The sequence below is a fragment of the Sphaeramia orbicularis genome, chromosome 8, assembly GCF_902148855.1.
Source record: "Sphaeramia orbicularis chromosome 8, fSphaOr1.1, whole genome shotgun sequence".
Classification (NCBI taxonomy): domain Eukaryota; kingdom Metazoa; phylum Chordata; class Actinopteri; order Kurtiformes; family Apogonidae; genus Sphaeramia; species Sphaeramia orbicularis.
The window spans coordinates 13,537,824-13,646,247 of record NC_043964.1 but is presented as its reverse complement, the minus strand read 5'-3'; the positions used below and the strand labels follow the sequence as shown (position 1 = coordinate 13,646,247).

At 39.1% G+C, this 108,424-nt stretch overlaps 2 protein-coding genes across 5 annotated transcripts; one reads left to right on the top strand and one right to left on the bottom strand.

Annotated features, from left to right (window-relative positions):
- Positions 1 to 17,874: 17,874 nt before the first annotated feature.
- col5a3a (collagen, type V, alpha 3a) lies at positions 17,875 to 62,762 on the bottom strand. 4 transcript variants are annotated; one of them, XM_030142186.1, is made up of 67 exons: positions 62,513 to 62,762; positions 54,487 to 54,654; positions 53,978 to 54,191; positions 52,723 to 52,885; positions 48,248 to 48,370; positions 46,448 to 46,861; positions 45,511 to 45,630; positions 45,299 to 45,415; positions 45,137 to 45,190; positions 45,003 to 45,044; positions 44,802 to 44,864; positions 43,563 to 43,637; positions 43,326 to 43,409; positions 43,091 to 43,147; positions 42,823 to 42,876; positions 42,631 to 42,684; positions 42,455 to 42,508; positions 41,897 to 41,950; positions 41,592 to 41,645; positions 40,988 to 41,032; positions 39,900 to 39,953; positions 39,668 to 39,712; positions 39,445 to 39,498; positions 38,143 to 38,187; positions 37,719 to 37,772; positions 36,890 to 36,934; positions 36,486 to 36,539; positions 35,816 to 35,860; positions 35,605 to 35,658; positions 35,400 to 35,507; positions 34,949 to 35,002; positions 34,552 to 34,605; positions 34,402 to 34,446; positions 34,127 to 34,180; positions 33,751 to 33,795; positions 33,569 to 33,622; positions 33,376 to 33,429; positions 33,021 to 33,074; positions 32,798 to 32,905; positions 32,398 to 32,487; positions 32,145 to 32,198; positions 31,848 to 31,955; positions 31,401 to 31,508; positions 31,230 to 31,283; positions 30,985 to 31,038; positions 30,770 to 30,877; positions 30,612 to 30,665; positions 27,516 to 27,569; positions 25,033 to 25,086; positions 24,846 to 24,899; positions 24,635 to 24,742; positions 24,472 to 24,525; positions 24,330 to 24,383; positions 24,099 to 24,152; positions 23,933 to 23,986; positions 23,731 to 23,838; positions 23,480 to 23,533; positions 23,256 to 23,309; positions 23,064 to 23,171; positions 22,913 to 22,966; positions 22,375 to 22,410; positions 21,885 to 21,938; positions 21,491 to 21,791; positions 21,215 to 21,327; positions 21,027 to 21,095; positions 19,956 to 20,189; positions 17,875 to 19,852 (listed from the first exon to the last, which is right to left on the bottom strand). In XM_030142186.1, the coding sequence occupies exons 1-67, from the start codon at positions 62,595 to 62,597 to the stop codon at positions 19,706 to 19,708; spliced, it is 5,622 nt and encodes a 1,873-aa protein (XP_029998046.1). In that variant the 5' UTR covers positions 62,598 to 62,762; the 3' UTR covers positions 17,875 to 19,705. The 4 variants fall into 4 exon arrangements, with proteins under 4 accessions (XP_029998046.1, XP_029998047.1, XP_029998048.1 ...); XM_030142187.1 differs by having other exon boundaries at positions 46,490 to 46,861; XM_030142188.1 differs by lacking the exon at positions 46,448 to 46,861.
- A 9,424-nt stretch (positions 62,763 to 72,186) lies between these two features.
- rdh8a (retinol dehydrogenase 8a) lies at positions 72,187 to 79,378 on the top strand. The gene is made up of 6 exons (XM_030141774.1): positions 72,187 to 72,520; positions 74,811 to 74,972; positions 76,173 to 76,352; positions 77,030 to 77,123; positions 77,217 to 77,400; positions 78,402 to 79,378. The coding sequence occupies exons 1-6, from the start codon at positions 72,415 to 72,417 to the stop codon at positions 78,627 to 78,629; spliced, it is 954 nt and encodes a 317-aa protein (XP_029997634.1). The 5' UTR covers positions 72,187 to 72,414; the 3' UTR covers positions 78,630 to 79,378.
- Positions 79,379 to 108,424: the final 29,046 nt, after the last annotated feature.

Genomic DNA, 108,424 nt, shown 5'->3' with positions numbered 1-108,424 from the left:
CACAATAACTGCGGCTGAGCGAGGCGAAGAGCAGAGGAGAGTCGCAGAGGTTGGAAGGTGACTGCTGTGCTTGCAAGGTGCCGACGCTAGGAGCAGCACGTCTATGTAGTTGGAGCCCACAGAAAGTACCACTCTTTGATGCAGCCAAGCTTAGCCGTACTATGCGCGCGTGTGTATGAGAGAGAGAGAGAGAGAGAGAGAGAGAGAGAGAGAGAGAGAGAGAGAGAGAGAGAGAGAGAGAGAGAGAATATGATAGATAGATAGATAGATAGATAGATAGATAGATAGATAGATAGATAGATAGATAGATAGATAGATAGATAGATAGATAGATAGATAGATAGATAGATAGATAGAATGGTCTTGCAAATGTTTCTCTTACAATGGCAGAACTGACATTTAGCAATGATAATGTCTTACTGCTTATAAATCCGATTGTGGCTGATAACTCTGTATACTGTGAAAGATAGAGGATAATGGTTGTCAAATCGGTATTAATACCATCAATTCTGCGTGACGCATATCCAATTAGTAGATGCCAAATAGAGGGATTCTCTAGGGTTTAGGGAAAAGATAAAGATTGTCCTTTTCCCATCACAATGAAGATAATTAATGTTGTAGGCTTACAGAGATAATTAAATAATGGTTAGGCATTTTGAGTATTTTCCAGACCAGGTAAGACTGTGAATAGGTGTGCACACAATCTCTCTTTGGTAATGAAAGAATAGTGGCCAAGTGGTTTTCCTGCATTTTGACAGACTGTTTGTGGCCTCTGGAAATCCCATGAATAGCAAAACAACCTAACTTAGCTTGAAAGAAGAAAATGTGTTTCAAAGGCTAATACACATCATGTCACCTGTGGCAAAAACCTTCAATGACTGACCAGTGTCAAAATAGCCGAAACAACAAACACTTTGCATCATAATTCATTTGGACAAATTCATAGAGATAAAGCACTATACATGCAAAAGCTGAGCAGATGCCAAGTGTTTTATTGTAAGTGATAGTTGGATTGCAATGCAGTAATGTGAGTTCATGGTTTTTGATGTGCAAAGAAACAAATGTTCACTCTAGTTCCCCCCCACCCCCTGTATGTATGTATGTATGCTCAATATAAATGTTATTCCATGTTATTCCCTGAGGTTTAGTTTCCCATGACTTTTAATGCTTAGAAGAGTGGGATTAGTGCATAGTGCATTCAGAAAAAAATTACGATCAGGGAGTGATACCCTGGTTCTTTATGGTTCACATAGCTTTGACATTCTCCACCCCTGCTGCTGCCCTCAATAACACCATGCACAACCCTCTATTTTCCCAGTTGGAAAAAAACAGAAGAAGGCGAAATGAGTAACTGAAGAGAAGCAATGGAGGGGTGACAAGACAAAAAGGAGAAAACAAGATAACAGGGATTATTTGTGTTTCCTGTGCTATCATTTTCAACACAGCTTTTGTCTTTTACAATAGCACACCCAGTGTTTGGAGGTTAATATTTAAAACGTATTTCACTGCAGACTGCAAAATGAAACACAAATTGATTACTCAAAGTGTGTAATGTATGAATGAATGTAGAATTCCCACAATGCTGGTACCTAAAACAGAGTTACTCTGAATGTATATTAACACTGGCTGTAGGGATGCAGACAATGAAGGCTATATGTAAACACAACAGTAGTGGGATGTGTATGCCAAAGAATGAAAAACCAATTTTCTTAAACTTTTTATTTTCCTCATCATCAAGAGTGACTGAAAGCCAATAAACCAAGATGAAAATATTTTGTGGATTTATCTTTCCATATTAGAAAAGTTTGCTTTTACTTAGTTTCTTAAATAAATGTGTTGTTAAACTTAGCATGCAATCCTCAGAACTGTGTAAAATGTGAATAAAAATAGAATGTAATGATTGGTAAATCTCTAAGTCTCACACAATAGAAGATATAAAATACATGCAATGTTATTTTGAAAAATTGTACCATTTTAACAAAGATATAAGATAATTCTCAGTTTGGTGACAGCAACATGTCTATCAAAACTTGGAATGGCTTTTTTAAAAGGCTGGAAAAGAATCTGGCACTAAAATGGAGCAGCTGGAAGAAGATTTTGCAAGTAATTAGGTTAATTGTGAACAGGTCAGTAACATGATTGGACATAAAAAATGTATAATCTTAGAGAGGTAGAATCTGTCAGAAGTAAAGATGAGCAAAGGTTCACCAACGTGCGAAAAAAACTGTCTAAAATTGTGAACCAATTTCATCAGAATTATGTTCCTCAGCATAAAATTGTGAAGACTCAATATCTCTACATCTGAGTACATAATATAATCAAAAGAGCCCAAGAAATCTCTGTGCAATGGACAAGGCTGAAAATCAGTTTTTGAATGCCTGTGATCTTCTGGCCCTCAGATGGCTCAGCATTAAAACCAGGCATGATTCTTTAATGGAAATCATTGCATGGATTCAAGAACACTTCCACAAATCATAGTCTGTGAACAGAGTTTACAGTTTACCATGCCACAAATGCATGTTAAAGATGCAAGATGCCACATGTAGCCATGATCCAGAAAGGAAACAGCTTTCTCAGAACCAAATCTCATTTAAAAACTAGAAGCACTCGGAGAGCGCAGACCTCCGCCAAGGCTGATCAGTGGCCCCACCCCGTGGGCCCCCCCACGCCAAGGAGGTTATGTTTTTGCCAGGGTTTGTTTGTTTGTTTGTCTGTCTGTCTGTTTGTCTGTCCGTTAGTGTGCAACATAACTCAAAAAGTTATGGACAGATTTTGATGAAATTTTCAGGTTTTTGTTGGAAATGGGCCCCCCCCGTGGGCCCCCCCACCCCCGATCACCACCAAAATGTAATCATTTCTTCCTTATCCCATTTCCAACAAACCCTGAAAATTTCATCAAAATCTGTCCATAACTTTTTGAGTTATGTTGCACACTAACGGACAGACAAACAGACAGACAAACAAACAAACAAACAAACCCTGGCAAAAACATAACCTCCTTGGCGGAGGTAAAAAAAAAAAAAAAAAGGACCCAAGAGGTACAGGACCATCCAGCTTATTGCCGGCACTCAGTTCAAAAACCTGGTGGTATGGGGGTGCACTAGTGCCCATGGGCAGCTTGCACATCTGGAAAGGCACTATAAATGCTGAGAAGGAAAAGCCTTGCATACTTCAGCAAAGCAATGTTAAACCACATACTGCATCTATTACAATAGTGTGGTTTCACTGGAGAAGAGTCCAAGGGCTGAACTGGCCTATCTGTGGTCCAGACCTTTCACCAACTGAAAACATTTGCAGTACCATTTAGTGTTTTTTCTTAGTTCCCAGACATTTATGGGCTGTTGTTAAAAGAAGATGGGATGCTACGCATATTTCGGGAGAAACTGTTTCTCAGTTTAAACATTTGATGTGTTTTCAGTGTTCTATTGTAAATAAAATGTGGGTTTAGGATATTTGGAAATCATTGCAAACATTCCAGCACTTCAAAGAACTGGAGGTACCCCACCTGCCTTTGACAGGGAGACTTCAGCCCCCACAACACTCTAGAGGATTAATTGGATACATGGATGAATGAATAGATGTGTTATATTTTACACTCATCAAAGAAATAAATGTATCAGGACTTGATTTTAGGAATTCTAAATTATTTTTGCAGCTAAATATAATAATTTGTGTTCTAAATACAGTCGATAAATACATATAACCTTGTACTCTGTTACCTCCTAATAATGACCATATCTTACACTATACCTGTGCTCACATAAACACAAGAGTATGAGTATGAGCCTGAGACTAAAATGAATGACACAGCTGCCAGGATGAATAAAAATGATGCTGAATCATTACAGGAGGTCAGAATGAGTGTGTGTTTAACAGCCATACTGAGAAAATATACTGTACTAATAGATCTGTCCCTTTTCCTGGGCCTCTCGCCCCTCCTCTCTTTCAAAGCCTTGGTACAGTTTAGATACCCAGGGCATTGAGGGAACCAGGGAAATGTATTTTCAAATGTGTCCAAGAAGGTCAGTGTGGAGAAAAAATAAAGTTTTAGGGCTACAGTGTGTCTAATCAGGCAGACAGGCAAATTTGGTCTTTTTCTTCCTGTCACCTTACATGTGATCTTACTTTGTTAGATAGATGTGAGGTTAAAATTATTATTTGTCCTGTGTTTTTGTCTAGTTTCTTTCTGCCTCTGTGAAATCATCTTCACCTCAACTTCTCATTGTTGGCCTCAGTTTATGTATATATTCTAGACCTATGGTTGCTTGATCCTTTTTTTCTATTTATGTCAGTTTTGTGTAATATATGTTACCTGAGGCAACATAACATGTCCACTTGTGCTTGTGTGTGTATGTGAGAGTGGAATCTAAGACACTGTGAGACTGAACTATTGTAGTGCAAGGCAAAACAGAGAGGAGATCAGTGTTTGTTCATGGTTAAAGTGGACATTAGATGAGCAGATGGGTTCAGTGACTGACTGATTGTACATCATCACACAGATATGCACTGACTAACTGGGTTTCAGGAACCTGAAGTACATGGAGAAGCTCCATTCATCTAGCAAACATCGCAGTCTGTCCCATAACCGAGCTTTGCATAGTTATTGATCTTCGTAATGTCACTGTTACTGCTGGTGCTGGTGAGTTATTATGCAATAGGAATGAAAGACCATATGCTTCCTGAAATGTATGGAAAATATTGAATTTCGAAGGCATGCAGGATAATGTTAAGCTGATAGATTTCTTAGTCTTTGGCTTAAACACACACAAGCTAATTTATAACACACAAAAACACTTCACTACAACATGTCAATAGATGTACAGACAGAAAATTGTTAATCCTGACCACTCCTGCAAACATAACAGATATACAGCCAGATATTTAAGCCATCTTAAAAGCCTTATGCAAACATTACAACACCATGCATCTCAAATTTGACAGTGATGCTTCCTAATGAATATCTAATCAACTTCTGCCTGTGTAAACAGCATGATGCTCCTCATTCCGCATTCCCAAGACAATGTCTTACAGAGCTGAATGGACTGCCACAGCTCACACTCACTTGCACACTGACATTGTCTTTCCTACCTCACTAATGAAAAATCACTGGAAATCTACATATTAGGTTTTAAATTCTACAGTCTTTTGAAGTGTTTACTATTCAGGGCAGGATTTATCAAAAGTATATCACTGTTACAATTACAATGTCCACTTTCAAAGGTTTGTAATATGTCAAATCAATCAAAGACAGATCCTTAAAACTTACCTCTAGTCTAAAACAAAGTAATGTCTTTATTTATTTTATTCTGGAAGAGCAAGTTTGTTGTGCTGAAGTCCCAATCAGCCACAGGGTCAGAAGGTTAAGAGTGCTCAGTTACCATAGCAATGTTCACCCAAGTGGCCACAGGGAAAGGTGTGAAACCCTCCATGTCTGCCTGAAAACGGAATTAAACATGGCTTTTCTCACTCTCTCTTGGGCAGTCTCACTTTACTACCTGCACGTAACCAAGGCAACAAGGGCAAGGACAACTCAGGTTCAGTTGGGGTTTCTTTGAAGAGGTCCCGCCATGCTTCATGTCTTTGCCTCACCATAATTCCACAAACATCATCAATCATTATCTAGATGAACTGTGTGGCAGTTTGCCTTCTGCTGAATAAAGACAAAACCACAGTGAAGCACTGCCCTCCAAAGACTCATAGAAACATGAAGAAACGAGGGGAGACACAGGCTGGCAGAAACTCAGAGACTGTCTGCCAAGAGGTTCGTCTTTTAAGTGAAGCCACCTGAAACACAAACACACACACACACACCTTGGATATTTTTTAGTATCCCTTTTTTTCTTTACTTCTTCCTCAAGTCACACTTCTTTTGTTTCTCTCTTCTTTCTGTTTCTTCATGAATGCACAGGACTAAGATGCTCCCTGAGTTATACGCTGTTGCCCATATTTGTGTTTAATTGGATGAAAAGATGATGCATAATGCGGGAGGAAAGAAACATGAGGGAACTGAAGTCCATGTCGCCTGCGGCAATAGAAACCAGCAGCTATTTGTTGTTGACATTTTTCTCTACTGTTTTTCCTGCTCCATTGAAATGGCGGCAGATTCATGTTTTTTTTTTTTTTTCCAGACATTTATGGCTTTTCCCCCCACTGCAGCCTTTCAGTGGTGTAAAGTTCCTGAGCATCACAAGATTTCACTCTCTGTTACCACACTCTCAAGAGTGAGTGTGTATGTGAGCAACTACATGTGTTTGTGTGAGAATCAGTGTGTAGTAGTGTGGTGATCTGTGAAGTACTGTAAGAGGAAAGCTTTGATGTAGGTCTATCAGAAAATAGTACAGCCAGGTTGTCTCCATTAAGGGAAAGGTGTTTACTTCCATTGCAAATAACCTGCAGCACATATCTATACTTCCGCTGCCGTGGAGCAGGACCACTAGTGATAATAATAGTCCTATTGTAATCCAGAATATGTGCAAAATCAAAATGTCTTCTAAAATTCTTCAGTTTGAGCTTTAGTGTCCTCCTGACCAGTATTAAAGAATGCACAGAGAAAAATAATAAAACACTCCTCAGTGGTGACAGTGTTGTGCTTATCCTGAAAGTAGCTACAGCTAATGCAACTCTTCTCTTACACAGTGCCCTTTGTTAATGCACAGTTCTCGCTGTACTTTATCTACCAGCAGCCATTTGGACTGACAATTCCCAGTATAGCTGTCTCAGGTTGATATCTCCTTGCACATGTGCTCATTCTTAGTGCTTTGCTGTGCTTTTATGGTTCCAGTTGTATTCAGAAGATGAGGCCATGACAGAGAGAGAGAGAGAGAGAGAGGGAGAAAGAGATAAAGAGAAACACTAGTAGGATAAAAGAATGGTTTTACATAATTAAACAGATAGAAGTGATTACAGCAGCTTATCCACAGAGCACGAACTGTGCACATTCAGCCTCATTATGAAGTTAAAGACTCCAAACTGTCGCTGATGGCTTAATTACAGTTCCACAGTGGAACAAATGCTTTAGAGCCATTACAGCAATTCACAAACCTTTTTCTGTACACACAAGCAGAGAAGGTGCTTACTTTTACTTTATTACAGATAGAAGAAGAAAAGACTCATTAACAACAGAAACCTCGCCCTCCAAATCCTCCCAGCCTCTTCCAGTTCTCTGAAATTTTAGTTAATGTAGTGACTGGAGGCTGAAGTTCTCCCTCTGGCTTCGGCATCCCCCTGCCGAGCTCCACAGAGGCAAGCCTGCAGGAAGGAGAGTGTGGACTCAGCACTTCTCAGGAGTTAGTGTCTGAGGCCAGGCACTGGGGCTTTTATTCTCCAGTCTGCTTTTGCATTATTGAATCATAGAGCTGCCTTAAAAACCCAGAACTGGACATAGCCTGGAGGCAACATGCAGATTTGATGAATCAATATATTGCAATGGGACAGTATGGAAGGAATATGAGCAGCAAAGGGACACTAGCATTGGATTGGATGTGATACAGACAGAGCCAGTGATATCTTCTTCATGCCTCAACCACTTATCTTTTCATAGCACACTTATGTATGTTGACATGAACATACTGAAGTCCTGAGACACATATATTACATATCACACCTATTTTCAAATACACACATAAAACACACATACAGATACAAAACACACACTCGTGCTCTCTCCCCTGAAGGCCTTCATTAGATAAAAGGAAAACAGCTCTTTCCAGAGCTGCAGTGCAATTATTCAGTGTAGTCAAGCATGTCTCTGTGTGACAAAGCAAATTGCTTTTTCGGTTTGCTGTTCCTGATACAGATAGGGCTTTCAAAATCTGAGGGGAAGCCTCGCGCCACTGCTCCCGACGCTGCAAGAGATACCGGCAGTTATTTACCCCACTATGTGTGCTCGTGTTTACAGATGACTTTACTCATGCCTGTGTTGTGTATTTTGTGTGCAGATAGTAGCATTTTGCTGCACATAGCTGTGTGTGAAAATCAATCAGTATCGTGCTTTATTGCATTTCAGTGAAATCTGGTCTGATTGATAGTGGCCAAGTGTGATGTGGTGTGTTATGGTCTGCAGTAGAAGAGCTTAATGCTCCATGCACTACTTAGATAATCATCCAATCCAGAATAAAAAAAAAAAACACTGTTACCTGCTTAAATGATGCTGATTTCCACTACAGTGTTGAAGAGGCACTCACCACCAGGCTTCTGTACCTGTTAGGTCTGTTAGGTTTACAGTTGTGCCATAAACTGAAAGATCTTCACTGAAAATGAACATGTTTTGAACAATATTGTGAAAATTTCTATGAATTCAGCAGTTTTAGAGGAATAGGTTGGTCAAACTTGGATTTTTTGTGTCGAGGAGTAATAGATGAGACTATTTGTATGAAAGTGGCTTGAAAAATATGTGTCCACTTTCTCAGGACTGGCAGATGATTATCCTTCCTGTCATGTTAAGGTGAGTGAGAGAGCAGTTCATGGCCACTGACTCTTTATTTATCTTATCCATGCTCCCTCCAGTAGGGTCCCAATCAATATCCAGAGACTTGGAGCAAGAGAGGGAGACAGAAAACAAGTGATCTGGAGAGATTCAGAAGTAGAGAGAGCACAAGGACAGAGCAGAGCGTGGAGATTTATTTGTGCTGCCTGTCGGTCCGTGGCCACACACAGGAGACAAATGTTTATGGGAAGCTTCAGAATCTCCTCCGTGATTATCAAACATGTCAACTGATTTTATAATGATTTTTTATTTCTGCACCATATTGACTAGCTGTATATTAATCAGGGGTCATCTTACTTTATGATGACACTTATAGCTGATTGGAATAGGAAAACAGAGCAATGAAAGGTTGACAGTTATTGGGAAGCTTTATTTCTTATTTTGTTTACAAAACTTGGTGTGATGTTAAATGGGAAGTAATAGATCTGTGTGATGCTGTATCTTCTGTAACAAGTAGACAAAGTGCTAATAGTGGATGGTGTTGGTGACAGAGTGAGGAGCAGACCTTCGTGCTCAGAAATTATTGATTGTTATTTACTGTCCCACCACCAAGAGACCCAGAGAAAGCTTAAGCAACATTACATGTCTAAATGCCCAGAAATCTTGCTGCCGGCTAGTCTGTTGCCATAGAGATATGTTGTTGTCATGCCGACAAGCTAGCCAGCAAGGAACGTGAGGGGAAAAAATACAGGGCACTAAATGAGAGCACCAGACAAACAGAGATGCCCACACCTTTGCATTGGACTGGTGGGTCAGTGGTTACTTTGAAAATCAGCCACCTCTCAGGCTGTGGGTGCTCAGATAGAGAGAACTTGGACAGTGTATTAGTATTAACACATATAGAGTTGGCTCATGATAAAAGGAACAGAGAGGAAAGAGTGGATAGAAACACATTTAAAGGTAAGGCTGATGCTGTGTAAAGAATAGTAAGAGAAAGAGACTTTGCATGAATCGGAGAAAGGAGAGAGGGATTTCATGGACTGGTTCCACAGAGCTTTTCTTGCTCACCACAAGCAGTCTGAAGAACCCTGCATGGACACTTCAAAATACTCATGATTTATGCTCGTCAGAGCTATCTATATGTGCCTGGAATATCTGATCAACTCCACTGATGTAGCACTGCATCTGCTATGGGAGTGATAGAGGGATGGAGGGAGGCAGGGAAGAAATGAATGAGAGCGGGGGATTGAAAAAGGCATAGTGAGTACAAAGAGAAAATCAGTGGATGGGATGAAAGAAAGAAAAGAGAGAGGGAAGGGACAGATGGGTTTTTGACCATGGGCTGACAATTGACAGAGATATGCTAACAAATGGAGAGAGAGAGAGCATGAATGAAGGACAGATAAAGAAAGAGTGAGGGCGAACAGTGTTGGGGCCTTGTGGAAGCCACTGACCACTCTAATTATCCTCTATTTTCTTCAAACATGCCTGAGGCATTGTAAGTCAGTCCCTTGGGACATAACCCGCTCCTCATTTTCTCTGAGATTCAATTCCACTCCATCCTCCTCTGTCTTTTACATATAAAACACTTTCTTCAATTATTCCTCCAACGTTCATATCTGTATTATTTGACGCCTTTGCCTATTCAGAGTGACTGCTCATTTCGTCCCACTCTAGTGTGACTAGAATCAATCCCAGGCTCATTCCAAGATAGGCAAAGAGAGTGAATGTGTGTGTGTGTTTGTGTGTGTATACCCTGTGTGTAGAGTTGTTTGCTGAGTATGATTGAAGACAAGACACAGGGAGAGATTGGAGAAAAAGACAGACCAGCCGAGGGAGGGCAATACAATTTAAAATGAGTGTGCAAATGAGAGTGTTTGTACGCAGGCATGAGGCCAAGGAAGTAAGCCTGCTAGAGTGTGTGTTCGATGTAATGAAGGTGTTTCCAGCTTATCCTTGCCTTGCTCTCTCCCTTGTGTAGGACAGCATGGTTTATTTGAGATCAAATGAGGCTACAATTACACGGTGGATGCCTTTCTTTCTCGATCGATTACAAACAAAAGGAGCATTCCATCAGAGGCTTTTAACTGGGGGTACAGCTCCATGCAATGCCATCTATAGCTGAACTGGCTGATTGTTCCTTTGCTTTGTGTATCGCATGAAATGGGAGATGGTTTTATGAAAAGTGAGAGTGATTTTCAAATGGATGCTCTCAAACTAAATAGATGATTTTCACTAAAGCAAAATTAGAGTGAGCAGTCTTTTTTGAACCATTTTAGGGGTACAGCTACTTTAAAATAAATCCTCAGATGATGCCATATGCTAATTTTCTTATGAATATTTTAGTTACATCCCTGCTGTTAGAGGTGGAGATGGGCCTGGTGTGTATAATAAGAGTAACTTGGTAAGTTAATGCTATTTGTTAAGTTTTGATCTTTGTAATTTATGTTTACAGGTCACATCATCTGGGTGAAAACTTTGGAAATGCCTTTTTACGTTGAATTAATTTGATGGAGTTTTGATTTCCACCAAGATGTTTGAATTTGTTTCCAGACTAATATCTGTTTTCTGTCATGTCCATTACCTGATGACTACCTTTGATTTCCAGCACTCCTCCTCTGCCTTTTTTACTTCATTTTTTTTTTTTTCAATTCCTTGTCTGTTAAGTCAGTGATGCATGGACAATCAAATGAAAAGCAGCATTCCACTGAAGTTCACTTCCTTACTACCCTCGAGATATAATACCTGTAATAACTGCCTTCTGAGTCCTGAATAATACAAATGCCTCTTTCTTTTGCTGACTTCATTCATTTATAACACATTTAAAAGTGGGTTAGGAAATCCTGGAAAAATGGTTCGAGCAAGCGACATTTTGAAAATGCACAATTCAAAAGTCCAAACCCCTTTCTTCAGACTTCCCCCCCAAAATCATGCCTCCAGAGCACTTGATTGTTATCACAAAGGAGGGATGGGGGAGGGACAGATGTCAGTTGAGTTTGATAGACATATCACCATTCAATCATTTTGATGGGCCGGTTAAAATGATTGGATGGTGTTTTTTCAGTCCTGTCCATTCCACAGGTGACTAAGATTTTTTATTTTTGTGTTAGAGCATTTAATTAATTGGTTGCAATCAAGGTGTGAAGGGAGTTTTAAGCAATATAGTAAAAAAAAAAAATGCTCCAGGAAAACATCTCCAACCCCACCTTTAACAATTTCAGACCTGACACGTAACATACTACAAATAATACTGATATCATCTGCTGTCGGTTATATTCATTAAATGCACATACTTCCCACTGATACTAAGCAGATACATAAAAAAAAGACGTCTATTCTCCTGCTTTGCTTTACTGGGTTTCCACTATGTCTGTAAATGAAATATATTCAAAATAAAACTAGCACACAGAAATCACAACACATTTCACAGTTTTGTATTTTCATGCATCAAAAATCAAAACACATATCCCGTGACAGAAAAAAAAATATTATTCCTAAATTAGAGCAAGAGAAAAAAGACAGAGAGGTTTTTCAAGACTTTTTCCCCATGTGTTTTCTTCTTATGTGTGGAGTAAAGTGGTAATTATGAAATTTAATTCTAAAGAAAGAAAGAAATATCGTCATCCCCAATCAAGGTCATTGTTACTGCTTATTCACTTGAGTAAACCTCCAGTCCTGTCCGTTATGCAGCCAAACTAATCCTAGTTACAGGATAGCTCATTTTGTTTAAGGAAAAACACTTTCATAATGTCTATATTTAAAAAGACCACCAGCTTACAGAACACCTTCTACATGCAATTTCAAAAAGATTTACTTCTCGTGCCAAAAAAATCAAAAATAATGAAGCACACACAGGTATGTACGTGCACAATATCTGGGTCACCTTGTGATAGAATTTTAAGTTCCTTTCAAGGTTGTCCAAATTAAAGCAAGGCAGATAAAAGTGATAGAAATTTCTCAAACACAAAAGCTAAAGAAGCTTTTAAAAGAGACTATAACTTCTGTTCGCAATGTGTTGGCTGGAATTTTTTTTATATCTTTCTCAGGTATTTCCATTTTCAGTGAGGCCTTGCCCCTGCGGGAAGGTGTGAACACATGAGTAATAGGCACCCTGAGCTCAGACTGTCACACTGTCATGGGGGAAGGCAGAATTGGCTTCGGCTCTACAGTCGGCGCAGGGGAACTAGATGAAGGGGATATAAACTCTATGTGCACGTGTATGTTTGTGTGCATTGATGTGGTCTTGCACACATCTGCATTTGACTGTGGATATGCATATGTATTTTCATGGTTGTGTGTTTATGTGCAAGTGTGTGTACACATAAGGGAAGGACTGCTGTTCCAGTCTGCTGGCTGACAGACAGTCTCTTGGTTAATGAGCAGCTGTCGGCCATCACTATTCATGAGCCCTGTCACTCACCTCCTCTCTCAAAGCCCCACCACCTGAAACCCTAAAACCTCCAGTCTCTCATTAGTGCTTCAGCAGCACAGGTACATCAACACAGTCTATCTAACATAAGCATACAGTCATTCTACAACATGGCTGTTACTCTTGAACCCATGTGGAGAGATGTAAAACACACACTGTGCACATATCCTCAGTTGAGGCAAAATCTTCAATCGTGTGATGACTTAAACAAAGTAGGCTCTGGTTTATTCAGACAGCAAAGCATTCAACCAGCACATTGCTGCACTTTTTATTTGATGCTGAAACAGTCGTGCTTATGGGATTTCACTAGAAGTGGTTGTTTGATGTATCCTAGAGGAAATACTGTAGACTGAGAAGTAGAGTTTAACTAAAGACCTCTGTGTGTGCTACACAGAATGTTGGGATAAAAATGAAACACCTGCATGACAGCCTCTGTTAATGATAGTAGCTTTGTGCTAATGTTAGCCTGTTTTCCATACTCATATACATTTCTGCTGTTTATCAGAGAAGCAGGTCACAGGTCCAAAACCTCGTGTACACACAGTACAAATTTACAGAAGGCCAGCCAATTTTTTTGTTGTTGGCTGAATAATTCTAATCCTAGAGAACATTTGTCCTGGTGAGAAAGATATTATTTGTGTCAGTTTTGCAAGTACAGTACTGAAGATTGATATGAGGTTTCTAACTATTCCTTATTACTTCTGGGCTAGAAATTTCTCCATGTGCTATGCATAAGTTACCAAAAGAGCTTTTAATGACCACACTGTGAGAGGGTACTAAATGTGGGCAGGGTTATTTTAAGCCTCAGTGTTTCATCACATACAGAATTAGAACAAGAAACTAGGAAAGGTGGTCTCAAAGAACAAGTCAAAGTTAGACAGAAAGACAGACACAGAAAACCAGTGACAGCAGAAATAATTCCCGATTGCAGATTCAGAATATTGCTTCATGTCTCAGGTTGGTTCTGAATTATTAAAGAGCAGCAGAGTCAGGCTCAGTTGTACTCATTACTGTGAAACATATGAAAGCATAATTCAAACGTTGCTAGTTGTACCAACAAGTGGAGAGAAAGTGATGTACTTTTTCCTTTCAATAACTATTGATTACTTATCTCTTTTGCTCATATAATTACAGAGGCTACACCACACTGGCAGTTTCATGCCAGTAGTTCACATTTGCCTTACAATATTTATGAAAATTGTCCAGATTTCTGTCAAAATCTGCATGTTGGATTCTTTGAGTTACTATAAAAACCATGTCGGTACCACTGTTGGATGCGTTGATCATTCAGAGCAAAGATGAGAAGCAAAGAAAGGAACACTTAGGAAAGGGTGGAGTGACTGAGCCAGAGGTGGAGAGAAGATGGTGATTTCTTTGCATTCAGTACCACAGACAAGAGTAGGTAGACTCATGAAGGTGAATGGAAATGATTAGTTTCCCTGGCTTTTCAACTGAGGGGTGAGCCAGTGTACTTCCACAGCTGAATCACTCAGTCTCTGTCTCTCTTAAGCTTTTTCCTCACTGCTGTGTCTGATTTATGGGAAAAAGTCATCTTTATTGAGCGATGGGGGTCATGCAGCTACCACTTTCTCTCAGTCTCTCTCACTCTGACTTTCGCTAACAAGTCAGACACATACACACATAAGCACACATAGATATCCACAAATCCAGAAACATATCCCCTGTGACTATTCCTCATGTTTTCATGATTGGGGCTAAGTTTGTTCATTAACACTGTCTGTTACAGATTTATGAACAGCTGTGAATGTTTAAATTGGTCTGAGTGATTCATACAATGCAAGCTTATTTGGTTCATGAGTATGTCTCTCTTTTTCTCTCTGCTTGCTCTTATTCTCCCTCTGATTTGCTCCTTGTCCTTCTCCCACTCTCGTAAATATGACACCACTGATTACTTTGGTCATTTCAGGGAGCTTGCAGACAGCTCTGCCCTGCTTTTATTGAGGGCTGTGTTAAATAATAATGGCATGGAAGTGGTAGTGGTTATTGCGTGGGACACGCACATGCAGACATGCAGCAGGCGGCAAATTAGGAGCTGGATGTGTGTGTATGTTGAAGGTGGCAGGGGTGTTCTCAAGCTGTGTGTTTGAATCTGGGCTCTCTGTCTGCAGATAATCATCTAACATTCGCTCAAACACACAGGGCCTTGGGCTCCCCAGCCATCACCAAGCTTTTTGTCCATCCGCCCAGGGATTTCTATTGCCCTCCCTCATCTTAGAGTCATTTTTTCAAACTGCTTTACTAATGTTAGCTTTGTCGATAAGGGCTTTTGATGGAAAAGGCATCTGCAGAAATGATTCCCCCCACCCTTCCCAAGATAAAGGAGCAGTGGATAGGACCTGGCAGGAGAGGCACTTGCATGCACACTAATAAGAGAACCCTTGTTCAGCAGCAAATGATTTTACATACACACATATAGGCCTGGGTATCAAAGAGCACCCTCAGCATACTAGAGATGATCCAAGTTATTCCAAGTTCATATTCCTATTTGGCACATACACAACTATATGCATACATTTTTAAATGTCACTCAAACACATAGTCATACAGCGCATGAACTTTGAGCAAACTGAGAGAAAATATGTATACTTGTAATCATATCAGTGGTCCGGAAAATAATGTCTGCTCTTATCTACTGTGCACAACATCCGGATTTGGGTGGGACTGTTAAAACCAAGAGAATGTCCCTGTTCATACTAAACTGTAGATATTCCCACTGACTCTCCCTCATTAATCCGAACGTCTGTTTAATTTGTTAATTTCTCACTGTGACTTTGTGACACGTTCAGCTTAGTTAGAATCAATGTCACAGGGGAGAGCTGAGGGCAGCAAAAACAAGGGAGAATGGAAAGGCAATGGCCTAGACAGTCCAACAAACACCAAAGAAATATCTCTAACATTTTCAACCCAGTAATAATGAGAAAAAAGTTTAAGTAGAGAAAAAGAGCAGGAACGCTAGAGTGAACATAAAAGACAAGAAAGAGAATTGTTATAGAATAAGAGAGAGACAGTGTTGTTTCCGTTTACTTCCTGTATATGGAACATGTACATGTGAGTCGCACTAATGCAGTCCTGGGTCTACAAGTATCTCATAAATGCCAACTACAAACCAATAGCTTGGTTCAAATCTTTAACAGAATCACAATACAGTCTGCCAAATATAGATCTCAAGACCACAAATAATTTTCTGATCTGTGTAGTATTGTAGCTTGCAGGGTAAATATTCTGTTGCCTATCTGTAACACACTCTGAAGATCAGAGTGTGTAAGATATAGTTACCTTCTAGATACAGCAGAGGAGATACTACAAAGATATCCCACCAGTCCTGTCCAGATTAAAAAGTGGATCGCTACAGCAATTGCGTCTGTTGGAAAATATGAATCAGTGTATGTATTTTTTGTATATTTTCTTTATGCTATACAAGTACTGCTCTCCAACTAAACAATGACACTGTGTTACATACCACTATTTACTGTAGTGTGTCAAAGTGCTGCGGTTTAAAGACAATTTATCTAATCAAAAGATCAGCTTTCTCAGGTAAAAGACATTTATCTACACTAAAAAACGTTTCGTGAAAAAAATGAAATCCTTGAAGCAAGGATGTCTCCTGTTTTCTACCGCTTTTTCTACAGTTCAGAGGGTTGATTTATTTTGGGTTTTGTAGTATGGGAAGCTTAGTAAGGTATTATGTGCTTCTCTTCAGAATCACAAAGATTTGATAGGAACTAGAAACTCTTATACTTTCTTTCATACACATTTTTCAACACTTCAGGATTGTTGTATGTATACTGGTTGTATTTGTGAACATAAAATGCTAATTTTCTCAAGTGGGTGAGCATTTCCATGGGATTTGAACAGGCTCTACCAAAGCTGAGCTCCTGGATCAGCTGGATGAAGAGCTCTTCTGATGGCTTTGCTGAAATTGGTTTATGTGCAGTACAAACACTGTGGATCTGTGTTTTTTTTAATAATTGCCATGTCTGACAACTCAATTCAAGGGGTTTCTTCTTTTACATATACAATTGTCGGTTCTCACATATAGTAGTTGCATGGAGCTACATCAATGCTATCTGGCAATGGTTCACTTTTTTGCAGAAGAAGTATGTGTTGGAAACATAATGCTCTATAAGTTGGCATTAGGGGGTAGAATTTAAACAAAGGAAAGGGCATTATACTGTGAAATACAGTATTGACAGCTGCACTGCTCTTCTGGTTAATCATTATTCTCAGGCAGTGGCAACAGATGACCTTTCCTTGTCAAGAACTTAGTGTGGTTAAATTTCAGCTAAGTAGACGAGAGCAGAAGGGAGAAAAAAATAACATGGTAACCTTTATTCTGCCATTGACACTAACCTTGAACAATGGGCCCCAAAGGGGATGAGTGCCTTGTACTTCAATGTGTGTAAGAGAATGGGGTTTAGTGTGTGTATTTGTGTTGTGTGTACCCATGAGTTTGCACAAAGACAGCAAAAAGCAATTATTGCCAATGTGGACATGGTAGCAAGAGAGATAATTAGGCTGAGAGCAGATGAGAAAGTATGATGATGAAATAGTTTTCAGCAAAAAGTCAAAGTGTATTTAATAATAAACTAGTCATTGGTTTCTTTTTCGTTTAATCTGATTTTGTCTAAAGTCATAAGCACATCTCTTGATGTCCCCACCAAACAGACCACTGTGCAGCTATTTTGTTACTGACCTATTCTCTTAGTTTCTCCATTCATTATGTTCGTGTCTTGCTTTCGTCTCCTCCACATCCTCTCCAGGGCATTAAAATAGGGCTAATTGAATAAGTTAACTGGGGAGTGAATTTAGAGCTTATTACACTGATTGCCTGGGGATGTTGGTTATAAGCAAGTAATATAAGTAAATGTTGCAGAACTAGTTAGTAACAAAGACTCCTGTTTGCCTGTTACAATGACTGGACATTGCAGGAAATCATACGTTCTAACAGATTTAGTTCTAACCCACAAGGATCTGTAAAGGGAAGAAAAAAGAAACAGAATCATTCCTTGTTTTTAATTCACATCAACTTTTTGACAAATACATTTGTTTTTCATTCAGGCAACAGGTTATTTCTCACAAAGAACCTCAGAATATCTGTACAGTATATAAAATTAGTACAACAAACACTATACACAGGAGGTGCGATGCAGGATGGAACTAGAAGAGAGTTAATTACTGGAATGTTTAAATGCTGCGAAACAAATAAAACAGCAGGGGTGAATTTTCTAATTATGCATGCCGTATAAACAGTCTACTGTTTGAGCAGGAAGAGTTAGGCAGAGCATTTAGAATTTCATTTTGCAAAGGAAAAATCAGCTTTAAAATATAATTCACACACATTTATAATTTCTATAATGTGTCACAGACCAATTTGTTAACATGAATCTTAACTATGTTCAAGGAGAGTTGTCTGTTGTCTGATCATGTCTCTAGATTTAATGTCCAAAACCACTGAACAGTACAATGTAAATTCATTTTAAAAGTCGATTTTCCCTTTAAAGCAATCATGCACATTACTCTGGAGTATTCCTAACGTCTTTCACCAGCCCTTTGAAATTAGTCCAATCAATCAGACGATATACAAATAACACGATAAGTGGACTGTTCTCCAGCATCTTGGAGTGTTTTGTGCTGCTGAAAGGGCAACAACCCCCTCCTCTCTAGCCATAGAGACATCACAGTGACACAAAAATAACAATTTTTTAGCACCACTGAAAAACAGATCATGTCAACTGAATGGCAACATTTTCTGTTTGACTTTTAACATATCAACAAAACAGAGGAACAAAAAACTCTGAGTAGCACAGAAACCTGAAAACATGTTACTGTATATTAACAATTTCAAAACTTGCTTTTAAGAGATGCATAGAAAATATCTCTTAGTATGAAGGACTGCAGAATTTTCATGCTCTTAATTGAAATATCCCCAGTCAAACTGCTGTGGTATATCATAGCAAGTTTATATAACAGTAGGGGGGATGTTGATTTGCCATATGCAGCACTATTGGCTATGGTAACATAGAGCACTCTAAAACTGTATTATTAAACCCATGAAGGAAAGCAGTCTAATGATGGAAACATCCTTATTCATTCAAGTAAGTGTTGGGTTCAATAACTACCTATGCTTACTGAATACTAAACAAGGTAATTCACTGAGCAAACTGCAGTTGAAGGGTAAAAAGGACAATTTATCACTCCTGAACACAGGAAATTAATTGTGCTGCTTGTGTGAAATTAATATGCTAGGCTAGTTCACAACTGCTATGCAATTGTCTGCATAATGAAATTTGGGCAAGCAAGAGTATGACACCTTCTCTGGTTTATTCAGTCGCGGTCTTTTATAACACATTAGGTAGTAACTATTTTCTATCCAAGGCCTAGAATATCCCACTTAATTGACCTTTACCACAGAATGACAGACTGTTCTTTTCCTCCTCAAACAGATCTGTCTTTTTTTTTTTTTTATTATTTATAAGTGGTCATAAGCGGTGCATTCCTCATAAGTCTTGAGGATATATTACAGCACACTCAAACAGTGTGAGAAAAATAAAACAAAAATACTTAAAATTAAATATATCTAACTGGAGTATTTCCCTTTGGTAAATGTGCTTTGTTCCCAATGTTGTGTACGTTCTTTTTCTTGGCGTTCTTCTTATTGTAAAGCCACAAAACCTATTTCATTGGCTGCTGAAGAATCTTAAATAATATACCACAAACCCACCATATACAGGAACATAAGGAAATAAATATTTCTTGGGGTAGTGGTAATAGTCTTGTTTCATTCACCAAAACTTTGTGCAGGACTTCCTCTGTGCTTTATTGGCAAGATGTTAACCATTGAAGCATACTCGTCCAACTTGGAATCCAAACTTTTGGTTGTTGTTGCCAAAGTCTGTTGGAGCCACATCTACAATAGGGAGCAACTCCACAGAAGGGGAATCAATCTCTAGGATAGTCCTTTCCTGACCTTTGCGGTACTGAAACAGAAAAATTAAAGCTATTATTAGAATTGTCACAGTTTTATGTTAAATTCCTATTTGTCCAGCTTGCACCTTTCCCTGATGCGCTACCTGCACTGACCTGGCATCCATCATGCACAGCATGTATAAATGGGCTCTTGGCTTGTGTCAGCTCCTCATCATTGCTCCCCCGGAAGCGGAGGGCATGTTTGTAGGACTGAGAGGTGCTGTCAAACCACCCTGCTGAGTTCTGACAGGTGTAGGTGAAGCTCTGCTTGGCTGTGGCGCTTAGTAGTTTCAGGAAGGTCAGCTGAACCACATGTACTAGGGTCCCATCCCTGTCAATGTAGGCAAACTGGAGGACACCAATAGAGACAAATATAGGTAGAGAAATATTGTCAACTACATGTTGTACATACATGAAATAGTAAATAAAAAATGTCACAATCTCTAATGTATACAAAATCTAATGCCATTTATATGCAGGTTTTATCCCCAGGGAGAAAAACAAGCTGTAAACTATTGTATTGTCTGTGTTCAAAGAATGTATTTTTTATTCTGTTTCTTTCACCTTGAAAATGACAAATCAACCCCACTTGAATTCTCTTTAACAAGGGTGAAAAAGTTGCAATAACTTTAGAACAGTCTCGGGAAGAAAGGTGAATAAGAAAATGAAGAAAAGAAAAAGTACCCAAGCAACCCTAAGTACTCCCACTGAGAGAGTCAGTGAATTACAATTGAGCTGGCAGCACAATGATTATCTGAGAGGGTTATGAGACCTCTGACCAGGTGCACATGAAAGGCCAGAGCTCTGAGTGTGCTGCCCGGAATCCTAGTCGATGAGACAGAACTGCCAGTGGCATTGTGTAAGTTATCTAACTGCTGAAAGCAACTTCTGGCGATATCCAGTCAGCTCTCTCACTGCACATGTTTTAAGAGGTTAACGTCAAATTATAGGTACATTTACAAATAAACACCATCACCCACATACTGGTGCACATACAGACATGCTTGCAGATTCAAATAAGCTCACTTGTGGATCAATCATTTGCATAAATATCATTCAAATGCCCTCAATTAGGATGTGTAATTTAGCTGAAAAACACTGACTGGTATTTGGAACCAGGCAAAGACTGATGGTAGATAGGGTAGTGATAGATGTCTTTTTTTTCTCCCTTTTTTTTTTAAATACCTGCTTGCCTTTCCTGTATTGGCTGTACCAGCTTCCTGGCTTCTCTTTATTCCAAGCTGCTAATTTCACCTAAACACACACACACACACACAGAGCGGGAACATGTTGAGTAAAATTGTAGGCTAAAGAAATATACAGTGATATGTGTCCTGATGTAATATGACATTGTTGGCTTTGTAAAGGCTTACCATCTCAATCCTCTTGTCAGGGTAGAGACAGGTCTCTCCATCAGCTGTGAAGTTACAGTAGACCTTGATAGAGTCTCTGTGGCAACCTTGGTTAGGATCTATCCAGTAGTCTCCTACAAAGCATACATTTATCAATTATGTACCTGATATTTATATAACACACCTATGATAGAAAGATTATGTATGCGATTGGCATACATTTCAGCATATTGACTTGCTAATGTGAAGGTTGAATAATATGTACAAATGTAAAAACTAGCTTTAAGCTGCCTTTACCATCTTTGTAATCAGGTTGGACCATCATGAGCTCTTTGCAAGTGCGGGCAGGGCTTTCAAAGGTCCCCAGTGGCCTTCTCATAAGCTCCACTTCAGTTTTCATGGAAGCAAGTGTGGCAAAGACTTCCTCCATTCCCTCTGCATCTTCAAGAGGCTGATCTCCTTGAAGGAACTCCTCTTTATACAAATCTCCATCTTCTTCTCTGGATGGGGTTGATGCTCCTGCCCGATCTGAATGCCTTCTTCTCTTTCGCTTGCCCTCCCTGATAGGTAAGGGCTGAACTATTGTGGCAGGGGGTCCCTGTGGGGGGCATATACAAGTGAGCAAGAGAAAGAAATATAAGGGCATAAAACTGGTATAAAGACAATGATATTGAGCAATGAACGAACGTACTGGGGGTCCTGGTAAGCCAGCAGGGCCTGGATCTCCTCTGGGACCGATGACACCCTAAAAATAGAAGGGTGTCTTGTGTCAGTCATCTCTCACCTGGAGCCCTCTCACACCACTTGGCTAAATCCCAGCTTTATCCAAAAAGATATGGCTGTTGCTTTATAGGATTATCCAGCTGTGTGCATCAGCACTCTATGGTCAAAGCCTTGGCTCTGAAGACACACTATAGTGGTTTTCATAATATCACACACCAGAACCAAATCCTATTAAAAGGGCCCAGTGGAAAAATCATAGGCAAGGCAAGCATGGTTATACAGCAAGCTTTTAGTTCCAAAGACATGCAGTAAACACAGTACAGCATTATGATTATGAAGCATGGTAGATTTCAGCCAACAAACACGTTTTCTCTCTCTTCAATAGCATATGTTCCCAGCATCTGCTAACAAAGCTGAGGTGTGAGTATGGAGTAAGTAAGATGGATTACTGGACTCACCGTGTCTCCCTTCGATCCTTTCTCACCAGCTGCACCCTGATTGTGAAGAAGAAGGGTAAGTAAGAATTAACATTAAAGTATTAATGATATTAAAACTTAAAAACTAAATATAATCACAAATAAATAAATAAATCACTGATTTGATAAGTGATTTGGTCAAGTATTTTTGAGTCAGTTTCCAGGCAGGGCTTGACTTGTCTGACACTTTTGTTTTGAAAAGTATGAAAAAAAATCTATAAGCCTTTCTTGTGTGTAACTCTTCATCTATGATATACATTGTTCTGCTTTGCAACTGAACCCAAACATGCATGAATTAACAATCATGAATAATTTCATGAAATTAAAATTAATCTGTACTTTATATGAACCAGTAATGTGCTGCTTCTGAGTAGAATCCTTTCCTAACATATATTACAAGACAAGGCTTTGCAAGGACTAACAGTACTCTAAAAGCTGAGCTGAGTTTGTTGTTATTCAGACCAATACTGCAGTTTAAGTCTTTACATGTTGGTGACTGCAAACTGTTACTGTTACTTACTGACAATCCAGGTGATCCCGGTGGGCCAGTGGGACCAGGCGGGCCAGCAACACCCTAAATACACAACAAAAAGATCTTGATGTTGAACCAAATTTCCTTTATGCAGACAAAATATATGAGATGCGTCATGTTGCAGTCATATGTACTATACCTCATCTCCTTTAGGCCCTTGTGTACCCTGGTTCCCTGGTAAACCTCTGTCTCCCTTTTCACCAGGTTCCCCTGGGGGACCAATTAGACCAATTAACCCACCATGCCCCTGCAAACAGAGACATGTTTCAGCATCACAGTTTTGCAGAAATTTCACACACCATGGTCTTTCAAACAAGGACTAAACATTCACTTTATCTCCTTTTGTTCCAGGGTCTCCTTTCAGTCCTGGAAGTCCTGGTGGGCCCTATGAAGAACAGCAGATTACACTGGTTGGTCATGTTATTGCTTAAGATTCTGTATGTTATATGGCTGCATAATGTTGGATTTAAATCCTGGTTAATTTTTCAAACATGTCTAAAATCTCTTGTACTGTGGGCTGTGTGTGTACTGTGGGCTTCACTATCAACATCTTACTATTGGTCCTGGTGGTCCAGTCTGTCCTGGTGGCCCATTCAACCCTTGCTCACCCTGGAAAAAAAAACACAACCAATTATTAATCAGCTCATGGTATGTTGAAGTACTGTCTAAATGTTAACAGCAACCTAATAATGACCATGCTCCATTGGAGGTGCATGCTTTAAAAACAGTAAAGACAATAATACATATTTGGGAAAATGCACTTAGATTTTGAATACATCTAGAACTTTATAACATTATCTACTGACTGCAGGGCCTGGGATGCCTCGCAGTCCTTCTGGGCCAGATCTCCCTGGATGTCCTTGTGGTCCCACAGGACCTGTCTTTCCAACTGGACCCTGGGTTCCTGTTGTCCCCTAAAGAGCAGAGAAAATAAAAATAGCAAGGCGCTGGCATCAATATAGATCAGAAAGGCTTACTTATAAGCTCTGTAAAAGATTTCATCCTTACCTTTGCTCCCTTCATCCCCTGCTTCCCTTCCTTTCCTGTAGCACCTATGTGACCCTGGGATAAATAAACACAGTGATGCCAAGAAGGTAACTTAAGCTACATACTACAAACAAGCATATACAAAAATACTGTGCATACACCACACACAAAACAGCACAAAACCCACCCTCCGTCCAGGAGGTCCTGATGGGCCTGGTTCACCAGACGCTCCTGGGGGTCCCTGCATAGAATGGAGACAGGATTGAAGTTAAGACTTTGCCACTACAAAGGCATAACATCACAAAGACAATGAGAAGGAAGCCAAACATTAATTATGAATGTCACAGAGAACAGATACTGGGACATACCGTTAGACAGTAAAAGAAGAAGAAAGTGAAAGAAGAAAAACAGTGCTTACTGCTTTGCCTGCTTCTCCACTGTCTCCCTTAGGCCCTGATCCACCATCTACTCCCTAGTTGAAAATATGTCATGTAGAATAAATAAGAAAATATAAATTATGAATAAATCAGTGAAAAAATAAATGAAGCACAAATACTCACATTGACACCAGGCTCTCCAGGGGGCCCTGAATCCCCAGGAAATCCAATAGGGCCCTATAGGTAAAAACAGTGAATTGAAAACCACAATATACTATGCAACAATGTGACTGACCTCACAACTAGAATGAGGAAAAATCACTGATCTCAGCTTAAGAGGACTCACAATGTTGCCTTTGGGCCCGTCCTCCCCTGGTGTTCCTCTGGGTCCTGGAGGCCCAGCTGCACCGGGCGGACCAGTGTCACCCTTCTCCCCAACTTCGCCTTTACCACCCTGGAGCACCAGCAAATGGAATGAAAATAATTAAAATGGCAAAGAAATCAAAAAGACAAAGCTAACAAAGTCAGGACAGACAGCAGGATGGAATATCACTTACAGCGCCACCAGGTTCACCAACAGAACCAGGGTCCCCTGCCTCTCCATCCTCACCCTAGGAGAAAAAGAATATTTTAAAAGAACAGACTTCACATGGATTAGTACACATGCAAATATATACACACCACTACCATTCTATTGTAACTGTACCAGCACATGCTGTTTTGTTGCTAATGGGCAATGCTGACCTTCTCTCCGACAAGTCCGGGCTGACCAACTCCACCAGGCAATCCAGATGCACCCTGAGGTAAGAGGAAGAGGAAACAGCTTGAACTAAAATATTAGAAAACAAGGACAAGTGTGAAATATTTATTTGACTTTTGAAAATAATGTTCTGGGTGCAATTTTTTTTGTTTGTCAGCAGTTCTGCTCACAGAATGCTGAAATGGGAACTGAATTATCACAACACAAGGAAAAATATTGAGTGTCAGGTTTGCTACGTGGATAGTCTCTGACGCACAGTAGGATGGATGCTGTTTCCCCCTCTCTCAATCAGTGTGTGTGTGTATTTGTGTATATGTGAATATGTGAGTGCATGCATGTATGTCATGAGTAGTGTGCTTCGTGTTTTGAGACAAACCCAGTAAAAGGTTGTCTTCGGTAGAGTGCACAAACATGAGGGCTCAGTACAGCCACACACTAACTCCTGCTGTCAACTGCTTTCCTCACATGCCCTCCCACCTGATTCTGCTTTTTCCCCACTATTCCTGTATCAGTCCATTTATGGATCCCACCATCTCAGCACCAATGTATTTCCATGCTGCTAGTGATGGAGCACTAGCAGGGCTCACACAGGGTTCCACAGCTCTCTGCTGAATAATTGACCAATGTGAGATGCTGTAGAGAGACGGCCATTACTAGAGGTAAATATAACTGCCTCTCAGGGATGATAGTCTAATACTACTTAATGATTCATAGAGCAGTAAATATAACTCTCTCCTAGGGATTATATACTTTTCAATAATTCAAGTTTCAAAAGCAATGGAGGGTCTGGGGCAGGAAGAAGCTTTATATATTAAGGGGCTGCAAAATATAAAAAGGATAAACTACTGTTAAATGTAAGTTTTGTTTATACCGTAACTTCAACTGTGCATTGAATGAATGCAACCTTAAATGTGTTTTTTTTTTTTTGTTTTTTACTGGCATAAGGTGCATTTCAAAGAACCATACATCACCCTGTCTCTTTCTCTCCCTCTACCTTTCTCTCCACTAGTGCTATCAAATAAAGCTGAAATTCCAAAAAAACAATACTGAGAAAATGAGAATGAACAACCTCCATAAGTTTGCACAAGTTTTCATGTGTGTTTTTTACTTTCTTCAAAAAGGAGATAGAGCTGCAGGAGCCAAAATGAGGGAAAAAAGACTTTGAATCTGAAAATACATGCCTTTATTCTATAGCTCTCTCCTCTCTGTCCAAATCAAAAGACTATATATAAATACAGATGAAGTTTATAGCACTGTTTCACACGACTGAGGAAAATAGATGACATTTTTCATATCTTCTGTGTCAAGCCATGGAATACAACAGCAGTTGTCTGACTGAATCTGCATAGCAATCACTAATAACAGCTGTCAGTTATGCAATAAGCACCTTTACCTGCCTGAAAATTCCTGTGATTAGTCAAAGTCTGCATCATGCATAGAAATTGTAAACCACAGAAGTAGAATTCTTATTTCCTCTCAAACTGCTGAAAGGTAATCACTAAAGTTTTGCCCAATGGAAACACTCTTCTGATAAATCACAACATAAGGAACTTTTAACTGACTGATTCATCTTCATGAATTTGTAACACTAGGACTGTTGTTGTATAGTGATATTGCACCACAGAGAGCTTTGAGAGAGCATTGCTGTGAACCAATTAGATGCATGTATGTAAGGCAACAAGTGCAATGTTTATTTAGTAAAAATAGATCAGCTAAAGCAATGTTATCATCAGTAACAGAACGGTCTTCTTTTTTTAAAACCTATTTATTATAGTCATGCATAATGCTCCAATCCCGATTAATGAGACACACATAATTTACTTTTTCTTTTTTGCAAATACTCAAAAGGTTGATTTAAATTTGTTTTGCTCACAGAAACATGGCTATTGGTATTTAGTTACAATCACTTCAAACTCCACTTTATATCAAAATGTTCTAAATTGCATTCATTTGTAAGAGGAGGTAACCTCTCCTTTGGAAAATAGTCATAATTTAATGAAAATTGTTATTCAGCCTCAATGCCAAAAGAATGCAAAATAAAACCTTAGTTAATTAAGTTTGAAAAATTCAAGGAGAGCAGGCTAAAATCTAGCTGACTGACTGAAATTATGAAAAGGTATTTATATTTATTCAAGGAGCAAAACAATTACAACATTTGGTAATCATGGTTAATGCTAATTAACATTACCAAATGGAATGGACCATGCTGATGCATTTTTTGTTTTGATTATTTTTGCATGAACCTCTGCTAACTGTGCTGAAATACAAGAGCTTTGCTCTGAATATTCAATTCTCATTCTACTTTTACATCTTGCTGTACTGGATATGTACTTTGTTTTAAGCACCCAAATCAACATGTGTTCATGTAAGACATTACAAAATAGGACTTGTTGCTAGATGTTATATAAACCATTGTGTCATTTCCAATATGTATTTAAAATTAAGCATGATGTTTGTTGTACTTTACCTCTCCACCAATGGGCCCTTGTGGCCCTCTTGGGCCATGCTGTCCTGGTGGGCCCTGTGTAGATACAATAATTAAAAGCTTTCATTAGGATCTCAGTGCTGTAAATAGGAATGTACATCAGTACCACACCCAAAGACACACAGCGTGAACAAAGGTTGCCTGATGTCTTCTAAATTAAAAGAAAGTTGGAAGTCACCTCATGCTGGATTGCTTATGCAATGGCCCCAGTATCTACGATCATTACAGTAGTGACATGATGAAGATGTCCAGACAGGTCATTACCCTCAATATGACACAAGCTCTGAATCTTCCTCATTTTCCCCACCACTTTCTCTCTTGTTCTCTCTTATTAATAAGAAACATCTAGTCTGTGATGTGCAAGCCCATATTCTCTCAGCCACAGTGGTGACATGTGATTTGACTCTTCTGTGCAGCTCTCGGGAGCACCAAGCAATTAATCCTAACTGTGCTCGGCTTCAGTTTCAGTTGAGTAGATGTTGAGCTGTGCTCTGAATCACTCTGAAGTCTTGGAGCGAGCCTTGTGTTGTAAAGACACTGAGACAGAAAGACAGACAATCTGCCCAGAGAGACTGTGTGGGACTAGAGGAAACATATCCTTCTGGCGAAGAGATACTTGAGCATTAGAGGGGAGAATTCTGTGATCCGCAACACTCACACATGAATGAAACTTCCCCACTGAGTCCTTAGTATCTCTCTCGCTGTCTCTCTCTGTCTCTCGCTCTTTCCCTCTCTCTCTTGTTTTGGTTCCATTTTGATGCATTCCCTCCCTAATCTGGCTGTGGAGACGACGGGCTATAGAGAATCTTGTTGAGCGTGTGTTCATGGTTGACAGCGTTGTGAGATGACTGTCACAAAGGAGGATGCTCATTAGACAGCCAAGGCTGAAGCTAATCTGATTAGCAGCTGTCACACCGTCTTCCAGCTCACAATCAGCATACCGCCTCTTCCTTCCACTCCATTGCTCCACAGCTTCCTCTACGTCACTCTCTCTTTTTCTTTTATCTTTTTCTTTCTCTTAAACACAGGACCACCTCTTCATTCATTGGGTTCATCCTTGTTGTGCATAAAGTTATGGGCTACTTTGCCATTCCCACTCAGACTTGAAGATTTGCGACTGTTATAGGTCAAAAGATTCAAAAGATTTAAAAAGCCAACATTTTATCATCATTGAGAATATCACTTCACAAAACATTTCAAAGAAAATACTATCACATTATGTGAAATGGTTGATTTTTATATAATTATTCTAAATGCTAATACCTTGTTTTTACTGCCACCAAATGTTTGTTTGCTTTGCTTTGTATCACTTCACAAAACATTTCAAAGAAATTACTAGCACATTATGTTAAATGGCTGATATTTATATAATTATTCTAAATGCTAATACCTTGTTTTTACTGCCACCAAATGTTTATTTGTTTGCTTTGAAAAATGTGTATTTTCAAAAACCACAAATTATGAATATAGTAAAAATAAGTCCCATTTAAGACCATGTCCTAATGATTATCTGTTGAGTAAAAGGTTGGTTCAGAAGTTTGAGAGCAGCAGAATCAGCACAGCTGGCACTAACAAACTAAATAGTTGCGACTAATTAAAGCCTAATGAGCTGCAGTGGGGTGCCTGTGTGCAGGCAATAGTTCATAGCCTGCTGATACCTTGAATATTCACAGTATTGTACATATATTAATCGGAGAGACACCAGATTATATAGAATTGGCTCGTCTCACAGGGTTTCTAAACTAAGCTTTTCTAAAAATTGCACTTTGCATAAAATTCCTTCAGTACTCTCATGTGAAGGCTGTATCAGATGCATCCCACTACATTCTTCTACAACTCTAGAAAAAATTATGAAACGACTCAAAATGTCAAGACTTAAACTCTGGACCCTGCTTGTATTTTTGTTCTGGGAATAGCCTTAAACACCAAATAGCGATGTGAAATATTGGCAAAACGATGTGACCTCTCGAAAGTACAGGCTGGCGGGACTAGGACCCACTAGATGTCACTGTGGAACACACAATGTCGCCAAAGCACACCAATGGCCATTATGTATAAAATGCGCTGTATAAATAAACTGGCCTTACCTTGCTTTAAACTTTGCGGCAAATGCAATTTTGCTCTGCAGGGCTGTGATGAATCGTCAACTTCACAGAACCCTGGCATTTTCAAGAGCATTTTTGAAACGATGCGTGAAGGTGATTAAAGAATCAGATGTCATTATGATTCACAGCTCAACTTTAAAGGCACCTCAGGTACTATTCAAAATCAACTTTTAGAATGCATGTTCAGTGTGCATCAGGAGGAGGCAGCCTGGCAGATGTCAGAGACTCCTTTGCTGTTCAAACAGATGAGACAGATGTGTCCTGCAAAATTAGATGTAATTGTACTATGCTAAATGACTTGAGTAGCAGTGAAAGAGAGGTTTTCGAGATTCAGTGAGGTTAAGGACAAAACAGCTTCTGGTTTTGCCAGCATTATAAAAGATGCCCTGGAGCAACTAATCACAAAAACCTAGTATGTTACAGTAGTTATGAATGGGCACATTAGTGGGGTTCAGACACTAATAAAGGAGGGTCAACCCAATACAGCACATTGTTATATGTCCCACTTATGTTCAACAAGAATATCTCATTTGAACCTATATTATGTGCTATATAGATATGACAAAAATGTTAGCTACTGTGTTAAGTGTTAACCTTAGCTTCAGTTTATTTTCTTTGTCATAATGAGCATTGGTCTTTTAGCGTTACCATTTAGTTAAGTACTGGAAGAGCCACTATCAAGGGTTTAAATTCTTTCATTTGCTCCCAATTAATGCCTTCTACAAACATTTGATATTTAAAAACTGCTGTTGCTTTCTAAAGTGAAATAGAGTTGAGATACAATAAGTTTTTAGTTTTTAAAAGTTGAGGTAAAATCCAATATCAGACAGTACCAAGACATTTCAAAGTTATGTTAATTATGAAGTCAAGTGCAAGTCAGAAAAGTGGAGTTGAGAACCGACTTGAGGTTGATATCATAGCACTGGACTTCAGATGAGTGTTGTATGTGCTGAGATTGCTAAACCTTACTTACAATTGAACCAACATGTCCGCTCTCTCCTTTTTCCCCTGGTGGTCCTGGCATTCCCTACAAATGCAGATGTGGTGAGCACAGAGAACAGATATAAATATTTGAAAAAAGGAAATTTAGTTGGGTAAAACAGTAGAGTGTAGTCTTAGTACAATTCTTACCTGTAGTCCAGATGGACCTGTGGCCCCTTTAAATCCCCTCAGTCCTTCATCTCCTTTGGCTCCATTCATACCCTGCTGTCCCCGAGGACCTGGCTCACCATCTGCACCCTAAAACATCCACAACTACGTCAGCAAAATAAACACTACACAAACTAGTGTCATGTATCACAACATTATTAAATTAACATAACACATTATTAGTTTTTGGAACATACTGTAAGTCCAGGTTGGCCTACAGGTCCTTGACTTCCAATAGGTCCAGGGGGGCCCTGGAAAAAAAGGAGAGGTTTAATACATTGTTACTGGTTTAAACCATCTGTTCATTACATCAGAGATACACTGTCCAAATTATTACAACAAATTGCACCAAACAAATAATAAATCAATTTCTCTTTTACCTCCATGTTGATGCAAGGTAATACAGTGTTGTTAAGACTATTTGTGTAAAACCCATACTCACAGCTTCTCCTTTGTCTCCTTTACTACCCTTCTGGCCTGGTCCTCCTGTCTCTCCCTACAAAAAAAAAATATACACACTTGTGTTGTGTATAATCAAGACCACTTAATTTGACCTAACTAATTCCAAAGATCAGCAAACACTTCACACTGAGCAAACTGTCCAGTGAGATACCTTGTCTCCATCCTCTCCTGGAGGTCCAGGAGGTCCAGCAGGCCCTGGCAGTCCTACAGGTCCTGGTTCTCCATCATGCCCTGCTGGCCCAATAGGCCCCTTCTCTCCCTGGGGAACAGATGGGAAAACAGTAAACAGTTAGCAAATGCCACAGTGCTTATTTTCCTCATACAGCAGCATGACACATTGATTAATGTATCATAACAACAAGAAAATTCACACAAGCTAGATTACATGATACATTCTCTGTCTTACTTTCTTTTTTTTATCTTAGAGTCTATTTTGTCACCTCTTTCTCCACCTCTCTTTTGCTCTATTGTTCATAATGATACATACCAAAGGTTGATCACATGTTTCTTGTTACATGACGGTGGGAGGTGATGGTACCATATGTGATAAAGAAAATCGTTGCCTAAGACACATTATTAGTAAGGTTCCAAATCTTACTGGATCGCCTTTCTCTCCCATCGGCCCAGCAGGTCCCACACCACCAGGTCGACCCGGCTGGCCAATAGCACCCGCCGACCCAGCAGGACCCCTCTCTCCTGTGGCACCCTGGAAATAAAAGCAGATAGAGAGGTGAGATGAGCGTATCACATGATTCACTTCCTGATTTAGTGCACTGGTCATGATCACTGATCACCATGGAAACAGACTCCAGCTCCGTAAGTCTTAGGTTTCTATATAACATAGCAGCCAAATGAAGACCAAGGGACAGTAAAAGATGCAATAAAGCTTACTTACAATGGCTCCAGCAACACCAGGTAGACCCTCTCCCCCCTTCAGTCCTGCAGGACCCTAAAAAAGACATAATGGGCAGTTAAAATAAAAATTTACTTTAGAAGATTTTCACTTAAGGAATGACAGATCATAATTGCTTTGGCTCTATTTTCACATAAAACGAATTGTATTCATCACAATTTGCACATTTCTATCATCTGTGATGTTGACACAAAGTGAAACTGAAGATGTAGGTATATATAGAATTTTGTATTACCATTGCACCAGGTGTCCCTCTGCTCCCTCTGAAGCCTTGGAGCCCAGCAGGACCACTCTTCCCTGGAGCTCCTTGTGGTCCTGGATCTCCCTAGAAACCACACACATGTGTGATTAGATACAAGGCAAGGAGCCAGGAGACAGCAGGTTCTCCTTATGTAGTCATAAATTACATCAACCAACAAGTTACACCTAGAACGAACATTTATCTTTTATGAGCCATAATACACTCAATGCAGCATGGTTTCTACTGTTATTTATGAGCAAATTTGAGGACAGGGTAAGGATGGATATAAGATATTCTAGCAGGGATCAGAGTCATAGGGCTTTATTTATTATAATATATAAGGTGATGCTAGTAAGTAATTATAAATCCTGATATAATGATAAAAAACCATTACCTTGGTACCCTCCTTTCCTGCAATTCCTGGTAAACCATGCTCTCCAGGGGGTCCTGGTGAACCTGGATGGCCTCTATCTCCAGTTGGCCCTGTCTCACCAGATTTACCCTGAAAACAAGTTAAATATTTAAATATTTCCTGTTATATTTATACATCATATTAGAAAATGCTAAATAAGCAACTGTTTGCACAAGAATCACTGAATACATCACTGACGGATTACCTGTGGTCCCACAACACCTGGGGGTCCAGGAGGTCCATTTTTCCCTTGGAAACCCTAAAACATGAGATATGTTAGTCTAATGATAAGTCAAGGTCTTAAACAGAAGACGTGAGGTGCATTGGTCCTGTTATCTGGGAATTGTAGAAAGGACAGTGTGCTTTAAAAATGTATGATATAGGCTATTCAACCTGCACTCTTAGTGGCAATTCAGGGTATACGCCTTTATATGGCTTTATACCAACAATGTTTATTTCAACAATGCATATAACAAAGTGACTTTGACGTAACATTTCGTACACTTAGTCAAATATATCTAATACATCAGTACTATGTTTTTGCAGGGAACATAACTCACTGGTTCCCCTCTCTGGCCTGGATGACCTGGTAATCCATCTTTTCCTGGTGGACCCTGTAAAGAAGGAATTTTGTCACTGTTTTTCTTTGTAATTAAATCCTATATCAATGCTGAACATAAAATGTGTTAAGACATACAAATGCATCATTAAATCAAAAAGCAAACAATATGTAATTCATCTTTGCTCTCTCACATTAGGTCCTCTTGGTCCAGGTTCACCGTGTCTTCCCTGTGGTCCTTGGGGACCCTAGAATAAAACTCTGTCTCAGATCATACATTCTTGTGCTTATCATTAATGTATTCAGATGCATTCATAATTTCCTAACCATTTTTCAGGTTATCACACTTGTGTTATCAAAAACTTTAAAGGAATACCTGTTCTCCAGGGGATCCTGGAGGACCATCTTGTCCTGCAGAGCCCTTCCAGGTGGACAAGGAAGAAAACGAATAAAAAACCAAGCTACAGTACAAAAACAATGCACTTTGAGGTTTCTTGCCACCAACAAATTTTTAGCTTTCCCAAGATGGTCTTTGAGTGTGAGAGTGTAAACTGAAGCATCCCCTGCCAGACAGTATCTTCACACTGCACCAGATGGCCTGTCATCTAGAAGTGAACAGCAACAACCAGTTCCAACTCTGCGCATTCATCCATACTTTATGAGACAGCCAGGTGTGTGTTTTTGTGTGAGAAACTGCATGTGCATATGTCTTTGTTTGTGTCAGGGTGTATGCTTGCTTATGTGTATGTCACCTTTTCTCCAGGCTTTCCAGTAGGCCCCCTTGCTCCTCTTCCCCCACGGACTCCCTATTAGAAAATAAACAAGTGTCTGATTAGCACATGCATAACTCATCTGGAAGTGAAAGATAAATGACTGATGAAGTGAAAATACTGCAGTGATGCAACACTGTGCCTAACTCCCACACATTGTGGTAAACTGATGGTATCTAATTAGTGGTGGTGTATGAAAATAGCTTCATAATTTAAAACAAAAAAAAAAAAAAAAAGCCAACAACAGCTCTACTCACATTTGGACCTCTCTGGCCCCCAGACCCTGGCTGACCAGCTGGACCCTGAATTATAAGGATTTACAGTAAAATTGGTAAATTTAAATATATTTGCATCCACTGAAGAAGGTAGGATTTAGTGTAAATCAAAATATAAATTTAAGTCCTTACCCGTCGTCCTTTTTCTCCTAGGACCCCAGCCAAACCAGGGAAACCAAGTGATCCCTGAAGACACAAGTAGAGGTTAATCAGCTTGAGCCTTCTATCCATCACACATCACCCCAATGACTTATTAACGTATAATTAACTACTGTATCAAATTAAAGCAAATCTAATCCATGAGCCCAACACAGCCTTAAATACACCATTCATCAACATGTAATGAATTGATGTCACTAATGAACTATTAATAAAATAGCCTTTTTTAATAAGTCATTTATCATACTTTATTTTTAATCAGACAGGAAACAGTCCAGCCAAAGACACACGTATCTCGCTGCTTATAGCACTGATAGAGGAACCAGGGGACACATTAACTGATCACAATAACTCATCAATGCTCAATCACCTTAGATCCTTGTCGTCCTGGGTATCCTGGCAATCCAGGCACACCAAGTTTACCCTAGAGAGAGACCGACGGAATAAGAAGGTAAACCAGAGAAATATTAAAAGTGGGTATGAAACCACTTACTGAACACTGTCATGACATACTGCTGACTATGCATGTACCAATATAGCAGACTATGTCTAAATTATGACACATAGTGATGACAGAAAGATTAAATGTTTAAATATACACACTGGTTCAGCAGCAATTTTACTTAGGAGCTGGATTTAACAGGATGTAATATGTAGATGTGTGGGAATTAAAGTCCATATGTTAAGAACTGTAATATTTTTCAGACCATTTGTACCATATAACATGTTTCTTAAAAAATTTGGCAGTATATTTAGCCATCCATCTGTCTTCCTCTTTTATTTTCTAACCTTGTGTTGTAATGTTTTATTCATTAATGTACCTTCTCGCCAGCTATCCCAAGAGGTCCTGGATCTCCAATGGGTCCTGATTGGCCCTTTGGCCCTTCTGGTCCATCTTCTCCACGAGGACCTGGAGCGCCGCTATCACCCTGAAGTGAAGAATGGAAGTACAGTGAGTGTGAAAATTACATCCACACACCAAGAGAGAATAAATGACAAAAAATGATTTACAGGTTGCATTCTTACCCTGTCTCCCTTGATACCCATGTCACCTTTGAATCCAGGGAAACCATCTTCTCCCTGTGATGTATTGAAGATAGGTGATTTGTACTGATGGGTCTTTAATGATAAATGGCATCATTAAATTGTAATTCATCAAGTGTCCCCCTGCTTAAGTTACAATACACAAAGCACTCTATTTTCTACACATAATGAAAATCTCTTTTTTTTCTCTCACCTTCTCTCCTTTGCTCCCCTTTAGACCCCTAACTCCATCTGCTCCCTGTAGAAAAGAGCAAAAACTTTTAATTTAAGAACTATGTAACATCTCTGACAAGAACTGTTCAAAAAAAGAGGCTCTTCTAAATGGAAAAACACTGGTTGTCTCCACTTCCACGAAAAAACCTCTACAAACATTGAAGTGATTTATAAGTATCTATTGATTTTCTCTTGACCCAACATTGCTCTGTTATCGAGCAGTTATTGACCTTACATTCATTTCATACTGATGATTGCCAACAATGTCAGGCTTTCCTGAAAAGGATGCTGAGCCAAACTACCAGATGAAATACCAAAATATCACATGTATGAGTATGACAAAACATACATCAAGCAATGTCATTCAATGACAGCTTTGCTTTTGTTTCTCAATTTTAAGTCTAAATGGGCTTTTTAACACCTACCCACTCTGCCCTATCTGACGTTTCTCCTATTTGTCAAGTGTTACTCTGTTCTGTTGTTTGTAGTCCCCTTGAGAACTGAGGTGCTTTACCACCACCTGTCACCTGTCAGTCATAGCCTTGAACAGCTTGTCCATCACAGGTAGCAATACATCAGAATTAAGTGTTTGAGAGAAGAGATATTTCAGTGAACATTACACCTGAGATTGTGATGAATACAAGTCTCACCTTGACTCCTCGGGTTCCTGGGTATCCAACAGGCCCCTGAGCACCTGGCAAACCCTACATGACAAAATACAATATTCTTCAGTCATAGCAAATCCACTATTTCCAACAACATATGAATGGGCATCTCACTCAGTCACTGTTCTTTATCTTTTATTGTCAATTAGGATGCTCATACATAAAAAGCAGTTGATGCTGATGAGCACATGCCTCTGATTAATGATCTCGTATAATAAAGACAACAGCAACACAATGATGTCAACAATTATAATGATGAGAGTGTGTATTATTGCAGCCTACTACGAGTGACTGCACAGTAACAATAGATGGCAGGAGGCTTGATATTCTACTTTTAATGTCTTGATATAACACTATGGTACACAAGTCTGAGATTAGCAGTTACCCACTTGGATGCCTTTCTCTCCTGCGGGACCCTCTCTTCCTGGGTGACCCTGAACCAGAAAAAGAGGAATCAGATTTACATAGCACAACTGCAAATCATCATTACTGTATCATTGTATTCAACATAATATCCCCCCTCACGCTTCACACACCCACCCTCATGAACACTGGACTGTTCTAATGTGCAGTATAACTGTGTAATATTTCCATAGTTTTTATACTCACACATAGTTCTTTTTTATATGCATATTTATTCTATTTTCTATATTCTGTAGTTTTTATAAGCATATTTATTCTATCTTGTATATAGTATCCTGTATATAGAGAGCCTGTTTGTTTTATTGCTGCTGCCAGCTGAGCCAACTACATCGAAATTGAATTTTTGATGTAAAATCTGAAATGACAAATAAAGACTGTCTAAGTCTACATTAAGTACAACTCATCGAAATGTGTCTGACTGCAATTTAAAATGAATTTGTGTACACAACTAAAGCCCTACTGTATGGAAATGTTTTGCTGCTCTTATAGCAATTTATAGAATTTACTTTTAATAATATTATACTGCTTTAAAAAAAAAAAAATCATTGCAAATATTACTGAAACCTACAGTATAATGCTCATCTGAAGCTATGAATTCATGAAAATGTCATTTTTGTTGTGTGCATTATAGACTTTTGTATATATTCTGTGAGTTTTTACCTAGTCTATACATTAACTGTATTTTCCAGTTGGTAGCCTTGTCACTTGAGCAGGTACTTAAGTGATAAAACAACTCTACAGCAATGTGTAAAAATAGTAGTAGGTGTGTATATGTGTGTGCGTGTGTTTACTTACAGCAGGACCATCAATGCCTGGTAGTCCCTGCATGCCTTGTTTTCCCTGCGGACCCTGAATGAGACAGATAAAGCTATGAATACTGAATATAGGCTGTGTGTAGCATAACATCTTATCTCATCTTTAAGATGAGACATTTCCAACTTTTACTGTTACTGTATTCCACATATTCTATATACAACTTTTTATTTATTTTATTATACTAGCCACATGATATGCAGGAGCCAAGGCCTTCTCTAGTCTGTCATGACTGTGTGTGTTTCCTAGGTATTGATTTCCTGTCTAGCTGTGTCTTGTCTGAATGCGAGTCAGAAGTGGTGGGATTGCACTGTTGTGCTCGGCTAGCCTCCCTTGGGTATGTGATGACAGGGGTCACAAGGTCACAGCTTTAATTCTAAAATTAAGTGAGAGACATGCTACCTACCTTCTCTCCTGGCAATCCAATGGGACCCTGAGAACCGGGCAAGCCCTGAACCAGAACAAAGCATCAATCAGGTTAAGTGTCACAAGACCCAGCAGAAGACTGAGAGTTGTGGTTTTACATGAGTGTGTGTGTATATGGTATATTTCTATGTATGGAAGACCTGGTAGCACTTTACATCACAACTTGGTAAGAGCATGCTCATAATGTGGCAATAGCTACTAATACAAAGGTAATAAGGAAATAAAATTCTTGAAAGTAAAAAAACACTAATTACCATATTATGATGCTGAAATTAATGTTAAAAACACTCCTTTTTGTTTTACGGTAATACTGTAAAAATGACTTGTCTTGTTACCTGGAAGCAGTTGTGATAGATTTTTATGTAATTACTAAATCACATCTGTAAGATGCAAAGCTATCTATTTCTATTAAATTTCATTGTGATGTTTGATTAAACCAAATACCAAGAGGCAAGAGCTAATCAGTACTTATAATGCGCATGCTAAGATCACACTTTGTTTTTTAATACATGCATCCATCTAATGTGTGAGCCAATCTGCACTGTCCAACCCACAGCTGCTTTATGTTATTGCAATGCATGCTGAGACCCACAGCCTCAAAAAGACCAACAATCCTGCAGTGGGCATATATGCATGTTTAAAATAGAGAGTGCCAGAGAGAGGGGAAGAAAAGATGGACTTGTAATCACAGCCTAACCTACAGCATACAGTCTTTCTGGAAGTAATTTATTTATTACTAAGTTATAATGCTGCTTTGTCACTTTTTGACCTGACCTAATTGAACCCATAATATTTTCCAGCTTGCCCTAAATCATCTGACCTGCATGTCAGCTTGTTGGACTTGCAGGTTATAGGTCGACCTGCTCATCACTAATGACCCATGTATTTGGATGTCCTTGAGTGGAACTTACTAATTACTGACCAGGTGAAAACTAAATGATGAACTTTATATGACTATCTCAGATTTTATTTTAAAGCCACATTTTGCTGAATTAAACTGAAATTATCTCTCCACAAAATATAATTTCATTAGCCAATAAGAACACTCCTGTATTTTAACTACAATTTTATAACTGGACTTTTTCTATAAAAAAAAAAAAAAAAAAAAGAACAAATGTGGCTTCAGTTTAAATTTAAACTGCTTCAGCAGAAAAAATATTTTTTATCTTAGGAAAATGTAAGAAATGAGAGTGTAGGTATATCACATAGTGTATATTAAGTAACATGGCAAAAAAAATGTTTTTTTTTTTTTTATTTATTTATTTTGGTATTGGTATGATACCTGTGCTCCTGGATTTCCCTGTTGACCCGGGGGCCCTATGTCTCCGGGAGGACCCTAAAACGGAAAACAATGGTGGTCAAAGCGGTTTAACTGTTGCTTACATCCATATGTATAGACATAAGTATGTGTCTGTATCTTTTTATTTAACATTAATACCACTGTCTTTAATAGTATTTGATGATTATTATGGGACAGAGAAAATAATGAGGGTTGCAGGACTGACCAAGTTACCCTTTAACCCTTGTACTCCATCAGCTCCACGAATACCCTTGAAAAAAACACATACTAGAAGTCAGAAAATCATAAATGAAATGTACATGTTTGATGTGAAAAACAATTACAGCGCAGTGGCTTTTTTGTTTGTTGTATTGATGATTTCATGAACTAGAAAATCGTTTATAGAGTAGAGGACCACAAACAGCTCTGATCCTGTAATCAAGGGAATGTTGATTTACCGCTTGGCCAGGTGGACCAGGTGGACCCCTTGGCCCAACAAGACCCCGTGGACCCTGGAGACAAAACAGAGCAAACAGTCAGCTGCTAACCTGCATTCATGATAGGATGGAGTGGGTGTGGAATACTAAATCATAAATTAGAACTAAGGAGAGAGACAGAATCGGTAAGAAAGATAATGTATTTTTAGTGTGTGCATACGCATCTGGTTTTCTATTTGAAAGCCACGAAAACCACGGTAGCCGGTATTTTTGCAAGTGTGTTTGTGTGTTCTGTTTTTGTCAGTCTCTCTCTTTGTAGGCTGGCCAAGCCACCTGTTCCAAAGCCACATCTGTGATCTCCTGGGAAGTGATTGATATGGAAATATAATCATTCATGCCAGGATTTTTATCTCTTCTCTCTCCGACTCTCTGTCTTTCCTCTCACCATCGCTCTTATCTCGTTCACAACCAACCAAATTTCTGTCTGTTTATTGCTGTCTCACTTCTCCCATCACTTCTGCTCTCTCATCACAACAGCCAGCTCCTCTTCATTCTTATGTTTTTGTGGTTTAACACAGTTTTCCTGACATATTTTATGGTGCTCTATTTCTTGCTGCAGTCAGTGATCCATTTGGAGGGACACAACCCTGCTGAGCCTCGACCTTACCTACTGTGAGAAAGATAGGATGTGAGTCATAACCAATAAACCAGTCTTTACAGTGGACATGCTAAGGAAAAAAAACAGCTTCCTTTAATGGTGCTCTTAACATCTATGTGGTTTCTTAATAACTAGAGTCGCTGGGACATGTGTGTGTGTGCGTGCGTGTATTTCTAGCAATATTTCATTAATGACTTGATTTTCCATGTATAGTGTGAGCTGTAGATTTTGGATTTGTGTATCTTCTTCTGTAGGATTATACCTGAAACTTCTGATAAAACTTAAAACTCAGTGATTCCTTACAGTCCCCTGAGGTCTGTTGTGAAGATCACATTTCTATGGTTTCTCCCTAACATTGTATTTTTCAAGTCTGCACTGAAAACCCATAGCACTGACTTAAAAAAAAGTAGCAATATTAAATATCTTGAAATGTTTATATTTGGTAACTCACAGGTTCACCTGGTTGTCCTCTTGGGCCCACAGGTCCATCAGATCCCTAAAATAATAAAGAAGAAAACAGATTCAACTCATAATTCTTATGCACCACTCTAAATCAACCTCAGGCATGGACACATTTATATCCACATAGACATAATCTGGGAAAATAGCTCATTAAAGAAATTCACTGCCTGACAGATAAGGCTCAACTATCTCAGAGCAAAGACTAATAGACTTTTCTCTCCAAATTCACCTACCAGCTTGTATGAATTGATTCAATCTTGACAGAGCTTCTATATTTCATATTTTCCATTCTATGTCAGTGGTGCATTGCACAGCTTTCATGTCTTTTGCAAACCTTGATACTGTATGAGCTCAGGCCAGCAGAGTGGAATTAAAAATTCAGGAGTTTATGACTTCATTTCAGTAAAAACCTGCTTTGATCTGTGGTGCTTTTCTCACTACTAAATGGTTTGTAGAATTGATCCATTGATCTAAAAAGGATCTCTTATTCAATTTTGTATGATGGGAAAATGAGCTACAGCAAAACATTGCTGCATTTTTTTTTTTTTTTAAGGTTTGTTGCAAATACATTTTGGAAAGTATTGTGCACTCACCTTTTCTCCTGGCTCTCCAACAGGCCCATGAGGACCAGGCTTTCCTCTGTCCCCCTACAAGATAAAAGCATTAGCTACAAGCCTCAAGATATTTAAGACTATTCTGTTTATAGCTTAGCAGAAACAAGCAGATGCTTTTTAGTGTACCCTGTCATTAGAGAAATCGCAACAATCATCATAATCATAATATGCAAATAAACATCTGCCATATGATGTGTAAGGTATTCATGCATAATGTGTTAGAGTGTAGTGTGAATGACTTAATAAAAACAGTGACATGATGTCGAGTTGCTAAATCAACTCACTCTGTGTCCCTTGTTTCCCGGGAGACCTGGCAGGCCATCAAAGCCCCTGTCACCCTAAGAAGTAATAGAGAAGCAAGTGCATTAAACCCTGAAACTCACACACATACGGTAATGTGTAAACATTAGCAGAATTGTACTAAAAGTCTCCCCTGGCAGAGCCTCCCATCTGCTCCAAGTGTGTAGCAAGGAGAGGGAGCTTTCAGATTAGCTGTAGGTCTGCTAAAATGCTGCTTTGACTGATAAAGACTCTGCTGTTCTGTCAGGCCCAGCATCAGGGGAGCCTTATTTATTTACTAAGCTCTTCCTGCAGCTGTTAAGTATTGAGTTGTCTCTTTGTCAATACATATAATAAGCTGTGGGCTGCTGGATACCTAAAGGCTGACAATTGCAAGTGGTGGAAGGCCTTGGTTCCCTAAACATGTGGTATTGTAGTGTTCATCAAAACAGGAATGTGATGTTCTAACAAATGGTTTACAAATAATGCTGGAATAAAACTTTTGTGGGTTCACAGTGAAGCCTGTTATGACGAAATCATCACTACTGCAATGCAGTGCTTACCTTGGAACCTGTTTCACCTGGAGCCCCACGACCTCCATCTACTCCTGCACGCCCCTAAAAGATACACAGTCCAGTTTAAAGAAATATTCTCTTTAATAGTACATCATGTACAGTATGCTTTTAACACAAGGTGCAAATATCCAGTGTGGAAATCAGTTCTACTCAAGATAACTCACCCTCTTTCCTACTTTTCCATTAAGACCTGGAGGGCCTGGCAATCCACGCAGCCCCTATATACAAAAGGAAGAATGGAAGACAAATGGGAGAAAGGTGTAAAAAGGATGGCAAGAGGACACACAGAAATCAATAGTGCAACAAGGAAAATAATGGTATGTTAGATGCTAGTAAAAAATAATCTCTGGTCCTACAGCAGGGCCACTTTCTCCCCTGTCTCCTTTAATCCCAGCATTGCCTGGAACACCCTGCAAAATAAGAGAAAGGTTTATGTTATATGTGAGAGCAGATTTCACAAGCACCTGCACAAAATTGTACACACACTGAACATGCATAATGATGAGATTAGATGGGATAGAGAGAGGAGCGTTTCCATCAGACAGAAAGTAAAATGGGGGTTAAAGGTTGGAAGAGCCCTTGAGGTATGATGCTAATTTGGTCAAGGTCACAGGAGTATCTTACCGGTGGGCCTGGGCGGCCTGTGAGGCCCAAAGGTCCTGGTGGTCCCCTCAGTGACAGCTAGAAGAAAAATACTGATGGTTTATGTATACCACACACTGCATTACTGATTATCAATATGAGATTAAACACTTGTCATAAAAAAATATAAAATGAAAATATAATGTACAAGAGTCATTGCTGTTATACTATGACATGTTGATGACAAATTGTTCCAAAAAGTTACTGCGTAGTATACCTTGGACTGTTGCAGGATAGCTTGGGCTTGTGCTTCCTGTGGAGACACCACTGGCCCCTTCTGGGAATCACCTCCATACTGGAACTGGAGGCAATGGAAGGGGGAGGTCAGTTCTCCAAATGTAAATAAAGTTAAGGCACACAGCTCCCCCTTGTGGTCATGCCACTTCACTGCACTGAAAAGCAGTACGTGGGTATGACTTTTGAGTGTGAGTGAGTGGGGGGTTTAAGCTCTTACTGGTAGCATTAGCAAGGTTCCTGGAGGACCTGGAATCCCATCAACCCCAGGAAGACCAGGGCGTCCTGGGGGACCCTTAAGAGAAATCACAAGAAAAATTATGTGTGTTTATGGAAATGAGAGGGGGGTGGGAGGGTGGGGGCTTGCATATTAACCAGCTGTTTAATAACAATTCAAATAATATTAAATAATAATACATGAATACATTTTAATGGATCATTGGATAAGCTTGGGGGATTTAATGAGAGAGAGCATTCAAAATTAAGCTTTCTTTATGTATAGTCACTTGTAACTAATTTAGCCAAAGATGAGCCCTTTATATCTACAAGAGTGGATCCTTACACAGTTGTTTACACGTGTGTATACAGAAGCCCAGAACAAACAACCCAATTGCTTGCTCAAACTGGGACATAGTACCACCATAATTTTTTACATGCTTGGAAAAGAGGGAGTGAAGGAGCAGTATTCAGTCAGCTGCAATATGTAGCCTTACTGTTATATGCCACTAAATCCTACAGATCACTACTTTAAAACATTTTTTTTTTAAGTTAGTAGTTACAAAAAATTCAAATTAATTTCTGAAACAAGTGAAAAACAGCTCTGGAGATATGTGTTTTGTGTAGCTGTACCAATGTATATTTGATTTACACAAAAACCTACAAAATAAAAATGATTCACGGACAGTATAGGTCAGTTATTGACTCTTTCAAGTGCTTTTATTGTAAGTGCTTTAAGTGTCCATGCAGTGGGCTGAGCAACAGCATTGCTCATCCTCTACAAAAGAAGTCTTTGACCTTACCAAAATAGTATTGTCAATGCTAATATATCAGGACCCAAATTATACTGTGTTATACCATTCCTCACATTGTTGATCATACAACTTTATTTTTATGTTTTCAAGCCATAGTGGTCTGTGTGAGCTGCAATCAACATTCTTTAAAACATGGTAAAAAATGGTTCACATAATCAAATCTGAGAGAAAAGCATCTCACTGTTGCAATGAATCATCTAAATATCTCATATTACCCCACCCCAAGACACACAGTATATAAAAACAGGTCATGTGTGAGTCAACATCCATCCAGCAGGTTTCAGTTCATTGAACCAGGTCATTGTGATCCCCTGTATGTGTGTTAATCTGAGGTCACAGGTGATCCTGCAGCATTGTCCCTCAAGTGAAGGGATTAAACTGAGGTTTGCACAATACACCGGACATTCAGTGAATGAGCCCAAACTCACCAGTTCACCAGGATCACCTCTTGGTCCTGGAGGGCCTGTGGGTCCAGCTGGGCCAGGAAGCCCCTGTGACAAAAACAATAACAGCTCCCAAATTACCATGATATCATTCCTGTTGTGTTATATTATATTACTTCTGCTTATGAGATAACAATTAAGAAGACACAATATTTCTTTTTTTCTGTCAGATACTAGCAGGCTTACCTCTGGTCCTGGTGGACCTGGGGATCCTTCAACCAATGTACCCTAGAAGTAAGCACAGATATAAGTGTAGCTATATTTGGAGAATTCCAATGTTCATAGACCATTTATTACTGCAAATGCCTCTAGGACCCCACCGGTTCAATAATGGCTGGCTCTCCCTTCTGGCCTTTTTCTGCTCTGAGGCTTGCCTGTGGAGGAGAAACACATAAAGTAAAGTGGATTGTTAGAAATCACTTGACACAGGCGATTGAAGACATAACCATGCACTTGATGTATGAATTCACTTTGAGAATTACCTCTATGTTCCATGTCTGTTCTCTTTCTCGCTCTGCAAAGTCATAGCCATCCCCATATGTCTCATACTCTTCATACTCTGACTCTGTGTCATTTGTATAATCTTCATATTCAAGAATCTGTTAAGCAATAAAAATCCTTCATTGTGTAGTGAATTACTAAAGTAACCTCAGTGTAAAGGGGAAGACATTTGTTGTATTTGCATTTAACCTACCTCATAGTCAGTAACATTTGGGCCCACTGTTACCGTGGAAACTGAGAGATCATCATAAAGGTCTCTGTAAATGTCATCCTCGTGCTCTTCTAGCACTGGCTTCTTCACTGGCTTGTCCTTCTGCAGGTCAACACATGAACGTCAATGAGTCACAGCAAAAATATAAAAGTGGCATTGAGCAGTTCTCATTGAGTCAGTTTATATATAAATGTTAGCAAAACAGTTAAATTTTGTGGACATGTGTTGGTTATGTAGGATACAGACTGACAGGTATGCAGTTAATGAGAACGCTGGAGTGTAATTAGCTGATGGACTACATCAGATTCATGTGACAGCGGGGCAGCAACTGAAACAGCTACAGAAACAGCGTGAGCATGAAAATTAGTTTACTAAGCAAATTAGCTTAAACAAACATGAAGAAGACATACAGAGTACTATGTATTGGAGGTTAGAAGAGGTTCAATTTTAAATATGATGAAGAGATATTGTGGTATATTTTGTATGCAAGATTTGAAATGAATTATTAGAGTATCAAAAAACATTATCCATTTAGAATGAATTGTAAATCCAGTATTCATTCTGTACATCCTAACACGTATGTAAACTGTATGTAAGAAATATAACCTAATGTCCACATTTACAGTGCAGTATGCATGTAGAGTACTACAGCAGAACAAACCAACATTGCAACATTCAAAGAACAACTGTAGCATTTATGATTTTTCATATAAAGTGTGTGTTCCATGTTTTCTGGTAGGGGTGTAGAAGAGGCAATGATTAGGTTGGTGCTTGTTAGTGGTGGTGGTGATGGTAAGCGGTTGGATAGGGTGGTAAGAGGCACTCTCTATTGTTAGGAGGTATTAGGGGAGTGACTGGTTAGAACTGCAAATGGCAGAAAGGATTAGGGTGAGGGGTATCTACAGGTAAACTTGTCTACCTCCTCAGTAACCTCTGATTCAGGCAATGCACTAGGTCTCACAGTGGGGGCCGCAGTTACAGAGTCAGGTTCATGTGTGGGCATCTCCATGAGGGTCTTGGCAAACACTTCAGAGGGAAAGTCACTTTCTAGGGTGCTCTTAATTTCTGGCAACTCTGTAGGATGAAAGGGTTCTTGGGATAGATACTCAGGCAGTGTTGTGGACACTCTGAGGAAGCCATCCTCAAGACCCTCCTCTTCATGTTTTTTCTTCCTGGATTCCTTCTTTCCCTTGCCTTTGCGTTTTCCTTTGCCTTTTGAGCCCTTGTCCCTCTTCTTTTTGTTCTTTTTGCCTTTCCTGTCCTTTTTAGAGTGCTTCTTTGGTTCATCTGGATGGTCCCTTTGCATCAAGGCATCAGACCCAAGTTGGATGTTCTTTTATTAAAAGGGGGAATGTAAGATGAGAAAAAAGGTGGAGGACGGAGAAAAAAAGAAAATCACTGTTGAGTATAAAGATACAACACAGGAAATAGCTAGGAACAGTAAAGTAGAGCAATGCATAAAATCCCATGATAGAGTCCCACTGAGATTGTATAAACATAAAACAAACTGAGAAAATGAAGAAAGGACTGTATGTAGTTCCTCTTACTTTCTGTAACTGAAAGCAGATGACACAATGTTTAGTGAGGTCACCTTGTCTGTGCTTCTTCAGAGTTACTAATTTTTATGATGCTTTGGTAAGTGAGCAAATATGCTTTGTCTTATTCTCAGTGTGAGATTCATTGCATGTCAATGATATGACTAGCCAGTGCCGAAAATGACGCCAAAGCCCCAGTCTGTGTAAATCTTGAGTGATTTGGTTTAGATCCTCTTGTAAACAAGGTCAGCATACAAGGAAAAATGATGGGAAGTAGGTCAGTGGGGTGACAGATGTTGACATGTTCTGGCTTCGGAGCACATTGCTCAGCTGTTGTTCAATACAGCCTAACTAGATCAGAATGGCTTCACACTGCCATTAATGAACCATCCCAGGAGCATTACCATTGACTAGGCCCACACAGCTGCATGCAGACATGCTATAATTCTCTGGTGTCTCCCTTTTCCTTATCTTTGTCATGCACACAACACCAAAGAAAAATATACAGTAATTTATGCCCCTGATTGAGTCCATTTTTTATGTATGCCTGGAGGAAGGGAAGATGTATTATGTCAGGTTGCAGCAATGCTAAAGGCTTGTGACTATGTGTGCATACGCATTTGTGTGTGTGCATGGGTGTATGTGTATGTAAGCCTCATGCCAAAGGAATATCAGCCTTAAGAATGCTCCCCTGTTAACTGCATTTGAAAGAAGATGTACATATTACTCATTGACTGATGGCTTGTTCAGTCATTATTTATCAAGTGTCATTTTAATATTCAGTATGCTTGCACTGTAGTTAGATTATTTAATTACATACTTAATCTAGAGTTTGGAGGATGGTCTAGACAACATAGCAGTTTTGATAATCCTGCTTTTTCCCGTCACTGGATGACACCTGCAAGCCCATTTAAACCCATTTCAGCCCATTTTCAGATGGTACTGATATTGATTCAGTACAAGTGGTAGAAGTAGTTGGTCATCATATTTCTTACCTTGTCATAGGTCTCTACAAAGGAAACATGACAAACACAATTCAACAAAAGAAAGTAAAATAACAAATAACAGTTTGTACATTATTGTAGCAAACTAAGGTTTTGCTCCATGTTATCACAGTCAGATAATCATCTAAAGTTGCTGAGTGTCGATGGGAGACATTGTCTCGTGTTGCTGTCATTACTAACCTCCTGCAGATCCAGGGCTTGGATATTGTAGAGCAAAGGAGAGTCACAGTCTGGTATGTATTTTGCACAGTAGTTGGCAGCAGCATGGGGGTCTTCGAGAATCAGCAGCTGCTGAATATCTCCCTGTAACAAAGCAAGAAACAGACAGAAAGATAGAAAATTTATAAAGGCATACAGAAGAAACAGCATATTCTTACAGCATCACTGACAGTGACAAGCAGTTGCGACTGCAGGACAATAAAAAATGACTGCATGGAATGGAAGATTGAACTTGCAACACAACAAAACACCAGACGAGAAAAACAAAACTGGCTGCATACCTACATGCAAGGCAGTAACAGTAAGAGTAGTACATGAACTGCTACTTATGGTTTTCCTGACTATTGCTACTGACTTCCCATCACTCAGAGAGCCCTGATTGTATGCACAAAACAGTCAAGCAGTTCTTTCTCACCCCCATGTCAGGACCATTCACTTCCCATCCCACCATGAAAGCATATAGTCACTGTATAAAAACACATACAGTTCTGCTAGACCCTGCAGCAATGAGCCCAGAGTCTGTGTTGGCTTTAGTGACCCGACATTTGGCACCAAACTTCTCTTTGCATAAGCATCACATTTTTACATAGACGGCATATGAACAGTAGCATTTAGATATTTGTCTAATGTATGTCTTCAAAAACTAGTCAAAAAAAATTGTAATTTAGACATTTATTAAGAAATAATACATTTAAAATTTATTTTCAACATATTTCTAAATTGCAGGCAAAAATGTCAAATACTGTATATATATGAAAATTCATTTCTTATGTTGTCTGTATACATTTTAATGGTATTGCACTATGTATTTAATTTTGTAACTTTATGTATATTTATGTTCTTTATTTTTATTTATTTATACATTTACTTTCTCCTCTCTGTAAACCTTGACAGATGAGATGTGGGGCTGGGGGGTTGGGACTGGGGTTACTATAGTTCATATTGTATCTCTATGTTCACTTTGTATCTATGCACTGTGATTCTAGCTTTCAAAATTCAAATAAATACATGTAAAGAAAAAAATAAGACTGCAATATTAACGAATCAATTCTGGCACAAACCAGACTGATGGGCTTTTGTCATTTTTTTACACTTCTAGGTCTGATGATTAAAATGGAAGTATATCTACAATATGAAGTGATAGTGTAAATAACTGTGAGCTGCAGCTTTAATTCTTTCTGAGTCACAAGTCAGAAAGTAATTTAATATAAACAACATGCAGGCAGCCCCATGGCGCAGTGTTTGACAAGGTTCAGATTACACTTGTGATATGAATCTAAGTAACTGACAGTCTGTTGCAAACATATTGCTGGGTGAAATGTTATCCAGGGACAGCTGGGCAGCCATTTGTGATAAATTAAGTCAGATTAACTGCTTGATGTTGTGGTAATTACAGTCCCATTGTAATCTTTTTAATTATGCTTTAGTGGCCAGAGGTGAAATAAATCAAAACATATCACTTCCCCTTTATCCACCATGAGCTCTTCTAATACCAAAATCAAACACTATTTGCAATGCATGTCCACACAATCCTTGAGTCTGAATCGCTACACGTAAAAATTTCGATCACATTTTCTTTAATACGACACACATGCACAGTTAACCATTTATCCCTTTTTTGTCCCATTTGGCCAACAGCCAGTGTCAGGCAAAGGAAATTATTGCACTCTAAGGTGAGTGAAAGAGAAAGAATGAAAAAAGAGAGAGAGAAAGAGAGGTGACAGGCAGGTAATCCAATCTAATCCCATCTCAATGTAATGATCAAAGGCAACACTTTCACTCAGAAGTTTTCCTGTTTTCTTGCCCAGCAGGGACTGTCTTTTCTAAAAACACACAGCAAGAAGCGTATCACCAAAAAACATGTGTGCTGCCATTTTTTATTAGTGCCAGAGAGGGACATGTGAGAGTGTGGGACACATCTCAAATGAGTCCACAAAATTTCTGAAGCTTGATAAAAATCCATCAAAAGTTCATACATGACAGTGTTTTCATCTATTATTCTTTCAAGATTACCTCGGTGCTTTACCCTAATGTCTCCAATAAGCTTTAAGATGTCAGCTTGCCAACAGTCAGACTGCTTTACCAAATCAAAGGAAACTGGATTTTGTTACAGGCTCTGTCCACCTATTTGAAGTGCCTTTATCAGATCTTACATTCTCACATTATTCTTTTGTTCAACCTTGTGTGGGTGAAAGAGCAACCACAAGTAATAACTAAATAAGTATAAAGCAAAGATACTTGCCTTATTGAAATAGTATTCTGATGATTCTCATTACATTCACTGACTAACACAAAACATCTGACCTCAATCAGACGAAATCATTACTGGGGCAAAATATGACCTCAACAGATCTTGACCGATTTAACGTTGCTCTTCGATATGTGTGGTACATTGGTGGCGTTGCCAACCATACACTTGAAAGACATGCTTGACAAGTAATGGTTTCAACATCCCTTTAACAATAAGCAGAGAGACAGAGACACAGAATCTGACAAATAACAAATAAACTTTGGGCTGGATTTTATCTACGCAGTGAGCATGGTGGGGACACATACAAGGAACACACAGCGGCCAAGAAGGAGCACAACCGCATTTGTGGACAGTCTGAAGTTTGTTTAACTGCATATGTATGCACAATGTTGAGTTTGAAAACTAAACTTCCAAAGTCATTTGTAGGCAATCTGGAAGCAATAGAGACATTAGTGGCTGACCACGGTCCCATTGCTCCCACGCTGTGCTCCCACGCTGGGAGAACTGGGCCAAAACTCTGGCCTCCTCTCTCAAAACCAGGGCCTGGGAACAGAGGCCCAGAGGTCAGCCTGCTTAATCTCTCCTCCCCTGGTACCAGTCTCACTTGAGGTACAGAATACATGACTAACTCTTAAATATGCATAGCATATCTAAATTATGTCTCTTAAATAAATGCTAGATTTAATGACTGTGATCACAACAACACTAGAGGCTAACAGAATGGACTAAAAGATAACGCTGATCAACAAATACTCTCAGTGCCATTAATTATCACCATTAATACTCTATCATCATACAAAATTTTCACACTGAATGATAAATAAATCAATGGGAATATTTGGAGAGTAAGGCCAAAGATTAAATTCTTGTAGTTACTTCTATAAAATTTATACAACATCAAGGAGACACATTTCTTAACCAAAGAGGGATATAAAGTAATTTAAAAACTGAAATGACTCAACACTGAAGAGGACGGGAAGAGGAGTATAGAAAAACTGGGAGGGGCAGCTGTGATTATCCAAGTACATATGGAAGTGAATGTGTGGACAAAGTTAAGTATGTAGTTATGACCACAGAAAGTCCACAAAAACAAGTCAGTAGGTTTTACTTGTCAGGGTTGATACTGACATCTAGTTTTTTTTTCTGGTGAAAGTAAATAGGGTTGTGGTTTCTGTATATTAGGCCAAAAGGGAGCAATAACAACCCTTCCCCAGTACTTTCCTGAAGTATTACTGTGTTCCATTTGAGGACTATGGGGTGCTCTTGGGACACCAAAAGACAGAGGGTTAGAAAGACGGCAATTTCTCTGAGCTTGACTGTATCGTGTAACTCTGTAACTTCCTTGCTTTCATGCTCCATTGCTGCACAAGAACAGAGCCCTGAGGATATGGCAGGGGAAGGGGCTTGAGCTGATCTCTATTAGATGCTGTGGGCAACAGATTTAAAGTGGAGACTTATTGGGAATAACAATGGAGCAGCCACCACATATTATCATAGAAGGCAGAGGACTTACAGCAATAAAGGTTAGTGCAAAAGAAAGGTAATACTGTCTGAGAGAAGTTTAATATGCTCTGCAAGCACAGGACTTTACCAAACTATATCGAGCAGGTTTGTTGATTTCCAGATATGGTTATCATATATACAGCTAACAGATCTATACTGACAAATCCAAAAATAAAATATGGTATATCTTGGCCTTGCGAAATCATGAAGCTGGGCATGTCTGAACAACATGTTCCTTCCGCCCCATTCCCTCTCGCTTATTTTCCTCTGCACTGCTTTGTTCCTGCAGCACTTGATTGACAGAAGACCCCTATCACCCCATAGCCTTTTGAACCATGATTTTTCTTTAAATCTTTTTGCTAAGGAGCTTTAAAAGTAAGGGGAAAATTCCTCTGCATCAAAAACAGTTTATATTCTGCTAATCCCACCACTTCACCTACACTGTATACTGTAGAATTCAGCTGTACAGATGCAGATATAGTGTGTATAAATTATATCTTTCAAAAATCATTCCTTTTCCAAAATAATTGTGTGATAAAGGTTAACAAATTAAGCCTAAAGGAAATGCAAACACTAACTGATCAGCATATCTCCCAACATTAATATGAATGGCTATCATCATCATGTTGCGTCTCCCATTGTGTTGGAGATAAACATGTCATAAACATATAGATGTTCATACTTCAAACACATCTTCATCCAGCAGTCGCGTCCCAAACACAGTGACACCCTCTGTGCTGACTATTGCATTGTCCCCTCGTAGCAGATCCAGGGTTTCTATCTTTTGACAGTCCAAGTATAGGGTCACAGACTTGTCCTGCACACTATAGGCTATCCTGTGCCATCTGAAAGAAAAGAAAAAGATACATAGTCTGTTAGGGATGGGGTTTTTTTTGTCAATTAACACATATAAACTGAACATCAAAAGAAACTTATCACATATTCTATGTGATGCCATTTCACACCATTTTATTAAATATGAAAACAAATTCTTTCTTGTTCTTAAAAAACATTTTAATTAACAAACAAAATACAACAAACAGCAAAACAGTGAATGAGTATCCAGAGGATAATGTAAAATATGACAAAGGGTACTTCAACAAAGTTCACATTTAGCAACAAGCAACATTATTAATCCACAGCAAGTCAAAGATTGACCAAATGGTCAAAAGGTGCACAACCTGTGTTAGGGCTCAGGGAGGACATACCCAGTACTGAGGACATTGATCTGGACCATTTGGTCAATCTTTGACTTGCTGTGGATTAATAATGTTGCTTGTTGCTAAATGTGAACTTTGTTGAACTACCCTTTGTCATATTTTATATTATCCTCTGGATACTCATCCACTGTTTTGTTGTTTGTTGTATTTTGTTTGTTAAGTAAATGTTTTTTATGAACAAGAAAGAATTTGTTCTCATATTTAATAAAATGGTGTGAAATGGCATCACATAGAATATGTGATAAGTTTCTTTTGATGTTCAGTTTAGCTTAGAGAGAAGTAATTTGAAAATGTAAAACTGTAACACAAAGTCATAGTATGCTTAAAGATAAGCTTTAGTTCAAAAATCTGCACTCTAGAGAGCTGTTTCACACCTCCACTAAGTCAAGCAAATAAGAAGTGCACTCAGTTTTAGATCATGAAGAATTTTGTTTCTTTTATCAGGTTAAATCATCGTAGCAAGTATCCCACAAGTGTCTTACTTATTTTAAGGTAACTCAAGGCCAAGCACAAAGGGAGCTATATGAATCACACTGTAGAAATGTGAAACTTGGATTAGAATTCCAGGGTTGGGAAAGTATTACTACATGCACTGAAAGTACTGTAAATGATACAGCGCTGGTTAATGTGATTTAGTAAACATCATTTAGAGTGTGAGATCAGATATTTATTAAAATGCTGTCTGCTACAGAGGTTGTAGCCCACTGAACTACCCACTTTCCATCAGCAGTGTTGATCTCCTTAAAGGTGGGATACAATTCTGGCATGGGCTGTCCATGCTGGTCCTCATACAGGAAGACAGGCGAACGGCCTACTTCAATCCCCAGCTGCTGCACTCCTTGGTCATCATACACTGAAAGCAGGAAAAACTGCGAGCCCTTTTTAGCTCGCACTGCAGCCATTAGGGAGAAATTCTCAGGAAATTGTGAATCTAGAAGAGGAGAGACGAGATACTACTGAGTCATACACAAAGGAACACAGCAGGGTGTAGGCATTTTTATAGCCTGATGGCATCACACAGAGCCAGTGAGACTCAGTAAAGATGATAATGATGAAAAATATTGCCTGAAGTAAGTGCACATGAGAATGTGTGAAGAGCTTGCAAACACAGATACCTTCCATTTTACAGTGATTTAACTTTTTTTCTCATTTTTTGGAAATCTTGAAGTATTATGATAACCTATGCTGCACATCTAGCCCAGTGGGAAAAATAGTGAGCCTACTACCAGGGAAGAGCTGCTTGGTGGGGGCACTAAGTTGGATTTTTTTGTCTATCTTGTAGGCCAGGTCTGTCTCCTCCATGCCCTTCCTGTTAGTGCAAAAACCCGCCTCCAGGGACACTCCCTCCATGTTGTCTGACAGGTCCAGCACTCGAAGGACATCGATGGGATCAGCTGAGAATGACAAGACAGAAAAATATTGTCAACTGTATCTTATTCTGTCTTTTTAGGAGATTGCTGTTATACCTTAAAAATAAGTGTGGCATTGCAAGCTTTACAAGGAAAACTATATAATGCTAGGGTGGAGTCATGGTAGAAGGCAGATGCATGCTTTTATTCATGTCATATTCATGTCTCACAGTTAATTTCTGCCAGTGACAGCACTTTGTTGTCTGGCTCAGTTAAGTGTTAGTTGTTACTGCATTGAAGAGACGGGTTTAGTGGAACTGGAAGCTGGTTTTAAAGTGTGGAGGCTTCCTGCTTCCAGGGAGTCGGAAGAGATGAGCTTCTCTGAGATGTGGCGGCAGGTGGCCAGGCTTCTGTGGGTGTTATTATAGAATAGGGGAGGTACTCAGCCTAACCCATAATCCTGCTGCAGCACACCTGACAGCTGACACCTGCACACTGCTCACTGTGCTCCAGCAGCAACAATGAGTCTACATCACATTTATCACCACTGGAGCACTGGCATAAATAAGAACATCACTGATTCATATATCTTCACTACTGAAACATCTGCCCTAACAAGTACATTTTAAAGATTCAAAGCTTCTTCTCCTGAAAATGCAAATGGGGTGAAATTATGTAAAAAAAAAAAAAAATTGCGCATGCAATATTCTTTGTTCCAGGAGATTGCCAGAGCTTGTAAATATGAGTACAGCTGATCTCATCACTTGTTAAAATTAATTTTTGTAGTGCAAATATATACTGTATCACATTATGCCAGTTAGCAATGAGCCTAGCAACTGTTACCCCCCAGATATGAGGTTTCTCCCAGTGGTGGTCCTTTCTCATTACAAAGAACTTGTGCTTTATTTGCAGTCTGCTGGTCATATTATTAGATGTTCTGCTGATAAAGTGCTGCCGTGAGCATTAGCTAGGGTCTGGGCTGTGCATACAACCAGTCTCTCACCAGCTGCTAGAGAGAGCCCTATCAGGGCAACTCAGCACTTAGCATTCCAGGCATCTGAAATGAGGATCCTAAACCCAAATTACCTCCTGTAACACTCCCTATACCAAGCTTGCCTTTTATTCTCCTTGTTAATTAAACGTGTAGAAAGAGTTTACTGTTGCCCAGACATTACTTGCAGAAAAATACCATGTTACATTTTATAGTAATATTTATTTGCATAGCAGGGACCATTTATTCCAAGCAGCTTTGAGAGCTCACCCTCCCAGTCCCCTTGCATGGCAACAAGGCTGTAAATAGGTTAAGCTGTGTATTACAGCCAGGCATCAACAATGGAAAACATTAGGTGCAGATCTAAAGGCATTTAATGCCTTAGGACTTAAATTTGAATTCATACAAACTCATAAACTGGTAGCGTCAATAAAATAATTACAGTATTTGCTGTATTGTAACAGCAGAAGCCTCAAACTGTTACATGTAAAAGTGGTATTAATAAATGTTCACCCACACACAGTCATTTTGGATTAGTTTCAAATGTATTCTAGTCATCATAACAGTGAACCGAGAACTAAATGTCAAGGAATAAGTCTACTGAGTTTAAAAGGTCACAGTCCAGTCATCTACACTTGGATCAAGAATAAAAAAATACTGACACTGCTTTTGACTGAGAACATATTTTTAGAAACAGCATACATATCAAACAGACCTTATCTTATTGACTGAATAGACATCTTGTCCTTGTGACATGACACAATAACCTAACACACAGGGTCAGATAATATGGCTGCTAGTCATTGGGGTACAACAAGTGTACTATTTACTTGAAGTAAATCATCAAAATGTTTAGCTGGGCTATTGAAGTTATTGAAGCTAGTTTATGCTGTGGTAAAGCTGGTGTTTTAGAAATAAAACAGAGTGATGTGCCAGACTGGTTCATCATAGCAGCTAAATCTTCAATTAAATTTTGTATTTCTCAAAAAGCACTTTACCTCACACTTTACATCATGTCTGGATCCTAATCCTTAATTTTTGTGTTTAATTGGACTGCTAGAACCCTCTATGGCTGTCTGATCCTTAGTGAGCCTCTTTTGGCCCTGTTTTGGCTTTGTTTGATTCATGACTGCAAATCAATTTCCTTTGCGGTAACAAAGTTGAAAGTTTGTGTTTTAGTTAAAGGTCAAAATTCAGTTAACTCTATTTTCCCTCTTTCTCTCTCTTTCTCTCTCCCTCCCATACACATATTCATGCACAGGTCATAAGGAAGTCATGTTTGGAACAGTCTGAATAATGTTCTAAATTGAAGCAACATGTGTCTAATTAGAATGGATTCTTGGGTTTCTGTCAACCCATCCGGAACAAGCACCTGACAAAATGTACTCAAAATGAACATACAAGAAGCATTTACAGCACAAATGTTTAGTGAGTGAAAGATTCCTACCTTTGCCACTTTGAGAGTTAAACGTACTGTAAGACTCTTTGCCAGTTCTAAACATGTTCCAGCTATGAGCTGACCGGAGTTGACCTCTGGTACTCAGTGGTGAACAGTCACAATGTGCAACAATGCCACAGGGAGAAGTTTGACTCAACTAGCAGAAATTCCTCCAAGAAAAGAAAATGCTTTCACAATGTCTGTCAGTTAAACAAGCACGGGATAACAGGCATCCCACACCCAAGTGTGCAAAATAAACTGTTGAGGGATCATTTTGGCAAGAACCTATAGAGGACATGGGAACAGACCTGCATTGGACTTAAGTTGATACAACCCTCTGACAGCTTTTACAAAAATAGAAACTAACCAATGACAAGAATTACCCAAAAACATTTTAGCAAGATTCAAGGAAACAGCCTATATTTCAACACTTTATTACTACTATGACTGACTTTGGCATCAAGGAGAAACCCCAGGCTAGTGGCAGACAGCCACATAAAGTTTGGATCCATGCAGCAATCAATAAAAAGGACGTTATTTATACAAGACTCTGGATCCATTTATGTCACTTTGAGTTGTGCCAATTCTTAGCTTTACCTTGCAGCTTTACCTGTCCTGTTGCTCTTATTGTCTGAGCAGGTTTTGCTTGCATCTCATTAGGCTTTGTAATAATCATGTGTCCTTACCTTACCGGCAAAATTAGAATAAATGCTACATAGAATGGGCAAGAACAGAGGTGATCAAAAGAGATCTCCATGAATATTTTGATGAAGCAACAGACTGGCATTACTTGCTAACTACTGGTTATTTTGTTTTCCTAAACATGAGCCTGAATGTGTTTGAAATAGCAACATATAATCTCTAAGGACAGCTTACTCAGATAGCCAAATAGCATCATCTTCAATAACAAAAAATGCCAGAATGCATTGGAAGCAACTGTAGCATCCAGTAAGCACAAACATGTGTCAATTGTGGGAGAATATCAGCTTACATATACTGCAAGTACAAATTAATAATCATTAATGATCATTAGACAGAAAAATGCACATACAGGCACACAGATTCTCTGTATAACACAGTTTGTTGCTTTGTCCTTTCCTAGTAGTGACCACAGTTTTCCTGACAGAAAAAGTTGACTGACAATTTTTCCACCTCAAAGATGATGTCTTATCCCCTAGAAATGTCACCAAACAGTCTACATCTGTGCATCTTTTCTGGTTGTGTGACACTTGACACAATCCCTCCATGCCCTGCAGTCAAACTCAGTATCACTTCAGTCATACATGGACATAATGTGTTCTCTGTGTTTCTAGAGCAAATGCCTCTAAAGACATTCTTTATGACTCACACCACCTACACTCCCAGTCCAGCCTGAAAATACCACTCACACACACAATACTACACTGTCAAAAACTATTACACATGGGAGCTTGGGAATTTTAACAAGAAATGAAGCCAAAATTAATCTGGGCTATGAGAATTTCCCATAGTATATTGGACCACACCCCGAGATTACAAGAGAAAAAAGTCTGACATTTGAATGTTGAAATACTGTATGGAGGTGTGCCTGCATCTTATAATGAATAACATGACAATGAATGAACATCGTCTTTACATGCATCAGCCAGAAGTTTCCTCTACAAAAAGTATAATCATCCATTTATCTCCAGTGAAACTACTGTTGAGAAAGCATTTCTTCAGATAACCTTTTGATTATAACTCGCCATATGGTGGTTACTAATGTAAAAAACTGGTAACAGATTGTGGTTGCGTCAATCCAAACAGTTTCTTCCAGGCGTCATGACAAATACTCCAAATCCAATTAGCTGTGGGTGTGACCCTTTGTCTGGGTCACTGTCATGTGTGAACAAAAGCAGGGTAGGAGATGCTATGAACTGATGAAAATGCAAACTCAAACAGACAAATAAGATTTATACATCGGCAATACACCATTACAATACTTTGACCAAGCAACAGGCACACACACTGTTCACATCAAACTAGATAACAACACCCACAGAGAAAAAAGTCGACAGCATTTTCAACCTCTGCCCTTGGACAAAATTTCCCTCCAAATTACCCTGAATTCATTTGTCAACATGACACTGCCTAATCATGTTCACTGTGGTCAATGTAATTTATAATTTTGAAATTAAAGCTGCCAGATTCTGGTGGAATCTAGTTACACACTTCCTTCCAATTTACATCAGCTACAAATTCTTCAGTCTCCACAGTTTGTTCTGCTCATGTTTGTTCACAGTATGATGGGCCGACAGGCCAAAAGCTGCTTGGCCCATTGAGAAAACACCTGCCCTCAAGGCCCCTAACTGGGCAAGCACTGCACACAGACACACACAGTAACCCACATTTATCCCTCTATACTTGTGAGAACATTTTTTTTGCTTCAAATCAATCCTCTAACCTTGCAGTTGTATACCTAACATTGGTTTTTAACCCTGACAACACAATGTATAATAACTACAGCTAAAGTCAGTTAAAGAACTGAGCCAGTAGAAAGTTCAGAATTCTGAGAGATTATCTCTTTATCCTTGTGAGGCTTATATTGTTGTTGTGAATACTGAAAGAAAATAAGACACCACAAGCATTTAAACACAGGAGTACAGATACAATATTTATGGATGGCAGACACGCCTCAGGCATAGATTACATACAAACATGCATAGTTACACATAACCCAGCCAACTTTGCTTGAAACCTCAAGCTATCACTTAGTCTCTCAAACATAACATACATACTATACAAAAAATATAACACTGAAGCTTCTATTAAGGAGTGTTATAATTGGGTTCAAACTATATATAAGCAGAGCTACACACACCAAGTGTAGTGCATACATTAGTCATAGTTATTTGTTCATTGGTGTGTTATGTGTCTCTTTGGGGCTTTGAGAAAAAAGAAACATTTTGCACTTAAAATGCTAAGATTTGGATGTCTACAGATGGCTTTGGAGGCAAAACATACTACTGTGATCTCTAATGAGATATGCACGTGCCTGTGTTATGTGACTACGGTGAAACTATTTGGAACCTCATATACTGTGATAGAGACTGATGACAAGTAAAGGGACACTCTAAAGAAGACATCCCCTCTTGATGTCTGCTCATTGCAATTCTACAGGAAGCATCTCCAACTAGTCCCATAGAAATCTACTTAAAACCGCCTGTGATCAGAAACCCTAAAGGGGAGAGTGTAACTGAGTTTCTGGAAGCCAGATGTGTGTTGCATACTATAGAGCGCAGCCTGGCGCCATGATGTGTTTCGGCATCATTTTTACATATTAAAGACTTGGGTAGGTTTCAAACTGTTTTCCTCATCAAAAGTGGTTCAAGTTGATTCACATGCATGATCAGCAGCTAGACATCATCACTAAGACAGTTCTGGTGTTTAATGGTTCTATTAGAGAAATGCAAACTCATAAGACAACAAAGAAGACACTAGGGCTATAAAAGGCAAAATCCTCTATTCCTATTCTCTATCCTGCTAAATTCAGCTGCCTTTTTCATTTGTTTTCATTTGCTACTAATTTGTTCCTGAATCAAAGGGGAACAAGGCTTGCCATCCTCCTTTGGGAGTCTAGTGCAGGGTTGGCAAAGAGGCTGGATCAAACGGCAAGCAGTGAGGGGGTTGTATGCACGATTTCCCCTCTGTCACTGAACCAGCTAGGGATAAGGTAGGGCACAAGAGGAGGGAGATGATGTAAATGAAGTGATAAGGCATATAAAATAAAAACAAACACTTCCTATTCCCAGGACTTTGAATGGAACAAAAAAATGAGAGGAGGGAAAGAAAACTTAACAAAAATGTGTCGAGGCAAAAGAACAGAGGATTCTAACTGAAATGAACTGTGGACGTGTGCAAGAATGTCTCACTTCCTGTCAGCAAACATGACTACAAAGTACTCTCTCATCTCTCTCAAACACACACACAGAAAGCATATGGGAAAACATTCTTGCACTGTAAAACACACATACACACTTGCACATTAACATTCACAGACTAAGACACAAAACACATTATCACCCATATGCACATATCTGAGGCTGCCATATCAGCACCAACATATGTCCCATGCACTTTTAAATCAACTCAGTACTTCACAAGCCCTCATTAGAGAGCAGTGTCCACCAAAGCCACTGTGTCACTTGAAAGTGATTATGCCAGTTGGCTCAGTTCCTACCGCCATCACTTCATTTCAGCCAACGAATTCCAACAAATCCTGCCAGCCGTAAAGTGGGTGCATGTGGAAAGTCATTACTGAAGATGTGACATCTTTAAGCTCTTGTGGTGCCCACAGGGTTAACTCCTGTTGTTGAGACATGTCAATCCATCAGGGAGTCTCTAAACCACAGCACCTGCAAGGAAATAGTCTGCTACCAGTAAAAGATACTTAGGACATGGCCACAGGGCATACAGGCCTGTCTAGGTGACAGATAGTAATGGTCAAAACCATGCACACAGTGAGTAAGCACTTGCAAAACAATACAGCGACAGGCAAAGAAGAAGGTGTTTATATTTAATAGAGACATGGTCCTCTGGTCAGTTGAGAAATGAGACAAACTGTTATTAAAAGAGGAAAGTTTCAGCTGTCTAAAACATGACCTAAAATAGCTGCCTTCATTAAAATGCGTAAAATAGTTGAGTGTGCCAAAATAATTATACCTAAAGCAGTAAGAGTGTTAGTGCTAAGCGCCTTCACTCCAGACCTATGTGTGCAGAGGGCACGCTGAACAGATCCATGACAGGAATTTTAATCTACTCAGTTCGGTCAGTGTTCAGCCATTCACCTCTTTCTCAAACCAACGTTAAACCTTTTCACAGTAAACCGACGCTGGTCACAAGCAAACTCTAACATGACATCATGCATCTCCTGAGGTCGTCTCAAAACGTTCAGCACACCTGGCGCATGGATCCATTCACAAGCAAACCTTGCAAATATTTTTAATTAAAATGCATGCTGGAGTCATAAAATCAGCATCAATCAAAATATGCTCTTTGTGCAGTGACGCGGATAATTAATATGCATGAATATACACAGAAACAGCTCCATAATTTCACATCATCTGCAGAGCTCTGAAACTTTCTGAAAACTTCTGAAAGTCTTTTGAGTCTGCATACAATTGCGATCCCCGCCTTAATAGATTCTATGGGGCAAGTAGCAGCAGCATCCAGGTTCAAAGCAAAGATAACAGACTTGAAAGCCAGAATGCAAAATAAACCATAAAAAAACTAGAGCTCAGCTGATATTGTTTTGAGCTAATAACCTCGTGTTTGCTGAAGGCCAAGTGATGAATGAAGGTGTCTGGACAAGTAATGAAAACTGGGTGGAAGTGACATTTGCAAAGCACCCCTGGCTGGCTGGCTTCTTATATAATGTTTTATTTACTTCTTGTTTCCTCCATAGCCCATGGAAACCATCATTATTTTGACTGTAAGTGCTCTACTAGATACTTTACCAGCTTTTGTCGTCGTTACATGGAGCAGGATGTAGAATAACAGCGGTATTCTCCTGCGCATTCTCGTCCTTATTAAATTGTCCATCTTTAGAAGCGCAGACTCCCCTCTGCCTCCGCCGCCCGAACTTTATTCTACACAAGTTGTATTTGCAGGAGCTAAGCAGCCATGCGTGGAGAAAAGGAGAGAAGCCAGTCTGTACTTCCACTTGCTTGATTGTTGAAGAACTTTTGTTGTAGAGTATCCTCTCAGTTTCGCTCTGTCCTTCTCATTCAATTTCTCCCTCTCAGCATCACTCCCTCCCTCTGTTCTCCACCTCCTCCGCTTCTTCCCTCCCATAAGACGGTGTCCCGGGATGCATGGAACAGCGGTGCGTCTTCACAAAACCAGATCAGAGGTTTTTTTCTACTTCTGATAGTTAGTTTAGACTCACAGATGGGATCATTAACCTACAAGTGTCACGACGTACGGCAGGTGAGCTGTGAAATTTAACAATCTTAGAATCAGCGAATTTTATGAGGTTCTGATAGACACAAATAAAGGACATTAAAAACTTCATGCATGTTACGTGGAACTATTTTTAAGAGAGTGTCAGTCATACACCATTTAACCTTTTATGTGGTACTCAGAAATACAATGATATTCAACATTTCAACCGATGTGTTATTGGAAGACATAACAAGACAATTACTTTTGTGAAAATTTTCAACATTTTTTATTGTTATGTAGGAAATCAAGGTCATTGAAGTTACCATATTTGGTTCCTTACCCGTAACTGGCAATAAAATAAAATAAAATAAAAAATACAAGTGGTAAATATTAAAAAAAAATACAAGAAAAACACATGTAAGGTGAAAGAAACATGTATTTTAGAACATTAGAACAACAGCGATGGCCAAAAACTAAACCTCCTATCTGCAAATTTTTAGATTTTGAGTTTTCACATTAAATGGTGAGAACATGGATGACTCCACATTTTCAGTCTATCTGCAAGATAATCCCACCCTTTCTTATGACATGAAGGTCACCTGACAACAACAACGAAGACCATACTATAATAAAACTAAACCATCAAATTTTATTTATATAGCGCCAAATCATAACAAAAGTTATCTCATGACACTTTACATATAGAGTTGGTCAAAACCAGACTCTAAGCCAATTTACAGAAACCCAACAGAATCCTCCATGATCCACTTTTTTTTTTTTTTTGTTTCCTGATAAAAGTGATTTTTTCAGATAGGAGGTTTTGTATTTTGGCCATCGATAAGTACTGATACACACACCTGTCAACATACACATTATCCCTTTGAACATCATTACCTACATTAGTACCATTACTTCATGGTACCAAAGTTTACTTTTGTGAAAACTTTCACTATTTTTTTATTTTCATGTAGAAAATCAAGGTGAATGAAGTTACCATATTTGGTTCCTTACCTGTAAGTGGCAAAAAAAAAATTAAAAAATCCATGAAAAAAATAAAATAAAATTAATAAATCCATGACGAAACACATGTAAGGTGAAAGGAACATGTATTTTAGAAAATTAGAACATCACTTTTAGGACATCACAGCAACATAAGTGCTGATCCAGACACCTGTCCACATCCACATTATCCCTTTGAACATCATTCCTTACATTAGTACCATTACTTCATGGTACCTAACAAAGCAGGTACACTCACTGTTCATGCAGAGGTGGACCTTACAGATCCTGCAGACCACATTGGATGAGATTGTTGACTCACTGTCCTCACTGGAACTGTTGATGTCACCGTATTGTAATGTATGTGGAAATTATCAAAAATAGTCACTTGCCCAATAAAGGGTTAATATTCAACACGATTACAAAATGAACAATGTGATTAACGCAATACAGATCTCAATCCAAATCTACACAAAGATAATATCAATGTTGTAAACTATGATATACTAGGACCACTAATTAAACTATAGTATTATACTGCAATGCAAACATGTCACGTGAGTCAAACCAGATCTAATCTACACAGAAGCACATAACCAGAGGGTGTGGTTTAGGTAATTACAATGATCATGCAAAATATACTGCATTTAATTCTCGGTATTTTGCTTCACAGTGAACATCACAGGATTTTGTTAAATAATCTATTGCTGGAGGATGTACTCAAGTTTGAACACATCAACAGGTAGCTACATCTCATCCGTATAAGATGATTGGCAAGTGTACAAGGTCTTTATTTCACCATCAATCTGCTCTCAGCCTAACCCTACTGCCACAGTGTGTCTCTAATGCTTACCCAAGCAAAAGCTCGACCATTAAGACTGAATCCCCTCAGGCTGAAGGTCACCGAGCGCTGTCCAAATGTGCAAAACTGGCCAGGTTCAGCATAGTTCAGGACATACACACCCTTCCTCATAAAAACTTTGATTTATAGTCCAGACTTGTAAAACAAAAACATGCATGTTGGAGTGTCCGTCCATGTTGTTATAAACCTAAACAGAAAAAATAATATACAATGCCGTTAGGCACGAAGTTGGTAATCTTTTATATGTCAAATGTGCTGAAAGAGTTAGGCACAAATAAATGCTGGTATCACACCATAGATTCCAATACTGAAGAGGACATCTGTCCCATAGTCATCTGCCAAAAATTAAACACACATACATTACCATTTCTGCTCACCTGAGAAAGCTGACAAAATATGCTCTTGTCAGAAGCCAATTAATTCAGGAAGCCTGTGGTATTCAGTTGAGACATGCTCTAAGATAAGAGTTGTGAAGAGCTTGTCTAATTGGAAAATTACCAAAGATAACATTTCCAGAGTCCAAGCTACAACAGGCCTTTGTAAAGAGCCTGAGTACTAGTGTGCAGAATACATCCAGAGAATTGAGCCAAACCTTAATTTCCCAAGGGAGAAGATTCTTAAACCACTGAAAGATGGAGAAACACACCCATTTAAAAGCCTTTTTTTATTTAAAGATGCTTCTCCATTTTAATGGTAACCACAATCCAAGTCTGATCCAGAAACAATTTAACATCAAAAATCATTGACCAACCAAGTTATTAAAGCTGTGAAGCTGATTTGTGGTAAACATATAAAGTAAAGATATTTATTCAAAACATAAAAAACAAAACATTCTGGATTGTAACTAATAAAAGACACAGTGTATATCAAATGTCAGCATCATTAAATGTTAGGATAAGATATCAGAAAAACATTAAAAAGTAATTAGAAATAACAAAAAAAGCCGAAGGGAAGAGTGATAGGAGATTTAAGAGAAACAATGAGATAAGTGGACAGATTTAGGTTGATCTGGTTGGTAAACAAAAGACCCCCCTGACCTCCCATCGTTTCCCTTCTCAGTACCAGCTTATCCAGCCTGAGTCAGGACCACATTCCTTGCAGCTTTTAGCAGATAGTTACTAAGAGTCCAATGGGTAGTCTGAGCTCCAGGTGAGAAATATTTCTAGAGCATGTGCTACGTGCTTTTGTCCAATTACTGAATCTGTACAAATGAGAGCTAATTCATTGTTTAAATCTACAGCATACAACAAAAGACAGTAAAATACAGGTTTCTTCTGAACAATGTCATTTTATTGAGAGTTAAATCTGATGTAAACCCAGAAACTTTAGTTTTCTACATGACTGATACTGTGCATGCATCAATCAAGCCTGAGACCAAATGGATATATTAAAATTATTACACATGACATAACTTTAACTTGCAGGAAAATTCTAATTAAAATCAAAATTGATCTATTTGTCTCAAGCCAGTAGTTTATCAGCTTTCATTAACAGGTTTGACTGTTAATGATTAATGTGAGGTAAACAGATGCATTTTTCAAGTTGATGTGGAAACACAAACACTCCTTAGAGGTGTTTAAAATGGAGAAAAGACAAGTTAATTAATACTGACAACTTTTTAGCTACATTCCAATTATCCAAATGTATGCTATGTATGCTGTACGTGTATGGAATAGGGTTTAAAATTTATTAATAAGGTTTAGCAAATTCAACCATTAAAAAATCTGTCATAGATTTGGGGAAAAAAATGATTTGAAATTTTCTACCCTCCCCCTATCACATCTTTATTTATTTATTTATTTATTTATTATGAATAAAATCAATCTTGCTTATAGCATTTAAGTTTCACAGCATCTAGTATGGTGTTGCTAAGATTTTCTCTCTGCTTGGTGATAACATTCTGAACATTTCTTATTATTTATCATAAAAGGTGGGAAGGTCAAACATAGGAGTCTGTCATCTCCTTATTTTAAAGCCTGTAAGATGTAGTGAAACTTTAATAATCCCTATAAGAGCTGATGACTGATTGAGATTAGAGATCTTTTAATGGACTTCCAATTTAGTTTGTCTCCGGTCTGCCCTATGTGTTGAAGAACATGCTAGAACAGGACAACAGCCCAACAGGCAGGGAAAGTATGCATGTGAAATTTTGAGAGGAAGAGACAACCAACCCTTTCAGCTTGCAAAAATTTAATTTATACATGTTTAGGGGAAACATTAATGTTGAAATGCAAAAGCCAGGATTTAATTCATGATATAACCATACAACCATAATTTTCTAGAGGACTTGCAATGTAATTTTGTCATCCATTATGTCATAGATATTGTTATAACTTTGGACTTTAAGATGAATTTGAATGATTAAAGTAATTTGATGGTTTGTGTGCATGTGGTAAACCCAAAAACTTATCAAGGATCACTTCAATCTTCTATTTCTGGGAGAATTATTAACCCTTTATAGGGCACTCATAGAAATACTCTGATATTCAAAATTTCAACCAGTATGTTGTTGGAGGACCTAGAAAACTGTATAACTTTTGTGAAAACTTTCACAATTTTTTAATGTCATGTAGAAAATCAAGGTCAATGAAGTTACCATACTTGGTTCCTTACCCATAACTCTCTGAAAAATATTAATAAATACAAGATGAAACACATGTAAGGTGAATGGAACATGAATTTTAGAATATTAGAACATTACTTTTAGGACATTACAACAACATAAGTGTTGATCCAGACACCTGTCAACATCCATATTATCCCTTTGAACATCAGTACTTACATTAGTACCATTACTTCATGGTACCGGAGCAGTTACACTCACTGTTCATGCAGAGCTGGACCTTGCAAACCCTGTAGACCACTTTTGACCTGAGATTGTTGACTCACTGTCCTCACTGGAACTGTTGATGTCACTGTCTTGTAATGTATGTGGAAATTACCAAAAAATAGTCATTTGCCCAATAAAGTGTTAAAGGATTTTATAACATTTTTCTGCATATGGAAATTAAGTGAATATCCTACATTTGTCCACAATCCAAGTCACATGCAAAAAAAAAAAAAAAAAAAAAAATTGTCAAAATCTTTTATTTGTGCAGTATGGTGTAATAGGTGTTTGTCAGTTATTTTAACACATTAACCAATGTAAACCCTTCACTGATGTAGACTACAAGGAGAAAATAAAGAAGAAAAAACACCCAAAAAAAATGTAAATTTTGCTTAAGGGGTAGAATGTGGGTAAATCTGTCAGAAGCAGCTAAAACTCCTGATCTGTAAAAGTGCCTCCAGAAAAACATGAGTGTGCCACCCACTGACTGGTGGTGATAGTATCTTCATATATCAGAGAGCATGTGTTCTTACATAAGAGCTTTCACCAAAAACACCCTCTTAGAGTTAAACAGGTATTCTGAGTACCTGGCTACATTACAAAGGGGCAGAGTAAGCACCTCACACAAAGCTGCCTAGTATTTAATCATCATTCCACTGTTTCCTTTTGCACTGGGCCAGTAAGATGAACTGCCAGTCTGGTGATAATTATAATCATTAGAGATGAAGGTAGACCAGGCTAATTAACATCTAAGGACCATGTGTGTTAAATGACCCACTCAAACAAATAGATTGAATAAACTCAATGAACAACCCCATTCTGTACCCTCCTCTTCACTCTTAGCATACAAAACACGTATACCATGATTGTGTTTTAATCTCAAAATAACAAGGCAATAAAAAACGGTATTTGCAAGGGTATTTATTCTCATGTATTTCCATTAGGAATTCATACTTTGTTTGCTTTGGATCAGTTGTATTATTCTGCTTTTCTTTGCTATTTTTATATTATGATGTCAAAAAATGGCAATTGTTATGTTTCAGTTTGTGCTTTCGTTGTCTCTATGTTTTATTCTACACCAACCTCATTGCCTTTATATTTAAATTATCCTCATAAGTACTTTTTCTGCTTGAGTAATGCTCCTTCACTGGTTTTCCAAAATGGTATATTATGGTGTCACTGTTCTAAAAGCGGTCTCTAGAGTGCTCATTGTGTGTGGTCTGCAGCTGCAGAGTTTTAACTCTACACTTTTCATGCTGCTTATGGCCCACTCTTTTAATGCTAACTCTGAATTAACAGTGTTTTCTCACTGCATCAAAACCCCTAAAGCACTTTTGTATTTCACTCCTTTTCAAGTCTTTTTACTTTGAATTTTTCTCAGATTGAAGACTACCACCAGGCCACCAACCCCCAGCTTGTCCTTTCCTTCATTTCTTTCTACACTTCTATTCTCATGAAGTTTGCATTCCACACCTCTCTGCAGACTGCACACAAAAGAGGAGAAAGTGCTGTTCCTGACCTGTAGCAAACATTCCAGTCCTTCAGTCTCTTTCGCCCAGCCAAAGCCCCTCAATCTTAAACTCTGTCCCATTCTACTACATGGAAATGCCACCAAAGGAATAGCCTGTAGACAGAATATTGTGTCTGATATATCTGTGCTGTGGAATATTGTATGACTGTATTATATTATTGGTTAACTAGCTAAATTTACAAAATCCTTGTATTTGAAAATAACTCAGTTTTAGGTAAAATAATTGGAACCCAACAACTATCTTCTTTCATTTGTTATAGCATGAATTTTGATGTATTTCTTACATTTCAAATAGCATATATGTGATCACATTATTAGTTTAAATTATAATGAGTGAAAACAGACAATTACTTGACAAAATCAGCTGGAATACCAGTGAAAGTTCCAAGAGTATCTGCTCCTGTATCCTTAAAGCACACAGGAAATTGACTATTAAGCTATAAAAAAAAAAAAAGTGGGTTATCTGGAGATCGGATGTCAGTTGCTGGTGAGCAGCATTTTCTGTGATTTGGACTTTGACATAGAAGTTACAGATGACTTGTGCCCAGGGCACAGCTGGAATACAGTATATGCTGCAGAATCTCAGAGACGGGTGAGAGTCTTGGGGAAGAGTATAAAAAAAATACTGAACTGCTATGAGGACACTTATGCTGTAAATGGCATTTGGGCACAGTGTAAAAAATGGGGAGGAGAAAGGTTAATGTTTAAAGGGGAGGAGGGTTTACAACAAGACTTAGGGAGTAGAGAAAGCACGTGCCATGCAAAAGCATGTATGGGCTTGTATTAACCCCTCCTGTCTCTTTCCTCACTCCTGTGATGCTGAGCCTAAGTCTTCTGAAATTCCACAGAAATAGCTTGAAGGCTGAGAAATAACTGACTGCCCAGCACCCTCCTCATCTCAATCCACACCTGTCCACTTTCTCTGGAGGAGTAAGAGAAAGCATGCCAGACACTCCCCTGACTTAAATTGGCAGCTCAACGCAGTGTGGTTGTATGGTTGGAAGACCATTCGAAGTGACAGAAGTTGTCATTTTAGATTCAAAAATACATTGCAATGCATTGGAATGCAGTAAAATTTAAAAACAAAATGAAGCAATAGCTAAATTCAGTTAAAAACAGAGGACCATTGAGAATTGTCAAGAAAAAAATTCATAGTGCAAGTGATATCCCATTTGAACTATTTTTTCTCAGAAGAAAGTAAACTTTTATGGTGACTAATAGCTCTTACTTTACTGTCTGTAAATATGGACTTTCCTGAGTTAACAGGTGTCAGTATGATATATACACTGTAATAGCAATATAGTAATACAGTCCCCAGATGATAGATTCTCAGTCTTCCAAATTGTAACAGTAATTTTTTTTTTTTTAACCCAGTTTAAGTCAGATGCAAGTGGACTTCAACAGATGTGGGAAGTTTTTGCAGTCATACTGAGCCTGTTTAGCTGTGTCCTTATGATTTTTCACCCAATGGTAATTATTCTAATATTTGTTATCTAAATTCTGTAAATCAGAACTACAGCCAAACATAAATATATAAACTAAAATACCCCTACAATATATGCTTTCACCCCATCAGACTGGATTTAAAGCTGTTTTATCAGGCTATGCAAATTATGATTCTAATATCTCTTTGTAAAGTTCTCTCTTTCTGGTGAGAGAAATGGGTCATGGCTCAGGGATGTTCTAAATATGCAGACATCAGCCGTGTAAGACAACAAGAGGAAATTGCGCCTGAACTTGTTGTCAGCATAACAGACAGTGAAGGCTGAAAGATATTTTCAGAATGAGTTATATATGCATCTCATGTTTGACTTTTCACAACAAGGCTAAACATGTAGACTATTCATATTGCTTGCAGATTTCTGTCTGTCCCTTGGAAAGATTGAACCAGGATTCAACTCATCATAGGAACATGCATTCCCTGTGGCAGAGGCCCTCTTTTCAAGGGTTATAGTGAAATGAATAGTAGCTCTTAATGCAGATTTGTCCATAGGATTTTCCTTAAAGGAATCTTGGGGTGTGTCCAAAGGTTTCAACAACTCTGAAGTTGGAAGTAAAAAGGGTAACAAAACATGGGGTCCTTTATGATATATTCTGTGAATGCAGGTGGCATAAATGATTAGATTTAGAAGTAATCACTGTATTCACTGTTTGCTGTCATGTTGAAGAAAAGTAGTGCAAAAGATAGGCATATGTTATCAAATCATCCCTTCGTAGACAGCATTACATCACATTTACCAACAAGCTAAAACACAGCAGACTCTAACCCTTCACTCTGACCCTTCATTAAATAAAAAGAAACAAGCCTGCTCTGAGATCTTATCAGTGGCACTTTGAACTGTTACAACACTTGTCAAGAGCATGACCCACAAGTCATGTCACACCCCTGAGCATGAATCACCAGTACACCAAACTATTATATATCTTATATCCAAACACAGGCTACTGTTATTTACACTTTCAAAACTAATTTAATACAATACTGTCATGGAATTCAAATTATAATACCCATCAATTAGACACTATGGTGTTTTTTTAGTGCGACGTGCTTTTCTTGGGCACCAGATGGCAGTACAATGCAGCGCATACAGTTATTATAACTTACACACTACCTCACAAAATCAATTGTTCAGATTTTGGATTACTCCTTTAGTAAATTAACCATAATATATGTGATCTATTGAACTTAGCCACGCGTGCGAATCAAATATTGAAAAGCGGATTTTAGTTCATTTTTATATTATGTTTAGTTAGCCTATACAAATGAAATAATAATATATGAAGTTGGATAGGTCATATAACCTACATAATATGTCATGGAAAAAACAATGTAAATATAACAATTTTGGTGTAGAGCAGGAATAAACCGGAATAAGAGAAATAAATACTTAGTGAACATTTCACTGATAGCCTATGTAGTTGGGGTCACCAGCTTTGAAATAAAATAAGCACTGCCCCCTTTATAACACGCACGTACGCGCATGCAAGGCCATACGGATTTTAAAAAACTTTCTTCATTTTCTAAGAAGGACGCAACTACCAAGTGTAAGATCTCGTCTTGGAGGGGTGTTTGCGATGCCACGTCTTTTTTGGTTGCTGATTTTATTGAACATGTGACTGAATTAGGCGCTCACATGGCTGCAGTGGCTGCATGATCCGCTTTAGTTTTTTAAAGTCCGGTGATCGGTAGCTCCCTCGGCAGCGACCATCCGGTGCAGAGGGCCGCTGAAAAACACAGCGCCTATCCGGATAAATCATGGCGAACAGCGGGCAGAAAGTTGTGCTGATCACCGGCTGCTCCTCCGGCATCGGGTTACGAATCGCCGTCACGCTGGCCAAAGATGAAAAGAAGCGTTACCATGGTAAATGCGCTTTCTTCTACATTGTTTCTTTAATCGGACCTGTTAGTAGCAAGCATAGAATAGTGTAGTCCTGTTGGAAACGTTTTCCGTGTTTACTTCTCCATGCAGAGCTGCTATTTCACCGTGCCTCCTTTTACGCACAAAGTTCGGTTGCGTTTCATGCGCAATGCTCCGTCTTAACGCAAATAAGTGTAGTGTAGTGTAGTGTAGTGTCCTGGTCATTGAAACAGCTAACCCTAGTGTTATTGGATTCATATCCTTTTGTGAAGACTAGGATTCAGTCGCCCCTTTGCTTCAACTATTATCATTTGAAAGCACAGTTTCCAGGGTATTGCTCCGCAAGGATGCCGCTTGCCAGGCGGAATCATAAAAGGAGGCTTGTCAGTTCTCTTTCAAGTGACTTCTCCAGCACAAAGCCCCCTTTTATCGCACTGAATTGTAGACCGCCTGCTCCGGTTTAGTGCCGTGTCTAATGTGGCTATAGTCTCCTCAGTGGAGCGAGTGTTGAAAGGGGGACAAAGTTTGAGACCTGTACAAGCGAGGGTTCACTCTAAAGCAAGGGCCTTGTTTGAAGTCTTCATTGGTGCTCAGTTGAGTTGGGGTGTCCCACTCTGACATTGTTGATCTGTGCGTCTCCTCTACTGCTTCTCAGACATCATTAATGTCACTTTAGGATTTGAGGAACTAAAACCTTTCCATGTCACGAAGCTTTAGATTGAATTGCATTAGAACACCCTTCCCACCCCCACCTCACCTCAAGACCCATGGTGACAAGATTGTGTTGTTAGATTTCCCTTCATCCAACAGCATTACCTACTTGAGAAATTAGCCAACTAAAAAGGGAAACTCAGTTATAGTAGATGTCTTTGAAAATTCTCATGTTATAGTCATATTTGCCAGGTTTAGTCAATATTCTCATTATTATTACCAAATTTATGTGGTATCTTTTCTTAATTCCCTTCCCTTTTCATCTCCTTTTGGCTGGATTGCAGTCTAATAGTATTTATTTTTGTAAATTGATGCGCACAACGCAAGTGGTTGATTAGTTCCTTAACTCTTGTTTGGGCACTTTTTGAAGAGTGTAACCTGCTTTGAGTGAGCCTTGTCTTAGCACCGTGTTCCTTTATTCCCAGAATGTGAAGGAAATCTAACAGAGATTAAATAGAGGATTGCGCAAAATTATGTAATTAGTTGCAGTAACATGTACCAAACTCTGAAACCCCAAAAATACTGTGAATGCAAGGCAATGTGGTTCATTCAAGAATGTTTAAAGCTGCCCAAGAGTAATTCCTGGAGGAGCCAGAGGAACAATGGATCTCTTGTTCACTTCTCTACCAATACGTAAATCTCTTTGTTGCTTCATCAACACACAGTTCTAAAATCTTAAGATTACACTTAATTGGATTTATGGGGCACCATTAATATACAGTGTGTATTTGACTGCTTGTTCATGCAAGATTCGTCACACTTTATAAAAAAAAAAACATCTTACCTTGCTATTTGACATTATACAGTGTTATATCAGTAACATTACATAGCAGTTTCAACAGCGTAGAAACCCTTCTTAACTCTCTGTCTGTTGACACAAGAACCAGTTGATCAGTTGAGGTTTTGTATTTATTTGTCAAGAACATAGGTGGTTTTAGGTGATTGTCTGAGCAAGGGGTTGTTTACTCCAGCCAATTACCATTGTGCAATAGCACTGTCTATTTTCTGTGCTAGATAAGGTCAGTCAGCAAAAACACAGAACACACAATGTGGAGGAAAGGCTGAAGGCTACGTTGACACTTTGTTTAAAGGCACTGTATCTTGTTATGATAGATTACTTTGCTGTATGTAGGTTACTGTTGCTCAGTGTGTTAAGTTTAGAGGAGGTCATATGTGTGTTCTCTAAACTAACAGGTATGGTCATGTCGTGGTACTCTGACCTACAAGTAATTGTGAGCTCCAGCATGTTCGTGAGTTATATAGAAACCATGTAGTTGCAATTTCATAGAGCACATTTTCCTTTGCCCCATACATCACTTTAACAGTTTGACCATGTCAAGGCCTTTTCAGCTACAAAGATGAGTGTTTATTTGTATTTTCCTTAGTAGTTCTGTATGAAATCAAGTAGGAAAACACATAAAACATATTTATTTGCTAATTGCTACTCGCCTTTTTTCACAATTATGTACATTTTCTTGTTTATGCTCTAAAGTACAGTTTTAGTCCTAAGTGGCATTTAATTGCTACTGTGTAATGCATCATAAAATAATGTTTTCCTACTTTCTTATTTTTTTCTTGTCAGTCATTGCCACCATGCGGGACCTGAAGAAGAAGGACAAGCTAGTAGAGGCAGCGGGTGATGCATATGGGAAGACCTTGATGTTGCTTCCATTAGATGTTTGCAGTGATGAGTCAGTCAAGCAGTGCATCAACAATGTTAAGGACCGCCATATTGACATTTTGAGTGAGTGAGACACACTTCAAATTAAGCCTGAATCTCCCATTTTTCCCAGATTTTAACTACATGATTTACTCCCTGTATGAACGTTCTTAATGAGAGAGACAAAATATCTCCAACATTACCATTCATACAGGTATTATCTATTAGAGCCCTTTTTGTATTTCTTATTTTATACATACAAAAGTGTAAAAAAAAAACAAAAAAAAAAACTAACATATAAACTGAGTGCTTACAGTTTCAGTATTTCTTAATTAAAAACAATCATAGCGTTACAATACCTCTGGGTTCTTTAACATTACACATGTTTATGCAGACAAACATACAACGAAGCATAAATATAGGGAGATGATAAAAAAAGAGGTCATTTTTAGAGGAGTGATACAAATTCTGGGTGGCTAGAGGATACAAACTTGATCCATTTGTCCCAAATATGATAAAATTTATCCCTCTGGGTTCTGATAGAGTAAGTCAGTTTTTCCATTTTGAACATTTGCAAGATGATCTCGTACCAATCATCTATTGTTGGTGGCATTAATATTTCTCATTATGAATTTATTATGAATGAACAAATTACTAATAGTCGAATGCATTGAAATGGAAGTCTTGAAATGATTTGCTGCTACAATTGCTGTTCCTGAAATAGGGTCCTTATAGGTAAACAAAGCAGAGTAATAAAAATATTTTGACACCTATAAATCACAAGCAACCAAATAGTTCACTGGTCCTTAATATTTGTTAGTCGCCCAGTAAATAGCACAAGTAATCTTATGGTCATATTGTGCAAGATTTAATCATTGTTCCAATGTACTAAGAGTTTAAGAAGTCTTTTAAATAACAATGGGATTCTTTCACATAAATCTGCTTGGAAGCTCTATTTATAAATCTGCCTCCATTTTATTTTAAATCCAACATTACATCCCCCTTCACCTAATTACTCAAGACTCAGAAGCCCTTTGCAGTAAATTATTGGTTACATCACGTCTCTGTTGTTGTTGTTGTTGTCACACAGTGACACCTTGTGGCAACATCAAGTAACACCCTCTGTAATATTAAATACCAATGAGGTGTCTATCACCGTAAAGCCATATTAATCACAACAAATAATACAGTTTTTATTTGATATTAAGTCAATACATTTTAATTGTTTTGTGTTTTTAATGTCTGCAATCAATGCAATATGCTATGTCTTTGTGTTTTTGTCAGTCAACAATGCAGGTGTAGGTTTGCTTGGACCTGTAGAAAGCATTAGCATTGAAGAGATGAAGAGAGTATTTGAGACCAACTTTTTTGGTGTGGTTCGTATGATCAAAGAAGTGATGCCAGACATGAAGAAGAGGCGTTCAGGACACATTGTGGTCATGAGCAGTGTCATGGGTCTTCAAGGTAACATATTTTTTGTTCTTTTTTTTAAATGAGAAGAAACTTCAGTCCTGTAAAAAAAAAAAAAAAAAAAATACCAGAAATAGGCTTTAAGATACAGTCCACAGCAATTTACAGTTTTAAGGGTAAATCTGACATTGCTATTGTATACTTGCATTCAGACCTCAAACAAGTCTAAACTAAAGCATCAGACCTGGCTGCCAACAAGTACAGCTTAGACAGATTTAAAATGCCTGTTATCCCCTAGTTGCCCTGTATGAAACAAATTAATTCAGGAGTCATCCATGATACCATACAAAAATTTCATTTGACAAACCTCAAACAATGTAATTACATTTAATTTTTCAAGGTATGCAATCTGAAAAATGCTCTAACATTAAAATACCTACCTTTATTTTTATTGACTAGCTTTCAATTTACAGCATGTCTGAAATTTTCTCCAATAAAGGTCTATTGGCCTAACATAACTTAAATAACAAGCACTTCCAAAGAACATCTATTGTTTGTTATAATTAGTTTGAAATGAAGTTTTAAAGAGTGCGTGATAAGCTGATTAAATTGCCCCATCCCTGTATGCTGAGACTTTGTATGTTAATATTGTTTGCACAGACCTGCTGCTTATTAAACACCGTGAAATGCAGTGACATCATCCTGTATCTCCCTTTTTTGTTCTTTTCTAGGAGTGGTATTCAATGATGTTTATACTGCATCTAAGTTTGCCATGGAAGGCTTTTGTGAGAGCATGGCTGTACAGCTGATGAAGTTTAATATCCGGTACTTTCTTCCCTTTATTCTTTTTTGACATTTAACTGTACTTTTCACTGTACATGCTCACTCATAGGCTTTTCTGCTTCTGACTCTCCTCAGGTTGTCTATGATTGAGCCTGGTCCAGTGCACACTGAGTTTGAGACAAAGATGATGGAGGATGTGGCTAAGATGGAATATCCAGGAGCAGATGCCGACACAGTTCGCTATTTTAAAGATGTGTACCTACCATCGTCCATAGATATATTTGAAGCCATGGGTCAGACACCAGAAGACATAGCCAAGGTGAGGGAACATTTTGTAATGCAAATTGTACTTTTGGGTCCGATCAAACGAAAGTGAACATCAGCATGAAAACATAAATTTACAGACATCATTTATCAAGTGGGCTAATTTTTTTACCTAAAGATCTCTATTTTATGGAACTGTTATCCTTTTTAAAATACCTCGTAGAAAAAAAGTTACAACCCATTTTATCGATTGTACTTTTTACACCATAGCCATGCCTCAGATGTAAAATGTAGCTCGAATTTGATGCAAAAAATTATATCCAAAAATGTGAAAATTTATTCAATTTGTTGATTATATAGATGATTGTTAAGTTTCAAGTGTTAGATTTTCATTATTTTGTGAATATTAGTGATATTTATGAGTTTGAACATTTGTGAGTTGCTTAAAAGGCCCTGTCCACGTGTTACCACAAAAATACCAATATTTAATTTTCAAGTTACTTATAATTCACATATTTGAGTGAAACTTTCAGAAATTAATGATCTATTGGTTCATTTTGGTTGATGCATGCAATGATAAAGAGTCGTCCACGTGTTACTATGGCAGCCTGTCCACGTGTTACCACATTCTCATGTCACTATTAAATATTTTACTCCAAAACTTATTTTCAGTATAGTTGAACATAATATCTAAAATGTTTTGTCCTACTTGATATCAGTTTCTGTCAAGAACTGCATGTTTTGAATGTTTGCGTAAAGCTTAAAAAATTGATGTCCATTTCAAGTCTGCATGTTACCGAGCAGTAATTTTACCAAAAAATTTTAACTCCCCAAATTTTGTTCTACATAATGTTAAAGTGCTTATAAATACCCACTCAAATATGTATAAAACATGCATATAAGTTACTCTGCTTACACGAACACGAAATAATGTGTCCACATATTACCGCTTGATCGGACCCTTTACCAACATTGTATCCCTCTGATAAACTGCTTAAACATTTATTTGGCAAATACCTAAAAAAAACAGTAAAAACTTTCTTTTCAACTCCACAGTGCACTAAAAAGGTAATTGAGTCGAACAGCCCTCGCTTTAGGAATCTGACCAATAGCCTCTACACACCAATCGTGGCCTTGAAGTATGCAGATGAGACGGGTGGCCTGTCTGTCAACACATTCTACAACCTCCTCTTCAATTTTGGGCCTCTCATGCACATCACCATGAACATCCTCAAGTGCCTGACTTGCAGCTGCCTGCGTAGACGTACCATCTCACCTAACTAAAGATGGTTCCCTGTCTTGCTCCATAGCCATTGTTGTATGAATGGCTACCAAGCAAGACATAGAACCTCACCCAGTTCTTACAGCCTTTTACTAAAGTTTTGGGCTAAGCAGATAGACTTAAACCAGTGCCCCTGGAGAGAAAAGGTGCCTTTTAGTTAAAGACATTACCATGATAAGCTTTGCAGAAAACATGCAAAATTGCACAGATTTGTCATAGAGATGTTGTATACAGGATGACCTCATGTACTTACACACACAAAAACACACAATGCACACAACACAATAATTCAAAAAACCATTGTCTTTATTGGATCAGTGCACATACATAAAGAGAAGGCCATGCCTAAGTTGCCATGTGAACTGTAACAGTGAAAGGGTAAGTGGATAGATTTCATCTTAAAGAGAGCAAAAAGGTAGGACATCAGATATTAGTCCTATGGACAGACAAAAATAGACTCAGTTACAGAGAGACGCAATAACATTTCGGATAAATGATAATGCTAAAACTTGTAGTTTAGAAAATATGCACTCAGGCTCACTAGAGTTATAACATGTGTAATGGAGGCCGAAAGAATATATATCTGCTTTATTGTGTTGTGCCCAATATGTTGTTTGCCTTAATAGTGTTCTCATTGTCATAACTGCTGTTGAATCATGTTTTTAATCTTTGGATAAAATGAATGTTCTTTGTTTTTAAAAGTTTTGCAGAGGGGCAGGTCAGACATTTTAATTTAGTTACTTGATTTGAATAAAATAAAGAGAATTCTGATTTACCCTCAAAGGTATTCTCTTGTTTCTTCAGTCCATTCATGATTCATACTGCAAGCAACGGAAAGATTTTCTGTCTTTGCAAGATACCTTGAGTACCAAGAGGGGGCAGTATTTTACTATTTCTTTTCTTTGAGAACCAACCTGTGGACTTCAGGAATTATTAGCAAGCAGCTGCAGTGTAAGGGAATGTGTCCTCAGTGGCGATAGTGTGACAGGAGTAAACTTAAAATATTTAAACTGTTAATGAGGATGATGAATAGAAATTTGAGCAGTCGCTGGCTATCAGACCTGTTTTATTCCACTGGGTTTGTAATAGCATATAACAGGTATATGCATTTATTTTAATAACACAGTTGCAAACATTATTTCATGCTGATAACTTTGAAGGTTGTTTTGGAACAAAGTAATTCTTGTTCGAAATGACCTTTTATGTATTTGTTGTCACATATGTATGTTTCTCAGTGTGCGTTTCTGTGACATATATACATTGGACTATGTTTGCGAGTATTTTTGTGTATCTGTTTGTGCATCGGTATGAGCCAAGTTAGTGATCTGTTGATGGATATAAAGAGGTCATGGCCTGTTCCCCATCAAAACCCCTCCCTTGAACCCCCACCCTTCTCTCTCTCTCACACACACACACACACACACACACACCCTGCTTTGTAGCGTGTGAGAGAATGTGACCTGGTTCCCATCCCTGAGGAGGGGTGAACTCTAATGACGGCCTCCTCAGACATATAACGCAGTATTGAGACTCCCTCCCCAGCTGGCCCCCTTAGACCATTGCCCAGACCACCTGGTCTACATAGGAAGACAGGCCTGATTTAGGCTTTCCAGTACACACCTTGTTCCATCCTTCCTTATCCCTCTGTCCTGCCACACCCAATGTTGCTACACTGCTTCTGACAGACTGATGCTCACCATCAGAGGACAGTGCAACTGGTTGCAGACATCCAATTTCTGTGCATTGTATAATGTGCCTCAGCTCTGTGTATGTGTCTTCATCAGAGGCGACAGCTCAGCACAATGGAACAAAGACACTGTCAATCACAATCAAATGGGTGTGTGTGCGGGGGGTGGAGAGGAAAGGGGCAGGGGATGCGAGGAGGTTGGGGGAGGAGTCTGCGTCCTGAATGTTCTGGGGGATACCAGCACTCGATGTGGGACGCTTAGGTCTAAGGGCAGGAGGTGGGGGTGTGTCTGATTTGGGAAAATGAGAATTAGGCTGCCTACATCTGAATGGAAGACCTGTTTACTAATTAAATGAACATAGGAGTTACAGCAAAGTCTCATTCAACAAGAGGTCTTATCAAACCATTGTTATGTACCTTTGTTTCACAATCGAGAATGTAATTGTAGTATAATGAGGGCAGCATGACATGGCGAGGCCTTCTCTTAATTGTAACCCTGCCACAATTACTGAACCACTGCACATAAACAGTCTCTGTCATGTCTAACCTTGCTCCGTTCACTAAAAAGCCACTCATAAGTAGTGAATATGTTAGTGGAGAGAAAGAGAAATATGTATCCTCAGTGGTTTTCTTTGGGGATACAGGATACATTCCTTGCTAGCTGTCCTCTTTTGTTTTGGGGTCAATGCTGGTTCAGCCATTTTACCACATCCTCCTTTCACTGTCATCACCACTGAAGAACCACACCTCATCTTGACTCATCTCTCATGATGAGACAGACTGGGGAGTCAAAAAACAAAAACATGAGAGAGCTACAGAGGTCAGCAAATTGTGAGAACCAAGCAGTGAAAATGACAGATAGATGTGGAAAAAGGGCTGGTGTGGAACAAGCAAAATGGAGACAGAGCGAGGTATAAGTGCCAAGGGATGACAACATTAATTGGAACTGATGTCTAGACACGGTACTTCAGCCTGATCCCAGGTCAGGATGGACTAACACCAGACTGCATGATTAGTTTTATTATTACATCACTTGCTATGAAGGATCCATTGCATATAATTCCAGATAATGTTAAGAAGAGGTAAATAAAGCGTAGACCAGAAATATATTTCAATGATAACAAGGAAGTAGAAAGCTGAGCAAAGGTGGAGGTCAGACACCATTTTACACTGATGCATCTGACTATAGTAGTAGCCACATGGGACATATCCAAAGACCTGATCTGAGGTCTGTGGGGAGCCATCAATCTTTATTTATTGAAAACAGTAGAAACCTAAGATGCCCTGTGACTGGCCTGTGGCGGCAGGGTCCATCAGGGCAGCAGAGGCCACAGGGAGAAACAAACATACACCGTCGATCTCTATATCTCCCTCCCTCCGTCTCTGTTGCTGTCCTCCTCACTCATTCTCTGTCTCACTGTGATACACTGTCTGCCTGCCCTCTCCTCTGTCCATCTCCATAACTCCACTGTGCAGTGACCTCTCACAGACCCAACGTGGGTCACTTGTTTATTCACACATGGAGAGGGGGGTTATCATCTCCCGTTCTGAGTAGCACTGCTTGTTTGCAAAGCCATTCAGGATCATTTTGAGGTTGGAACATAAATCAAAAGAATCTTGGCTTTCGCTGGCCAGTCATACATTGCTTTACACACACAGAACCACTATTGTCACTATCATTACAACATTACCAAGCAGTGTCCGTTTTCCCTGCTGCCTCTCTTTAACAAAAACAACCCAGCAGGAATTTCCAGATTGCAACTCAGCTTCCCCACTAGCATATTGTTTTGTTCCACTTTGTACACTTAAAACTACCAGTTCCAATGACAGTGAAACTCTGTGATTAGGGAGATCAGCCTGTGTACAAGCATTATAATTGTTAAACAAGGGGATGATGGGTTTATAGGCGATGTAATTTGATATGGGGTAATATTATCCTCCTGTTTTTGTTGTGGTTAGTGAGGTAAGATTGGTGTAATATTCCACAAGAAGAGTTTGACAGCAAAGCTTCACATGTCATTCCACGTTTGTACAAAGCCAGAAAACTCATGTTTCTCGGAGAAGTAAGCAAAGCTGCATAGTCCAAAATACATCAAATCTACATTAGTAAACACAATTTGTGTACTAGTCATACACACAAACAAACATATACTTTTCTCACCATTCTGTGAACTCATATTTCTTCTACTAACATATCATCTTTCCCTGGGATCCTAACCTCTTTGACCATGGATCAGTTGTTATTCTGTTTCAAAGTTGTAATTAGAAGTCTGGGAATCTAGTGTGAAAAAACATTTATATTTTTAATTTATAGAAAAATAACAACATGCTTGGCTTTGCTTTCTGGTTTGAGTAACACCAAGGAGGAAATATTTTCAGCCAAGGGATGATTATGCTTTTAATTTGCTTCCCAGCAATACTTGTGCATTTCACACACAGCTAGAGGGTTATTCTGGGTGAAAGAGCTATGTAAGTGAGTGTTTATGTGTGTGTAAGCCAGATCATACAAGAGTACCTTCATACGTACATACTGGTACATACATAAAGCAAACAAAATGATAGACAGTCTTTGTGTAATAGACAATGACCTCATCCAAGAGTCTATTAGTTTGGAAGGTTGTTCTTGCCTGGCAACCCTGGCTGTATCCCAGCGTCATTTCCTTGCCAAAGAGAAAACCTCACTCTGAACTTCACCAGCACTGCCATGGATCTGATCTATTCACTGCCGCCGTCCATAAAGATGAGAACCCGAACAGCATGCAGGCACACCCATGCCAGGAAGCCTGTCTTAGTCCAAAGGGCCCACATCATTGTTTATTCAGCTTGAGTGCATCATATCTTGGCAGCAAGGGTGAGAGCGAATAAATATCAGATCTTAAGAACATAATCATAAAGTAGCTTTAAGTAATGGTTCCCTTAAGCATAAGGAATAATGAAAATGTCCCCTGTACAAAAATGGCTCTTAGTATGGGTACACACCAGAATCAGTTGCCACATTTTGGTCAGCTTTTTTACTCGACAGCAGACAAACTTTGTACAGCATTCATGGATCCACGGAGGCTCATTTTTTTTCTTCTTCAAAACAAAAGAATGCCTCCGTCTATTGACCGTGAAAAGATGTTCATAGATTTGTCCCAGTGAAGAGATGTCTTTGTTGGTTATCTCCATTGGTGAGCCGCCTCCATTTGGCTCAGACTAATCAGAACACAAACACGCCTCTGTCATTTGGCTGCTTTCCCTCTCACCCTCCATCTCTTCCTCCCTTGCTCTCATTCTGTCTCTTATTAACTTACACTACAAATTACATTCTATTTTCTCTCTCCCCAGATCACTTCTGTTTTTTTTTCTGTTTCCTCCCTTAACACTTGTTTATGATTTTGTGCATGCAATAAAAGGAAAATCACATCACACTCTCTTATTGTCTGTGGTTGTTTACCGCCTACCTTGGCCTCTGATTTGTTTTCCTTCTTTCATCTTCATTCTATGTAATCTACTCATCTAGATGGTGCGTGTCTCTCCCTGAGGTGCCGACACTGAGGTCTGGCATACATTAACTTGACTTGTCTGAGCACAGCCTGGTTTCGGTTGCTGGAGGGGAAGCGTAGCAATGTAAAGTGAATCCCTGAGGGAGAAGACTTGTGCTGAATTCCTGATGAATACAAGGTGGTCACATCCTGAATGTGTTTAGGCCTTTACATAAAAAGAACACATACACAATAATGGTCTTCTTTGAATCCACTTCAGCTTCATTACATTAATATATTTTACATTCATATTTCAAAGTTTCCCTTTATCACTGAAACCTGAAACACCTGTCTAAAAATGCTTTCAAAAATGATCAATATAAGGTGCCTCGTGATATCCTCTTTCTCAGTTTACAATTATGACAGAGCCTGAAACTGAAATACTTAAAGGGATTCTCTCGTTAAGAAAATTAAAAGACTATCAAGGAACCTTCCTGTCAGTTTGCTCTCTAAAGATCCTGATGAGTCAGAAACCAATATCTACCAAACAAATGTGGTCAAACCTGTAACATATATTAATTTATGCTGTTTATGTCCACATTCGTCACATCTTAATTACCAGGCAGAATTTATTGTACTAAAAAATTAAAAACATTTTTATTAAGAAAGGTAAACACTATCAGATCACAAGTAGGAATATGAATAATGAATATTTTAATGTAATCAGAAGAAAATGTTTCTGTGCCATATTAGAGAGGTCAGACCTTTTCCCAGCTCCAGGCCCTCTTCATTTTTTCCCTGACCTGTGGATAAAGGCCTAACTGTGACATTTTCTCAAGGTCAGGTCTGCCATGAGCACTGGGCAGGACCCCACTCATGTGGTCGCCCACTTTACTGGACTTTTGCCAGGAAAGAACAGAGTTTTGTGTTAGGTCCATGGTGGGAAAAGCATCTCTTGGAATGTGACTTTGAGAAGATTGTGTGGGACCAGCAAAATGTTCTTCCCTTTCTCAGTAAAAAGACTTCTGCTCCTGAAACTGTGGGAAGGTCAGAGGTCAAATGTACCCAGCGCCCAGTTTCTGCAGCACACAAAACCCACAGCTGATGTTGTAACTGTATCCAGAAGCCCTGAGGGCAGTGGTGTAAACAACTAGCTACACAGTTAGCTTTACAATGCCTCTTCCACACAATTCACCAAAATACAAATATGTGTGACTGAGACTGTCAGAGAAAATTATTAATGATGTGTCTCTTTTACGCAGTCAAGTCAACCTGAAATGTGATACCTCAAACAACAAGCAATGTCTACTCAATCATGTGAAACTAAGAGCTCAGTGAGGACATGATGTAAGCTCGGGTATTCTTGTATGAATAAGAAAAAGGCTTGTATTCAAGTTTGTTTTCTTTGAAAGCCATTTCTTTTATAACCTTGTTTTTGTCTAGTTGCCTGGGGTTAGATACATCCTATGTGGTGGTTCTTGAGTAAACCAACCAGTAGAGCAGTCCTTGCAATCACACTTGCCTCCAATTTTAATCTTAGTATAAAATAGATTTATGTAGACTTGCTGGTGTCTTAACTAAAATCTTCAGAACTTGATACATATTTCCAACTTCCCTTCAGATATTTTATTGAATTTTTCAAAAATGCTCTACGCTGATTTCTTGATGTTCCTTCAATGAAACACAGAATATTCCCTACATTTTGACCCCCCCCCCCATCTCCCTTGTTAATACAAGCCCTCACAGGAAAATAATAAACAGATGAGTAGAGTGGGAACAGCTCCCAGTGAGAGCAGCCAGGCACTTAAGCAAGCAGGCATCATTACTTTGGTTCCCAGGCTGGAAGGAAAAGGGCAGGCTTCAGCTTGAGTGTCCTAGTCACCAAGTAGAACCAGAAAAACTTGACAGAAATTACCGTTACCTGTCACTTTCATCCACGAACTTACCAGATCTACACACCCCCTTGCACAAGTCTGAACAGACAAACTGAGAGTAAAACAACTTTTTTCCTCATAGAAACCATCAATGTGGATTAGTAGTTCTGTCTTGCGCACTGTGTGGTTTCTGTGACATGCAACTCTCCATGAGTTCTCAGTTGGGTAATCTTGGGTAGTAATGGATTCTCCCATGCTTGTGAACCCAGGCCTATGCCAGAGTAACAACAGGCAAATGCAGGCTATTAACGACTAGGTTTCACAGACAACCTCCCTCCTCCATACTCTTTTACACACCCACACACTGAAAAATACAACCACTTGCACAACTCTTTCCATACCAAGAACCACTGGAAGTTTCAAAATGGCTCTGTCACATACACACTGAGCTTATCATCCACAGTGGAGTTCAAAAAAGCAGGCCCGCTTGCCACTTGAAACACACAGACAAAAGTACTGGCTTCATTTCCCCCACTCACTCACTCACTCACTCACTCACTCACTCACTCTCTCTCTCTCTCCCTCTGTCTCTCCATTCTCTCTGTATTCTGGCAAGGTCTACTTTTGCAAATTAAACACAGATCTCCCATAGACGCTAGGCTGACAGCTCCAGCTACGTGCCAACACTACTAAATGTCTGAGGGTCAGAGGTTCTAGGAACACAGGATTATCCCTACTGACTCTGTTAAGCAAGATAAGTATTTCACTTGGCTCTTACTGTATGTGCTTTTGTGTCACTGGGATCTATCTGTTGGCCAGTGACAGATAATCATTACGATCATCAAGGGATGATGATGTTTGCAACTGTTTGTATTCAATTATTTGTCTCATATAATTCTGTGCTAAATAAAAAAAATAAACATAAATGCACATGCACACAAACACATAAAGCATTATTTTCTCACAATTGCACATAAACAAATGTATGTCTACAAGCCTCAAAATTGTGTACAGACATATTATGTAGGTGGCACAATGATAAAACAGCATCAGATGTTATGAAAGAATGGGTGTCTGGACTTGATCAGTGTATACATGTTTGTATGTCTCTGTATGAGTCACTCCTCCGTCTGGAAGGTCTAGTTTGTGGGAGTCTCTATCCACCACGGCAAAATAGTCTTTCACTTCTGCTTCTTCAGGATGTCCTCGGATTACTACTTAGAAACTGATGTCATTTATGACCTGCTCTGCTGACCTATGTGTGACCTTTTACTACTTGTCTGTCAGTGCGTGTTTTGAATAAACTTTAATGTTGAAACGTAGGCATAGGATCAGGTAGTGATAAAGCAATCAAATATCCATTTCAGATAACAGACCTATGGAACATACATGAATGCATTCATAAACTTGTATGTACAAGCATACAAGAGAGAGCAGAAGAAAAGCCTATGTGCCATCAAATGTGGCTTACATGTAAGTGCTTGCATACATAGAAGAGAATGCTACAAAACAAAAGCACAAGACGTGTGGAAAACAGTGCTCTGTGGCAGCAGTTAAGCCACTGTGGCAAGTGTGGTGGAGGGATTCGGCAGGGAATTGGGTGCACAGAACAGGCCCTTGTATGGTGAAATGATGCAGATCCTCATTCCTCTGGCATTAGGAAAGACTATTTTGGGGCATTTTCAACTCTCCCACGCAAGCACAACAATTTTGGGGTTAGTTCATTTATTTATCTTTTATGTTTTTCCATCTAATGAAGCCCAAGAGAGGGACGTGTATAGTTGTTTTTGGCCTTTAAGTCAAGGAGAAAGGGAGGAGGGGTGTGAATGTGTCTGCATGCCTTTGTGTGTTACTGTAGCCTGAACAATCAATGCATGCAGCACTTTTTGCCTTTGTACAAAACACTCCTTCTGTGATGAGTCAACTTCAGTACATGCAGTATGTCTGTCCTGCAACACTAATGTGCTTTTACCTATGGCTGTAACAGTGAGATTTTTTCCCACTATACTGCTTAAAGCAGGATGTGGCAGTGATTTACGTTTATTCTCATATACAGAGGAGGGGAAGTGGGAAGGGGGGTGATGGCGTGGGAGAGACCCTAGGGAAAGAAACTTCTCTCTCACAACCTCGCTGCAAAAGTTCAAGAGTTGGGTTATAACCTGAGTTTTGGTTACGATTTTTTTCTCTGAATGAGGGTTTGACGCAATTACTGACTCAAAAACAGTAGTACTAATGGATAAAGCAATAGCAAGACCTGTTCTATTATTACAATTTAAGGATTTGAAGTGCTGTATACATTCTTGAGATGAATATTTCTTTTTAACAATACTGACACTCTTTTCACCATGACAAAGATAGTGAGGCATTCTCTCCTTCATCTGTAATAACATTTTTACCATGAATGTTACGAGGGGTAGTTTTTGTCTTTTCTTTTTTTCAACAAATATTTAAGGGGCATTTGATTAGTGTGTTGTGGACCACAACAATTAAATATAAATATATGAAAATACTCCAGACACATAATATTTCTAGTCAGACCAGTAAAATTATGTTTTTGAGGTAAAAAACTGCTCTTGTTTGAGCTTGAGGGAAAACTTCACTTTCTTTACACATATGGTATAAAGTGGGGTTGTATGTCTTCTTGATTTTTCTAAGCTTACCCGGATTTTCCAGCTGTCCAATAGCCTTGATATTATAAAGAAGGTGGTGTGGTGTCCACTACAGATGCATATTCTGCTTGATGGTGTGACCCATATTCTTTTTAAAAGAAAACTTGTACACACCTCCATGATCCCTAATGTGGGCTTACTGCATGGCACGAGAGATAAGGCTGTGGTTAGGTGCTGCCTTTTTGATGTCAGCTTTAACAGAGTGGTCCCATGAATGGACCAGCATAATTTCACTGAAAGTGCAACAATAACACACATATGACACTCCATTCCCTCTCTCTCTGCTGGGATGAGTGTGAAGGATAAACTGTCAGACTATCTCACAGAGATCATGTTCCATACCGCACCATCATGTTTAAAACAAACTCCCTGAGCAAGATAAAGCTTGTACTGGATGCACAGTGCATGAAAATCACTCCAAAAGATTTGCACAAAGCAATTTTTCGCAGGAAGAGTAATTGTTTGAACACTGACAGCCAGTGCCTGCTAAATGTTTATGCAAGCTCTGTATCACAACCCAGTCCACTTTATCATCACCTAATGTACCATGCTAGAGCCCAAGTTCTTACTACCCTGTAAACATTGACAGGAAGTGATTTCACTAAGTGGATCTATTTCGTTCTGTGAGGGAGTCAAACTCACATATCCTCAGGGAACAGACCTCTGACCCCTTTGTGAAGTCAGCCAGTAGGTTCCTACTCCTCATTCTCCTTTTATTTCTCTTTCTTCATCCTTCCCCAGTCCACTTGTTTTTTTCATTGAAAGCTACAACTCAGTATGCATCCCACAGCATGATTGCTGAATATTCTCAGAGTGTTATTTTGTTGCAACAGAGAAAATTAAAATGTAAAATAAGACGTTTTCCACAAGAGAATTTGATGTTCCCAGTATTTAGGACCCCCATTAGAATTGTCAGAGCGTGTGTGTGGGAGGAGGAAAAGAGAGACAACTTATGGTTGCAATTTGAAGATGCTTTTTTTAGTGACTCTTAAATGTGGGAAGTCAAAGTCATTGAGCCTGGGGCGTCTGTGGGAAGGCAAGCTTGAGATCTGGGAGAGAGGGAAGTTTAGATCTCCTGGTGGAATTCTCTCACTTTCAACTAAGGGGGGCTTTTGGTTTTCAGGGGCCATAGGTTTGTTGAAAGTCAGGAATGCATATTTACATTAGATTGATTCAGTCTGTCACAGTAAAGAGAGAGGCACACAAAGTTAATCTGCAGGAAACGGAACATGTAGCCCACACCACATGCAGTTCTCTGTAATGTGGGAATCCTGGACCACATGACGTTGTAAACGCTGGAAAAAGGCCTGGAACAGAACCTCAGATTATAGTTTATCCGGGGGGTAAGAGTCAAAAACTTGGAGCACTTTGGTGTGATCTTGCTGTGTTTTTGTGAGGGTGAAAAAGAAAGAGAAGGACAGGGGAGTTTGCAAAAAAAAAAAGAAGCAGAGACAGACACCAAGCATAGGCTTGTAATGGTGTAAAGTGCATCTTAGCCTTTCTCCTCGGTTCCCAGAGTCTGAGCCAGCTGGATGGCAACTGTCAAGTCTTTGCTACACAGCTGCCCTCCAAACTGATTAGAGAGAGCTGGCTCACTTCACTAGAAGCCATTGTGCCCTTCAATCCAATCTGAACCTGAATAAAATGTGAAAACACCAGAAAGATTACTTTGGTGCTGTTTTTCACTGTCTGTTGTACTTTGAGGATATCAAATGTACCCAGCCATCTGTGTTGTTAGAACACCATGAGTTTGTAAACAGCTGGGATTAATGTGAAAAATGGTGTGGGGAGATCATGGTTTGTGACAAATCAGATTCTTAAAATCCAGTTTCAAAAGAATATAGTTGACAGATGTGACAGTTGACCAGTGACATTACTGAAATATATCCATTTGTGCATGGCTTTTTAAAAAGTGGCTGAAATGCAATCTGCCCATGTGTAAGGGGCCGGAGCAATCTGGTCTCACCGGAACAGATCACGATGAAAAAGAGCATCAAATCAGCGTGTTAATTCACAGTAAATCCTTTTTAAAGACTCCGTTCCTTCCTGTCACTCACACATATACAGGGGTCACAACCTCATGAGTGTCTGGCTACAGAAGTTTTAAAAACCAGAACGAAAACGTCACAGTGTAGCCACAGGCCCCATGCTGCAGCAAAGGAAATAAGATACCCACACAACCAACCTGCTGCAGAAAAAAAGGCACAAAGAGGGTTTCAAAGACACAGGCAGGGAGATGAGGACTGAGAGGACTAAGGTTGAGTAGGAAACCTGGGTTGCACTGATGTGGAGGTCACACAGGCTTTGTTCTAAAGAGCAAACCTGGGCACAACTGGGTAGTAGCAGGTGGCAACCAGATTGTATTACCTAAAGCATAAGTGGTAATGATTTTAAAATGCCATTTGGTTAAACTGTCAATGCCTCACTGAGTACTGACTTGGGATTTGAAGTTTCACAACAAATAAAAGAATAGGACTTATAAAAAACGCAGGCACTGTAAACTTTAAATTCTACAATCCTTGACGTTAAATTATCTTTATGTGTGTGAAATTAATGAACTCTTATGCTAGTGAAGTGGCAATGCACAAAAAATATCTACATCAAATTAAACATTAACATAAAAATTAACATTGTACTTTTCCCACTAAACACAGCTTTTATTATTTGTGGGAAACAAATTTTGAGGCTGATGCAAACAAGGTTTTTCCATGACTCTGTCCAGCACTGCCACTATAAGCATCATGGGTTTCAAGGTAGCTAATCAGATTCAGTGCTGGTCAAGTTGTGTTATCTTGGTTGCCACGGTCCACCAGTCTGCCCATTCTGTAAACTCGTAGTGGGGTTGTATTTTCCATGCAGTCATGAACTATAGAGGACAAGTCGTGCTGGTCTCCCGCAATACTGTGGGAAAGTGTTGCTCATGCTTCCTTTGCTTATTTGGACCAATCTGGTTATAAATGGACATTCACAGGCAGGCGGCCCAGCAAAGACCCAGAACCATCCAGTTACATTAGTGTCCTTAATATTCACTATCTCAAGAGGCCAGAGCTTTAGGGAGGGGTGCTGAGGGGAATGCATTTTTCCTTCAAAAAAAAAAAACAGAAAAAAATTGCTGCTATGTTTTTGAAGAGATCTCTACCCAGAGATGTTTACAGAAGTAATTCAGAACTCTAAACGTCCTCTGAGACTATGTCATAAATATGATGTACTCTTTTTTTTATTTGTTGTCTCTGACCAGTTTATATTATTCCACAAAAGTGGTAAAAAGTGCAGAATGGATATGTTATTAAAAAACACAAAATAAAGATTGCAATGCTATAAAACCATTTTGAAACCAAACATTGTGCAAGTTACATTCCTTTAGCCACTAGATCACCAAAGTCATTCTCCATATCATTAGATTACAGGCCTGCTGAGGTCAGAGCACCCACAGAGGAGCTTCATTGTTATGTGCGCTGTTAGATCAGAGGCCAGAGGGAGGAGATAGAGTGGGTCCTGGCCTCTGTTCCTGGACAAGGTTCAGATTGGACCCACAGCTGCACAGGCAGGATCTTGCAGAATCCTGGGCCTGTGCTGAGCCCTGACAGGTGCAGCATTAAAACTGCACTGAAACCGCTTTCTTTGGCTTAATGTTGATCCTCTCATGCAGTCGCCTATGGAATGGCACTTTCTCTGGCATGCTGTTAAACCCAATGCCTGTCTGTGACCAAAGCACAGGCCATAATAACACTTGGTCTTCAGAAGGCCACTTGAGGAAACAGAAGATTCCTCTCAGGGAGAGAAGTGAGAGAAAGGCTGAAATATTGAGAAGGAAACTGCTGCTGAAGAGAAGACAAGGGAATATGCTTTGATCTGAGGATCTGCCTCTCCACATTATTTTTCAGCATGACTTATTCAGTTTATGAATCCCAATTCTCCTTTCTTTCACACAGTCTAATTCACTCAGTCTTCAAATTTAAACAGCAATGTAGAAGAACAGCTTTGAAATTAAACAGTGCAATTTCCCCAGTCTTCAGGAGAGTCTTTGTATGCGTTCCTAGAATCCCTCATTTGGATGTAGTAGCAGCAGCTGTCACTGTCGCTCTCTCTAGTCTGGCAGCATTACTCTTTTAATGGGTGATTAGTGTCAGATATCTGGCTGTTGCCGCCCAGGCTCCAACTGTGGGAAATAGTACTATTTGCACCTGATCCAGGGCTAAGTTTAAAGTTTCCTCCTGTCTAAGGGGAAGACAGACAGGGATGAAACACACACAAAACCACATTTAGAACACTAATACTGGAACTGTTCTGTGCATCACAGGGTAAGAGACATGAAATACATGATCATACAAATCCATATCTCTAAACATTAGAAACCAGAAACATTTCCCCCTAATAATACACATTTTCAATAAGATAAAACTAGGGAAAAAACATAGCAGGTCTGCCTTGTTGTATTTCATTTGGGGTGTTTGTCCAAGTAATTCAGGAAATCTAGCATTACATTAAGTACTATTGCTGAAATTTGTGTACTTCCTTTAACGTCTTCCGTCTTCTGAAGATAAACAATGGGGTCTTAATGTATTCTTGTAGTTTGCAGCTATAAGGGATCCGTGTCTTTAAGAACAATAGAACAAATATTCTGGTTCCAGTTATCTGCAATATCAAATTTACTGAATTTGGCTTTTACCCGGAGCTTATTTCACAAGGATTTCTGGACTGGTTCCTTCAGTGTCTCCCTATAGCAGCTAAGCCAGCCACAGAGTGATGAAGACCATGTGTAACTGTCTTGGAAAAGCATTGCCACCAAATCACCTGCATGTTGCACAATCGGCTCATGTAACTGTTTAGAGAAATTCAAGAAATGGAAACAAAACAAGAAACACAGACATTAAAATATGGTTGTATAGTGAAGCAATGTGCCTACAAACTGTTTAGGAGCTTCTTTATCTATTTCTTTTTAGAAACTCATTCTTTGTTTCACTCTCAAACTCTCTCCCCTTCTGTCTCTGCTGGCATGGCAGCATGTGAATGATGCCCCTCACCACAGCTAAGAGCAGTGGGTAGACGGCAGTCTGTGTGACGGCTGTGGTGTCCTCTCAAAGACAAAGGGAACTTGGCAGGCTGCTGGGCTGTGGCTGGATCAAACAGGCCTTGTTTATTGGACCTCTCCCTCTTTGCTCTGCGCTCATCAGAGCCTGTGTGTGAGACTACGGTCTGAAGTGTCTCAGAGATGTGCTTACTTCTCGAAGACGGGAACCACTCAGACCACACACAAGGCCGTTTCAACCACCACAAAAGAGGGCCACGGCAGATGCTGCCATAGTCATTGTGCTTGTATTTTCTCCTTTAGTCAATGAGTTGCATCTGTATTATTTTTTTGTAAAAATCCTGAATTAATATTTTCTCTCTTACAACAGTTTCTAGTTTTGTACAGTTGTGTCTAACAGTATAATCTTTCCATCTCCTTTTTTCATAGCTCTACTTAACAACTCCTGCTTGTCTCTCATTATGTGAGCAATGTCCTGCTCCTGCTCTGCTTTCCCATGGTGCTAGCAGAGGAATGTGTGCCTGTTAATGGTGATATATATTTGCTATCGGCCAGACAGAGGGCCTTCATTACTGCTTGATATAGATAGAAGGTTAAGGTCAAGGTTGAACAACAGTTCCCAGAAGCATTATTCAACAGCACTCACTTTTGGCCCATGGATAATATCTATGATTTGTACTGTTAAAAATCTCGGTTGTAAATCGCGTAACACCTCGACAGCAGGTAATACACAAGACAGCATGTTGAAGTATGATAAGTGGGAGATTATGATCTGTTTGTGTAAGTTTGAGTGGAGCATGTGGATAGGAGATCACGCATGGACAGGTTGCTGACTTATCCTTACATCTATACCGTTGGTTTCCCAGAGGCCTGTTGGCACTGAAGGCAGACACACAGTGAAGGAGATTTGTGATTAAAATTTGAGAGAGAGAAGAAAAGTTTGGTATGTTTTCCCTTTTAGAGCCACTTTTCTTTCCATGTTGTGTGTTTGAGTGACAGAAAGTTCTTATTTCTCCACATGATCCTATCTCTACCTGCCCTTGCCTCTTGAGCAGGAAAAATAATAGCAATAATAAAGAAAACCCCAGGACAGTTGGTAAGAATTCTGCAATTCCTGTGGTTTGCATAAATAAACTGAGAAAATGCCACATGTATTTTTTTTTTTTTTTTTTTTTTTAAGCAGCAAGTACAGTGCATATTGAAATAGCTTCAATGGCCGTTTCAGTTTTTGGGGGGTTTTCACTGAAAACATTAAAAATTTGTGTTGTAGCCTTTTTCTAAAAAAAAAAAAAAAAAATCATAAAGCGATGATCAGTAAGAGTTTCGTAAAAGATTAGAAGACACAACTGTTGTGATTCTAACTTGTGTTTTTGATCGTTTTTGTCAACATTTGGATTTAAGTCTTCATAACTGTATCTGTTTGGAAGAGTTGGTATCTGTTTATTTATATTTTGAAGGTAAGAGGCATATAGCTTTAACTTTAACTTAACTTTAAATAGCTGTAGTATTTTATGAGATGAATATCCAAATAATTGGTACAAGGCTTGTATTGTAGCTTTGGAGAGAAATTGTGAATCTGTTGTAACTGTATGCTGTTTGAGAACTGCTGGTCATATCTGTAGCTACAGTGGCTAAATAACTGTGTGTTACACTGGCGCACAATGTCATAGGTCATATGAGAGAATTAAAACCCTATATATTTTGTAGGGTAGAGAGCCATTCTCAAGGTGACCTTGCTGCTGTTCAACTATTAAATGGGGAGGAAGTTCTCACACAAGAAAAGGATTTTCATGCATGCTCAGTCAAGGCCACAGAGCAATCTTATCTGCCCCACATCGATCCCAAACCATGGAGAGCAGCTTTTCCCACACAGAGTCCCCTTACACAGCAGCATAAACAAATACACGCAGCTCACCATCTGCATGTGGAACAGCAGAGCTCAAATGGGTTACACTGAGGAACACATCAAAGCTACTGAAGACTCCACATAGTGACCTGGCTGTGATATATGAGTGTCTGCTAAGAAAAAATAGAATAAGGACATAGGACATCATTCTATGAGTGGAATAAAAAAGAAAATACAGAAGACTGGACATGATTTAATGGTGGAAAGCATTAGAATATGAAACAATGCCAGGCTGAGTCACATAAGGCCATAAAGCCAACCACTGGCCCACACAGAGCATGTGTTTCTGTCATCAGGAGGATTGTATGCCCTCGGCGCCTGTCACTTTAGGAGTTCTTTTGCTTTGAACCAACCAGATTTTAACACACAGTCGCCATTAATACAGAGAGATGAAACAGGTTTAGCCTTGTTAAAGTAGGGCTATAGAACGTTGCCGAGCCCCACATGTGTCTAGAGAAGACCAAACACTGAAATAACTCAAAATCCTGAGTGTGTAACAACGAAACCCCCACCTGTTCAAATGTTTCACTCAACTCAGTTAAGGACAACCCATTTCTTTCCAAGTATTCCATTAATTGAAAATTTGAGCATTGCTCTTGGCAATGAAACCAGTTTAATTTCAAGTTAAGCACAATTTAGTGGCATTTCCAAATAGAAGACAGTCTGAAAATTAGATATGCTGCAAAATTAGTCAAGTCTAAACATCAGGCCTGGTATTTTTCCTCCTGCACAGTCATTCAATGCCACTCATTAATTCAGCTATCCATTGAGTACTCCTGTGTCCAAGACATGACATGATGGAAAATGTATTTTGTGAGGTCTGTGCTGAAAAGGAAATCCAAGCATTAGTCATTCTGGCAACTTTAGTTGTGTCACAGGAGGGACTTTCTGACACTGAGTAAATGAAAGGATTCTTAAGGACTTGTAGCATTATGGCCCCCTTTGATATTTTCTTTCTCAGTATGCGACCCACTCACTATTCATACAATTCCCCACATTCATTCATTTAGTCTTATTTCACAAACCACAGGGGTGGCGGTGCCTAATTGCAGTGTGTAAATTGTGGTTTGGGGAATTATTAAACAATGCAAAATTCTGATCAGCACTTCTATACATTTTAGATGTTTTATCTATATTTTTTAGTGATCTGCAGCATTTGAGAGTTAATTGTCTCATCCATCATTATTTTATTATTTATGGATCAATGCAACTCTTGGAATGATTGCAGCTGAGGACAACACCAGGACTCAGAACCCAGAGCTCAGGTTTCAGTAGGAAAAGTCTCAAACACTGAGACTGAAGGCCAGTTTGCATAAAACCACAAAAAGAGCAGACCCCATGTGAAGGAGAGAAATTCCCCAGTATATGAGGGCGTGGGCTACTCCTTTCCTCAATTATGACTCCCTCACTCCAGTGCCTCAAGCCCCACTGTGACTGCATTGACCCTCTTCCTCCTTGTGCCCCAGAGGCTACACTTTTTGTAGCAATATGGGCCCTCAGTGTTTCCTCCTCCCTGTTTGTCCTACAGGAGCTTGGAGAGACAGAGGAATTAAAACAAGCTGTCGAAACAGCACTTCTGTGGGAGCCCAGGTCAGGAGACCCCCAAGATGGCCTTTCTCATATATGTGGGAAATCCATCTCCAAAGCCCACTACTAAGCAGACACAAGTCTATGGCCTATGCATTCATAAAAAAGATTTCAATGTAAAATAACCTTGAGATCTCGAAATGAATTTATTGCATGAGTCCCCTTTAATAAGACATAGTAAAATGTCATGTTGTGTCAGTGGCACAGTCTGCACTATTAACCATAGTGCACGGTATTTTAGTTGAATATCTTATAGGACTGCAAATGGAACAGGATTCATGAGCAGCGGAGATAGAAGACGGAAAATAAATCAATTGGCATCCACTAACTTGAATCACAGAATGGCTCCCAGTAATTATGTCCTATAACGGAGCCAATAGTATAATTAGGGGTTAGTACAGAGTTGAGAGTGGACCACATCTGGGATCCCCCAGGGATCGCAAGCCTCAACATGTTCAGTAGAGTGTGAGAACCTCAGCCCATACACACACCTAAACTCACAGTGTTGCTCCAGATTTAACACCATAACATAAATTTCTGACAAGTTTTCTATGAAATAACAGAGTTTGATATGTTAAAATTATATTTAAAATGGATTAAAATGTTTTAAATAAATTTTCTCACAAATTTACTGTGATGATTTCATTGGCACTCGAGATAGAAAACAAATTTCAATTTAGCTATGTTTGATCCTGTGAGAAGCCTATAAGACACAGGATCTCATGATGTAGAGTACAATTACCACCCGTAGAGTGATATGAACAGAGCAACAGGAGAATCCAAGCCAAGATTTCTCCTCAAAGCAGCAGCCTAACTTTACTTATAGTCATCAGCTTTTCAATATGAGAACCACAGAAAATGCCAGAGTATACATGAAAAAGTTAAGTTTTCAAAATGCTCTGAAATAATGCTGATTTGGCAATGCTTCTTATGCTCCAAAAGATGATGCATTGGCAAAATGTTCAGTAAGTTACGTGTTCTGTGTACTGAATGAATAAATGATGACCATTTTGGATTTGGATTTTCTCTGTCATGATCAAAAACCCCTAAATATGCATACCCGAAAAAACAGAGAGGGGGACGTTTTGTTTTGTTTTTAATCATGAAAAAACAAGCAGTCAACTGACTTAATTCTATTTTCAGTTAACAGTAGGCCCTATTACATGTTGAACAGTTGAACATTCATCTTTAATGCAAACTAAAAATACATGAAACATTTAAATTTCTGCGATGGTCACACCTGCGATGTGGAAGGATTTATGGCAAACGGGCAACTCAATCAGACTGTAAAATGTCACATGAAACCTAATCAATAAAGATTTCACATCATGTCAAAATAATTCAGCTAATTAGACTAAGTAAACAGTTTGCTCTGATATTGGACTTCCTGTGTTGAACATGTAGTTGAACATGTACATTGGTGCCTGCAGACGTACGTCTGTACGGCCAGCTGCGGGTACCTCATACATGCTGAGTGACATTTGGGAGAGAGATAGACACAGAGAGAAAGACCCAGATATATACAGAGAGAGATAGGTAAGGTATGCCATGTATTTATGTGCATGGGGACGTTCACGAATTCCGAGACTGCCGACAGTTCAGTTCAGGTGAAAGGTTGTGCCAGCAATGTAGGCTACACATGTAAGAAATATTAGTCACTATCTACCTGTTATTTCAATTGGTTTTTAATCATTGATGGGGTTGCCCACCTCTTCAAGGATGAAATTCATTCTGCAGAACTAGGGATGTAAAAACCAGAGGGGGGGGTTAATCCCCACCATCCCCCCAACAAATCACACCCTGTGTATACCCCTATATATGTAATATTGATCTGTCTACATCATCATGACAAGAGGGGTTTTTGATGATCAAAAATTCTGTTGCAAACTAAGAAGAAATAGACAGCATTTCATAGTTGATGGTGGACCAAAGAAGCAGGTGTATCGGTTAAATATCTTCTGTTTTGACTGCAGGGATTTGCAGTGACTATCTTCTATCCTATAATCTGGCCTCTATCTGACCGTCTACAGGTGTTACACTCATTCGGTGCTACAACTTAGGAAAGTGTGATAGAGAGCATCAGTGAACCTGACACACCCCACCGACTTACCCAACTTTAATAGTAGAGGGTTTGCATGGCCTGACAGCTGCTCTTAAATTAGAGAGTAGGACAGAGCACAACAGGACCCAGGAATGTGTGGATTGTCTGGATTGCCTCTCTCTTCCGTAGAGCCCTGGGAAGATGGTTGCAGCTGAATTAAAAATTTGTCAGGATGCTGGATAATCCAGCATGCATCTTGCATTCCTGGAGTCATATTCTAAACATTCCTTTGGAAATCCAAGATGGTTTAGAAACATTAGGGGAGCATACATGCAGCAGACGAATATTGTATGATTAATATAGCTGAACAGCAGGGACAGATGAATTGTCAGATATTGGTGACAGGTGGTATCTGCTCCCAGTCCAAGAGTCAGGCCATCCCAAGGTGAGGTCTCATACATTGTCACACTTCCATCATTAGTTGCTGGGAGACTGTGACCAGGTCAGCGGGGTCAGAGTGCCAAAATGCAAGGCTGTAAAACGGCCCAAACAATACTGTCAGTTTCAATAATGGTGTAATGGTATTCAAAGGAAATTAGCACCACACAGCCTTTAGGGATCCACCCAGAAACACAATCTTTACCTAAGACCACAGGCCACAAACCAAAGCACCCAGTTAGATAACCAGTGAAGGTGGAGCATTACAAATTTTCCAGACAACAAAACTTGTGTCGTGAAGATCTCACATGAGGTGGATGCACATAGATAGTCAGGCCATGAGAGAGGAAATAGAGGAACAAGAGATTGATAGTGTGGGGGTGAGAAGATGGGTGGGTTGAAACAAATGCAGGAAGTGAGATTAAAGGAGTAAGCTGAGAAGAGATGACTGGACAGCTCTTTGAACAACTGTTGACGGAGGTGGACAGCAAAAAAAGGGAAGGAAGAAAATAAAAATGAAAGCACTCAGAGGAAAAGGAGGAAAAGCTAAAAGAAACAGGCATTCACAGAGTGAGAGGGTGGGTGGATTCAGGCGTCATGCTGATTTTCTCCTCCTCCTACCATAGACTAGCTTGTTGTTTTTCTTCAATATGTTTTAATAAAAGTGGAATTACTGCTAGCCCTCCTCTCTACTCTGCCCCTGGGTGGTGTGGTGTGGAATGTCTGCTGCTGTTAGCCACTTCTTACACCCCACTCTGGACCACAAGCCTGCATCTCTGAAGTCTGCTACTTGCCTCAAACAAACACTTGACCTATTTGACCCACATTTGAAGAACAAAATTATAAAACTGGCATAAGCTGCATTTGAATTTTTCATGGCTTGTGAAATTAAATGGAAATGATTTACACACACACATACATATATAGAATTTTGTGAGTCTTTCTTTGAGAGTGGCTAGAAAGGTCTGGTTGTGAAGGATAGTAGTTCCTACATAAGTACAAAGATGTAGTGTGTTTGGAATCATCCATAAACAGAGTGGTCAACAGTCCTTTATGAGTTTTCCTTTTAAAGCAGAAGAGACAGCCTTCACACAAAATGCACTTAGGCCATATCAACCCCAAACACTTCCCTCGAGTCCCACCCTGTCTTATTCCATTACTGCTTTCCTTATCACTCAAGTGTGCCTGTAGGCAGCCATAGCCTAAGGCAGGAATGTGGTATGTGCCTTTTGATCTATAAAGTAAACCACTATTTCCCAAATTCACAATTCATTTGTGTAATCTTTGCTTTCACACACTCAGCTGACTACCAAACATCATCTATAGAGCATTACTTGCACAGGTCTAACAGCTGCTGTGAAGTGTCTGCATGCAATACTATCATGAAATGGCTCTAGTTTTGCTCATGATCTAGCGTGATGAAAAGGAGGATGATGGAGATAATAACCACAAATGTAATTTCACACTGCTTCAGTTGGCTTGGACCAAAGGTCTTGGAGTTTCAATGATGGAATTTGTGATCAGAGACTAGTTGGCTGACAAAGCAAGGGGCCTGTTGATTCTGGCAAGAAGTAGATCTCACATTAGACAGCTTTGGTAAAAATTAAAGCCAACTATTCAGAAAAAGAAATTACCCATCTACAAAGCCACAATATCATAAAAATATTCCTCAAACTTTTAAATGCCTATCAACAACACACTTGAACAAATATAGTATAATAATTTCTGGTAATCTTTGCTTTCTTTGATATAAGGTGCTTTAAGGAATCATTGTGGCATAAAGTTTTTGTCACAAATAAACTGTGTGTATGTGTGAATAGAGCAAGAGGGTAGATTTGGGGGTTGGCAAGTAAAGGCTAATTATCCCATTCTTGGTTGCTTTAGTAGTAATTATACCTTAGTGGTCTACCAGCATTGTTACTCACTGGCTGTTGTTTTGATTGCACACTAGACAGGTTTAGTGTTTTCTCCCTGTTCTTTTCTTAAGGAAGATCCTGGCTCAGGAAGGCTCTGCTGGGACACGTAGAGGCACAGGTGGGGCTGTGGGTGCAGTCTCCCTCACCTCAGTGTGTAAGTGTGGGAACCACTCAGCCGCCAGTAGTGCATGAGTAACAAGAACCCTGAGGGAGTGTGGCGTAATCTCCTCATACGCTCTAGTCTCCTTTCTCTCACTTAGTGGAACACACACATACAGAGACTGAGTACACTCACGCATTTATCTTAATCAGCATGCATTTGCAAACAGCAATCTTCAAATAAAAGCTCATTCTCTTTTCACACACACAACCACAGATATATTTGTATTGTAAATACAGTCATAGCCAGAAACATAATAAACTGGCCTAGTTCAATAACTACTGAATCAACCCTCTGTCTAGCTGAGACTGCGGTTGAGTTTCAACCAGAAAGTGAACTAAAGAATTATAATGCAATAAATAAAAATGCAGCTCCATGTATCATAAGAACATGTCCTTTATAGAAAAAAAGTATTCTATAGTTCACTTTATTGTGTGGCTATTTTAAACATTTGAAAGAAACATAGAAATCAAATTGGAATTGAATTGCTTAGTTATTGTGTAATAAATACTCTAACAAATGCTTGATTGACTAAACAAAGAAGCCCATAGCTTTTCTTCTGTGTCACTGAATTTGCTGTTCTACAGACAGCAAAAACATTTATGTTTCCATATGAGAGATGCAATAATAAAGATAACATAATCATATAACAAGGAGGTCCGATAGTTAGTTAGATGATGTTGTCGTCGTCATCCTTGGGAAGATTCCTGAAATATGACATCAAAACAGCTAAAACTAAGCCACCCACTGAGAGGGCAGGACTATAAACTGGTAGTTAAGTAATTGCGCAAAAAAATGCAAGCTGCATCCCTAAATGAATAACATTTGCAAAACCACACACCACAGTGAACTATATACAATAATATTTACACATTCATCAGTATGAACTGGGCCCAAGTAAAAGGAATTGATAATGACGTGTAGCATAGCATCCCTTTTAGAGGAGTGTAAAGGAATGACAATAAATTGGTCTTCTAATAAAGATTTTATTGAGCTGTATTGGTGGCGTGTTTGGGGGCAGTGGGCTGGCAGCTGTTGCTGCTGTGCAGGGGCCCTCGGGTCTCGGCATACCCCTAATGGCCGGACCAGCTGTCGAAGTTCTGTCTGCAGGGGCGCAGGGCTTCAGGAGGCGGGGAGGGCATGAGAACTTCCACCCCCCTGTCCTGGGGGGCGGGTCCCCGCCTTGTCTGCCCTTCTCTGAAAGGGGGTGATTGATGGCGCAGGGTTGACACCATGCTTCCCCAACAATTGACTCAGGAGGGACAGAGGATGAACAGAGAGCTCAAGACCCCTCTAAGTCTTTCTCCTCTGGTTTTCAGAGGCAAATGGGGGATCAATCTCAGTTATAATTCAGTCATTTTTCTCAATATGTCTTTTATTTGACATTTTTAGTGAAACATATGCCATTTAAGGCTGTCATTGCAATAATTTGGCAAACGGACACAAGTTATTTTTGGCTATATTTGTCACATTACATGGATTGGAACATGGATCTGTCAAACAGCTAAATGACCCTCTGGCTCTTAGTAAGATAAGCCCTGTTGTTGCAGCAGACATTCAGTGCCCTCTTCCTTACACCAGTTCAATTATTGTTGTCAGGACTGCAGAGATCCATGATTCTTTTTAAATGAAACGTGCCCCAGTTTTAAGCGTGTGTCTGGTCATCAGTTGGTTTCAGCCCAGAGTCTTGGCACCGGGGCCTGCAAACACAGACCTGACCTTTTGCACTACACCCCAGGATCCTCCCTGGATCCTTTTCAGCAAGTCGCCATCACCTCCGTTCTCCTTCAAGATTTACAGCTCCATGGAGGGAAAGAGAAGGTGGAAGAGGAGGGTGAAGAGTGGGGGAAGAGGGGGCACTGTCCAACAGCTGTTCACAGTGATCTTAAGTAGCCATTTCACACGGAAACCAAGCCATAGCTTTTAGAATTCCTCCAGCTGACCAGTCTCCATCTCTGTCTGAAATACATTCCTACACAGAGATGGCAGTTGCACTCTCTCCCCCTCTTTCTCCCTCCGCTGATGCAAACACCTCCTAATCTTCCAGTCTGCTGTCCACCCCCTGTAAATTCTTTGAATCAAAATGATGTGAAAAAAATCTCCTTTCTTGATGAATAACAGATTTTGTTACTCTCTGATCATTTATAGAAGGATGTTAATTCCTGAAATCCTGCAGGATCTCTTTGTGTTCCACTGTCTTCTCAAACATCCGCTTAGCAAGAAACAAGGTGCAGAAAATAGAAGATTGTCCTTGGTAAAAATACGATTTTCCCCCTCTTTTTGTCCCTGTCCTATGCAGAAACAAGACGTGTGTGTACACATTCAGGATTTAATAGCCGTTTAGAGAGCTTGTGTGAAAGTCAAACACTTTTTCCCACAATCCAAAGAAAGATCCATCATTCACATGTGTTTACTTTAGACAAAAAGCCCCAGTCTCTCTCTCTCGCTCTCTCTTGGTATGTGTGTGTGTACATATATCTATTCTAGAGAGTTGGTGAGAGGAAAAGAAGAAAATTCAAGCAAACAGTTCTTTAGTGTACAACATGACCAGTTAATTAATCATGGAGTATTAAAGAAAAATGTGAAAATGCACAATATACTGACACACAAACCACAAAAATTTATTGTGGAAAAATGTAATAAAATGTAGATCTGAGAGACTTGTTAAAAATAGTTTAGCTGAACCTTTGTGACATGTATGTCACATTGTGGCATTTCACTTCAATCATAATGATCTGCTGTCACATACTGAAAATACCATGTTAAAGTGACATTACAGCAAAATCTTAGTTGTTTCTTTAAAATACATGCTTATTATTCATTCTGATTTGCTGCAGCTAATGACTGGAACACTCTACAAAACACCCTCAAACTCACTGTCTTCACATCTCTCACTGTTTTTAAGCAAAACCTGGAACAAATTTTAGTTGATTGTTGCACCTGTTGAGTATTTGTCTTTTACATGTCTCACTGTTATTGTTGTAATGTATTTATTTATTAACTGTTTGTTTCTGTAATTGTTTAACCTTGTTTTTACTTTTAGCCCCCTCACCCCCTTCCCTTCAAGGAGCCTTTGCTCTGTGATCAGGCTGCATTTATAAAGAAGAATCTGTTCTTAACTGCTTGCCTGGGTAAATAAAGGTTAAATAAAAAATAAATAAATAAATTCAGTGTCAATGAAAAGTATCAACTTCTCATTTATCAGCATATAAATCATCCTGATTTTGATTTCATTTGGGAATAGTATAGCATGAACTGACCGTAATTTAAGCAGTGCAGCTTTTCCTTATTGACAGTAGCAGATATACCATGATGGACATGAGAAACAACAAGTGATTCTGTTGTGTATACTTGCTTATGTGTTGTATGCATGAGGGTTGCCTCTGTGTCACACAGAGTCAACATCAGAAGCGTGCCGGCTATCTCTTTAAACCTCCGTACTCCACTACACTTGAAACTGAAGTAGTCACAAACTTTGAACAATAAAGAGATCACACAATTATGAAGCAGTAAAAAAAAGAAAAAAAAGACAATTAAGATCATCGTTCAGAATGCTGCACTGCAATTGGCCCCAACATCTGTCTGTAGGGGGTCTCAGCTGCTGATTGGCCGTGACCGGTTTTGTAGAGGAGCTTCTAATCCTCTCCACACTCTCTGTGGGTGCTCTTAGGGCTTTTCCCACATAAATCAGTCTGGCCTGGGTGGTAAAGTCATCACATCCACTGTGTCCACTCACACAGCCTGTTAGCACCCCTATCACATGGAGTGTGCTAGCTTTGAACAGCTACCAAAAAATGTAAGAGTGTGTTCACTGACCACAATATTTGTAAACTCCAACGGCCAAGTTAATTTGATAGTGTTATGATGTTGTGAAACACACATGGTTTAATGCAATATGTTATGAATTTAAAAATGTTCTCTATCACGCACACCAGATGCCTTGTCTTGCTCAAGTCTGGTATGGGAACTGAAATTATAGGAGAAAAGTTATGTTATGTTGGTCTAAGTGACCCCTGCAGAGTATGAACACACTCCCTGCTGTGTGAGTGTAAAGGGAGTTTGGGTTAAAAAGGACAGTAATAGCACAAGTATACTATTTTGCCTCCTACCCATGGGTGGTCTTCATGAACAGGCTTTGGTCACCTTTGACTCTTGGTGCTACAAACATACAGTATCATTCACATGTAGTACTGGATGAAAAAAGAAAATCCTGTTTGCAGTATCACACAATAGTGCATGTTATCCAAAGGTAGGTATTACTCATTAGCTCAGTAAACAAAAGCTAAAAGATAGAGCTACAAAAGCAGTTTGTGCATTACATGCTTTCATTTAGATCTAACTACGTCACACTTATTTTACTAAATATTAATGGTGTCTTGATGTTGGAGCGAATGTTCAAAGGAAAATCTTGCTTGTTTTCCAGCAGAGAAAAGAGTTATAAATCCTGACCTGTCAATCTTTGTTTGTCTGATTGGAGATTACTGCTGAGTCCTGCGCGAGAACTTTGTCACCAGGCTTTCCACTTTCACACTTTCTCTCCAGTACAAACAAAACACTTATTTCTTTGTTTGTGTGTTTAAAGAAGAGAGTGAGAGAGAGAGAAGAGAAGAGATAACGAGACATGATTAGAGGAAACTGGATTAAGATTTTGTTTTTATTTAATAAAAAAAATTTTAAAAAAAGGAAATTTAAAAACACCTTCAGTGTGCCACAAAAAATGAGGCTGGTGTTCCTGGTGTTCTCACAAGATTTTGTTCATTGTTCCCTTTTATTTCTCTAACAATTAAGAAGAGGTCATATTTCCAGAAGGAAGGACTGGAGCATCCACTTTCACTGATGAGATCAGTGAGAAAGGAGAAAAACAGGAATTGATTAGCTTTTTCTTTTCCAGAGGTGTAGATTGTAATCTTCTTAAACAAATTATTTAAGCTTGATTTAATTAAATAAATAGTCTTATGGGTCATTTAACAGAACTCTTTCAAGTTTGTTGCATCTACTGAGATTACATATGCAGTCTGAGAATTCAATGTCAAGAAAATGCCAAATTGCTGAAATACCTGTGTCAGCAAAGTAATACTGACAGAGCAGTATATTTGAGGAATTACAAGCAGGAAATATAAGTGCAATCCTGACCATGATAGTGTAGAATACTGTCTACTCTGTTCGCATAACAACACAGTTGACTGATAAAAGCCTCACCTTGTGGTGATCTTTTTGTGTGAAAATATTGTTAGACATGCAAAAGCAAGTAGTTACTTTAATTATGTGATTAAAGTCTTTCTTTTTTCAGGCTAATGAAACCCATTAAGCAGTGGGAGACTATGTGCACAGAAGGAGGTACATACAGTAAATACAACTGTCTATCCCTTAGCACCCAGAGACGATTCTCCCCGGGACTTCCTCCAATTGGAAGAAAGTCAAAATACTGCCAACGCCTGTCAGAATGAGCTGGGAGTGTGTCTGCTACATCCCCATGGGGTGAAAGACATATTTCACAGCTGAATGAGGACACAGAAACACAACATATTACACTTACTTGTAAGATATAGAAACTTTTGCACTTTCTTTCTTGTCTTGGTCAACAGCTTAAAACGTGGTCATATATAAAGCAATATGTAAGTTTCTGCTCTAATTATCTTTTCTTTTGTTGTTTGTTACATGTAATTGTAACACTGGTGATGAATAGTGCTTTACAAAAACTTAGTGATACCCAAATGTTAATGAAGATTAAAGAACTAAGTGATTATGTCATTGTATACAAAAAGCTGAAACCAGCCATTGAAAACTTTCATCACACAGTGCCAAATAAAGCAGGTGTTTGTGAAGCCTAACAAGCTCTTTTCACTGACCCCTATAGATGACGTCACAAGCACTAACGAACTTCACTACAAACCAGCCTGCTACATTCATGTCCCTACCCAAACTTGTAATTTATTCAAGGCCAGGATCAGGAGTGTGATGGAGTGGGGGAGACGGTAGTGTAGGAGCAGTATGCTTGAATATTAGTGTGCTGCCCTCCCCTGCAGAGAGAAACTGTGTCATAATGCCCGACTCCTTTTATGATTCAAATAAAGGCTATTGTTTCTGTAAGCGACCGGCTCCACTCTGTGCTGCAGAACAACCACGGCACTATATGCTGGCTGCAGAAAAGCAGTCCATCGGCACAGGCTTGTGGTGGTGCAGACTGGGAGAGTAAGGCTGCGACATAGTGCATGGGCCATGGGGATAACAAGAATGTCTGCACCCCCAGCTATCATGTAAACACAATTCACCCTCTTATCTGCAAGTTTTCAGCTGAAAACTCACACAAGCAAATGAGAAAACTGGACAGATTGCAGTCTGATAGCACAATACATTAGGTTCATCTTGTTTTATTTACTTAATCTTAAGTTTAGAAAAAGTTGTACTCTCTGATAAGGTTGGTGTTAACCCTTAAAGACTGAGGTATTTTCATGGCAATTTCCAATTAGATTTTTCTCCAATAACTTTCAGAAGTTATTTTATTTATTATCAAATTAACCTCTGCAGTTTCCATTTTTCACTGAAAATCAGATATTTTCTTGCATTTAATTTGCTGACCATATATTAGATGTTCATAAAAGCTCAGAGTAAATCCAAAGGTTATTAATTGAACATAAAAACATGCTTCAATAACCACTGTCATTTCTTTAACTACTTGGGTTTTACTGGTGAATCAGTATTGCAGAAGATGACCATGCTTCCACCCTTCAAATGGGTCATGTCTGATGACAATGAAAAAGTGAAAAACTCCATCTTGCTTGAATTATTGTTATTATGTACTGATAGGATTAGTGGCTCAAAAGTTATTAAACATTTTAGATCCATATGCTTTTGGTTGATGGTCAGGCCTTTGAGGGTTAATGATTATCTGAATTCGTGTTCATTCATTCAAGTTTTGGCCTTCCTGAACTTGTATTACACTTGTTTTGGGTCTATCAGCAACATTAGTGCATCTAATGTCTAATCACTTTGTGTATGTAATAACTTCAGTATATATACGAGGGG

Coding starts and splice junctions, on each gene's coding strand:
- col5a3a (XM_030142186.1), bottom strand. CDS start 62,597: ATGGACAATTTAATAAGGACGAGAATGCGCAGGAGAATACCGCTGTTA. Junction 39,713..39,899: donor CTGGTCCACCTGGCCAAGCG/GTAAATCAACAT, acceptor GTTTTTTTCAAG/GGTATTCGTGGAGCTGATGG. Junction 36,540..36,889: donor CAGGAGAGAAAGGCATCCAA/GTGGGTAACTGC, acceptor TTTGTCATGTAG/GGTTTGCCAGGTGCTCAGGG.
- rdh8a (XM_030141774.1), top strand. CDS start 72,415: ATGGCGAACAGCGGGCAGAAAGTTGTGCTGATCACCGGCTGCTCCTCC. Junction 77,124..77,216: donor CTGATGAAGTTTAATATCCG/GTACTTTCTTCC, acceptor GACTCTCCTCAG/GTTGTCTATGATTGAGCCTG. Junction 77,401..78,401: donor CACCAGAAGACATAGCCAAG/GTGAGGGAACAT, acceptor TCAACTCCACAG/TGCACTAAAAAGGTAATTGA.